The sequence below is a fragment of the Thalassophryne amazonica genome, chromosome 3, assembly GCF_902500255.1.
Source record: "Thalassophryne amazonica chromosome 3, fThaAma1.1, whole genome shotgun sequence".
Classification (NCBI taxonomy): domain Eukaryota; kingdom Metazoa; phylum Chordata; class Actinopteri; order Batrachoidiformes; family Batrachoididae; genus Thalassophryne; species Thalassophryne amazonica.
In genome coordinates, this window is record NC_047105.1 from 83031161 (window position 1) to 83157981 (window position 126821).

The 126821-nt window shown below is 42.1% G+C and overlaps 3 protein-coding genes and 1 long non-coding RNA gene across 9 annotated transcripts in view; 2 read left to right on the forward strand and 2 right to left on the reverse strand.

Annotated features, from left to right (window-relative positions):
- The window catches only part of kif21b (kinesin family member 21B), a 178888-nt gene extending 176304 nt beyond the window's left edge, over positions 1–2584 (reverse strand). For all 4 annotated transcript variants that reach the window (XM_034166974.1, XM_034166975.1, XM_034166973.1 and 1 more), the window contains exon 1: positions 2260–2584. In XM_034166974.1, the coding sequence (XP_034022865.1) occupies positions 2260–2300 (41 nt within the window). In that variant the 5' untranslated portion in view covers positions 2301–2584. The remainder of the gene's footprint in view (positions 1–2259) is intronic.
- Positions 2585–40802: 38218 nt separating this feature from the next.
- On the forward strand, positions 40803–56295 carry lhfpl5a (LHFPL tetraspan subfamily member 5a). 2 transcript variants are annotated; one of them, XM_034166980.1, is made up of 3 exons: positions 40803–41268; positions 55562–55817; positions 56142–56295. In XM_034166980.1, exons 1-2 carry the CDS (start codon positions 40866–40868, stop codon positions 55813–55815), a joined length of 657 nt encoding a protein of 218 aa, XP_034022871.1. In that variant the 5' UTR covers positions 40803–40865; the 3' UTR covers positions 55816–55817; positions 56142–56295. The 2 variants fall into 2 exon arrangements, with proteins under 2 accessions (XP_034022871.1, XP_034022872.1); XM_034166981.1 differs by having other exon boundaries at positions 55562–55798; positions 56142–56294.
- A 3156-nt stretch (positions 56296–59451) lies between these two features.
- On the reverse strand, positions 59452–121293 carry srpk1b (SRSF protein kinase 1b). Of its 2 annotated transcripts, XM_034166977.1 has the most exons (16): positions 121173–121293; positions 119551–119605; positions 102636–102763; positions 101088–101196; positions 100617–100704; positions 100422–100509; positions 100075–100181; positions 94407–94572; positions 93745–93770; positions 93420–93624; positions 92886–93329; positions 83068–83162; positions 82408–82515; positions 80213–80282; positions 78182–78274; positions 59452–60418 (listed from the first exon to the last, which is right to left on the reverse strand). In XM_034166977.1, the coding sequence occupies exons 1-16, from the start codon at positions 121183–121185 to the stop codon at positions 60234–60236; spliced, it is 1980 nt and encodes a 659-aa protein (XP_034022868.1). In that variant the 5' UTR covers positions 121186–121293; the 3' UTR covers positions 59452–60233. The 2 variants fall into 2 exon arrangements, with proteins under 2 accessions (XP_034022868.1, XP_034022869.1); XM_034166978.1 differs by lacking the exons at positions 119551–119605; positions 121173–121293 and adding an exon at positions 114545–114935.
- LOC117507172 lies at positions 80222–89226 on the forward strand. Its single transcript, XR_004559636.1, has 3 exons — positions 80222–80490; positions 84060–84063; positions 89215–89226. It is a non-coding gene; the product is annotated as an uncharacterized LOC117507172 (long non-coding RNA).
- Positions 121294–126821: the final 5528 nt, after the last annotated feature.

Below are 126821 nucleotides of genomic sequence, written 5' to 3' on the forward strand. Positions count from 1 at the left end.
CAATGTCAGAGTGCTGCCATGCAAGGCGCTCACTACACACCAGGAGCAATTTGGGGATTAAGGACCTTGCCCAAGGGCCTTTAACAATTTTCCGGCCAGATGGGGGTTTGAACAGAGGATCATCTGGTCTCAAGCCCGCTGCTTAACCACTCGACCATCACCTCCCCAGCTCTCCATCTCTTACTCCTTCCACAGGCAATGCATTGTGTAGTTTAGAAAGTCATGTGACTCTTTCTGTACATCATATGACCAATAATTGTAGTAATAATAATAACAATAACAACAACAAATGCTGCTCAGCTGTGACTATTAGACATCCCTGCAATCTACAGGACATGATGAAGCAGGTGTTCTTCAATAAAAGATTAAACAAAAGCTGTATTTTATTTAACACTGTACGGTATTTGGTAATAAAGTTTGCCTTTGTGACCATCAAAATTATGTTCTCCAGCACCACCATGCTTGCGCCACAACTAGGTCACGAAGATGACATAGAAGTTCTAATCCAATCAACACCTGATGCTGAGGTTAAGAAATCAATGGTTCTATCACCACCTCCTCACAATCCATAAATGTACTTGGATCCAGACCCCCCCCCCCCTTTTTTTTTTATTACTGTTAAGACTTTTACTTACTTTTTGTTAAGAGGATGGAGTTACAAAGTAGGGCCCGGCAGACATCAGTTAGTTGATAATATGATATTCAGAAACATATTGCATCAACATTAATTTTGCCTATATGAAAACACTTGTTTTGCCCAATAAACATGCAGAAAACCACTCCGGATGTTGGAAATGGTGTCATAACAGAGTTTGTCCAGCCGAGGGTTCTCCGATGGCATTGTTTACAATGCTGTCAAGTATGGCTGCCACCCCCATCACCCCGTGGTTACATTAGCTAAAAGAGTGGAAAAGCAGCCAGCTGCCATTAATTTTCAAACAGTGTGGGAGTTTTACAATGACAAGCGATCACAATGCTGCCAGCTTGGTGGGACCAAAACAGACAAAAAGTCTATTTTAGGGAAACACTGTGTGATACCACACAGTGCCAGTCTGAATGAAGTCTGCATGATGGCAGCGGCAGGTACGTTGGTTATATTGAAAGTTATTTTCAATAAATTGCAAAATGACAAAAAAAAAAAAAATTCTATTGCCTATTTTTTATTATTATTATCAGCAGGTTTATCTGTATTGCAATTGTTTTTAGTCCCTAACATCAGTATTGACCCCCCCCAAAAAAAATACATTGTGGTCATCCACCCTTTTCAGGTTTCAAATCCCGCAAAACTTCGAAGAGGTCGCGGTGCTGCGAGATGTCTCTGTTATTTTCAATGGGAGCTGCTGTGAGCTACGCTCGCTTCCTGTTCATGTCGTTCTGGGGGAAAGTGATGTTTGCTCCTTAACGTCTTGATTATTGTTCTTTACAACACTGTTTGTCCTCTTTGTTCCAGACTAATATATATAATATGTCTGAAATTCGGTTTTCGTTTATTAAATTCCATGTAGCAGACACGGATTATTCGTTATAATTGTTTTAGCAAGTTTTCAGGGCATCATGCAGCAGTCTCTTATTAACGTGACGAAAAGCATAAAACAAAATTATATTTTGCAGTATAATATTCATTTACAATTGTCATGTGGATTCTCTATTTTGTTTTGACTGCAGAAACTCTCTGGCTCGCAAGGGATTATGGGATACGTGAAAACCATGTGCCATATGCTTAAATCTGGCCATTTCCACAAAACCCTTCATCACCAGATTTACACAACACAGAGTGCGGGTGCCAGTAGGTCAGGACAAGAACCCAGAAGCTGCTGCGCTGACTGCACCTTTGGGTGCATTTCCAACAAAGACAACGAATGAGCTGTGAAGGAGGACAGCTCTTTGTGCTGCATGCATTTACAGATGCGTGTGAGAGAGAGAGAGCATCCCTTTTCCCTCACCTTCTGGAGCCCCAGTCATGCACATGCTGAGTACAAACAGCGCTGGGATGAGGTGACAGTGCACAGCTCTCCTGTGAGATGAATCATAACAGGATTGGACAGGAACGCCCATCCTCCTTGCTGCACCTGCAGATGCCCTTGTCACTTGGTCCAATGTGAAATCCTGAATAATGCAGTGGACAACTTCCAAGAAGACGGTCATGTGGACGCATAACGTCTTATCAATAAAGTGCACACACCAGCCGTGCATGGGGGGGGGGGGGGAGACGTGTGTTTCATGTGTAAACAGCAGTACACACATTGTAAATGGCCTTACCTCAGCGCCACCTTCACACAGCAGTCACCCTGACTCGCCATTGTCGTTTTGGGAGCTTCACCGACACGATGTGGACACTCTGAGCTGGGTGCTGGCTGGTCTCAGGTCAGCGGGAGCAGCCGTCAAGACCTGCCGGCGGTGAGCTGCCTCAGCCGGACTCCTCCTGTCGTCCTCTCCGCCGCCACGCGCATTTCAACGTTTGTCACTTTAGATCACATTGCCGTTTTTCTGAAACCGTTTTTTTTTTTTTCTTCTTCCACACGTATTATTCGAAGCTTACGTCGTGTTTAAAGCTGAGCCGAACATGTGAGTGGTCCTCCTCAACGGGCGTGCGCGCGTGTGAGGAGCCGCTCAATGAGCGCCCACTACGGAGGAGTGAGGCGTGCAGGTACCGTCGGAAATTACAGCTTTAGCAAAGCCACCTATTTATCTTTATGCTGTGACCCGTTTTCCCCAATTACCTCCTGTCAGAACATAAATATATAATATTCTGGTGGCTATATCGTGGGGGGAAAATATTAAATACAAAGTAAATAAACAATTTTATTAATGTTTGGATTGGTAAATTACTTAAGTCAAAATCATTCATCAGTGCTTCTAATGATGAACGTTTTTCAGTTGATTAAGTCATGAGTCAGCAAATCCATCCACATTAATTTAAAGTGCTTAAACCTGAACTTTTCCTTTAAGGCTTAAAGGGAAATACTTCAGGCACTTCAGCTCTCAAAAGATATGTTCTACTGATGTTATATGTTGCTCGAAATCAGCTAATTTTTTTGTCAGTTTCTTTCATTAACAAAGCCTAGGTCTGGTGGCCACCAAGGCCAACGCTGGTTGTAAGCAATTACATTCATGTACAACAAAATATTTTAACTCATTCCTATAAAATTATCCATTTTAGTATACCTAGGCTTTAGAAAGGCCTAGACATGTACCCTGTAAAATGCAGTGAGTGACTTGATAATTAAATGAGTTCATTGTTAACATGATAACTCAAAAGCAATTAAAGCTATAATCTTGTACATCTCCAGATGAAAGGGTCATAAAATGAAGATGCAGGGATTACAATGTGGTGAATTTTGATGCACATTTAAATCAAAAAGCAACTTTATTTTGCTTATGTTATAAACCATATACCATGTCTGCCACCTAGTGGACATCCATCCATCCATCCATCCATCCATCCATCCATTTTCTTCCGCTTTATCCGGAGTCGGGTCGCGGGGGCAGCAGCTCAAGCAAAGCCGCCCAGACCTCCCCATCACACACACCTCCCCCAGCTCCTCCGGGGGAACCCAAAGGCGTTCCCAATCCAGCCGAGAGAGATAGTCCCTCCAACGTGTCCTGGGTCTTCCCCGGGGCCTCCTCCCAATGGGACGTGCCCGGAACACCTCTCCAGCGAGGTGTCCAGGGGGCATCCGGAAAAGTTGCCCGAGCCTCCTCAACTGACTCCTTTCGACGTGGAGGAGCAGCAGCTCAACTCCGAGCTCCTCCCAAGTGACCGAGCTCCTCACCCTATCTCTAAGGGAGCGCCCAGCCACCCTGCGGAGGAAACTCATCTCGGCCGCTTGTACTCGCGATCTCGTTCTTTCGGTCATGAGCCAAATCTCAAGACCATAGGTGAGGATCGGAACGTAGATCGATCGGTAAATCGAGAGCTTTGCCCCCCTACTCAGCTCTCTCTTTACCACAACGGTCCGATACAGCAACCGCATCACTGCAGACGCTGCACCGATCCGTCTATCGATCTCACGCTCCATCCGTCCCTCACTCGTGAGTGGACGGATGTGGACATGTCTGGGCTTATTGCACTGAATAATCTTATCATCAAATTCTTAATGGAAATTAGGAGTTGAATTTCCGAAGCCTCAGTTTAACCACCAAGTCTTGTATATTAGCATGGGGTCAGAAATCTGGCCTTGACTTCTGACCTTGGTCATTGACCAATCCTAACCAAAATCAAATCACCCCAACCCATCTGGGCAGCACAGTGGCTTAGTGGTTGGCACTGTTGCCTCAAGCAAGAAGATCCTAGGATTGCTTCTGGCCTAGTCCTTTCTGTGTGGAGTTTACATGTTCGCCCCGGTTCCCTCCAGGTGCTCCCACTTCCAAAGACCTACAAGTTTGGCTAATTGGCCATAGTTGTGTGAATGAATTTGTCTGTCTGTATGTGGCCCTGCAATAGTCTAGCATGCTGCCCATAGTGTAGCCTACCTCTCACCCTATGACTGCTGGGATAGAATCCCCCCATGACCCTTAACTGGAATACGCAGATGTAGAAAATCAATGAATATGAGAATTGACTTTTAAAGTCCAGAATCAATGTAATTGAAAGTCATTTGCAGGTGGAAATGTATAAATACGTATATGGGATGAAGCATGCGTGAGCAGCCAACCCATATGGGCTAAAGAGGCGGTGCCTATATGCAGGTATAGCAGGTTAAGCAAGGAAGCCGGGCCCTCCCCCCATACCCCGTGACCCTTGATTGGAGTAAGTGAGTACAGAAAATGAATGAGCAAATGCTTCCAATCCATACTATACCTGACAGGTTTGATGAAAAATAGGACTAGGCATTCGTAGGATATCTTGTTAAAATGCATATATACATGCAAAAACTGTTACAGACCAAGGTGTTGACATGTGTACGCCTCTGGCGGCAGTGCTAAAAAGGTACAGTTTAGATCCTTAAAAGTGTACTGCAGTACAAACAGAGGTTGTGGCCAAACGGTTAGACAACTGGACTTCTAGCCAGAGGCTCACAGGTTCAAAACAAATTCAGTCCAAAAATAATAACAACACTGGTCAAACAAAAAATAAAATATCCTTGCATGACCTTTGAGAACTGATTCTGGGGGTGCCAAATCTGAGCTCAGAGTTCCTCTATCACATCACATTTTTTTTTGCAATTTGCATGTGTCGTATTGATGATTACACAAAAGTTGCTCATTGACTCATGAATTTAACACCACTAATCGTGCACAAAAGCAGCTTCAAAAGCACAGTATTTAAACCAGGTTCATGAATTGAAATGAACAAGAGATGTCATATCGTTTTTGGCGCAGAAGAGATGTGCGAGACTACAGCTTTTGTTTCAATGCTTGATATGAGAAATATGTTTTCATATCTCAAAAACGTGATGTGACTGGCAAAAACTAACGCCAGATTCAGATTCAGTGCCCCCAAATGACCCAAAATACACTGAAAAACTGCATGCAAGAAAAAGCGTGTTGACCAGTGTTATAATACTTAAATAGAAATGGTGGCTAAAAGCTGGCAAAGCAGGAATGTGAGGTTATGGTTCCAATCCCCCAGTCTGACAGGTAACATTTGGGTGGGGAAGGTGAAAGAACAAAACTTGCCTTTGTCTCATTAGCATCATAAGATGCTGTATCCCCAAGTTACTTGCAGTTTGCAGTTGTGCACATCATAAACCACTTTCTGAGTCTCACCCTCAGATGGAACAGTGCAAAAAAAATTAAAGTCCATTTACTATCCAACACAAAGTGGAAAAGTTAGATCATCTCTTTCAGTCATGTGTTGGATGGATCCAGTAACTAAACACATACTGCTCACGTGACACTGTTATGGTTTGTCTTTATTTCACGTACAGCCACACTTAAATCAGTGTGATTAATTATATGAGTGATGTAATGGAGAAAACTGAAAAAATTGATCTTTAAGCACGATCATTAAAATACAGGTGTTTTAATCCAGTGGTTCCCAACCCTGGTCTCCAGGGACCCTCTAATCTGCACATTATGAGCTAATCAGCTTGTGGCAGAGCAGAGAGAGACAGAAAATGTGCAGTTTAGGGGCCCCTGAGGACCACAATCAATGATGCAATATAAACAAAATAGAACTCATTGGTAGTTATTAGTTGCAGCCTCAACAAATCACTTCTTATTTCATCATATTGGTCCATATTTTCACAATGTAATACTTTTGTATTTCATATTTCCAATGATAATAATAAGAATTATATTTGTAAAGCACTTTCAGGTCAGATATTTCAAAGTGCTATACATATTAAAACAAAACACAAGATTAAAATCAAATTATAAAAGTCTAACAACAAGAAAGAGATTAAAACACAAAACCACCAATATACACATATATACAGATGAACAAATAAAAACTAAAAATAAAACCACTTACTAATTATGAACAGTAAAAAAACAAATATGTTCTTAGGTTGACCATGAAATATTCCAGAGAAGTGGACCTTCTAACTTTCAAGTGCAGAATGTTCTGAAATATAGGAGCATGACAGTAAAGCTCTACAGCCTGCTGACTTCTTTTTAACACTCAATATACAAATAAGTCTGCATCCTGAAATGGCAAAGCATGGGTTCTTCACAAGGCCCAATAAGTTCCATAAGATAAGAAAGGGAAAAAACATTTTCTTAAGTAAAAAACAAAACTCTAAGGGAGAGAGGCCACCATTTTTGTGGTGTCATCACATATGTGTAAATAAATAACAACAATTAAAAACTTTAATTTATTTATTTGTTTCTTTGATCATATATTTCTGGTAAGAAACACCAGCAGTGATTGTGTGTAGGCTTTAAAAGTAGGAATTTACGAGGTGTCCCTTAAAGCACCATATTCACATTAGATTGACAGGCACTTTAGCCAACAAATGAATTAACCCCGCCTTCACTACAAATTCTTCACCAATCAGAGGGTTTGATGAGCCTGTCTGGCCCCTCCCAGTTGCACAAACCTCTGTGTGACATCTGAGGTCTGTTAAACGTCCGGAAGGAGGGGTGGAGCCCCAGGTTTAAATATCTGGAGGTCAAAGGTTGAAGTCCAGTGCAGCAGTTTTTATTCACAAACAAAAAGTGGAATTAATTTGTGCTGTTTGAAATTACTTATCACTCACTTCCTTCTCCCAATTAGTCAAATTTCTTTGAATGGGGAAGCTGCCATTAACAATAAGAATGCTGTGGGGAGTTTGATTTAACGTGCACATACCTGCAACTTCACCTTCATGTTTCAGTGCAGAGGGATTTTACTGCACTGATCTTTAGAGCAGCTGCATGCTGTGATCCTGCCACAGTTTGGATCTGCATGCTGCAGCAGAGAAAACATCGTGACTCATGTCCCTAAGCTGACAAAGTGCAGCTTGCCAATCACAGCTGCATCCCAACTGCAGCAACACATTTCGCAACGTAATGCAAAAATACACTGGGTAACACATTTCAAACAAATCCACAAACACACAGTGATCAGTTCTGTGCGTGAATGCATAACAAATGTGGTGTTGCCTGCAAAGGCGCAAACAAAAATCACTTTTAGAATATTATGAAACAACATCTGAGTGGACGCATGAACTATAAGCCCATTATGCCTGTATATAGCCGCTTCTGACTCAAACTGTGTGCGTACGTGTCGTGTGGCCTGAGGTGCCGAGTATTTGAGGAAGGAACATTACTGGATTCCACACCAGATTAACATCCAGTGATGAGGATAATGCAACAATCCTCCTAAAAACTGCTGACAACCATCCAGCAGCACAAAGTGGACAAGTAAGCTGCAGTATTTCCACAAGAATCCATATAATACGTCCCCCTCATTCCCCCTCAGACACTCTTACTGTTTTAAAATCCACTCTATTTCTCAGTGCACCTTATCCTCATCAGCACTTTGGATAATGAAAAAATACAATTCACAGCTGTACTGTGTTGGTTATAAACAGGCATGTTTTTTTTTCATTTCATATTTGTTTAGCGTCGTTATGGTGTTTTGTGCATTATGGTGGAGGTTGTGTCATTTGCGTGGCTGCTTCTGGAACATGCTCTTTAAACGTTACTGATGATTTAATTCCCGATGGTAACAGCAGAATTGTTATAGTCTACAACAGTTTGCCTGCTAACTTACACAGAAATGTATCCAAATGAATCTGGAGGAATGTCATTGTACAGCAATCAATGATCCAAAAATGGAATGAACAGAAATTAGAGGTAGTGTTTTTTAAACACACTCTTAAAGCTATATTGTGTAGGATTTAGTGACATCTAGCGGTGGGGCTGCAGATTGCATTATGAGGTCACTGGCCACAGTTTTGTTTGCCTTCAAATTTTTGCTTCTTTGTTGAGGAGGAATCATGCTCTTGTCTTCTCTTGTGATAAGAGCAATATGCAATGGTGGGCACAGTTCTGCTCATCTGCTAACCGCTAATTAGTGAAGCTAACATTTTAGTTAGTGGATAAGGTTTTCAGCTAACTGAAAACCATCAGTGGACCAATTAGCTTCTGCTAAATTTAGCTCCACTAACTTTCAGTCCGCTAGCTTTTTTTTTTTTTTTTGCTGGTAAAGTGAGTAAATTTAACGGTCAAAAATTTTTGTAAATCCTAAAATCATACATGTTAGTTCCTGTTTATGAATGCAGAGAGCTAGCTAACACTTCCGGCTCACAGGTCAATGCACACAAGTGCCGGTAAAAAGACAAGAAGTTACACTGTGGACAAAAGCGGTATGTAAGTAGCTCAAAAGTCAGTATTTTTATTTATTTATTTATTCATTGTGCATTTGTTTTGTGTTTGTGAATGCAACCGAGTTAATAATAAAAGTAATGCGCTGTAACTTCTGCTAGTTTTTTTTTTTTTTTCTTAAGCAGTTTATCAGTTTAGTGTTATAAAAGTTAGCATGTCAGTTAATGGTTTAATGGTAAGCTAACTGTTCTGTTAAGTTGGTTCCACTCCTCCAGCCAAGGCAAAGGAGTCATTTGGTCACATGACTTTTAGTCAGGATTCTGACATTTTGCTGATTGGCTGAGACACGCCGCTCTCTGATTGGCTGCAGCCTTTGTTTACAATGTTTCAAACCTCCAAATGTTTTTGGTTGCCGTGCGAATTCCAAACACACAAAGCAAATACCTGGTTTCCATTTTGGTTTGACAGGGGTGAGATACACTCCCACCCCCAACATTTGCGATATTTTGCAACTAGTTTGGCTCACTTTTCATGTCTTTCGGTTTGTTTTTCACATTTTCGGTGGTTACGCCACAGCCAATTACAGAGCGTGGCATGATAGCCAGTAGCGACCGACGTATCAGATGGACCAATCACAGCCATGTTTTCAAAAACACGCTACCAGTATCTTTGTATAAGAGACTGTGGTACCAGTGCTAACTGTTCGGTTAGCTGTGGCCACCACTGGAAATATGTGTGAGCCTCCATTTTACAAAAACAATGATTCTCACACTTGTTAGCCTACACTACTAACCAGTCTTCATTTGTCTTCAGTCTTCCACCGACACTCCAGAATGCAAAAGGGGTAGAGGTGGGCAGATCGATCCTAATATCGATAATATCGATACCAACGCTGGTATTGATATTGAACGATTCTCATGTAAAAAGATCGATACTCAAGCTTTTTTTCTCTCCTGCATGCACTGACTGCTGTGCAGATTCATCAAAGTCTACTCTCTGTAAGAGCAGGGCTGCGCTGTGTCACACAACACGGAGCAGCGCACCCTTGTATTGTGGTTTGCCAGCACTCGACCTCAGGAGATTTTGTTTTAAGTTGTGTTGAGTGATATTTTTTTAAACAAAAATGTTGGTTGTGATAATAAAGTATTTTGTTGTCATGTACAATGTTTGGCGAAATTCTATCCTAGGACTTTTGGATCCTTTGGATGTATGAAGCTTAAATATGAAAAAGTATTGATATCGGTATTGATATCAGCGATACTGGGCCTGTATTTACTTGGTAAATCAATGCCAAAATTCCTGGTATCGCCCACCTCTAAAAAGGGGGATCAAGTAGATCACCTTTGGGCTACTATATAAACATGGTGCTGCTGTTTTTGCTCATGAACACCTCTAAAAACTACACACTGTAGGTTTAACAAAAAAATTAAATGTAGCTGATGTTTACAAATATAGATGTTTCATTGCAGTGCCTGCTTGGTTTCAAAAACTGAGACAAGGACAAGGAGAGAGAGAGAAGATAAAACTGCACCAGCTCTCTGTCCTCGGTCTTTGATGTGCCTGTATTCTGTAGAGTCTCTATATTTGGCTTTGAACCTCCATAGCATAATCCTCCATTTTTTACCGTAACAAAACTGTTTGAATTGGTCAGGATTACACAAGCAGCTGTTTTTATGACTCAGAGATGCACCACCAAAATGAAACCTCACAGAGCTGAATTATGAAGCAGGGTTTCATGTTTATGTTTGCTTCCATCTGTTTCCTCCACAGAGGGAATACATAGTCAAGTTTATTAAGTGTACACAGATGCTGGATGGTGTCTGTGTTTTTATTGGTTTCACCGAGGGTTTATTACATGTGGAAGATTTATGTGTCATTGCCTGTTCATGGCAGTATTAGGACTCACTCCCCACCCCATCGTGTTTGACCCCTGCCCCCCCGGCAGAGCTAAGCTTTTCCCTGCACAACACATGTCACAACAGTTCTGTTTAAAGCTTGGTGACATTTTTTTTAATCAACATTTTTAACATCATTAATATAACAATACTCACCCCTACCGAAGGGGTTATGTTTTTGCCTCCGTCTTTTCTTTATATATATATATATACATATATATATACGAGGTCTGTCCATAAAGTATAGGTCCTTTTTATTTTTTTCAAAAACTATATGGATTTCATTCATATGTTTTTACGTCAGACATGCTTGCACCCTCGTGCGCATGCGTGAGTTTTTCCACGCCTGTCGGTGACGTCATTCGCCTGTGAGCACTCCTTGTGGGAGGAGTCGTCCAGCCCCTCGTCGGAATTCCTTTGTCTGAGAAGTTGCTGAGAGACTGGCGCTTTGTTTGATCAAAATTTTTTCTAAACCTGTGAGACACATCGAAGTGGACATGGTTCGAAAAATTAAGCTGGTTTTCAGTGAAAATTTTAACAGCTGATGAGAGATTTTGAGGTGATTCTGTCGCTTTAAAGACTTTTCACGGTGCGAGACGTCGCGCTGCGCTCTCAGGCAGCGTCATCAGCCTGTTTCAAGCTTAAAACCTCCACATTTCAGGCTTTATTGATCCAGGACATCGTGAGAGAACAGAGAAGTTTCAGAAGAAGTCGGTTTCAGCATTTTATCCGGATATTCCACTGTTAAAGGAGATTTTTTTAATGAAAGACGTGCGGACGGGTCCGCGCGTCGGGACGCAGCCGACGTGGCGCGGCGGCACAGGAAAAACACCTCCGTGTTGATAACCATTTGTAAAATCCAGGCGGCTTTTTATGGCTTTCAGTGGAGTGAGTATATGAGAAATTGTTTATCAGCTGGAGATGTTCCAACTTGTCCTCAAGGCTTCCAACAGAGGTGTTTTTCCTGTGGCGGAGCGTCGCGGCGGCTGCGAGCCGACGCTGCAATCCGCCTGCACGTCTTTCATTAAAAAAATGTCCTTTAACAGTGGAATATCCGGATAAAATGCTGAAACCGACTTCTTCTGAAACTTCTCTGTTCTCTCACGACGTCCTGGATCAATAAAGCCTGAAATGTGGAGGTTTTAAGCTTGAAACAGGCTGATGATGCTGCCTGAGAGCGCTGCGCGACGTCTCGCACCGTGAAAAGTCCTTAAAGCGACAGCATCACCTCAAAATCTCTCATCAGCCGTTAAAATTTTCACTGAAAACCAGCTTAATTTTCGAACCGTGTCCACTTCGATGTGTCTCACAGGTTTAGAAAAAATTTTGATCAAACAAAGCGCCAGTCTCTCAGCAACTTCTCAGACAAAGGAATTCCGACGAGGGGCTGGACGACTCCTCCCACAAGGAGTGCTCACAGGCGAATGACGTCACCGACAGGCGTGGAAAAACTCACGCATGCGCACGAGGGTTCAAGCATGTCTGACGTAAAAACATATGAATGAAATCCATATAGTTTTAGAAAAAAATAAAAAGGACCTATACTTTACGGACAGCCCTCGTATATATATATATATATATATATATATATATATATATATATATATATATATATATATATATATATATATATATATATATATTTGGAATGGGACAGTACATATTAATACACATTGTTACATGTGAATGTGTCGGATTATAGCAAGATGCTAATTTCCATCCATAGTCCCAGTAACATAGAAACAGACTAAGACCACACAACATACCAAAATAAATTAATCATGACAGAAAAAACAATTAAAACAGAATACACATACAAATATGTTGGGAAGGTGTCGTAGCACGGACCCACAACAGGGGGCGCAAAGGAACGGACAACGAATAAGCCAATAAGTAACAATTTAATGTTGTGACAACACACAACTAAACACACAAGATATGTATAGTCAATTAACACCAGGTGACGGGCAGGCTCGAAGATAGAAGACCCCCGACGAGAGATGAGCCGCGTCCCACACGGCTTCCACCACCAACGGTCTGAAGAACACCGGAGCCGCCAAGTCCCGAGTCCCCAGGTGGCCTCTGTCTTCGGCTGTCGACCCTGGTACTGCTGGCAGAAAACAAAGACAGGATGGATGAGTGTGAATTCGCACACTCAGTAATCCACAGTCTGCACTCAGTTAGGAGGGAGCACCTCCACCTCCAATCACACACTCGTGCAGCTCCTGTTTAACCACTTATCTGGTTTGGGGTGTGAGGCGAAGCCGTCGCTGATCACACCAAACACCAATCCCACAGATAAGGCAAGCACCACAGGAAAACGGCTGCAAAAGAAGTTCAGATTATTACTCAACGTTTCGAGTCAGCAGAGAAAATTACCTCTTCGGTAGTTGATTTCTCGGTGAGGAGGTGGAGTTGCAGTCCGGCCTTTATGGTGATGGTGATGATGATGAATGAGTGACAGCTGGTGCTGAGGATGAGTGACAGCTGTCACTTCTTCTGGGTCTGGCGCCGTCTCGTGCTTGGAGCTCGCACTCCAAGCAGGGCGCCCTCTGGTGGTGGTGGGCCAGCAGTACCTCCTCTTCAGCGGCCCACATAACAGGACCCCCCCCTCAACGGGCGCCTCCTGGCCCCCGACCAGGCTTGTTTGGGTGTCTCTTGTAAAAATCGGCCAGGAGGGCCGGGTCCAGGATGAAGTTCCTCTTCACCCAGGAGCGTTCTTCAGGTCCATACCCCTCCCAGTCCACCAGATATTGGAACCCCCGGCCCTTACGACGGACGTCCAGGAGCCTGCGGACTGTCCAAGCAGGCTCCCCGTCAATGAGCCGGGCAGGAGGCGGCGTAGGTCCAGGAGCACAGAGGGGCGAGGTGTGGTGTGGCTTGAGGCGGGACACATGGAACACAGGGTGGATCCGCAGTGAAGCTGGGAGTTGGAGCTTCACTGCGGCCGGGTTGATGATTTTGAGGATTCTGAAGGGTCCTATAAATCTGTCCTTCAATTTCGGGGAGTCCACACAGAGAGGGATGTCCTTTGTCGAGAGCCACACCTCCTGCCCGGGCTGGTATGTGGGGGCCGGGGAACGTCGGCGGTCCACATGGGTCTTGGCCCTCGTCCGGGCCTTTAACAGGGCAAAGCGGGTGGTCCGCCACACCCGGCGGCACCTCCTGAGGTGGGCCTGGACCGAGGGCACACCGACCTCTCCCTCCACCAGCGGGAACAATGGGGGCTGGTACCCCAAACATGCCTCAAAAGGGGAGAGGCCGGTAGCAGACGAGACTTGGCTGTTATGGGCATACTCGATCCAGGCCAGATGGTGACTCCAGGCTGCCGGGTGCGCGGAGGTGACGCAGCGAAGGGCCTGCTCCAACTCCTGGTTAGCCCGCTCTGCCTGGCCGTTTGTCTGGGGGTGGTACCCGGACTCACGGTGGCCCCCAGCTCCTTACAGAAACTCCTCCAAACCTGCGAAGAGAACTGGGGACCACGATCTGATACGATGTCCGATGGTATCCCATGCAGCCGCATGACGTGGTGGACCAGGAGGTCTGCCGTCTCCTGGGCCGTCGGGAGCTTCGGGAGGGCCACGAACTGGGCCGCCTTGGAGAACCGGTCCACTATCGTGAGAATGATGGTGTTGCCCTGGGACGGCGGGAGGCCCGTGATGAAGTCCAGGCCGATGTGAGACCAGGGGCGGTGAGGCACCGGCAGGGGTTGGAGGAGTCCCGAGGTCTTCCGATGGTCTCCCTTGCCCCTGGCGCAGATGGTACAGGCCTGGACGTAGTCCCGAACGTCGGTTTCCAGTGACGCCCACCAGAAGCGCTGCTGGACCACTGCCACGGTCCTATGCACTCCAGGATGACAGGAGAGCTTGGATCCGTGACAGAAGTCCAATACGGCAGCTCTGGCCTCTGGTGGGACGTACATTCTGTTCTTGGGGCCAGTCCCCGGGTCCGGGCTCCTTGCCAGGGCCTCCCGGACAGTCTTCTCCACGTCCCAGGTGAGGGAGGCCACGACAGTGGACTCGGGGATGATGGTCTCGGTGGGGTTCGACAGCCCCGCCTTGGCTTCTTCTTCATGCACCCGGGACAACGCATCCGATTTTTGGTTTTTGGTCCCGGGGCGGTACGTGATCCGGAAGTCAAAGCGCCCGAAGAACAGAGACCAGCGGGCTTGCCTGGGGTTCAGCCGCTTGGCGGTCCGGATGTACTCCAGGTTCCGATGGTCCGTGAAAACCGTGAAAGGCAACGACGCCCCCTCCAGCAGGTGTCTCCACTCTTCAAGAGCCTCCTTCACCGCGAGGAGCTCCCGATTGCCGACGTCATAGTTCCGTTCAGCTGGGGTCAACCTGCGGGAAAAATAGGCACAAGGATGGAGAACCTTATCAGCCTCCATGCTCTGGGACAGCATGGCTCCTATCCCTGAGTCAGAGGCGTCCACTTCCACTATGTACTGGCGATCAGGATCAGGCTGCACCAGAACTGGTGCAGTCGAGAACCGGCATTTCAACTCCTTGAACGCGGCTTTGCACCAATCCGACCAGGTGAAGGGGACCTTGGTGGAGGTCAGGGCAGTCAGGGGGCTAACTACCTGACTGTAGCCTTTAATGAACCTCCTGTAGAAATTTGCAAAGCCGAGGAACTGCTGCAGTTTCCTGCGGCTTGTTGGTTGGGGCCAATCTCTCACCGCCGCAACCTTGGCCGGATCAGGGACGACGGAGTTGGAGGAGATGATGAACCCCAAGAAGGACAAAGAAGTGCGGTGGAACTCGCACTTCTCGCCCTTCACAAACAGCCGGTTCTCCAACAACCGCTGTAGGACCTGACGTACATGCTGGACATGGGTCTCAGGGTCCGGGGAAAAGATGAGTATATCGTCCAGATATACGAAGATGAACCGATGCAGGAAGTCCCGCAAGACGTCATTTACCAAAGCTTGGAACGTCGCGGGGGCGTTAGTGAGGCCGAACGGCATGACCAGGTACTCAAAGTGACCTAACGGGGTGTTAAATGCCGTCTTCCATTCGTCTCCCTTCCGGATCCGAACCAGGTGGTACGCGTTTCTAAGATCCAATTTTGTGAAAATTTGGGCTCCATGCAGGGGCGTGAACACTGAATCCAACAGAGGTAACGGGTATCGGTTGCGAACCGTGATCTCGTTCAGCCCTCTGTAATCAATGCATGGACGGAGTCCGCCGTCCTTTTTGCCCACAAAAAAGAAACCAGCACCCATCGGGGAGGTGGAGTTCCGGATCAGCCCGGCAGCTAAAGAGTCCCGGATGTAGGTCTCCATTGATTCGCATTCCGGACGTGAGAGGTTGTACAACCTACTGGACGGGTATTCAGCGCCCAGGACCAAATCGATGGCACAATCGTACGGTCGGTGCGGGGGAAGAGTGAGCGCCAGATCTTTGCTGAAGACGTCAACGAGATCGTGGTACTCCTTTGGCACCGCCGATAGATTGGGGGGGACTTTAACCTCCTCATTAGCCGTCATGCCGGGAGGAACCGAGGATCCTAAACACTCCCGGTGGCAGGTTTCGCTCCACTGCGTCACAACCCCGGACGGCCAATCTATCCGGGGATTGTGCTTCACCATCCACGGAAATCCCAAAATCACTCGGACTCGAATTCTGCTCCCAAAGCGCCGTAGCCCAGGTGCGTGCCTCTCCTCGAAGCAGATTAATAACATAAGCCACCCGGCTGGCGTCTGACTCGTACATGACAGGACGCTGTGAAAAGACGAGCGAACACTGCATGAGGAAGTCTGCGCACGTCTCAACACAGCCTCCGTACGGTTCCGGAGGGCTTATGTATGCTTCAGGGGACGGTGGGGGGGGGGTCGTTGAACGACCAGTGGAACGTCTGTTACGGGCCCAGGACCAGCAAGAGGAGTGGCTGCAGCAGCGCCCTGATCGCGCGCTTCCACCCTGGCGGTGAGAGCCTCCACCCTCTGGTTAAGGAGAACATTCTGCTCGGTCACCAAATCCAGCCGAGCCGTGAAGGCGGTTAAAATCTGCTGCAGCTCACTCAACACGCCTCCCGCTGACACCTGCACTCCTGGCTCTTTGGCCGTTCAAGCTCGGGTTGACGTGCCTCGGAATCCATGATGAAGCTTTTTTTTTCAAACTTAATTTACAAAAACTCTCGATGGGAGACATCAAAGTTAAAAAAAAAAAAAACATTACAAGACAGGTCTGCGGTGTTTGCACAGGCACAGAGTTTGGATGCGAGAGTTTGGATGCTTGTAGCGCTTCAGAGGGTGATACCCTCATGACGGCCGACCAGAATATCAAACAGGTTTGATTTTCATCTGACCATACGATCGCCGATCAGGAGGTGGTCGTGAGATGTTGAACGCAGCTCGTTACTCCATATACACTACACGATGCAGGACGTGCGATTAACCTAAAACTCGGTGCGATCCAAAAAATTCTCGCACAAATGAAAAATTAGCTGAAAAAGGGCCAAAACTCACACTGGCACATGGCAGTGTTCTATTTATTTAGACACCAGTTATATTCGACGGTTATCCAATTACAACTTTTTTTTTTTGAAAATGCCTTTTTTTACAAATAAAAAATGGCATATTTTACAGAAGCACATTTATTTGTAAACAATTCAATTTTTAATTTCAATTTATTTTCATTTATATAGCGCCAAATCACAACAGAGTTGCCTCAAAGCGCTTCACACAGGTAAGGTCTAACCTTACCACCAACACATGACACACCTCACATTAACGTGTTGGTTTACATAGAATGAATCAACCAATCAGTGTTACTGGTGGCACATTTTACCCAGAATGCCATCTGTCTCTGTTTGTTACAAAACTTCAGAATTAGTGCATTATTCAACATTAAAAGATATATGTTATATCTTAACTTTGCACAAATGACAGAATTGACATTAATGGAGTTATTTCATCAGTATTCATTTTATTTATACACCAAACCATAACTCAGCACTGCTTTATTTTCCAAGACCTCGGCCTAGTTGCAAGTGTACCGGAGACAATACTGGAATTCATCAGTTATCGGTTATCTGTAACTTCCAATACATTTTTGGGTGGTTTATCGTTTTATCTTTATCAAAGATAACTTTTCAGTTATCTGATTATACTATGTAACACAATTTTTGTTCCTGGCTTCTAAGTGTTATATTTCAACTGCTTATGTCTAAAGTCTATGGAAAAATGACTACATTCAGCACAAACTTTGATTTTATTTATTTATTTACGTTCTAGAAAGTTCTAAAAGTTTCTTGAAATTTCTAGATAATTCTGGAAACTTCTAGAAAATTCTGGACAGTTCTAGCAGTTCGAGAATATTCTAGAAGACTACTCAGTAGTAGTGAAGGCGAATCGAGAATATTCTTGAAAACAGACAAATTTCAAAATATCATTGTCCTGATCACAGAAGCAAAGTTTCTGTGGAATAACAGCTATTTTCTATTTATTTAAGGCATAACAGGTTAGGAAAACACACTGTGTACCCAGGAACAAAACAAAAATAAAAATTTGTTACATAGTGTTATCTGTTATCGAAGTTAATTTTTTGGTTATCTGTGCCCACCACTGAGAACTTTGTTGTCTTTGTTGGTGAGGAAAGGTTTGCTGACATCAAATTTGAAGATGTAGTCAGGTGGGCGAATGATGAAATAGCTTTTTTCTTTCTTTTTTTTTTACATTAATTGATCCATCAGCGGACAGCAGCCAAACAGGAGCTATGTCAAAACCCAGTTGATTTATTGTCCAAACTAAATGCAAACAGTCCAACAAGTAATGTGAGGCAAAAATGAGCACAAAAATAAATCCCAACATGGAGGCTTCACAAAATGGAGAAAACATAGGAAAGAACTAACACCCATCAAATGAAGCACGAAGGCAATAGGAAATAGCTGAAACCATTAACATACTTACACGGAATGCGAGAAGAAGACAGAGAGAATAACCTGGGAACTAAACAGGGAACAGGTGAAGGCTTAAATGCAAAATGACAGGTGTGTGAATTAGGGGAAGCTGGAACAAAAGACACACGTGACAACTAAATAAACACAATGTGACTACAAAATAGACAACTAAGCGTGAGTAGAAACAAAACCTAACAATAACAAAACGTAACTAGTAAGAGAACTCACAAAACCAAATTACAAACCAAGTACATAAAAGCAAAAACAACCATGGAACTCAAAAGGTGCACAAGGTGTCAACCGGGAAACAAAAGATAAACCGAGGAACAATATAATGAGAACATAAATGCCAAAGAACAATTAAGCCTCGCAGCAAGATGGCCATAGGTTCAATTCCCACCTGGGGCCTTTCTGTGTGGAGTTCGCATCAGAATCTGATTTATTGTCAAGTAAGTTCTCACATACAAGTAATTTGATCTGGAGTCATTAGTGCATAAACAACAATAAAAGAAAAGGAAAAAATGTACTTACTGTATAAGAAGTAAAGGAGTCAAATAGACAAATTGGCAAAACTATGTTTACTGTCAAATAAATATAGTGGAATGGGATTGTGCAGGCATGCAGATGTACAGTACCTTTCAGTCTGTACTTTGGAATGGGGGGGAGGCAGGGTAAGTGAGGTGTCTGGCATTATCTATAAGTCTAACTGCGGACAGAAAGAAGCTGTTTTTGTGTCTTGAGGTTTTAGTCCTGATGGCCCTGAACCAGCTGCCAGAGGGGAGGGTGACAAAAAGTTTGTGTCCTGGGTGAGAGGGGTCAGCTGCGATCTTCCTTGCTCAGCTCAGGGCCCTGGAGGTGTACATGTCCTGAAGCGATGGCAGATTGCAGTCGATCATCTTCTCTGCTGTGTGGATGAGATACTGAAGTCTGCTCCTGTCCTTGGCAGTGGCAGCAGTGTACCAGACGGTGTTGGAGGAGGAGATGATGGACTCAGTGATGGCAGTGTAGAAGTTCACTATCATTGTTTTTGGCAGGTTGAACTTAATTAGCTGCCACAGAAAGCACATCCTCTGTCATGCTTTCTTGGTGAGAGCTGATGTTCAGCTCCCACTTGAGGTCCTGAGTGATGGTGATCCCCCAGGTAAAGGAAGGACTCTACAATGGCAACTGGGGAGTCACACAGGGTGATGGGGTCAGCCGGGACTGGGTTCTTTCTGAAGTCAACAACCATCTCCATTGTCTTGAGGGCATTGAGCTCCAGATTGTTCTGTTTGCACCAGTACACCAGGTCCCGTCTGTAGGCAAACTCGTCCCCATCAGAGATGAGACCGATGAGGGTCCTCACCGGGTGTTCCGGCTTCTTCCCACATTAAAAAATATGCACGTGAACTGAAAATTTTAAATCGACCGTAAGTGTGTTTGTCTGTCCATATGTGGCCCTGTGATAGACTGGCGTCCTGTCCAGGGTGTACATGCCTCATGCCTGCTGGGATAGGGTCCAGCCCCACTGTAACCCTTAAGTGGAGTAAGTGGGTATAGAAAATGGATGAGTGGATGTTTATTCTTAATATCTCTATTTGTGCTTATCATACCTAAGCTACTAACATTATCTGTGACAGATATTTTAAAATGTTCTCATGTAATTAATTCTGGTTTTCAACCATTTTTTATGGAAAAAGACTGACAAAATGTTGTCACGCCATGCTTCATTATTTTTCATATTTCCTGATGATGTCTTGCTCAAGATGCTGACCTACAGCATGATGATTTTTTTCTCATATTGTTCCATTTCTGCCTGTGTACGTATAGCCTGTAAATGCTGATCAGGAGGTCCATTGCTTCCAACAGACTGATCACCCGGTAGGCCCGAGGCCAAGGTAGTTCTTGGCCTCGGGTTCATCCACATGCTCATCCATGAGTTCTGACTCAACCACCAGTCCTTGCCCAACCGTTACCTGCTCCCTTTGCAGGCAGATCCAGCTTTGGGTATTAAATATCTGCCTCAAGGCTTCAGTAGCAAATCCTGCTATTCTAGGTCTGTTAGTCATGATTCACTGCAAAATATTACAACATAGTGATAAAAAGTGAACCATTACAATAAAATCAAAGCTCATAATGTTAAAAAGCATACAAATCTTTCTGGGATCAGAATTAGGTCAATAAATTCATGGTAGGAAACATTTTTCCAATTAAAGATGTAACAATGGTGCATATGAACATGATTGGGGTCATAAATTACCCAAATCGGTCTCTTGAAGGTTAAACAATTTCAATTTGCAGCGACATAAAACACAAAGTAATAGTTTTGTATGTGACACCACAACGAAAGACAATACAACCAGTCCAATAATTAACTTGGTGTGACTTGTGCCAATGCAGATGTGCACCGTATGAAAAATTGCCCATTAAAATGACATGTCATCCAGCTTCATTGTACCTCTACATGTTTGTGTTTACCCATCATGTCACCATGACTGTTTGCTAAAATCCCCAATATTGATATGCACCAGTTGATATGTGTGTAGTCCACACGTGTATTCACACGCTCACCCATCACCAGTATCAGTAATGAATTATACACATGAACGGCCACACAGAAGACCTACATTCCAGCTTCTTTCCTCTGGGCACACACTGACCCACACTTTGATCTATTTCCACCCAGAATATGAGGCTTCCGGTTGGATGTGGTCAGACGGGTGACTGAAGAGGAGTCTGGAGGACGGTGCACACTGGCTGCTGTAGCCTGAGGCTGTTCCACAGAAGTATATTGACTCCTAAATTCACTGAGTTACTGCTGCATCACAGGACACAAGGCCTGTGTGTGCATGTGGGATGAGACAGTTTAAAAGGAGTGGCTGTTTGTCGACCATCTGCCCAAAACTCACTGCAGACACATTCACTCATTCAGAAAAGACTAATAGAATATATCTGTGTCACTTGGCAAAAGAGGTTGTGGAATCATCACACAGATCCAGGGTATCTCAGGTTTTTGTTGTGTGGGCCGCCAGAAGAGGAGGTACTGCTGGCCCACCACCAGAGGGCGCCCTGCCTGAAGTGCGGGCTTCAGGCACGAGAGGGCGCAGTCGCCTCACAGGAGCAGCCAGGGTGACAGCTGTCACGCATCACCTGCAACAGCTGTTACCCATCATCTGATCAGCAGGGGAATATCAGCAGGACGACGCCTCCACCTCTTTGCCGAGATATCGTTCTACCTGGAAGGTAACGTACCTCAGCTAACTGTTCGACAGTATTTATTATAACTTTGTGCGTTTTTTCGTGGACTACTTTTCCAATGAGAGGTGGAGGTAGCTTTCCTGTCATACGGATTCCTGGGTGCAAACGCGCCCTCATTTAATTGCTTTTTGTTCCTCGCCAGCAGTACCAGGTCCGACACGCGGAGGCAGTGGCCACCTGGGAGTTCGGGACTTGGTGGCTCCAGTATTCCCGGGGTCTGGTGGCGGAGGAAATCGTGTGGTTCCGGTTCTGCTTTGGACAGGCGTCTCCTATCTTCAAGCCTGCCCACACGACACCTTTGTAAATTGACTTTTGTCTATTGTTGTAATCTGTTGTATTTGTTGTGCACATTCACAACAGTAAAGTGTTGTTATTTGACCTACTCCATTGTCCGTTCATTTGCGCCCCCTGTTGTGGGTCCGTGTACCTACACTTTCCCAACAGGATATCTCGGCCAACGTCATGGATCCCGAGTGGCGTCAACCGGCTGTTGAACGGCCAATGGAAGAACAGGGCGCACAGGCGTCCGCAGGAGGAATGATCGGTGAGTTGCAGCGGATCCTCACCGCTTTCACGGCTTGGTTGGATTTAATGACCGAGCAGAACGTCCTCCTTAACCGCAGGGTGGAGGCTCTCGCCGCGCAGGTGGAAGCGCGCCCTCAGGGCGCTGCTGCGGCTCTCCCTCCTGTCGACCCTGTGCGTAACAGTGACGTTCCACAGGTCCTTCAACGCCCCCTCCCACCTTCCCCGGAAGCATACATAAGCCCTCCAGAGCCGTACGGAGGTTGTGTGGAGACGTGCGCGGACTTCCTTATGCAGTGTTCGCTCGTCTTCGCACAACGTCCTGTCATGTACGCGACTGATGCCAGCAAGATAGCTTATGTAATAAACCTGCTTCGCGGTGAGGCACGCGCTTGGGCTACAGCGCTCTGGGAGCAGAATTCACGGCTCCTTCAGACATATGATGGGTTTGTGAGGGAGTTCAGAACAGTGTTCGATCACCCAAATAGAGGAGAGACCGCTTCAACCGTGCTGCTGTCAATGAGACAGGGGCGCCGGAGCGCAGCTGCCTATGCAGTCGACTTCCGCATCGCAGCTGCGAGGTCCGGCTGGAATAGCACTGCCCTCCGCGCCGCCTTCGTAAACGGACTGTCATTGGTCCTAAAGGAGCACCTGGTGGCCAAGGACGAACCGCGGGATTTAGATGGGCTTATCGATCTCGTTATACGATTAGACAATCGGTTAGAAGAACGCCGTCGGGAACGAGACGAAGGGCGTGGCCGGGCACGCGCCGTCCCTCTCCCTTCCAGTTCCGACCGCGTTCCGCCCTCCCCACGCTCCACGGCCCCTACGCTCCGTGTGGTTACAGCCCCCCCTGCTGACGAAGCTATGGACACGAGCAGGGCCACATTTAGGGCACCAGATAGACAGAGGAGGCTGGCCCGCGGAGCGTGTTTTGTTTGTGGCTCGATAGAGCATCAGGTAAGAGACTGCCCCGAGCGGTTAAACACCAACGCCCGCCCCTAGAAACTGGGCTAGGGGTGGGCCGAGACATTCACGTGGGACACACCCACATTGCCACACGACTCCCAGTTACAATCCTTTATGAGGATTTAACCCTGAAGGCCCCAGCACTGGTGGACACGGGCTCTGAAGGGAATCTGTTAGACAGCAGATGAGCCAGGGAGATAGGGCTCCCTCTGGTGGCGCTTACCTCGCCTGTGCAGGTGCGGGCACTAGATGGCTCCCTACTCCCTCCAATCACATATAAGACACCACCAGTAACTCTGGTGGTGTCAGGAAATCACCGGGAGGAGATCGAGTTTTTTGTGACTCCTGCTACCTCCCGCGTGATTCTAGGGTTCCCCTGGATGTTAAAACACAATCCCCGGATCGACTGGCCATCCGGGGTAGTGGCTCAGTGGAGCGAGACCTGCCATCGGGTATGTTTAGGTTCCTCGGTTCCTCCCGGTTCCCAGGCTAAGGAGGAGGTCAGAGTCCCGCCCAATCTAGGGACGGTGCTGGTGGAGTACCACGACCTTGTAGATGTGTTCAGTAAGGATCTGGCGCTCACCCTTCCCCCCCACCGTCCGTACGATTGTGCCATTGATTTGGTTCCAGGCATTGAGTTCCCGTCCAGCAGGCTGTACAACCTCTCACGACCTGAGCGCGAATCAATGGAGACCTACATCCGGGACTCTTTAGCCGCCGGGTTGATCCGGAATTCCACCTCCCCGATGGGTGCAGGTTTCTTTTTTGTGGGTAAAAAAGACGGCGGACTTCGTCCATGCATTGATTATAGGGGACTGAACGAAATCACGGTTCGTAATCGATACCCGTTGCCCCTGTTGGATTCAGTGTTCACGCCCCTGCATGGAGCCCAAATATTCACTAAGCTAGATCTTAGAAATGCGTATCACCTGGTTCGGATCCGGAAGGGAGACGAGTGGAAGACGGCATTCAACACCCCGTTAGGTCACTTTGAGTACCTGGTCATGCCGTTCGGCCTCACAAACGCCCCCGCGACGTTCCAAGCATTAGTTAATGATGTCTTGCGGGATTTCCTGCACCGATTTGTCTTCGTATATCTAGACGATATACTCATCTTTTCTCCGGATCCTGAGACTCATGTCCGGCATGTACGTCAGGTCCTGCAGCGGTTGTTGGAGAACCAGCTGTTTGTGAAGGGCGAGAAGTGTGAATTTCACCGCACAGCTTTGTCCTTCCTGGGGTTTATCATCTCCCCCAACTCCGTCGCTCCTGATCCGGCCAAGGTTGCGGCGGTGAGAGACTGGCCCCAACCCACTAGCCATAGGAAGCTGCAACAGTTCCTCGGCTTTGCTAATTTCTACAGGAGGTTCATTAAGGGCTACAGTCAGGTAGTTAGCCCCCTGACAGCCCTGACCTCACCAAAAGTCCCCTTCACCTGGTCGGATCGTTGCGATGCCGCGTTCAAGGAGTTGAAACGGCGCTTCTCGTCTGCACCCGTTCTGGTGCAGCCCGATCCTAGTCGCCAGTTAGTGGTTGAAGTGGACATCTCGGACTCAGGGATAGGAACTGTGCTTTCCCAGAGCGGGAAGACCGATAAGGTCCTTCACCCGTGTGCCTATTTTTCCCGCAGGTTGACCCGGCCGAACGGAACTATGACGTCGGCAATCGAGAACTCCTTGCGGTGAAAGAGGCTCTTGAAGAGTGGAGACATCTGTTGGAGGGAACGTCCGTGCCATTCACGGTTTTCACTGACCACCGGAACCTGGAGTATATCAGGACCGCCAAGCGGCTGAACCCCAGGCAAGCCCGCTGGTCACTGTTCTTCGGCCGTTTTGACTTCCGGATCACCTACCATCCCGGGACCAAGAACCAGAGATCGGATGCCTTGTCCCGGGTACATGAAGATGAAGTCAAAGCGGAGTTGTCGGATCCACCGGAACCCATCATCCCGGAGTCCACTATCGTAGCCACCCTCACCTGGGACGTAGAGAGAACCGTCCGGGAGGCCCTGGCACGAAGCCCGGACCCCGGAACTGGGCCGAAGAACAAACTATACGTCCCACCAGAAGCTAGGGCTGCAGTCCTGGACTTCTGTCATGGCTCCAAGCTCTCCTGTCATCCAGGGGTGCGAAGAACCGTGGCAGTTGTCCGGCAGCGCTTCTGGTGGGCGTCCCTAGAGGCCGACGTCCGGGATTATATCCAGGCCTGCACCACCTGTGCCAGGGGCAAGGCTGACCATCGCAGGGCACCAGGCCTACTCCAGCCGCTGCCTGTGCCTCATCGCCCCTGGTCCCACATCGGCCTGGATTTTGTCACGGGCCTCCCGCCGTCCCAGGGCAACACCACCATCCTCACGATAGTGGACCGGTTCTCCAAGGCAGCCCACTTCGTGGCCCTCCCGAAGCTCCCAACAGCCCAGGAGACAGCGGACCTCCTGGTCCACCACGTCGTCCGGCTGCATGGGATTCCAACAGACATCGTCTCCGATCGCAGTCCCCAGTTCTCCTCGCAAGTCTGGAGGAGCTTCTGCCGGGAACTGGGGGCCACGGTGAGTCTCTCGTCCGGGTACCACCCTCAGACCAACGGGCAAGCAGAACGGGTAAACCAGGAGGTGGAACAGGCTTTGCGCTGCGTGACTGCCGCGCACCCGGCGGCCTGGAGTACCCATTTGGCCTGGATTGAGTACGCTCATAACAGCCAGGTGTCTTCAGCCACCGGCCTCTCCCCTTTTGAGGTATGTCTGGGGTATCAGCCCCCGTTGTTTCCGGTGGTTGAGGGAGAGGTCGGTGTGCCCTCGGTCCAGGCCCACCTACGGAAGTGCCGTCGGGTGTGGCGTGCCGCCCGTTCTGCTTTGCTAAAGGCCCGGACGAGGGCAAAAGCCCATGCAGACCGTCGGCGGGCCCCGGCCCCTGCGTATCGGCCAGGGCAGGAGGTGTGGTTATCCACAAAGGACATTCCCCTCAAGGTGGACTCCCCCAAGCTACAGGACCGTTACATCGGCCCATTTAAGATCCTTAAGGTCATCAGTCCAGCCGCGGTGAGGCTTCAGCTTCCGGCCTCACTGCGGATCCATCCTGTGTTTCATGTGTCCCGGATAAAACCACATCACACCTCACCCCTCTGTACTCCGGGTCCGGCACCGCCTCCTGCCCGGATCATCGATGGCGAGCCAGCTTGGACTGTACGCCGGCTTTTGGATGTCCATAGGATGGGCCGGGGCTTCCAGTATTTGGTGGACTGGGAGGGGTATGGCCCCGAAGAACGCTCCTGGGTGAAGAGGAGCTTCATCCTGGACCGCCGCCACCCGGACAAGCCTGGTCGGGCGCCAGGAGGCGCCCGTTGAGGGGGGGGTCCTGTTGTGTGGGCCGCCAGAAGAGGAGGTACTGCTGGCCCACCACCAGAGGGCGCCCTGCCTGAAGTGCGGGCTTCAGGCACGAGAGGGCGCAGTCGCCTCACAGGAGCAGCCAGGGTGACAGCTGTCACGCATCACCTGCAACAGCTGTTACCCATCATCTGATCAGCAGGGGAATATCAGCAGGACGACGCCTCCACCTCTTTGCCGAGATATCGTTCTACCTGGAAGGTAACGTACCTCAGCTAACTGTTCGACAGTATTTATTATAACTTTGTGCGTTTTTTTCGTGGACTACTTTTCCAACGAGAGGTGGAGGTAGCTTTCCTGTCATACGGATTCCTGGGTGCAAACGCGCCCTCATTTAATTGCTTTTTGTTCCTCGCCAGCAGTACCAGGTCCGACACGCAGAGGCAGCGGCCACCTGGGAGTTCGGGACTTGGCGGCTCCAGTATTCCCGGGGTCTGGTGGCGGAGGAAATCGTGTGGTTCCGGTTCTGCTTTGGACAGGCGTCTCCTATCTTCGAGCCTGCCCACACGACACCTTTGTAAATTGACTTTTGTCTATTGTTGTAATCTGTTGTATTTGTTGTGCACATTCACAACAGTAAAGTGTTGTTATTTGACCTACTCCATTGTCCGTTCATTTGCGCCCCCTGTTGTGGGTCCGTGTACCTACACTTTCCCAACAGTTTTGTTAGGCACAAAATGCTACAACTAAAGATATTTTGAAGTTACTCCTATCCAGTAATCAATTATGTCATTTAACCCTCAAGCGACCCTCAAGTGGCCTTATGACCCTGAGAATATATTTTTGTGCACCATTTTTTAATTTTAATCAGAAAAAGGTTTCCTACCATGAATTTTGTCCTGCATTTGTTCATGGATTTTTGCAAGGATCACCAAATCCATGTGGCAAGTATAATCCAAATTTCTGACCCCGGGAATATCGATGAGATTTTTGACATTACAGCTTCAGGTGGTATTGTAACTTATTGTAACAGTATTATTATCTCTCTCTCTCTGCATGTTCAAAGTTGCTGTAATGTGATGTTGTAAAGTGAAGCTATGTTTTTTCTAATGAGAAAGAAAACTGTCATGATCTGACCTTTTGTATTATGCTTTGTTCTGCTTAGTTCTGCTTTGTTTAGTTTGATTTGGTTTTCTGTGTGTGATTTCTCTTGTTGGGTTTTTCATGCTTGGGCTTTGTCTTTCCCTATCTCTCTTGTCTGTCTCTCTTGGTGCTTGGTGGTGGACGGTGTACCCAGTGGTCTCCAAACTATTCCAGAAAGGGCCAAGAGGGTGCAGGTTTTCTTTGCAGCCACTGACTCCAGCAGTTGATTTCACTGATGAACTCATCCCACCTGCTCCAAGTGATGTTAATCAGTGAAATCACCTGCTGAAGTCAGTGGCTGCAAAGAAAACCTGCACCCTCTCGGCCCTTTCTGGAATAGTTTGGAGACCACTGGTGTACTCTGTCTGGGTCACACCCTGTTCTGAAGCTTTCCACACACCTGTTTCTAATCTGCAACTCATCTCCTGGGTGTATTTAAGCATCACTGGTTGCACTAGTTTGCCGCCAGATCGTGCCTTTTTGTGTACTGGACTCTACTGATTCATTCAGTACATGATCTTATATACCAGAACTGTGTTGTTGAGTCCAGCATTTGTGTCCAGACGTCTCTATCCACCAAACCTGATAAAACTATATCTCTTCATGCTGATTTGTACTCGTATACCCTCGCCTTCCAGTTCTTCAGTCTTTGAAGACCCATTTGCTCTCATTTGGTAAACTAATGATTTTCCTGGCTGTGTTAGCTGCTCTAAACAAAGCCTTTTTATGCTTGAATCTAAGATACTCAAGTCAACAAGTCACAGGGTACATCATCAGATTTTTGACTTGTGCTCTGTAGATAACATGCAATACATTCAAAAACAAAAGCCAGTTAATCTCCTGACCAGCTATTTATGCTTATACACCATCATAACCTTTGAAGATGTGTGACTTTATTGACACTTGTGTAATAATAATAGTTTTGTTTTGTTTTTTGTTTGTTTTTTTGTAGCCATCCTAATGACAAAATAACGACTGTAGTGTTGCAATATGTTTTATGTATTGAGCTTCATCACCTTTATGTAACAGTCCTGTCACACATTTACGATTTAGTCAGTGTATGCCGACCCTATTAAAAACGCTGGCATACGTCTATTAAATTATAGGTAAGTTTTGGGTAAGTTAAGAGGACATTGATGCATGCTGATATACATCAAAATATGGTATGTCGAAACATTTTGGGCATGTACAATATTTTCACCTTATCCCAGCATATGACTGACACGTCCCACATACACGGGCCATAGGTTGTAGGTAAGTTATGCGATTGTTGACCCGTTTCTAGTAAGTTACTCATACGTTGAAATACATCCATTGATGCTGTCCATTGATTGGCTCAACAACTGAAAGCTCATGTGAACAGTCCAGACTGTTACAAATATTAAAACCATTCACACACGGAGTAAATATAAAGTCTTAATCTTACCTGTTTGTTTCAGTTGGTTTCATCATCACAGCCTGACAAAAACGTATCCACATAAAGCCTCCTGATTTGGGAAAATGACATCTGAAAATACTTTAGTTTCTTGTCGTGGCTGAAGAAACGTAGTGTTTTAAAAGAAATCCCTCTGTGTTTTGTGCTTTCTCAGCCTGAACCAGACAACACCGTCTCTTTGTGCCACAAGAAAATTAACTTATTTTAAAAGTTGAAAGAGTTACAGCACCTCATATAGTCATGTCAGTGTTTATCACAGACATCAGTCGATTCTTCCCCGATGAAAATAAATCCCCTTATCCATCAAGGCAAAAATAAAATAAAATAAAATTTAAAAATTGTTAAATTACTCTGTTTGGTGTCCGTGTGGAGGGGCAGAGGCCATGCAACAGCATATGTGCACTTGATGACGTGCTCGTCAATATTTCCGTGAACCACCTGCCAAACAAAAGGGTTCTGGTGGTTGTGGAAACGCAAACCAAGCCAGACTTAACTGTTCGGACATATATCAGACCGTGCAGTACCGACCTGAACCACTGGGTGGAAATGTAGCTGTCCACCATACATTGGCTAAATCGTCATGGTGTGACAGCTACATACCTTATTAGATGTATGCCAGGATTTTCAACACGGCCAGCATACGCTGGCTGAATTGTCAAGATGTGACAGGGCCTTAAATCTCAACAAGGCCATGTCATTCACATATTAAAAAATAATAAAGTCACAATTATGAATCCTACATTCATTCATATCTGTAGAAAATGAAAACATGTCCCAGTGGCCTTCCAGTATGTCCAAAGCTCTAGGTTGTGAGTACATTAACTGAAAGGTGGGTCATACTGTAGTTTTATTATACCTTAATTGCCAGCTTATAACTATATCTTCACTGACTTCAACACAAACTGCTGATGAATATGAATATGTGTATTGCCGCATCATGGTAAAAATGAACAAACCATTGGAATTTCAGAAATAATTCCACTGTCTGTTATTAAGTTTTGTTTGGCAGGGTTAACATTCTTAGCTATAAGTGTTACTGATGTAATGGTGAAAATTTAATTATTTAATTTAGTCTATTTGTGTAATCTTTGTAATTTTACTCTATGTCCATTTTCTCTGAGGGTATCCTTCATTCCATGTTTCTATGGAAACAGCCTCTAAAGAAGACAGGACCGGGAATAGATGCTGAAATGGCAGAAAAGCCTCTTTGTGCTCTCAGATGCTCCCTGTAGTGAGTAGACAAAGAGACTAACTGTAGCCTAAAGGAAACATGATGAGTGTTGGCAAATCCTGTGATCTTGAAGATCCACAACCAGAGCAATAACCTTTTTCACGATACTTCTTATTCTTGTTGTGATTATGAATATTGTTATTATTACATTAGAAGGTTTGTTCTTAATCCAGAAACTCAGACCTGTTCTAAACGTAAATATTGACATATACAAGCAGTGACTGAAAAATTTTGAGCCTGACCCAGAAAATGTAGGGCGTGATTTTCCATCGTTTGTATTCTGAGAAACCATCATTTCTCTTGAGAATGTGAGAAACTTTGACTCACTAGGTGCAATGTTGCAGACACAATATTTCAGTGAGGTGATTAGGGGTGTGACAGATTGGAAAAATGGACAAAGCTGGTGGGTGTGTTGTGATTCAGTATCTCAGCAGAAAGGGAATGTGTTGGGAAGGTGTCGTAGCACGGACCCACAACAGGGGGCGCAAATGAACGGACAATGAGTAAGCCAAAAGGTAACAATTTAATGTTGTGACAATACACAACTAAATATACAGAAATTGCAAAGTCAATTAACACCAGGTGACGTGTGGGCAGGCTCGAAGATAGAAGACCCCGACGAGAGAGAGGCCGCGTCCCACACGGCCTCCACCACCAACGGTCTGAAGAACACCAGAGCCGCCAAGTCCCGAGTCCCCAGGTGACCTCTGTCTTCGGCTGTCGAACCTGGTACTGCTGGCAAAAGCAGAGACAAGATGAATGAGCGTAAGTCCTTACACTCAGTGGTCTATAGTCTGTACACAGTCAGGAGGAGGACCTCCACCTCCGAATCACACACTCGTGCAGCTCCTTGTGTAACCACTTATCTGTAGCGCAGTCGTCGTCGTCACGCCACACGCCAATTCCCCAGATAAGGGCGAACACCACAGGATACCGGCTGCAACAGAAGTTCAGAATCCACTCAATGATATGAGTCAGCAGAGAAGTTACCTCTCGGTAGTCGATTTCTCGGCGGGGAGGTGGAGTTGCAGTCCGGCTTAAGTATTGGTGTAGATGAGTGACAGCTGGTGTGATGAGTGACAGCTGTCACTTCCTCTGGGTCTGGCGCCCTCTCGTGCTTGGAGCCCGCACTCCAAGCAGGGCGCCCTCTGGTGGTGGTGGGCCAGCAGTACCTCCTCTTCAGCGGCCCACACAACAGGACCCCCCCCTCAACGGGCGCCTCCTGGCGCCCGACTGGGCTTGTCCGGGTGACGTCTGTAGAAATCGGCCAGGAGGGCCGGGTCCAGGATGAAGCTCCTCTTCACCCAGGAGCGTTCTTCAGGGCCATACCCCTCCCAGTCCACCAGATATTGGAACCCCCGGCCCTTACGACGGACGTCCAGGAGCCTGCGGACCGTCCAAGCAGGCTCCCCGTCGATGAGCCGGGCAGGAGGCGGTGTGGGTCCAGGTGTACAGAGGCGCGAGGTGTGGTGTGGTTTGAGATGGGACACGTGGAAGACAGGGTGGATCCGCAGCGAAGCCGGGAGACGGAGCTTCACTGCGGCTGGGTTGATGATCTTGAGGATAGGGAACTGTCCAATGTATCTGTCCTTCAACTTGGTTGAGTCCACACAGAGGGGGATATCCTTTGTCTGACATTTAATCTTACTTTGGCCCTGCTCGTGTCCATAGCCTCCTCAGCAGGGGGAGCTGTAGCCCCACGGGGCTCTCTGGCAGTGAAGCATGGGGACGACGTCACCTTGTCGGAACCGAAAGGGGGAGGGACGGCTCGTACCCGGTCACGCCCCCTGGCCTGCTCCCGACGATGCTCATTCAAACGGTTGTCTAAGCGTATAACCAAATCGACAAGCCCGTCAAAATCCCGCGGTTCCTCCTTGGCCAGTAGGTGCTCCTTGAGGACCGGTGACAGTCCATTTACAAAGGCGGCGCGGAGCGCAACGTTATTCCAGCCGGACCTCGCTGCCGCGATGCGGAAGTCGACTGCATACTCGGCTGCGCTACGGCGCCCGTCTCATTGACAGCAGCACGTTTGAAGCGGTCTCGCCTCTGTTGGGATGATCAAACACTTGTTTGAACTCCCGTACAAACCCAGTATAAGACGTTAGGAGCCGTGAGTTCTGCTCCCAAAGCGCCGTAGCCCATGCGCGTGCCTCTCCTCGAAGCAGATTAATAACATAAGATACCCGGCTAGCATCTGATGCGTACATGACAGGGCGCTGTGAAAAGACGAGCGAACACTGCATGAGGAAGTCCGCGCACGTCTCGACACAGCCCCCGTACGGTTCCGGAGGGCTTATGTATGCTTCAGGGGATGGTGGGGGGGTTTGTTGAACGACCAGTGGTACGTCTGATTCAGGCCCAGGACCAGCCAGAGGAGGAGCTGCAGCAGCGCCCTGATCGTGCGCTTCCACCCTGGCGGCGAGAGCCTCCACTCTCCGATTAAGGAGGACATTCTGCTCGGTCACTAAATCCAACTGAGCCGTGAAGGCGGTTAAGATCTGCTGCAGCTCACTCAACACGCCTCCCGCTGACGCCTGCGCTCCTGGCTCTTCCATTGGCCGTTCACGCTCGAGCTGACGCCCCTCGGAATCCATGACGATTGGCCGAGAAATCCTGTTGGGAAGGTGTCGTAGCACGGACCCACAACAGGGGGCGCAAATGAACGGACAATGAGTAAGCCAAAAGGTAACAATTTAATGTTGTGACAATACACAACAAAATATACAGAAATTGCAAAGTCAATTAACACCAGGTGACGTGTGGGCAGGCTCGAAGATAGAAGACCCCGACGAGAGAGAGGCCGCGTCCCACACGGCCTCCACCACCAACGGTCTGAAGAACACCGGAGCCACCAAGTCCCGAGTCCCCAGGTGACCTCTGTCTTCGGCTGTCGAACCTGGTACTGCTGGCAAAAGCAGAGACAAGATGAATGAGCGTAAGTCCTTACACTCAGTGGTCTATAGTCTGTACACAGTCAGGAGGAGGACCTCCACCTCCGAATCACACACTCGTGCAGCTCCTTGTGTAACCACTTATCTGTAGCGCAGTCGTCGTCGTCACGCCACACGCCAATTCCCCAGATAAGGGCGAACACCACAGGATACCGGCTGCAACAGAAGTTCAGAATCCACTCAATGATATGAGTCAGCAGAGAAGTTACCTCTCGGTAGTCGATTTCTCGGCGGGGAGGTGGAGTTGCAGTCCGGCTTAAGTATTGGTGTAGATGAGTGACAGCTGGTGTGATGAGTGACAGCTGTCACTCCCTCTGGGTCTGGCGCCCTCTCGTGCTTGGAGCCCGCACTCCAAGCAGGGCGCCCTCTGGTGGTGGTGGGCCAGCAGTACCTCCTCTTCAGCGGCCCACACAACAGGAATGTCTCGCAAGCAGATCCATGAAGACATGGTAATGACATTAGGGGAGGATGGCCCATCTTATGCTACAGTTAAACGCCGGTCAGTCGAATTCAAGAGAGCCAGAACAAGTGTCGAGGATGGAGCAAGATCAGGAAGACCCTGAAGCGTCATCTCCACCGATATGATCCAGAATATCCTTGATATGGTCCTTGCTGACAGAAGAGTAAGTGAGCGTCACATAGCCACTACTGTAGACATTTCCCAGGAGAGGTCATGATTTGTGACCATGGACAAGACCTAGGTCCATTACTTTGAAATGGAGTCCAAGCAACACTTGAAGCAACAGAAAGATGGGTTCTTCTACCCCGCTGAAGAAAACCAAAGCTGTCTCATCTGCTGGAAAGGTCATGGACCCCATCTTCTCGGATGCTGAGGGCATCATAATGGCGGACTGTCTCCAGAAGGGACAGACCATTGATGGGGCCTATTATGCTTCCCTTTTGCGACATGTGCAATATAAAATAAAGCGGAAGCAGCATGGAATGCTCCAAGGTGTTTTGTTTCACCAAGACAATGCTCCTGTCCACACATAGTTTATCAGAATGGCTGACATCTATGAATGTGGCTTCAGACTTGTTCAGCACTTACCTTATTCCTGTGATTTGGCTCCATCAGACTTCCATGTGGTTTCAAACATGAAAAGGCGTCTGACTGGAACTTATTATAATACCGATAATGATGTCATATCTGCAGTGGATGACTTCTATGACTTTCAAGATAAGACCTTCTATGAGAACGGTATTAAGGTACTGCAGCGACTCTGGAAAAAGTGTAAAATAATGGAACAGTGACTGCAATCTCCCAGAAACTATGCCAATGAACAGACAGGACCTAAGACAAGGACAACAATCAGTGGATTACAACACTGGGTAGACTGGGAAATGCAGATGAAGCGTCTTGTCCAAAGACACAGACAGGTAGTGTAAATGAGACTCAAACCCAGGTCGACATATTGGTAAACACCAAACCACAAATAGTTTGGTTGGGCAAAAGTATGTAAAACAACTGATGTGTGCTATTACAGCCATGAGGACAGACAGCATCACTTGTTGCAAGATTAGGCTTTCAATTTACTAATGAGTTTTACTGCCACACGGACGCCTTCTCCAAGAATCACATTCCACTGCTTTCCTGTACCTGGTCAATATAAACAATGTTTTTTTCCCAGGGTCAACTCTCACTATATATATTGGATCCCAGAGATTTTTTTTTTTTTTTTTTTGTATCAGACTCAAGAAGAAGAAGAACAAGAGCCTTTATTGTCACTGCACATACATGCAACAAAATGGTGTTAGGTGGGTTACTCTTGTATACCTAGAGAACTACAAATATGGTCTACCTAGAGAACTACAACTCCCAAGTAGACACTGGTGACATACAGGTGTAACCTCTTCATGGTAAACAGTAAAGGATCCTTAGTGATTTTCTGACCAGACAAGGGTGTGAACCAAGGATCCTCTGGTCTCAAGCCCACTGCTTAACCACGACCATCACCTCCCCACTTTAGATGATAACACTGATTGACTTCTAAGTTATATAAGACAAGCTGGTTTTTCATTATGTGCAATGCCCCAATGAAGGTTTTTTGGATTGAAAACTTATTTCTAAAATGACATATTAAATATCTGCTTGCAGTTAAGTGTAGAATATTCTTATTATTTATGGAGAAACATACACTGCCTTAAAGACAACATATTTTACATGTTTTTTTCAACAAGACAATTTAAAACCACATTCTGCACACATTACAAAGACATGGCTACATCAGTAGAGTGTACGAATACTGGACTGGCCTGCTTGCAGTTCTGACTTGCCCCAATAAAGAATGTGTGGAGAATTTTGAAACCAAAAATTCAACAGCTACCCTGTGAAGTTACACACCTTCAGACGTGTTTGCAGAAAGCATGGGACAACACAAGACCTGAAATGCTTCATTGCATGACATCCTCAATGCCAAAATGTCTTAAATGTTGTAAGAAGGAATGGCAACATTACAATGTGGTAAATACTTTAAAATGCCAGCCTTCATGGAATGTATTGCAGGCCTGAAATGTAAGAATGGACACATATTAACAACTGAAATGAAGTTGGCCAGAAAAAAAAAAAACATAAAATATCTTGGGTTCTTACTTTCTGCAATGAAACAGAACTCAAAGTAAATGTAAGAGTAAGTAATAATATGTATTTTAGATTATTGATCTATCAGATGTCAGGAAAACTGTAACGAACAATACATAGGTGAGACTAAGCAGCCATTACACAAAAGGCTATACCAGCACCGCAGAGAGGGCGCCAGTGGACCTAAGTCTGCAGTTAATCTCCACCTTAAAGACACTAACCACATGTTTGAGGACAAGGAAGTTAAAATCTTAGCCAGAGAGAAGAAATGGTTTGAGAGAGGGGTGAAGGAGGCATTGTATGTGAAACATCTGAAACCCAGCCTTAACAGGGGAGGGGGTCTGAGACATGCTTTGTCCCCTGTTTACAATGGGGTACTCAGGTCAAAGCAGTTTCAGTCTTTTGTTCATGGTAATGGGTCATTCACGTCATCAGGAAACTCGTCAGAAGAGGCATCAGTCCCATCCTTAGGAGGGACAGCTAACCTGTCATTAGGAGGGTGCTAACTAGAGCACAGTAGGTGCTAATTAAAGCAATTGTTTAGTCACTACCCAATAGCAGCCTGCTTTTCAGTAGGATGGGTCTGGTTAGGTTTAAAACTCCAGCTTTTGTGGCTTATGTTTGTTCTTCTCTACAACGGTAAAAACAGAAGTCAGACTACCAGAGCAAGAATTTTAGCTGAGGAAGCTTCTGCGATTTGAAGAGAAACATCCTCGCGTCAAGCAACCCAGTCCAGTCGAAGATTCAAGCTACTCTATTATTGATGTAATGTTCATTCATTCCTTCATCCTCTGTACCCACTTATTCCATAAGGGTAAATGTGATGGAGCCTATCCCAGCAGTCACTGTGCGAGAGCTGGGTATCCTTAAGAAGACGCCAGTCTATCGCAGGGCCACATCTCGACAGACACACACATTCACACTCTCACTCACACCTATAACCAATTAGGAGTCACCAATTCACCTAACCCACATGTCTTTGGAAGTGGGAGGAAGCCAGAGCACCCATACAAACACAGGGAATCATGTATACTCCACACACAAAGGACTAAGTGGGAAACAAACCCAGGACATTCTTGCTGTGAGGCAACAGTGCTAATCACTGGGAATGTTGATGTATGAACAAAGGTGAGAATGAACGTAGGAGACATGATCAACCGCATTTATTATAGAGAAGGAGTGTGGGAAGATCAGGAGAACCCTGTGATCAGTGTGGCCTCCCTTTACAAAACAAGATTTTATCATCAACACAACTAGTGTTTGTGAAATATGAATCAGACAGATGTCAGTTGGAAAGAGTCATCCATAATGTTTCACCTACTCACAGAACACTGGGATCGAAACCCTAATCACAAAGACTCAACTCCCGTGCATAAAGAAAGCATGAACTTATTGAAGCCCATTCTCAAACATCTGATATGTGTGACACACGGTTGCTCCCACATGTGAAATATCACTCCATGTCTGTGTCTAAAAATTGGATGGACACTCAGAAATAACTTGATTAACCCCCCACGCCGCATGCACACACTGTGCTGGTAACACTTAATAAAGCTAAGTGCATTGACACACCAGAGCACAATCTCACATGCACAGACCCAGGCAAAGCTGCAAATCTATCAAACAACCTCTAACACAAACCAGTCTCATTGTAAACTCAATTATAACAAGCCCTTTAGATAAATATAAATGGGATTAAACTAACATTGTTAATGCCTTTCAATAAAAATAGATTGTAGATTCAAAACATGTATGAATATTGGCAGTGTACTTATACTTATTGTTACTGCTATTCAGTGTTTTAAATTATTGTATAATAATTGAGACTTTCTTTTGGTGTGTTATAAAACAATGAACACTTAAGCAGGATAAGTACTTGTTATCGCCACTGTCTTGGCATAATATAAAATTTAATTTGTAGTTTAAATTTATCACAAAATTTGTTTTGAATAAATGATTGTTTTGGGTGTTCTGCTTCAGTCTGGCAGTAATCATGGAGAAGTAAATAATTTCAGGGTCTCAGAGAGAATTTGGCTTAAAAGAAACAAGCAGGTGAGCTTCAGTGACGTGGACTGTACTACTGTAGCTCTGTACCGCCATCTACTGACGTATCATTTAGGACCCCCCCAAAAAAACATAAACTGTTTATGGTTTTCATCTCAAAGAATACAATAGTTATTTTTGAACATGTATGAATTGCAGTTTTCTTTTCAGTGAGCCAAACTCAATAAGTCAATCTACTGTGTATTTAAATGAAAGCAAGAATACAAGAATGGCTTTTGTAAAATGTGCAATCACATGAAAAGTGAAGTAATGAAGTAAGAGATGCCCTTACAGGTGATAGGAGGACAGACATGCTCACCATCTGGAAAGGATCAGACTCTATGGCTCTGTTCTGTGGTTCTTTTAACCATTAATCATTTATTATTTGCAGACTGCCAGCTCTCCCACAGACAAATGGTGGCAGCTGACAACTAAAAGGAATGACCATGAACCAACAACACATACAAACAGTAATCTTACAGTTTCTGTAGTATTCTGTGTTTATAAAAAATAATTTCAGAATGCATGATTTGTTTAGCCACTGTAGTATTTCTAAAAGGATAGTGGCATTTGCAAACTGGAAAGATGAGATAAAACATATATAATCTTTTCAGATGAAAAAAGTCATTGTATCTGATGATCACTCAGTAATAAAATAATTACAACCACCAAATATACGTATATATAAAATTGGGGGTTGCAAACACCTTAGATTTGCTAACGATTTAAACAGTTATTTCACAAGATTTGAGTTATCTGATAGTTTTGAGAATTGTAATCAAATTCTTAGAAATATTCATCTGGGACCTTCAGATAAAATTGAGATCACTGTTGATGATGTTAGAAACATATTTAAAGTTATAAACAGTAAAAAAGCAGAACGACCAGATAAATGTAGTCCTTGTATTAAAAAAAAAAAAAACCTTTGCGGTAGATCGAGTGCGCCGGCAACCAGTGTTTCAACTCTCAATTGACACTGACACAGTTCCAACAGCATGTAAAACCTCACACATAAAACCTTTGCCTAAAATTCAATGTCCAAAAGAGCACAGAGATTTCAGACCCATAGCTCTGTGATTATGAAGGCTCTAGAAAGACTTCTGCTCAAACATCTGCAAGTCTGCACTAATGACAAACTAGATCCATGACAGTCTGCATGTAGAACAGTCTGTGGCACTGAAGATGCTGTGGCCACTTTGGTTCATATATCACAAAACATCTTGATAAACCACATAACTATGCAAGAGCACTCTTTCTAGACTCTTCTTCCACTTTCAGCACAATACAACCCAATATTCTACTTTCAAAAATGTCCCACCTGGGAGTAAACCCTTACCTGATCCACTGTTATGCCTCTTTTCTAACAAATAGAGTCCAGTTGGACCCTTTCTTCTGCCATCTCAACAAATGTTGGTGCACCTCAAGGCTGTATAAGTTCTGCAATACTTTTCACTCAATTCACAGATGATTTCCGTTCAACTTTAAATAACCAGTACATTTTGAAATATTCTGACGATACTGTTTTGCTGACATTACTACACGATTCAGGGTGTCCTGATGTCCACCAACAAGGCATTAACAAAGTGGTCACATGGAGCAAAAACAACACTCTGGAGATAAACAGAAAGAAAACCGAGGAAATTGTGTTTAGTCCAAAACCAGTGATGGTAAACCCCATAATCATTAATAATGAAACAATCCAACAGATGGAGTTATATAATTATCTTGGCATAATGATAGATGCCACTCTATTTTGGAAACATCATATTTACTACATCTAAGAAAACCTAACAGAGGATGTATTTTCTCCTTTGTTTAAGATCGTTTGGAGCTACACGACAGATACTCCTACTGTTTTATACTTCTGTTATTCTCAGTGTACTGCAGTATTGTATTGCTGGGTTGTACAGCTGCCTGTCCACTTCTGTAAAATCTGGACTGAAACACTTGTTAAAAATCTGTTCAAAAATTGTTGGTCATCCTTTAGATGGTCTGTATGAGACCTCTTATCACAACAAAACAATAAGGCTGGCAAAAAAAACACACAAAAAAAAAACACATCATCTCTGACACTAACCATGTTCTGAGCAGTGAGTATGTCCTCCTTCCATCTGGACACCGATACAGTGTTCCACAATTTAACAAGGTCAGACTGAAACATTCTTTTGTGCATCAGTCGATACTTAAACTAAATAAGGAGCTTAATACATAACAACATTATCAAGGCTGCAATGCGGGTAAATTTTTGCTGTGTGCATTGTTTGTTTGTGAAATATCTGTGTCTTATTTGTGTTGTTTATGTATTGTGTTGTAACGGAGCTACTGAATATGTAACACAAATTTCGGATCGCTGATCTGATAATAAAGTATTATCATATATATATATATATATATATATATATATATATATATATATATATATATATATATATATATATATATATATATATATATATAGTATTTTTAAAGGTAATAAGAGATGACACATCCCACATAATATTTTGAACAAATAATGTGCATAAAACTTATACAAGCACAGAATGTTACATACAGCGTGTATGTGGCCTACTGCTGTTCAGTAAAGCCTCACAGGTTGTCAATAAACATTTAGCATTTAAGCGTTTATTATTACTATCTCACATTTAATTAAGCATTTATTATTTATTCATTCAATATTTCTACTATTATACTGTACTTCACTGCATATTGCAAGTGTTTTTATCTTTTTGACTGCTGAATTTGTCACGGTGTGCCAGAAAAGGAGGAAGAGAGAGAGAGAGAGAGAGAGAGGGGGGGGGGGGGGGCTGTCCTTGGTGCTGAATTCTTTCCGACAGCCTTTGTGTCCTTTCTGTGTCCAGCACTTAGAAGTTAACGTTTGTTTTACTAAAGAGGATGTAATAACTTCATAACTGAATCCTTTGTAACTCTTTTTGTGACGTCATGCTGCCTGCTGAGGAAGCGGCTAAAATCTACCACACGAACTACGTGCGGAACGCTCGTGCCGTGGGCGTGCTGTGGACGGTTTTCACCATCACCTTCGCGGTCATCACAGTGGTGGTGTTCATCCAGCCGTACTGGATTGGTGACAGCGTGAACACGCCGCAGGCTGGCTACTTTGGCCTCTTCCACTACTGCATCGGGAACGCGCTCACCTCTGAGCTGACCTGCAAAGGGAGCGCGCTGGACTTTGCGTCCATCCCGTCCGGCGCCTTCAAGACGGCCATGTTTTTCGTGGGTATCTCCATGCTGCTGGTGGTGGCCAGCATCGTCTGCTTCAGCCTCTTCTTCTTCTGCAACGCTGGCAGCGTCTACAAAATCTGCGCCTGGATGCAGCTGGCCTCCGGTAAGCTCCAGGCTCTGAGGGAAGTGTGCCGGTTTCGGGCTTTTAAAGGGATCATACTTTGCAAAATTGGATTTTATCTACTTCTTTTTTGTTTGTTTGTTTGTTTTTTACAGTATAGGCATGTATGACTGGAAGTTCATGTCGCCTCCTCAAAATTCTACACTTTTGAATGTTGTAATCAACTGACAGAATCACACTGTAGCCCTGACTCATTTTAGACTAATGTGACATATGTCATGTGGTACATCTGGACACCGATACAGTGTTCCACAATTTAACAAGGTCAGACTGAAACATTCTTTTGTGCATCAGTCGATACTTGAACTAAATAAGGAGCTTAATCCAGAACATTATCAAGGCCGCAATGCGAGTAAATTTTTGTTGTGTGCATTGTTTGTTTGTGAAATATCTGTCTTATTTGTGTTGTTTATGTATTGTGTTGTAACGGAGCTACTGAATATGTAACACAAATTTCAGATTGCTGATCTGATAATAAAGTATTATCTTCATATGTCACATTAGTCTAAAATGAACCCTGAAAATGGAGCAATTTTAAAAATGTGTCAACTAAGTGTCTGTGTAGTACTGCTGGTGATAAAACTTTAATAACCACTTTTCAGAAACCTAGTGATCTACATTAACTTGATGAAAAGTTTTATAACTGTATAACTTGTGACCTGTATGAATACCGTATTTTCCGGAGTATAAATCGTGTTTTGTTTCTTTGCTCATTTGCGAGGTCTTGTGACTTATATTCCACTGTGACTTATACTCGTATACTGAAAACTCACACATTTGTTGTTAATAATAATTATGATTATTTATATGGGCAGTATGGTGGCTTAGTGGTTAGCACTGTTGCCTCACAGCAAGAAGGTCATGGGTTCAAATCCCGCCTTTCTGTGTGGAGTTTGCATGTTCTCCCCGTGTTTGTGTGGGTTTCCTCCGGGTGCTCCGGTTTCCTCCCATGTCCAAAGACATGCGGGTTAGGCGGATTGAAATCTTTAAATTGCCCGTAGGTATGTGAGTGGTTGTGAATGTGTTTGTTTGTCTGTTTGTGGCCCTGTGACAGACTGGCGTCCTGTCCAGGGTGTACCCCGCCTCACGCTCTATGACTGCTGGGATAGGTTCCAGCCCCCCGTGACCGTTAATTGGACAAAGTGGTTGAAGATGAGTGTGTGTGAGTGTGTATGATTATTTATATATGATTTTCCCAGAAATCAAAGCCCTAAACAAAATAAACTGTAATAAAATAATAAATGCAATAATAAAAATTATACTGCAACAATGTACAAAAATCACAAATTAAAGAGAAGATAATACAGAAAAAAAACCTGCCAGTTGTACTTTGGGGGAAAAAAGGCAAAGAGAATCTGCATGCTGAACCAGCAACAGTGGATCTTGGCAGAGGACAAAGTTATCGTAAAACCTGTGTGTCAATCACAGGTCTGTCACCACTGATAGAGACCAAAATATTTATTTATTTATTCCGATACCACTTTTCAGGATGTTGTTGCAAAGGTCTGTGGATTAGCAGTCAAATGTTTCAATCAATCAATTTTTTTATATAGCGCCAAATCACAACAAACAGTTGCCCCAAGGCGCTTTATATTGTAAGGCAAGGCCATACAATAATTATGTAAAACCCCAATGGTCAAAACGACCCCCTGTGAGCAAGCACTTGGCTACAGTGGGAAGGAAAAACTCCCTTTTAACAGGAAGAAACCTCCAGCAGAACCAGGCTCAGGGAGGGGCAGTCTTCTGCTGGGACTGGTTGGGGCTGAGGGAGAGAACCAGGAAAAAGACATGCTGTGGAGGGGAGCAGAGATCGATCACTAATGATTAAATGCAGAGTGGTGCATACAGAGCAAAAAGAGAAAGAAACAATGCATCATGGGAACCCCCCAGCAGTCTACGTCTATAGCAGCATAACTAAGGGATGGTTCAGGGTCACCTGATCCAGCCCTAACTATAAGCGTTAGCAAAAAGGAAAGTTTTAAGCCTAATCTTAAAAGTAGAGAGGGTGTCTGTCTCCCTGATCTGAATTGGGAGCTGGTTCCACAGGAGAGGAGCCTGAAAGCTGAAGGCTCTGCCTCCCATTCTACTCTTACAAACCCTAGGAACTACAAGTAAGCCTGCAGTCTGAGAGCGAAGCGCTCTATTGGGGTGATATGGTACTACGAGGTCCCTAAGATAAGATGGGACCTGATTATTCAAAACCTTATAAGTAAAAAGAAGAATTTTAAATTCTATTCTAGAATTAACAGGAAGCCAATGAAGAGAGGCCAATATGGGTGAGATATGCTCTCTCCTTCTAGTCCCCGTCAGTACTCTAGCTGCAGCATTTTGAATTAACTGAAGGCTTTTTAGGGAACTTTTAGGACAACCTGATAATAATGAATTACAATAGTCCAGCCTAGAGGAAATAAATGCATGAATTAGTTTTTCAGCATCACTCTGAGACAAGACCTTTCTGATTTTAGAGATATTGCGTAAATGCAAAAAAGCAGTCCTACATATTTGTTTAATATGCGCATTGAATGACATATCCTGATCAAAAATGACTCCAAGATTTCTCACAGTATTACTAGAGGTCAGGGTAATGCCATCCAGAGTAAGGATCTGGTTAGACACCATGTTTCTAAGATTTGTGGGGCCAAGTACAATAACTTCAGTTTTATCTGAGTTTAAAAGCAGGAAATTAGAGGTCATCCATGTCTTTATGTCTGTAAGACAATCCTGCAGTTTAGCTAATTGGTGTGTGTCCTCTGGCTTCATGGATAGATAAAGCTGGGTATCATCTGCGTAACAATGAAAATTTAAGCAATACCGTCTAATAATACTGCCTAAGGGAAGCATGTATAAAGTCAATAAAATTGGTCCTAGCACAGAACCTTGTGGAACTCCATAATTAACTTTAGTCTGTGAAGAAGATTCCCCATTTACATGAACAAATTGTAATCTATTAGACAAATATGATTCAAACCACCACAGCGCAGTGCCTTTAATACCTATGGCATGCTCTAATCTCTGTAATAAAATTTTATGGTCAACAGTATCAAAAGCAGCACTGAGGTCTAACAGAACAAGCACAGAGATGAGTCCACTGTCCGAGGCCATAAGAAGATCATTTGTAACCTTCACTAATGCTGTTTCTGTACTATGATGAATTCTAAAACCTGACTGAAACTCTTCAAATAGACCATTCCTCTGCAGATGATCAGTTAGCTGTTTACAACTACCCTTTCAAGAATTTTTGAGAGAAAAGGAAGGTTGGAGATTGGCCTATAATTAGCTAAGATAGCTGGGTCAAGTGACGGCTTTTTAAGTAATGGTTTAATTACTGCCACCTTAAAAGCCTGTGGTACATAGCCAACTAACAAAGATAGATTGATCATATTTAAGATCGAAGCATTAAATAATGGTAGGGCTTCCTTGAGCAGCCTGGTAGGAATGGGGTCTAATAAACATGTTGATGGTTTGGATGAAGTAACTAATGAAAATAACTCAGACAGAACAATCGGAGAGAAAGAGTCTAACCAAATACCGGCATCACTGAAAGCAGCCAAAGATAACGATACGTCTTTGGGATGGTTATGAGTAATTTTTTCTCTAATAGTTAAAATTTTATTAGCAAAGAAAGTCATGAAGTCATTACTAGTTAAAGTCAATGGAATACTCAGCTCAATAGAGCTCTGACTCTTTGTCAGCCTGGCTACAGTGCTGAAAAGAAACCTGGGGTTGTTCTTATTTTCTTCAATTAGTGATGAGTAGAAAGATGTCCTAGCTTTACGGAGGGCTTTTTTATAGAGCAACAGACTCTTTTTCCAGGCTAAGTGAAGATCTTCTAAATTAGTGAGACGCCATTTCCTCTCCAACTTACGGGTTATCTGCTTTAAGCTACGAGTTTGTGAGTTATACCACGGAGTCAGGCACTTCTGATTTAAAGCTCTCTTTTTCAGAGGAGCTACAGCATCCAAAGTTGTCTTCAATGAGGATGTAAAACTATTGACGAGATACTCTATCTCACTTACAGAGTTTAGGTAGCTACTCTGCACTGTGTTGGTATATGGCATTAGAGAACATAAAGAAGGAATCATATCCTTAAACCTAGTTACAGCGCTTTCTGAAAGACTTCTAGTGTAATGAAACTTATTCCCCACTGCTGGGTAGTCCATCAGAGTAAATGTAAATGTTATTAAGAAATGATCAGACAGAAGGGAGTTTTCAGGGAATACTGTTAAGTCTTCTATTTCCATACCATAAGTCAGAACAAGATCTAAGATATGATTAAAGTGGTGGGTGGACTCATTTACTTTTTGAGCAAAGCCAATAGAGTCTAATAATAGATTAAATGCAGTGTTGAGGCTGTCATTCTCAGCATCTGTGTGGATGCTAAAATCGCCCACTATAATTATCTTATCTGAGCTAAGCACTAAGTCAGACAAAAGGTCTGAAAATTCACAGAGAAACTCACAGTAACGACCAGGTGGACGATAGATAATAACAAATAAAACTGGTTTTTGGGACTTCCAATTTGGATGGACAAGACTAAGAGTCAAGCTTTCAAATGAATTAAAGCTCTGTCTGGGTTTTTGATTAATTAATAAGCTGGAATGGAAGATTGCTGCTAATCCTCCGCCCCGGCCCGTGCTACGAGCTTTCTGACAGTTAGTGTGACTCGGGGGTGTTGACTCATTTAAACTAACATATTCATCCTGCTGTAACCAGGTTTCTGTAAGGCAGAATAAATCAATATGTTGATCAATTATTATATCATTTACCAACAGGGACTTAGAAGAGAGAGACCTAATGTTTAATAGACCACATTTAACTGTTTTAGTCTGTGGTGCAGTTGAAGGTGCTATATTATTTTTTCTTTTTGAATTTTTATGCTTAAATAGATTTTTGCTGGTTATTGGTAGTCTGGGAGCAGGCACCGGCTCTACGGGGATGGGGTAATGAGGGGATGGCAGGGGGAGAGAAGCTGCAGAGAGGTGTGTAAGACTACAACTCTGCTTCCTGGTCCCAACCCTGGATAGTCACAGTTTGGAGGATTTAAGAAAATTGGCCAGATTTCTAGAAATGAGAGCTGCTCCATCCAAAGTGGGATGGATGCCGTCTCTCCTAACAAGACCAGGTTTTCCCCAGAAGCTTTGCCAATTATCTATGAAGCCCACCTCATTTTTTGGACACCACTCAGACAGCCAGCAATTCAAGGAGAACATGCGGCTAAACATGTCACTCCCGGTCTGATTGGGGAGGGGCCCAGAGAAAACTACAGAGTCCGACATTGTTTTTGCAAAGTTACACACCGATTTAATGTTAATTTTAGTGACCTCCGATTGGCGTAACCAGGTGTCATTACTGCCGACGTGAATTACAATCTTACCAAATTTACGCTTAGCCTTAGCCAGCAGTTTCAAATTTCCTTCAATGTCGCCTGCTCTGGCCCCCGGAAGACAATTGACTATGGTTGCTGGTGTCGCTAACTTCACATTTTTCAAAACAGAGTCGCCAATAACCAGAGTTTGATCCTCGGCGGGTGTGTCGTCGAGTGGGGAAAAACGGTTAGAGATGTGAACGGGTTGGCGGTGTACACGGGGCTTCTGTTTAGGGCTACGCTTCCTCCTCACAGTCACCCAGTCGGCCTGCTTTCCCGGCTGCTCGGGATCTGCCAGAGGGTAACTAACGGCGGCTAAGCTACCTTGGTCCGCACCGACTACAGGGGCCTGGCTAGCTGTAGAATTTTCCACGGTGCGGAGCCGAGTCTCCAATTCACCCAGCCTGGCCTCCAAAGCTACGAATAAGCTACACTTATTACAAGTACCGTTACTGCTAAAGGAGGCCGAGGAATAACTAAACATTTCACACCCAGAGAGCTAGTAGCTACGCTAAGCTAGCGGATTCCTAAAAACACGCAAAGTGAATAATGTGTAAATAATTTAGAGGTGATTCAGCAGAAGGAGTGCTTTAGTTAAGGCACGTAAAGATTACACTGGGAAACAAATCGTAATCTAGATAACTAGATCAATCTAACTGCGCAGATTAAACAGCTAACAGATACAGCAAAACACCGCTGTGCTCCGGAACAGGAAGTGATACAATACCGCAGTGAGAGCCAACCAAATGTTTGAGAGAAGCCGAGCCTGGTAGCTCCTGAGTAGTACTGGAAAGATTCCTAATATGTTGTAAAACTTCTTTGAGCTTCCCACGTCTTCCACGGTGTCACCATAAACGTATGGATTTTCATGTAGATTTAACAAGCTTTACGCTGGATGCCCTGCCTGACACAACTCTAAATGTAGTTGGAGTTTGGGGCACAAGTGACATCGCTGAACCTCCAATGTAAAGAATTTCTGCTGGCCAAAAAAAAAAAAAAAAAAATACAACTCTTAGCCCAGCAAATATTAAATATACTTTGTACGTATATTTGGCTTTGCACAGTATAATCATATGATCTAAAATCTAATGTTCAACCTCCCTCCCCCAATAAAAGAAAACCCAATCTGAATAATATATTCATATTTTTGAAATGTATCCTGTGCATACACGTACACACTAAACTGGAAATCATAATACACCGTCAGTTAAAAGATACTCTACAATATGTTTTATCTCATAAGAATAAAATATGCTGGAATAATACATTTAGGAATGTTGCGAGGGAGGAATTGGGCGAACAGAGTTTCAGAGCATATTAAAGCCCAAAATAATAGCACAACACAATACTCATGTCAGCTGGTTCCAAACCAAACCTGGCCATTTAAATAGGAAAACATAATCCACAATTAAGTGTTACAGCTTGCTTTTTCCATTTTAACCCCTTCTGAGCCTGTATATCCCATCGATGGGAAATTTCAGTTTTTATTTGTGTGATACTGACAAGCCAAAATCAGGCAGGTGGTAGGGGGTTAAATTAATCATGTTTGGTTCACAGAAGTAAATATAACATTTCATACTTCAGTCATGTCGATTAACATGAGATGATGTCTGCTCATGTTTCTGAGTAGAGCACACAGACACGGTGGAAATGTGAGACAGGTTTTTGTAACATGAAGCAGCTCGTGAACAGATGTAAGTGTGTACGCAGTGAAAGGACAGGTTGCCATCAAACAGGTGTGCAGTTACACCTTCACTTTCTGCATCTTACACACACTCAAAACCCATGTCAGAATCCCTTCAGGTTTCTATGCAAGTGCAAATATCTAATATCTATAACCTGACCCCACCTTTCAAACTGCAATGGTTGGCGATCTTGAATTTTTTATTTTTATTTTTCCTAATCAAGTACAGTTTTGTATATGCCTATAATTTTTTTTTATTATTGTGGCTCTACTGGATAATCTCCATTCTTGGGAGATACATAAAGCTTTAATTCTGCAAAGGGCAGAAATGGTCACACACACAAATGTGCAGCTATGTTGAACTTTTGTTTACGAGGCAGTAGTACCTGTGGGTATGAAGGTCCTATGACAGGTAAGATAAGTACAGCATCAGTAAGGATGCTCTACTTACTCACTTTGTTTATGATACATTTTCCTAGTAAACAGCACAGTTTGTTTCCTGGTGGAAGTCTGACCTTTAATCTCAATGACTTTGACCTTCACTCTAGTCTAATCTTTAGCTGACCTTGGCAGGACAATATTACAGACTCCATCTATTTGATCCAAATCCATTCAAATCAAATCCCTTGACCTTAACCCCAGTGACCATATGTTGAACTTTATGATGGCAATTCCAGGGCCAACATTCCCCCGAAGTACCTGGGAGGAGTAAGCCAAAAGATTTGGCCTGGCCTGGACAATTCGTTATGCCAGTTACATACACTCACTGGCCACTTTATTAGGTACACCTGTTGAATTGCTTGTTAACACAAATACAGTGCATCCGGAAAGTATTCACAGTGCTTCCGTCTGGCCACTCCACCATACAGGCCTGGTTGGTGGATTGCTGTAGAGACGGTTGTCCTTCTGGAAGGCTCTCCTCTCTCCACAGAGGGATGCTGGAGCTCTGACAGAGTGACCATCAGGTTCTTAGTCACCTCCCTGACTAAGGCCCTTCTCCCGTAATTGCTCAGTTTAAATGGGTGGCCAGCTCTAGGAAGAGTCCTGGTGGATCTGAACTTCTTCCATTTGCAGATGATGGAGGTCACTGTGCTCACTGGGACATTCAAAACACCAGAAATGTTTATGTACCCTTCCCAGAATGGTGCCTCGAGACAATCCTTGTGTCAGAGGTCTACAGACAATTCCTTTGACTTCAGGTTTGGTTTGTGCTCTGACATGCGCTATCAACTGTGGGACCTTATATGTAGACAGGTTTATGCCTTTCCAAATCATGTCCAATCAACTGAATTTACCCCAGGTGGACTCCAATTAAGCTGTAGAAACATCTCAAGGATCATCAGTGGAAACAAGATGCACCTGAGCTCAGTTTTGAGCTTCATGGCAAAGGCTGTGAATACTTACGAGGTCTGTTAGAAAAGTATTGGAACTTTTTATTTTTTGCAAAAACCTGATGGATTTGAATCACGTGTGCTTGCATGAGCAAACCTTGAACCTTCGTGCGCATGTGTGAACTTTTTCACACCTGTCGATTGCATTTTTTGGTAAGCAGCCTTTGTGTGAGGACATGTGTTGTGCGCTCGGCGGATTTTCATTTCAAGGAAAAAAGACGGAACGACTGGAGCAGCGCCGCATCAAATTTTGCCAGAAAATGGGCGACAGCCAGGTGGAAACCATTCGGAAGATTCAGACGGCTTTCGGTGATGATGCTATGGGCATCACACAGATTAAGGAGGGGTACAACCAGTTTAAAGACATCCGCACAACAGTGGAGAGCGAGCCACGCTCCGGTCGGCCATCAACATGCTGAAATGACCAGATCATTTCCAAAGTGAACGCTGTGGTGATGCGGGACCGTCATGTGACTATCCGAGAAATTGCAGAAGAGTTGGACATCTGCACTTTTTCTGCACATTCCACTGTGACAGAAGATTTGGCCATGAAAAGAGTGGTGGTGAAATCCATGCTGCTGCTAACGACGGAGCAAAAGCGCCTCCGTGTTGAAGTCTCACAGGACATGCTGTGACATGCCCACCTCTTCCACAATTTCTCGGATAGTCACACAACTGAAAAGTCACCGAAAGCCGTCTGAATCACCCGAATGGTTTCCACCTGGCTGTCGCCCATTTTCTGGCAAAATTTGATGCGGTGCTGCTCCAGTCGTTCTGTCTTTTTCCTTGAAATGAAAATCTGCCGAGCGCACAGCACACGTCCCACACAAAGGCTGCTTACCAGAAAATGATGCAATCGACAGGCGTGAAAAAGTTCACACATGCGCACGAAGGTTCAAGGTTTGCTCATGCAAGCACACGATTCAAATCCATCAGGTTTTTGCAAAAAGTAAAAAGGTCCAATACTTTTCTAACAGACCTTGTATGTACTTGTGATTTATTAGTTTTTTTTATTTTTAATAAATTTGCAAAAAAATCTCAAAAAAAGTTTTTTCGCATTGTCATTATGGGGTACTGTGTGTAGAATTTTGAGGAAAAAAAATAATTTCATCCATTTTGGAATAAGGCTGTAATATAACAAAATGTGGAAAAAGTGAAGCGCTGTGAATACTTTCTGGATGCACTATAACTAATCAGCCAATCACATGGCAACAGCTCAATGCATTTAGGCATCTAGATGTGGTGAAATTGACTAGCTGAAGTTCAAACCAATCATCAGAATGGGGACGAAAGGGGATTTAAGTGACTTTGAACGTGGCATGGTTGTCAGAGTATTTCAGAAACTGCTGATCTACTGGGATTTTCACATAAAATCATCTCTAGGGTTTAGAGAGAATGGTCCGAAAAAGAGAAGATATCTAGTGAGCGGCAGTTGTGTGGACAAAAATGCCGTGTTGATGTCAGAGGTCAGAGGAGAATGGGCTGCGCGATGCTATCATGTCAATATGGACCAACATCTCTGAGGAATGTTTCTAACACCTTGTTGAATCTATGGCATGAAGAATTAAGGCAGTTCTGAGGGCAAAAGGGGGTCCAGCCTGGCATTAGCAACCTGTACCTCATAAAGTGGCCAGTGAGTGTATATGTAACATGTTTGGTGCTAACTGGCGTGACAAATATAAACTTTGACTTTTGACCCCAATGACTGACTTTTGGCAAATTTGACCTCACCCAGCTAATTTCAGAATCCACCTACATGTGCCATGTTGAGTGCAAATTTTGACCTTTTGACCTAAATAACAAGCCATTTAAGGGTGTTTCTGGGCTCGACCATCATCCACATAGGTCAGGTCCAAAAGTAGTTGGGCAGTGACAATTCTTGCAATTTTGCCTCTGTACAGTACAGTCAGGTTTCTTAGTGAAATTAGTTTCATTTGAAAAATTGATTCTGAGCAACCCGACTAAAAGATGAATTGAAACAATCAAAATTCAAAGAGTAAAATGTTTTACTTATGAACCTCTTGTGTATAATGAACAATGTTTTAATAAATCTTTGACATTATATAATATTACAATAGATTTAGATATATCTACATAGTGTACAATCAGGTTCAAATTCAAAATCCAAAGCTTCACTTTTACAGCCAAGAAAAGTTAGGGAATGGACACATGAATATTTTGGAGTCACTGAATATGACATTGACTTCATTTATTCCAATCCTTAATTATATACAGCTAGAACATTGACCCGTGGTTCCCCACTGGTTCTATGTGGTCATTTGTACTATATACAGAGGACATCTGACTTTTGGGGTAAATCTGTTTCCAGTTATGTTACGTACATTTTTTAAGTGTTGACATAGAAAAATGTCTTGGCTTTTATGAAAGTCTTTATTGAAGATTTAATCTGTTTTCAGTTGTGTTCAGTTTTCTAAAATGAAATTTGTCATCAAAAAGCTTTTCTGAAACTGCTTAACTAGTACAATAGTCCGTGCAAAGAAATTATGAATAACTGAAATTTTATATTTGCACTGTGACAGTGTTCACATTTGATCAAATTTAATTTTTTTTTTTTTCTTTGTTTGTTTGTTTTGGCCTATGTGATACACTGTTGCGACACAATGCTGCTGTTTTCTCCGGAGTGTGAACATGTTCATTCTGGGTTTGGGGTCACATGCACACAGAAAATGTCCAGATTTGCATTTTCTGTCTGGGATGTTAGAGGATGGACAGACTGATGAATTCTGTCAGGTCTGTAGCAGCAACCTCACAGGCTTTTATTTTGAAATACAGACTCTTATTGTGGAAGTGTGTATTGGCCCGATCACTTTGGTGTTTTCAAGACTTGAATCCTCATGTAAAAATACATAAGTATGCCAAAGGACGAAAATTAGCCCGACAACCGGTCCTGAATTGGGCTGGAAACTGGCCTCTCTCTCCTAGCCTGTGATTGGTTGGCGGCCGAGACGCTGACGTCAGCCCATGCGCCAGCCTCACGTTGATGTGGCACGAGCACTGCTCTCCTATTGGTCCTTTAGGAGTGGGAAATCTCACTCCAAGATGGAGGCCAGTATCGGCCCGGTTATCAGGCTAGTAGACGAAAGTCAGCTCTTTCTGGATTTCAACTGATGCTACAGATATACAAGCACACAGAGGCCACTTGCCTTTTATTATATGGGTTAACTAACTACAAAAATTTACCAAGGTCTAATGGCATGGTGGATTAGTGGTTAGCACTGTTGCCTCAGAGTAAAGAAGTCCTGCAGTCACTTCAATCAATCAATCAATTTTTTATATAGCGCCAAATCACAACAAACAGTTGCCCCAAGGCGCTTTATATTGTAAGGCAAGGCCATACAATAATTATGTAAAACCCCAACGGTCAAAATGACCCCCTGTGAGCAAGCACTTGGCTACAGTGGGAAGGAAAAACTCCCTTTTAACAGGAAGAAACCTCCAGCAGAACCAGGCTCAGGGAGGGGCAGTCTTCTGCTGGGACTGGTTGGGGCTGAGGGAGAGAACCAGGAAAAAGACATGCTGTGGAGGGGAGCAGAGATCAATCACTAATGATTAAATGCAGAGTGGTGCATACAGAGCAAAAAGAGAAAGAAACACTCAGTGCATCATGGGAACCCCCCAGCAGTCTAAGTCTATAGCAGCATAACTAAGGGATGGTTCAGGGTCACCTGATCCAGCCCTAACTATAAGCTTTAGCAAAAAGGAAAGTTTTAAGCCTAATCTTAAAAGTAGAGAGGGTGTCTGTCTCCCTGATCTGAATTGGGAGCTGGTTCCACAGGAGAGGAGCCTGAAAGCTGAAGGCTCTGCCTCCCATTCTACTCTTACAAACCCTAGGAACTACAAGTAAGCCTGCAGTCTGAGAGCGAAGCGCTCTATTGGGGTGATATGGTACTACGAGGTCCCTAAGATAAGATGGGACCTGATTATTCAAAACCTTATAAGTAAGAAGAAGAATTTTAAATTCTATTCTAGAATTAACAGGAAGCCAATGAAGAGAGGCCAATATGGGTGAGATATGCTCTCTCCTTCTAGTCCCCGTCAGTACTCTAGCTGCAGCATTTTGAATTAACTGAAGGCTTTTTAGGGAACTTTTAGGACAACCTGATAATAATGAATTACAGTAGTCCAGCCTAGAGGAAATAAATGCATGAATTAGTTTTTCAGCATCACTCTGAGACAAGACCTTTCTGATTTTAGAGATATTGCGTAAATGCAAAAAAGCAGTCCTACATATTTGTTTAATATGCGCTTTGAATGACATATCCTGATCAAAAATGACTCCAAGATTTCTCACAGTATTACTAGAGGTCAGGGTAATGCCATCCAGAGTAAGGATCTGGTTAGACACCATGTTTCTAAGATTTGTGGGGCCAAGTACAATAGCTTCAGTTTTATCTGAGTTTAAAAGCAGGAAATTAGAGGTCATCCATGTCTTTATGTCTGTAAGACAATCCTGCAGTTTAGCTAATTGGTGTGTGTCCTCTGGCTTCATGGATAGATAAAGCTGGGTATCATCTGTGTAACAATGAAAATTTAAGCAATACCGTCTAATAATACTGCCTAAGGGAAGCATGTATAAAGTGAATAAAATTGGTCCTAGCACAGAACCTTGTGGAACTCCATAATTAACTTTAGTCTGTGAAGAAGATTCCCCATTTACATGAACAAATTGTAATCTATTAGACAAATATGATTCAAACCACCGCAGGGCAGTGCCTTTAATACCTATGGCACTTCCTGCCTGTTCCTTTCTGTGTGGAGTGTGCATGTTCTCCCTGTGTTCACATGCGTTCCCTCCAGGTGCTCTGACTTTTTCCCATTTCCAAAGATGTGCAGTCTGTGTTAACTGGACACTTTAAATTGACAGCAGTTGTGAATGAGTTTGTCGGTCAATATATGGCCCTGCAACAGACTGGCGTCCTGTCCAAGGTGTTGTACCCTGCCTCTCACCCTATGACTACTGGGATAGGCTCCAGCCTCCCATGACCAATGACTGGAGTAAGTGTAGCAGCTGCTCTGCATTGTAGTGACTCCTCTCACTTGCTCGCTCCCCTCGGGATACAAATTTACAATCTCTGCAACGGGAGGCAGAGGCTCTAACCAGAAGGCCAAAACCCAGTCCTCTGGCCCTATGGCCAGAGAGTCTTATTAGCTGTTGGGGAGTGAGGTTTACCGACTACCATATGCACAGCGACACCTGCTGGCCTCCATCACATAAGCAGGTATAGAACATAAATGACTGAGGTTGTCAATGCAGTAAACATGCTGAATTATCATTAATACACATTTAGACCATGACTCAATTATAAAATCTTGTACTTATTGACTTTTTCAGGTCATGTGCATAAACCTCGAACAGGACCATACCTTACTTATCTAAAGACAGCTGGCTGTAAAAGTTATGTTTTGTACAGAGAGGGCATGTGGTCAGGTCAGGTAGCCAGCTCAGGTGCTGAGCATTACCATGTCATAGAATTGCCTTGGGTCCTATATGACAACCACAAGGCAGACAACCGGTCCATCCCCACTTCTTGAAAGTAACCATCCAAGAGAATTTGGTGAAAGTGTGTCCAACATAATCCTTATACTTAGTATTTTCAAGTACTTATGGCCTCTGAAAATGGAGGGATGGTGGATAAAAAGACTAAGTCCAAAATCAAACTTTGAGATGTTTAACATTAAACCCAGCTATATTTCACTGAAAGATAAGATGATTTTGCACACTATGAACCCCTTAAAACTGACATCTAATTGTTATCCATTTTGGAGTGGCACTGAGTGACTGACAGAGTGAACTAACTACTCTGTCTCTCTCAGGTACATGCATGGTGATAGGCTGTATGATCTATCCTGATGGTTGGGACTCGGAGGAGGTGAAGCGTATGTGTGGCCAGCGAACTGACAAGTACACCCTGGGCAACTGCACGGTGCGCTGGGCCTACATCCTGGCTATTATCAGCATCATGGACTCACTCATCCTCTCCTTCCTGGCCTTCAGCCTGGGCAGCCGGCAGGACAAACTGCTGCCCGAGGACTTCCAGGTGGAAGGAAAAGGTATCAGAGTGCAATGAGGGTAAAGGAAAACGCTAGGGCAGAGGACACAAGGGAAGGAGGAGTGATAAGACGTTGAGGCAGACTGAAAGGCAAATGACTCAACTAAAGCAGCGATGATTCAACAGCAAAGTGGTAGAGGAATAAATCTCAGTGTTACTGAGACTGTTACTGTTACTGTTACTGCGGAAAAGGTGGACAGAGAGGATCAATAAGCTCTGACAGCTTTGAACAGAGAGAACAAGAACAGTTATAGCATTGAGCTCCACACGCTGGTTAATGTCATTCTGATAACTGATTCAGCATCCTTTATGTAACGTGATTCTTTTTTGTTCCCTCACTACAGAAAACGCCTAACTCAGCTGTGAACAACGCATGAAGAGATGGACGGGAATTTAAGAGGAATAATCTCGGTGATGAAATCTTTCTTCGGGATGGGTGGATCGGATGCAGTGCATCCAGAAAGTATTCACAGCGCTTCACTTTTTTTCACATTTTATGTTACAGCCTTATTCCAAAATGGAGTAAATTATTTTTTCCCTCAAAATTCTACTCACATCCCATAATGACATGATTGTATTTATTTATTTTTTTGCAAATTTATCAAAAATAAAAAAACTAAGAAATCACATGTTCACACCCTTTGCTCAATACTTTGTTGATGCACCTTGTGGCAGCAGTTACAGCCTGAAGTCTTCTTGAATGTTATTGCCACAAGCTTGGCGCACCTACCTTTGCGCAGTTTGTCCATTCCTCTTTGAAGCACCTCTCAAGCTCCATCAGGTTTGATGGGAAGATGTTCAATCAGTCAGGTCTGGGCTCTGGCTGGGGCACTCAAGGAAATTCACAGAGTTGTGCTGAAGCCACTCCTTTGATATCTTGGCTGTGTGTTTATGGTCATTGTCCTGCTGAAGGATGAACCGTCACCCCAGTCTGAAGTCAAGAGCGCTCTGGAGCAGGTTTTCATCCAGGATGTCTTTCTGCATCGCTGCATTCATCTTTCCTTCAATCCTAACTAGTTTACCAGTTCCTGTCGCTGAAAAACATCCCCACAGCATGATGCTGCCACCACCATGCTTCACTGTAAGGATGGTGCCTGGTTTCCTTCAAACATGCCTGGCATTCATGTCAAAGAGCTCAGTCTTCGTCTCATTAGACCAGAGAATTTTGTTTCTCATGGTCTGAGAGTGCTTCAGGTGCATTTTGCCAAACTCCACACCCGCTGTCATGTACTTTTTACTAAGGAGTGGCTTCCATCTGGCCACTTTACCATACAGGCCTGATTGGTGGATTGCTGCAGAGATGGTTGTTGAAGGTTCTCCTCTTTCCATGGAGTAATGTTGGACCTCTGACCATCGGGTTCTTGGTCACCTCCCTGACTAAGGTCCTTCTCCCCCGATTGCTCAGTTTAGACTCCACAAAGAGCCCTAGTGGATCTGAACATCTTCCATTTACAGATGGAGGCCACTGTGTTCAAAAGTAGCAGAAATATTTTTGTACTATTCTCCAGATTTGTGCTTTTAGACAATCCTGTCTCAGAGGTTAAAGACAATTCCTTTGATTTCATGCTTGGTTTGTGCTCTGACATGCACTGTCAACTGTGGGACCTTATATGTAGACAAGTGTATGTCTTTCCAAATCATGTCCAATCAACTGAATTTACCCCAGGTGGACTCCAATTAAGCTGTAGAAACATCTCAAGGATGATCAGTGCAAACTCAAAGCTCAATTTTGAGCTTAATAGAAAATGTTGGGAATAGTTATGTACATGTGATTTTAGTTTTTTTTTTTTTTAATTAAAGTGCAAAAATCTAAGAAAAAAGTTTTTCATATTGTCAGTATGGGTCTTGTGTATAGAATTTTGAGGAACAAAAGGAATTTCATCCATTTTTGGAAAAAGGCAGTAACATAAAAAAATGTGTAAAAAGTTAAGCCGTGAATACTTTCCAGATGCACTGTATATTCTTGAAATGTCTTACAACAGGAAGATCGTTGTGCTCTGGCCCACTGGACCATAACCTGCAGCAATACTTCAACCGAATACAACCATATAAGAATATGATTCAGGAATGAAGTCAATCAACATTTACATACTGGTTATTAAATAAAAATAGCTTTTGTTTTTACCGCTGGAACAGACTCCAGCCCCCTGTGACCGTTAACTGGAATAAGTGGGTTTAGAAAGTGTTTTTTTCTTTGGCGAGTGACTGCACCAGCAGCCACAGATTCATGGTGGAGTGAAACACAGGACTTTCATACAAGAAAACATCAAATCTTGGCTTCATTCATCCTTGTGCCTTATAGCAAAGTGTAACTGAATTTTCAGCTTTACAAAAATCCTTCCTTTTCTGTGCCACTCCACTGTGAAGCTGCGTAACTGGTGATGCAACAGACAAAAATTCCACAAAGCAGTTTCTACAATCAGTCACAGAAGCCTGTAACTCCTTCAGTTGTCACGGGTGTCTTCCGTCTCCTTGCATGATCACTCAATTTTTGATTACTGCCTGCTCTAGACAGCCTTACCATACAGCTGTTTGTATCTCTTTCGATTTAACACATCTGGAAAGGTTCACGCATCAATCGACTGACTTGTCAAAAAAAAAACTGGCTGTAAAAGTGATGTTTTATTAAAAATAGTCCTTACATGTAAGTTGGTCCAATTACCTATAGGCTCTGAGAATGGAGGGACCATGTAAACAAATGACTCGAATTTGTACAAGAATATGTTGTTTGTACTCCACTGTGGTGATGTACAGAAGCAACATTACATAATTTGCACCACTGTGCAAATACTTATGGACACTACTGCTGAACACCAGCACTAAGCTCTTTGTAATTAATTCCATTTAACTTTATAAACAGTATGTTGGAATCGGGTGATTATGACTGAGGTGATCTTCAGAGCTGTAAAGAGTCATATTGTGTACAATCCCATTAAAACGACGTTTTAGTTATGTATGGTTGGGGTTTTATGTTAAATATACTCTAAGTCTGAAAAGTCTGTAAGTATACTTGTAGATATTCTCCATCTCCTCTCCAAATTAATGAGTGAAAAGGCTCGATTTTGATTTCTGTGACGTGTCGCACATAAGGTGTTTCATTGTGACAAACTTTGTGTTTTAAAGACCTCTACACACAGAAAGGATACTTAATGTGACCCTTCTATCATAAACATTATCATGTCAGTACCAGTCGCTGAATGCTGTCCACGCATGTTTAGGGTTTCAAACTAAAATCATTACGTGCACACCTCCTCCATCAATAGTGTGAGGCACAAACCAACAGAAATAGTTTTTGTAGAGGTTTTATTACCTACATGAAAAATGAAATATAAAATGCAAAGAGGAGACATGAACAAAAGAGTCTGTAGAAAAACAAAAGTGTTTTATGAGAAGTCAAAGCAACATTACAGCATCTGTGTTGTACAATCACTTGCTTTGAAATCAAACACCTCAATGGCCAGTGGAAACGTGATGGAATTCAGATAGATACAAAGCTTTAAGTTTGTTTCTTTTAAACAACTGCAAATCGCCTGACTGTTCTTACAAAACAACAAAAACATCTTGACAAAGTTTCTTCTAAAAGTCTACAAACTTTAAGCTGCACAGAGTGAGTACAGGCCCACTCTCTGGGACTCTGCACAAACTGCAGGTGCGTTCATGTGTGGTTTGATATGAATCAAAACTGTCATGAAATTTACCCCCAAGTTAACAACAAGCAAAATTTATTTATTTTTGTATTCTTAAATTCTGGTGAGTCTCCACCCTGACATGGTACACAATGCTAACACTACACTCCCCAAAAGCAGCACTGCTTGTATACAAATGTACAAAAGTTCAACATAAGAATGCCAATGTTCCAGGTCTCCATTTATCTGGTTAGCTTCAGTTAAGCACTTTGCACATATCTGACAGCAGAAACAGCCTAAAGCATGAAAACTGGAGCAGCTAGCTGGCAAGAAAATGTGCAGGACAGCTTTGGCTTATCAGTGATATAAATGAGAAAAGTGTGTGTACATCCTGCATTTTTCTGCATTTGTAGACAAGTGCAACTTCATTTTCCACCATCCTGCTATTTTTAGCTTGAAGTACCACATCATCACAGAGAATACAGTAACACTCTATAGAGAAAGAGACAGAGATGGAGAAACAAGAAGGTAAAAAGTAGAAAAGGGAAGACAAGTCCTAAAGCAGCCTAGACAAGAGAGGCATGAATATACGTATGGAGAAGCCCTCAAGTTCCTTCTATGACCAGTGTAATCCCACACCAGGTTAAGCAGCGAGTAGCAGCCTCTCTTACTGGATGTATGCAAGTGTGTGAAGGCAGCTTTTGTAGGCCATGGCAGGAGGATGCAGGCACACAGGGGCTCTTGTCTGCTTAAATTTACTCTGCTTTCAAGTCCATGACCTTCACTCATTCATAATACATTGGGTGTTTTCTACGGTGTCAGCCATGGATGGGAGAGGCACTGGGCTGCGGTGGCCCTTTTTTCAGGCACCAGATCCAACATGGGTAGCAGGAAGCTGCTGAAGGAGTGCGCCTCCTCTTTAGACCACTCGTATTTCTCCACCAACACGTCAAACAGGCCCCACGGCTTCAGTTTAGTGATGTGACGCAGATCGCCTGAAGGAAGAAGATATCAAAATGAAAAGGAGCAAAACACAATGGAGTCAACATGGGAAGAAAAAAACAACTTTTTTTTAAATAAACAGAAGCGAGTGCAACACCCACACCCAAATTAATACAACCCCTGGCAAAAATTATGGAATCACGGGCCTCGGAGGATGTTCATTCAGTTGTTTAATTTTATAGAAAAAAAGCAGATGACACAAAACTAAAGTCATTTCAAATGGCAACTTTCTGGCTTTAAGAAACACTATAAGAAATCAGGAAAAAAAATTGTGGCAGTCAGTAAGTTACTTTTTTTTAGACCAAGCAGAGGGAAAAAAATACGGAATCACTCAATTCTGAGGAAAAAATTATGGAATCATGAAAAACAAAAGAACGCTCCAACACATCACTAGTATTTTGTTGCACCACCTCTGGCTTTTATAACAGCTTGCAGTCTCTGAGGCATGGACTTAATGAGTGACAAACAGTACTCTTCATCAATCTGGCTCCAACTTTCTCTGATTGCTGTTGACATATCAGCTTTGCAGGTTGGAGCCTTGTCATGGACCATTTTCTTCAACCAAAGATTTTCAATTGGATTAAGATCCGGACTATTTGCAGGCCATGACATTGACCCTATGTGTCTTTTTGCAAGGAATGTTTTCACAGTTTGTGCTCTATGGCAAGATGCATTATCATCTTGAAAAATGATTTCATCATCCCCAAACATCCTTTCAATTGATGGGATAAGAAAAGTGTCCAAAATATCAACGTAAACTTGTGCATTTATTGATGATGTAATGACAGCCATCTCCCCAGTGCCTTTACCTGACATGCAGCCCCATATCATCAATGACTGTGGAAATTTACATGTTCTCTTCAGGCAGTCATCTTTATAAATCTCATTGGAATGGTACCAAACAAAAGTTCCAGCATCATCACCTTGCCCAATGCAGATTCGAGATTCATCACTGAATATGACTTTTATCCAGTCATCCACAGTCCACGATTGCTTTTCCTTAGCCCATTGTAACCTTGTTTTTTTTTCTGTTTAGGTGTTAATGATGGCTTTCGTTTAGCTTTTCTGTATGTAAATCCCATTTCCTTTAGGCAGTTTCTTACAGTTCGGTCACAGACATTGACTCCAATTTCCTCCCATTCGTTCCTCATTTGTTTTGTTGTGCATTTTCGATTTTTGAGACATATCGCTTTAGGTTTTCTGTCTTGACGCTTTGATGTCTTCCTTGGCCTACCAGTATGTTTGCCTTTAACAACCTTCCCATGTTGTTTGTATTTGGTCCAGAGTTTAGACACAGCTGACTGTGAACAACCAACATCTTTTGCAACACTGCGTGATGATTTACCCTCTTAAGAGTTTGATAATCCTCTCCTTTGTTTCAATTGACATCTCTCGTGTTGGAGCCATGATTCATGTCAGTCCACTTGGTGCAACAGCTCTCCAAGGTGTGATCACTCCTTTTTAGATGCAGACTAACGAGCAGATCTGTTTTGATGCAGGTGTTAGTTTTGGGGATGAAAATTTACAGGGTGATTCCATAATTTATTCCTCAGAATTGAGTGAGTCCATATTTTTTTCTCTCTGCTTGGTCTAAAAAAGTAACCATTACTGACTGCCACAATTTTTTTTCCTGATTTCTTATAGTGTTTCTTAAAGCCAGAAAGTTGCCATTTGAAATGACTTTAGTTTTGTGTCATGTCTGTGATCTGCTTTTTTTTCTACAAAATTAAACAACTGAATGAACATCCTCCGAAGCCGGTGATTCCATAAGTTTTGCCAGGGGTTGTAATATCAGCCTTTATATGGCAAAAAAGGCGTCCCAGAATAAGACTAAAAACCTTACAGTTGTCTAAAATGGACAGCAGTCTCAAGCTTCCAAACCTAAAATTGTATTATTGGGCGGCGCAGATGAAACCGCTGGTATCTTGGATTAAAAGTGATGAAACGACTCGCTGGTTAAATATAGAAAATAGCAAATGTGTAGATCCTTTACAAGAATTACCATTTTAGATTCTCATGTTAAAGAAATGTCTGTTTGGACAAGGCATACACTTAATATTTGGAATAAAATCCGCTCAGCATACAGACTGCCCAAGACTCTTTCACCATTGACAAATATTGGATTGATGAAAACCTTTCACCCCAATATTTTAGACAAAGGCTTTAAAAAATGGTCAGACTATAGTTTAACATACCTATATCAGTTGATCAAAGATGGCAATATTAAAACATCTGAGCAGCTGAAGGTTGAATTTGGTATCTCCAACACATTTTTTTTTAGATATTTACAATTAAGATCATTTCTGATATCTCATAAAGATTGGGAAAAACTCTTACACCCCAACCCTATAAAACAGTTGGTCAATGAAGACAAGAAAATAATTGGTAAACTGCACGATATATTTTTATCTCTGAGTACTAGTAACTCACTAAATATTTAAAAAGATGGGAAGCAGAGATGTCGATAAATATAGAAGACGAGACTTGGGAAGAGATATGTATGGAATCACATCTTGTCACAAATTCAAACACTTGGAGAGAATTCAAATGGAAAGTTGTTACTAGATTTTTTTTTAGAACATCATCTATAACTGCTAAAATGGGTCCGCTGCATTCAGGATTATGTTGGAGAAAATGTGGAGTTGATAATGATAACCACACACATATATTGGTAATGCCCCAAATTAGATCTGTTTTGGAAAGACATTTTTGATGCTGTCAAAGTCATTTTCAAACAGGAAATTCCATCCAAACCAGAGGTAGCATTACTAGGGGTAATACCTGCAGCTATTGTTAATCGTGATGAAAAATATCTTTTAAATATATTATTAACAGCTGCTTTAAAATGTATAACAATCAGATGGCTCAAACCTGAGCCTCCATCTTACAATGTATGGATTCAGAAGCTTGGGATATATACCAAATGGAACAGATAACTTACTCTCTGAGGCTACAAATGCCCACATTCACCAAAGGGTGGAAACCTATTGTTCCTTTACTAATACAGTAACATTGTTGGTCAAGCGCTGGGACTTTTACCTTTGATACTTTTGATATCACCCTGTTGTTTGCTTTTGTTTTGTTACTATGTTTAAAAATATCAAAATACATATGCATATATGTACCACATTGTATTATTTTCGGAAAATAAAAAAATTGTTCAAAAAAAAAACAAAACCTTGCCTTCTCTCTTTAAGATCCTCTTGATACTGAACTATGATTTACGTTGTTGCAGCTTCCTCACTGAGTAGTCGTGGTCAAAATATATCCAGTGTCCACCGAGGATGATTGTTTTCTTCTCCCATGCTTTTTTCAATATCATTTCCTTCACTGTGAACTGCTGGAAACTGAGGACAGTAGATCTAGGAGGCTGGCCAGGATTTGGTTGTGGAGCTAAGGCTCTATGCCCGCTTTCAATCTGGAGGTCAAAGTTTATAGAAAACCTTCACAGAGCCATTTGTCCATAAACTGTGCGACCGAGTTGCTCTTTGATTCTGCCTCCTCTTGTATGCTGTCAATCCGTATGTTATTCGTCTAGACCTCGATTCCACGTCATCCAGTTTATCTACAATCATTTTGTGCTCTTGTATCATTTTAAGCAGTGCACAGTTTCCTTCATGACTTCACAACGCTATAACCTCCGTGTGCGTCAAAGTGGCACTTCTCTTTTGTTTCCCAATGTCCGCAGTCATTTTTGCAAACTTCTGGTCAGTGTTTTCTTTGAGTTCTATCAGCTCACTTCTCATTTGAGCTGCATCGTCTGCTTTGAATATTTTTAGGTATGTTTTCAGTTTGTTCTGCAGAGCTTGGATTGGTTTGCTAATGCTATCCAGACTGCTGTGAAACAACACCATGTTAGCTTCAGGTTTAGCTTGCTGTTGTTAGTCCAGTGAGTTTCTTGACCTTGAATGCCCGAGTTCTTTTTATTCTTCATCTTTGTTGACCCTACACTCGTATTTTTAATTTCAAGGTTTATCGCCACACGTATCTCAAGTTTGAACGGAGTTTATTATGTTGGCATATGGAAGCTCCTGACTTAAATGTCCATGCCGCGTTACTGTCCCATCATAAGTCTCAGATGACTATTTTGAAGAATTGGTTACAGCTACGCCTATGGTTACTATCAAACACAAATATGAAGTCATATATCACCTTTCTCTTGGTCATATGATCTTTGAACACCGGTGATGTTGAATGTTCAAACTCCAGGTCATAAATGCTTATGACACACACAGCTGATCTTTAACCGTCTGGGGCCGATGCCGTTGTATGCGACGGCTGAGACCAAGCTTTACTAAATTATAAATAACTTTGTAATGATATGAGATAGAAACTTACCTTTTTTTTTTTCTTTTTTTTTGCTGAAAAGTTAACTCCGCAGACTTTCTAGTCACCGTCCACCATCTTTGTACTCCTCATAGAAGCTGTGTGATGACGTGAGCGATGTGAGTGTCCAGTTGGAATTGGTTCACCGTTACATGGTTTTCCAAAATCCAATCATAGGGCAGATTTAACTCACGTGATAAACCAAATTTCATTTTTAGGAGTGATGTGTTACTAGTTGGCCCGTTTGAATAGCTATCTGGCTGTTGGCTCCAATGTGCCCTGCGTCATTACGCACAGCGATCAGTGAAAGTGCGCAAATGGAGGGCCTCTCGCACAGTCTCACGTGCTCAAACACAGAGTGTGTTTCAAAGATACTCCACTCCTCATTACCTGTGAATGTTATTGCTCTCTCGCTCCGGTGTAAAGCACTGTTTACCATCAATGGAGTGAGGGGGGAGGGGCCGCTCTTCAGAGTTTAAATGGACCAAAGTGTGAAAGCTGCTTTCCGAACAGTACAGAACACTCAAAAACACAGTAGTTTGTGATGTGACCTTTGTGTCATAGCAGACCGAAATTGCTTTGAGATGAAGACAAATACACATAGACCATTTTATATATATTGTTTAAAATGTGCATTTGTGTTTGTTTGAACCTTTTTGTTGTACAGTCTTTCACACAAGAGCCCAAATTACCTTTATAAAGTGTCAAAACAGTTGTTTATTATAGTTTGCTGTGTGTTTTGAATAAATGTGTGTGGAAAATTATTTTCCGCTTTACTTTTTCCTTTCTTATTTCTGATTGTAAACCTTTATTACACTTATAAAACACAACTATAGCATATATATTCTGAAAGTACAGGTTGTCCTGAAAAAAGAGACAAAAACTTGATTGTGGGATGCAGGGAGAGCTGTTAACAGCAATAAAACATTCATGCCAGGCGAGTGAACTGTCCAAAAAATGCTCTCGGACCCCAGAGGGTTAATTTTCACTTCAACAAATATATCTAATGACATGGATAATATAGTGAAATGTAAAAATACAGTGACATGCTTACATTATGCTGAATTCAAAGGGAAGGCAAAAATCTGTCAGTTTATGTAGCAGCCCTGGGTTTGTCATGAAATCATAGAAACATCTATTATGGTGTCACTGAATCAAACTAATGGGCCTTTCACACTGAATCCGTCAGGCCAATCCGTCATCGCATGGGAATCCGTCCGACACATGATGTTAGACGCGTCGCTTTGGAAGCGGCAACAAAAAAAAAAAAAAAAAGGTGGGGGGCGGAGATTGCCACGTCACACTCTGGCTGTTTCCACAAAATGAAAAAGTTCAACGATCGCCATCTTGAATTTGGGTCGCCTGAAGCACAAAAAAAGCTTTAAAAAAACAGCAGTAGAACGATTCTCCCATCACCCTACTGGCAGAAGCTTTTATTTCAGCTACTTTTCGGAGTGACGCCGACCGAGGGAGGACCGACGACTTGGTGGGATATCAATCGAACCGCGACAGCAGGCCGACCCGCACAGAGAAGCCGGCCTTCAGGCATCATCACTGGGCAGACCGAGGCAGGCAGCCAGGGGGATGGAGCAAACCCACTCAGTCCAAAATCTCCCACTTTTTGGATATATGCAAAGTCCCAGTTTGCCCAACGGAGTTTAGTTCTGCAGCTTTATCGAGGTGAGAATAATGTAAAAATAAAAAGTGACGTTTACTGAACTGCTTTGAAGGTTTAATGATCAGCTAACGTTAGCGCAGCCTTTTAGCACAGTTGATCTGAGTGAACACTTTAATTTCGAAATGGTTCAGTCTTTTTTTATTTTTTACCAAATAAAGCTACAGCTTTTCTCAGACACCACAAAAGCTCCACTTTAAATAACTTATTTTTTCGGGGCGTTTTTTTCCATCGTTTTTTTCCCCCCGTTTTTTCCCCTTTTTTTTAATATGTAAACTGTTTAGTGTTTCTTTACATTTAAAGAAATATTCTTATTTGTCCCAATCAGGAACATTTGCTGTGCAGACAACCAAACTTCCATTGATGAGCTGAACACCACGAAGTCCAGTCGAAAGAAAACATCTCTGCTTTTTAGCAACACCACCAGAGTTCAAAGCTGCAGAAGAGACCTTCATCTGGTCCAGAGAATCCAGCAGAACATCACCTGCTTCTAAATAAAAGGCTCTTTGAACAGCAACTATTTTATAATTTTTTAAAAAGCTGTTTCATTTTATATTTTAACAATAAATGAACAGATCATTAAAAATGTCCATGAAATCAAAGTCAAAAGACATTTGCACAAGTAGAAGCTATCCACTTATTGTGCTCAAATTCATATTTTAGAAATGACTGTCCTGATAGCAACATTAAAGGCAATTACATATTTTGGCGAAATTACAAGTTGAAATGACTATATATATATATATATATATATATATATATATATATATATATATATATATATATAAAATCATCATGAGGTTTATGTCACAGAAATCCTACTTTACAATTACACTGCAGTTATTGTTAAATTATTTCCGGTTGCATTTCTAATAAACATTAGTATTTATTTACAGTGTCTGTTTTTCTGGTTAAAATGAGATATAAATAATCTACCAGACTTAAAAAAAAAATGTACAAATTTCCGTGTTATTTTGTCTAAAAATAAATGTCCGAGGTTCCTTACGTTAAACAAGAAATGAAATCATCTGAAATAACAGGTGGTTTTAATTTACAGACAAAAGGTTTCTAAAGAACCATTTATTGATTTATTTAGCTATTTTAATTACACGTGTTCTAAACTTTTTTTTAACAGTAATCAGAAATAATGAGGTAACAACAAAAAACATTTCGAAGGATTTTTCTTCAGAAAACTGCTCCAAAAATGAGGAGTCCTGTGACACGTATGTTTTGCACAGATCAGTGGTTTCTGCACCGTCCATTTTGTAGAGATCAGTGGTTTCTGCCACCCGTGTTTTGGCCCGATGCGTCGCTCCTATTGGACAACGCAAAGGTACGTCACAGCTCAGCAGGTTGGAAGTTGGATTGGATTGAACTTTGACTCCGTCAGCCTGCTGACAAGCGGCAATGCGCGCTCCCGTCAGATGCGTCTGTTTAGCTCGGCTTTTAGCTCGGAGGAAACTGGAGTCAACGTCTGTGACCGAACTCTAAGAAACCGCCTAAAGGAAATGGGATTTACATACAGAAAAGCTAAACGAAAGCCATCATTAACACCTAAACAGAAAAAAAAAACAAGGTTACAATGGGCTAAGGAAAAGCAATCGTGGACTGTGGATGACTGGATGAAAGTCATATTCAGTGATGAATCTCGAATCTGCATTGGGCAAGGTGATGATGTTGGTACTTTTGTTTGGTGCCATTCCAATGAGATTTATAAAGATGACTGCCTGAAGAGAACATGTAAATTTCCACAGTCATTGATGATATGGGGCTGCACGTCAGGTAAAGGCACTAGGGAGATGGCTGTCATTACTTCATCAATAAATGCACAAGTTTACGTTGATATTTTGGACACTTTTCTTATCCCATCAATTGAAAGGATGTTTGGGGATGATGAAATCATTTTTCAAGATGATAATGCATCTTGCCATACAGCAAAAACTGTGAAAACATTCCTTGCAAAAAGACACATAGGGTCAATGTCATGGCCTGCAAATAGTCCGGATCTTAATCCAATTGAAAATCTTTGGTGGAAGTTGAAGAAAATGGTCCATGACAAGGCTCCAACCTGCAAAGCTGATCTGGCAACAGCAATCAGAGAAAGTTGGAGCCAGATTGATGAAGAGTACTGTTTGTCACTCATTACGTCCATGCCTCAGAGACTGCAAGCTGTTATAAAAGCCAGAGGTGGTGCAACAAAATACTAGTGATGTGTTGGAGCGTTCTTTTGTTTTTCATGATTCCATAATTTTTTCCTCAGAATTGAGTGATTCCATATGTTTTCCCCCCTGCTTGGTCTAAAAAAGTAACCATTACTGACTGCCACAATTTTTTTTTCCTGATTTCTTATAGTGTTTCTTAAAGCCAGAAAGTTGCCATTTGAAATGACTTTGGTTTTGTGTCATGTCTGTGATCCGCTTTTTTTTCTACAAAATTAAACAACTAAATGAACATCCTCCGAGGCCAGTGATTCCATAATTTTTGCCAGGGGTTGTAGTTTGTCAAAGTGGTCAAACGTTTGTTTTGAAATATCTATAGGTAACATCTGGAATAAATAAAGAAGGTGGGGCAGAATATTCATGTGTAAACTTTTAACTCTAACAAATAGAGAAAGAGGGAGAGAGGACCATCGCACAAAATCATTGCCAATATCTTTAATTATTTTTGTGTAATTTGATTTATATAAATCACTTAAGGAAGATGGAATAAAAATGCCAAGGTATTTGATACCCTCTTTGGGCCAGTGGAATCCACTCAGGAGTTTAACTTTGTCAGAAACGAGATTGTTTACATCTATAACTTCAGTTTTATCAACGTTCACTTTATAACCTGAGTAATATCATATTGCTGAATGAGATACTTAAAATGAGGAATTGTTGAAACCGGTTCAGTAAAATACAACAGGACATCGTCTGCGTACAGTGATATTTTATGCTGTTCTGCATTTATTACGACACCTTTCAGATTATGATCATCCCTGATAAGTTAGGCTAGCGGTTCTATACTAATAGCAAACAATAGTGGAGACAATAAGCAGCCCTGCCTACATCCACATTCCAGAGCAAATCTATCTGATCTATACCCATTAACCCGTACTGCTGCTTGTGGAGATGAATAAAGTGTTTTTATTCAATTAATAAAATTTGGACTGAATTTGAATCATTTTAGTGTCTGCAGCAGATATTGCCAAGACACTCTATCAAATGCTTTCTGTGCATCCAAAGCTATGATCACAGATTCTAATTTTTCATCCTTCAGATGAGAAATTACATTTAACAAACGGCGTACATTATTACCATAGTACCGTCCAGTAATAAACCCAGTCTGGTCAGGGTGTATAATTTAGGTTATTATCTTATTCACACGCCTGGCCAAGACTGCTGTTAATATACGCAAGTCTCCATTTAATAAGGATATAGGCCTATAGGATTAGCAATCTGTGGGATCCTTACCTTCTTTATGGATTACAATTACTGTGGCTTCTGACCATGATGGTGCTAGCTTTTGTGTCTCCAAAGCGTATACATAAGCCTTCAGTAATAAAGGTGTAAGTAAGTCTTTAAAAGCTTTATAAAACTCATTAACATAACCATCTGGGCCTGGACTTTTGTTGCTCTTAAGAGACGAGATGACCTGCTTAATTTCAGTTTTCTCAAGGGGTTTATTGAGTTCTATTGCTGATTGACCTGTCAATTCTGTGATGTTAATATTTTCTAAATATTCTGCAAGTTCTGGCTCATCTGAGCATGTGTCTGTGTTTTTGTACAGTAAGTTGTAGAACTCTGCAAATGTTTTGGATATATCACCTGGTTTTGTAACATAAGTTGATTGGACTTTGATTTTCTGTACTATATTTGATGCCTGCTGTTTCCTTAGTCTGAAAGCCAACAATTTGCTGGCCCTGTTTCCATCCTCATAGTATCTTTGATTTGTAAACCTTAGATTACCTTCAACTTTATCAGCTAATAGGCTATTAAGTTGTCTTCGTGTTGCATTTAACTCTTTTGTAATAGCAGCTTTTGTAGATTGTTTACGTTCATATTCAAATTTTTTTATTTTGCGTTCCAGTTCCTTCTGTTTGGCTTCTCTCTCCCTCTTCCTTGCCGATGCAAATGAAATAATTCTGCCTCGCAGATATGCTTTGGCACAGTCCCATAAAATTAAGGGGTTTGTTTGTGGTGTAGAGTTATTATTCAGATATTCCTTGAATTCACAAGTGATAAAGGGAACAAATTCTTTATCATTCAGCAGGGATGTATTCAGCCGCCATTGTTTGATTGCTGGCCTGAGACCTATGTCCCATTGCAAAAGGACTGGTGCATGGTCGGAGATTGCAATTGGCATAATCTCAATATCTGTTACTCTGTCCAAAGTAGCCTTAGAAACAAAGAAATAATCTATCCTAGATTAAGACGCATGTCTATTTGAATACAAAGTGAAATCTCTAACACTTGGATGCTTACTTCTCCAAACATCGACCAAACCTGCCTCTGAGGCATGATGTTTATGCTTTACTTATTTTAGACATTGGTGTTCTGGAGGGTGGTTGTTTATCGGCAAATTGGGACATTGTACAATTAAAATCACCTCCCATCAGTAACAGTCTGGTACTATATTGAAGGATTGTGTTAAATAATGTCTTAATAAAGCCTGGTTTATCTTCATTAGGTCCGCATACGTTAATGAGAGATACCTCCATACCATCAGTTACACCATTGACTATTAAAAATCTCGCTTCGGTATCCTTATGCAGTGAATTTTTAATAAAGTTAATCTGTTTGTGGAGAAGTATTGAGACTCCTCTTTTGTGCCCAGCTTGGTGGGAGGAGTAAAATACTTTGTCTGCCCATGACTTTAACTTTTCATGTTCTGCATCAGATAGATGCGTTTCTTGAAGAATGGCTATGTGCAAGTTGAGTTGTTTTAGCTGGTGTAATATTTTCTTTCTCTTTATTGGGCTATGAAGCCCTTTCACATTATAACTTACAATTCTCAAATCACTCATTATTGTATGAATTTAGTTTGTTTATTAAATTGTTGGTCTTGTAGGTGGGATAGAAAGCAGGGATGTGTAATGATGAAACATGACACCAAAAATGAAATAAATAATAAAAGCCCTGATGTTTGAAACTTTAACTCAGAGTCCCCGGGGAACGAGGGGGACAAAACCAAAACACTAAACCAAAACCTGTCTAGAAAAGATAAAGACATTATTTTGAATACAGAATGTTTTGGGAAACTCGTCCCTAGCCACCTAAATAGCAGCAACAGAGCACAACCTGGATATAACTCGGCTGCACTTGTAGTTCGCAAAGACAAAAAATCTAAAATAACAAAACAAAAATAAATAAATAAAAGAGCAGGAGCAATGCCATGGTTTCCTGCAGATCAGTAAATAAAACAGCTGTTTGAGATAAGTTATTTTTGTAAACAGAATAATAAAAAATGTATTGGAATATAGTAACATAAAACACAATTATATAATTATGTAAAGAGTATAAATACAACTTAGAAACCTTGTAACCCTAACAGTCTTTACCACTGTGTTTTAGCAGTATGTCCTCGGATGAAGTCAGTCGCCTGGCACAGGTTGCTCCTTCATTAAGATTTGCTTGGCATAGTCCATAGCCTTCCGATGGTCCACAAACTCTCTGGTGTCGCCATTATACAATATTCGAAGCCGGGCTGGAAAGAGGAGACCGTAGCGTATGTCCTTTCGTCCTCGTAGGGCACTCCGCACCTCCGAAAATGCAGCTCTCGCCTTCGCAACACTTGCAGTATAATCTGGGAAGATGGAGATGCACTGTCCATTGTAAAACAACGGTGCTTTGTCACGAGCCTTTCGTAGTATCTTCACAGCGTCATCGTCATAATGTATTTTGCCGATTATCATCCGTGGCTTTTCTCCATCTCTTGAGCTCCCAAAAACACGATGAGAGCGATCCACTTTAACCTCTCGGTCAAGCTGTAGTATTCTCTCAGGGCGCTAGCAATAGCCTTCGGGGAGCTGGGGTTAGCCTCTGGGATGCCTGCTAGCCGAATGTTAGCGCGCCTCATTCTGCCCTCCATGTCCTCACATTTGACTGTCATTGTCTTCACCTCTTTCTGGAGGCTTTCCACTGTCCCTTGTAGGGTTGACACTTCATCAGACCATGTACACAAACCATCCCTCACCTCTTGCACGTCTGCCTTCACGGTCCCCAGGTCGGCATGGACAGCGGTGACGTCGTTAGCAATTAGCGTTTTGAGCGCCTGTAGATCGTTCTTGATTGAGCTTATCTCGTCTGCTAGCGCTGACTTGAGCTCATCTCTAATAACTTCTTTAATGTCATCCCTTATGTTGGCCAAAATCTCTGCTTTTAGGTCTTCAGCCATACCTGGGTTTTCACTTGAGGTGGGTGAGGTCTGGTTCGCGTCACACTGCGTAGCTAGCTTGGTGGTTTTCCTCGTTGTAGGCCTCGGGTTAGCTTGGCTGCTAGCGCTTGCGGTAAATTTGTTTTTCTGGAGTTTGTCCTCCATTATGACAGCAACAAACAGGCTCAGGTTTCAATAGACGTCCTCAATAGTACATTGTGTCAAATTACGTTCAAGGATAGCTGTTTTTATGGTATAATGTCACGGATTCTGCAGGAGCACCGACAAATGCGACCTACTCCATGCTTTGCTCACTAGCGCCCCCCCAAGGCAAGGGTTTTCAGACACCTATCAACAAAATGTGCATGCACTGGGCTAACGAGGTGAAAACCTATGCAGAAGAGGCAAACAGCTGCAAGAGAGACGATACAATGTAGAAAACGCAAGTACCAACAGGGAGGAATGCTCATCGAAAGACTTCAGTCAACCGGGGCTGCGATGTGGAAATGCAACAGGAGGGCCCACACCGGGGAGGCCAGCAGACGTGCGCGAATATGACTGCAAGAATTCCAGCTCAAAGGAAACAACACAGGATGAGTATCTACATCAGCATCAACTTGAGTTCAAATGAATATGAGAATGACATAACTTGCTAAAGGCAGCTAAAGCTCAGTTAAGTATACAGCTTGCTGTGGAGGGTTATAGATAAATGGACTGTTGGCTTAAAAGGGACTGAAATGCAACTACGAGGATTGGATGGGGGTCCTTTCCTTATATGAGGCTCTACCCTCAAAACAAAGAGTGTCAGTGGAAGAAGATGGTTGTTAATCTCTCTTTGTGGAAGTCATTTTTACCTCCGCCAAGGAGGTTATGTTTTCGGTCGTGTTTGTTTGTTTGTCTGTCTGTCAGCAGGATAACTCAAAACGTTTTCAACGGATTTTGATGAAATTTTGTGGAGTGGTTGGAAATGACAAGAGGAACAAGTGATTAAATTTTAGTGGTGATCCAGATCACGATCCAGATCCCGATGCTAATGCGTTAGCATGTCTATGGCATTTTCAATGTTAAAAGTCAGCATTAAGCAGTTGCAGCTGTCATCACGTTCAGGTACATTTATTTTCAAATTGTAATATTTCTTAAATTTATTTTTGTTTATATATTAATAATCTAATGATTATTATATACAATTTTTAGAGAAAGAGACAAAGAAATAGATCACTGTGCCAAGGAGGGAATCTCTTCAGGGTCAGTGACCCTATGGCCTTGTTTAGAGAAGTGTTTCATAAATGTTAAAAAAAATTCATATATTTGCAGTTTAGTTGAATAATAAATTGAATTTTGTCTCTTATTTGTTTTTGTCTATAAGCACATGCAATATCAATATCAGTGCTCAGATGACAGTAGCTTCTGGGAAAGGTGCAAGTTGCAATAAACTGTGATGCCAAGCGCTAAGGATACATGCTATCCAGTCACAGAAGATTAAACCTTTTTTACTACTGAGCAAACATAGTTAGACTTTTTTAGGTTCAATGATTCCACGGCGTGTAGATGTTATGGCGTCAGTGACCCCATGGCCTTGGCGGAGGTTTGCATTCTCTGAGTGCTACTAGTCTTTGTATATAATTAAAACAAGTAAGCTGTTCCTGAAAATTTTATATGTTCATGAATGTTGAACTAAAGTCTGTGGGGAAACCACCACAAAGTGGACAGAACTGTGGTCTGTGGACACAAAACAAGCAAGAAATTAAATTCCTTTCTTTGAATGTTAATGGCTTTGGAAACCCAACCAAAAGAGCTAAAATAATAACCAAACCTAAAAAGGAAAATACATACATTAATTTCCTATAAGAAACTCATTTATCAAAAGCAGAACAAGAAAAATGTTTAAAATTTTGATTCAAAAATACTTTTTATAGCTCACATTCCAATACTTGGAAAAGAGGAGTGGTAATATTGATGTCTAATATAATTACATTTGAATGCCTAAAACAAATAAAAGATAAAGAAGGAACATGTATAAAGGGACAAGGGGTGGTGGCCAAGTGGTTAATGCGCTTGGTTTCAGTTCGGAAGGTTCTGGGTTCAAATCCCACCCCTGCCACATTTCTCCATGTAATGTGGAGTTGCGTCAGGAAGGGCATCCGGTGTAAAACCTGTGCCAAATCAACATGCAGATCCACCTTGGATTTGCTGTGGCGACCCCGAGTGCAAACAAGGGAGCAGCCGAAGGGACTTACTATGTATAAAGGGACAAACGATAACATTGGTGAACATATATGCCCCTTCTGGGAGTTCCAAGGAAATCTTTAAATCGCAGTCGAAGCATATGTACAGTGATTACAGTTATTTGCCTCACTGTATACGTGGAGGAGACCTTAATGTGTTCATGGACTACCACATGGATACAACTAGTTCAGAGGTCTCAAACTGATTCCAGTAAGAGCAAAGACGATGCAGGTGCAACCACCCACTCCACCATTTAATTTTAGTGATTAATTGATTCCATCTGGTCAAAGTGATGTTAAGCAGTGAAATAAGAAACATTTCTGCTGCTTTGAAGGTCCCTGTGCACAGTGGCCTCTATCATTCAGAAATAAAGATGTTCAGATCCACCGGGACACTTCCTAGAGCTGGCCACCAGTCTAAACAGAGATCGCGGGAGAATGGCCTTAGTCAGGGATGTGACCAAGAACCCAATGGTCACTCTGTCAGCGCTCCAGCATTCCACTGTGGAGAGAGGAGAACCTTCCAGAAGGACAACCATCTCTGCAGCAATCCACCAGTCAGGCCTGTATGGTAGAGTGGCCAGACAGAAGCCACTCCTTAGTAAAAGGCACATGGCAGCCCACCTGGAGTTTGCCAAAAGGCACCTGAAGGACTCTCAGACCATGAGAAAGAAAATTCTCTGGTCTGATGAGACAAAGATTGAACTCTTTGGCGTGAATGCCAGGCATCATATTTGGAGGAAACCAGAAACCATCCCTGCAGTGAAGCATGGTGGTGGCAGCATCATGCTGTGGGGATGTTTTTCAGCAGCAGGAACTGGGAGACGAGTCAGGATTGAGGGAAAGATGAAAGCAGCAAAGTACAGAGACATCCTGGATGAAAACCTGCTCCAGAGCGCTCTTGACCTCAGACTGAGGCGACGGTTCATCTTTAAGTAGGACAATGACCCTAAATACCCAGCCAAAGTATCAAAGGAGTGGCTTTAACTCTGTGAATGTCCCTGAGTGGCCCAGCCAGAGCCCAGACCTGAATCTGATTAAACATCTCTGGAGAGATCTGAAAATGGCTCTGCACTGATGCTCCCCATCCAACCTGATGGAGCTTGATAGGTGCTGCAAAAAGGAATGGACAAAACCGCCCAAAGATAGGTGCACGAAGCTTGTGGCATCATATTCAAGAGACTTGAGGCTGTAATTTCTGACAAAGGTGCATCAACAAAGTATTGAACAACGGGTGTGAATACGTATGTACATGTGATTTCTTAGTTTTTATTTTTAATACATATATATATATATATATATATATATATATATATATATATATATATATATTTTAAATTTTTTTTATATATATATATATATATATCATTTTTAATATGATAAATACCCCATAATACGTTGTCATTATGGGGTATTGTGAGTAGAATTTTGATGGAAAAAAATGAATATACTCCATTTTGTAGTAAGGTTGCAACATAACAAAATGAAAAAGTAAAGAGCTGCTGTGAATACTTTCCAGATGCACTGTAAACTAAATTAGATGTGATCAAATGTCAGGAGTATGTAGTTTATGCACTTGAATAAACGTTTTTGTGGCATCAGATTTTTTTTTACAACTTTTTTAGGTTTCTGAATTCTTTTTCAGACAATTTTCACAGAACATTGGCTATCTCTGCTATGTACAATCTGGCATTGCTTTTTGGCACTTGGTTTCCAACTGATAACTGGAAAAGACAAAGAGGCATAAAATTGGATTTTAAATATGATCCGACTAATCAGGACTTATTCAGAAACGAGTGAAACAAATGAGGGCCTATTAAAATCAAATCAAAAAGATTAAAAAGAATGAGAATAAAATACATCCTGTTATAAATTTACTTGTACAAGCTTATAGTACTATTATACCGAAAGCCGTGTCAGTTTCATGTATATTCTTGCTTAATGGATTCTGTAACAGATTCAACATTATATGTTAAAGCCAAATGGGAAAGCTAGCTGGGTGAGAAGATTCCAGAGTGGATGTGGTACAATATGTGGAAATCACATCAAACTACAACACAATCATTAAAATGGAGAGAATTTAATTGGAAGAATCTAATTCCATATTTCATCACTCACTCATTTTTCATCAAAATTAAAAGTAAACAGATGAATGCCCAACAGCCATGTTGAAGATTATGGAACCACATGGATGCAGACCACACACTTTTGGAAATGCATAAATATACCATCCTTTTGGGGGGTGGATGTTCACTCAGCTCTCTGTGACATACTGGGATATGTAATTCCTAAATCTTGTCTTCTTTTATACCTTGGGTATTTGGAACTGTGCATACAGGAAACAAATATCTGGTCAAGACTTGTCTGAGGGATAGAAAGAAGGCCATTACTAACAACTGGCTCAAGACTGATGCTCCAAGTTACAAACAATGGTTGCTAATCAAAGTGGACATACTTGTGATGGAGAACCTTACATATAAGCTCAAAATAAAGGAAGAACTTTTTATACAAAACTGGGGAAAATGGTTGCCTTATTATCAAAGACATAATCAATAAAGTGGCCCAACACACAGACTGTTCTTTTTATTTATTTGTATTATGATTTTGTTTTGTTGCCTTTTTTCCTTTGTGCTCCTCAGTTTTGTGGAGGTTGCTTTAGTGTGTAACTAAAACACTAAATAAAAATTTAAACTAAAAATAGTCATTCCAAATATCTTCTTTAAATAATCTTTGGGTCAAAAATTTGGATTTGGCTTGTGACCATGACTTTTTTTACCGATTTACTCACAATCAAAACACTTTGTTGGCTCAATTATAAAACCAAGTTTGGTCCAAACTGGACCAGAACTGTTTGAGTTATTTTGTTCACATGCACATGGACTGAACACAATAAACCTTGCATATGATACTGTGTTCAGGTGTTACTTACACTGTGCTGAACTTTTAGTGACTGTCTAGAAGTGGTTTTGACACTTCCATGTATCCAATACACCACTACTGTGAATTTTAAGCAGCTGCATAACATTTCAAATTTTTAAACTGAGCAGATGGCTGATCCCTTGAGGCAAGAGGTACTCACTCTGAAGTAGAAACCTCTGCACTGTAAACCTCAACTTATTTTAAGGATGCAGTGGATTAAACTACAGCAGACAGCTGTTGGCAGAGCAGTTGGTTACCTTTCTTGGTGAAAAACTCCTTGGAGTATTTGCCCGCCAAGATCAGCTTCCGAGGAACTTTACCAAGAAGCTCAATAATCAGTGCTATGTGATCTACGAGGAGAAAAGACAAACACACAAAGAGATGGTGATCATTAAGTTGTACAAACACATATTCACCCAAATAGCTCAAATATTACAAGGGAACCGTTTTTACGTGAACCCGATCTGAGTGCTTTTAAGATGAAAACATTAAGGAGAGGTGCCGTGAGGCCACTGCAGCATTTTTTTTTTTTGGTAAACGAGAGGATTATTTTTGTTGATTTGTTACTCAAAACCTATGACTCAGAGTCAACAACAACAACAAAAAACATCACTTTTATCTGGAATAGTACATTTTTGTATTGTCATATGAGGTCTGTTAGAAAAGTATCCGACCTTTTTATTTTTTGCAAAAACCTGATGGATTTGAATCACATGTGCTTGCATGAGCAAACCTTGAACCTTCGTGCGCATGCGTGAACTTTTTCACGCCTGTCGATTGCATCATTTTCTAGTAAGCAGCCTTTGTGTGAGGACATGTGTTGTGCGCTTGGCGGATTTTCATTTTGAGGAAAAAGACGGAACGACTGGAGCAGCGCCGCATCTAATTTTGCCAGAATCTGGGCGACAGCCAGGTGGAAACCATTCGGAAGATTCAGACAGCTTTCGGTGACGATGCTTTGGGCATCACACAGATTAAGGAGCGGTACAACCGGTTTAAAGACGTCCGCACAACCGTGGAGAGTGAGCCACGCTCCGGTCGGCCATCAACATGCTGAAATGACCAGATCATTTCCAAAGTGAACGCTGTGATGATGCGGGACCGTCGTGTGACTATCCAAAAGAGGTGGACATCAGCACCTTTTCTGTACATTTCACTGTGACAGAAGATTTGGCCATGAAAAGAGTTGCAGCGAAATTCGTGCTGCTGCTGATGGCGGAGCAAAAGCGCCTCCGTGTTGAAGTCTCACAGGACATGCTGTGACATGCCCACATCTTCCACAATTTCTCGGATAGTCACACGACTGAAAAGTCACCGAAAGCCGTCTGAATCTTCTGAATGGTTTCCACTTGGCTGTCGCCCAGTTTCTGGCAAAATTTGATGCGCCGCTGCTCCAGTCGTTCTGTCTTTTTCCTTGAAATGAAAATCCGCCGAGTGCACAACACATGTCCTCACACAAAGGCTGCTTACCAGAAAATAATGCAATCGACACGCGTGAAAAAGTTCACGCATGCGCACGAAGGTTCAAGGTTGGCTCATGCAAGCACACGTGATTCAAATCCATCAGGTTTTTGCAATACTTTTCTAACAGACCTTGTACGTTACAAACTCATCCTCCTTAGCTGTTTACTGTTGTCTTAGAAAGTAGAAACATGTCACAAAGAGCCCCCTCCCCGCCCGTGCTGAAACAGCTGAGAAGACACTGGGTCTCATATAGCAGCCAACAACTATTTTCCATGTAAGTATGTAATGGCATAATGGCATCCAGTATAGAGAATGAAGCAACACTCAGCCTGTGTGTGTTGTAATCAGAGATTTTCTGTTTTCATTTCCAGACTGACTAGATCTTATTTCAGTTTGATCCAGACTGAGACCACCTCTCTTGTTCAGGTCAAATTTTGGTCCTTTGCTCCAGAACATGGTCTGAGGCAGCTTTCACCCCTTCTATTTTGGTTCAGAATAAACTGAACAGTGTGAAGATCCAGACTAAACAACGTAGGAGCCAAAGTGCTCCAAAACGGTCAGATTAATTTCTCTGAGCAAATAAGACCAACTAAAAACCAATGGGCCAGGTTTGAAAAGATCATGGAGCCGTCTAACTGTGATGAAACACTGCTAACCATTAAGCCACTGTGCTACCTTAAAAATATTCTCTTTCAAACATAAATTATAAAGTCTAAATCCTTGCTGTATTATTATTGCATTTTCATTTATGTGTAGAGCTACTGTTCTAGTTACACCCTGATTTATGGAATTTTGTGGACAGATGAGAAAAACTTGACACCAACCTTCATCTCTGGAGTAGTCCTCACCAGAATGGGGTTCAAACAAATAGTCTCCAGTAGCAAGCTCAAAGGCCTAGGAAACAAACAAAAAAGGAACAAGTGTTCAATGCATGTGCCTGATGGCTGATGGACCATAAGACCAGAAAACTGTCTCTTGCTTTATGTGTTTTTTTTGTCCATCTTTTCATGATTTTCACCTGACAGCTTAGCCACTTCAGCCCCTCTCACACAGAAGGCGTGTGCATGGCATTTAAAGGTACATGTAGCACTCGCCATGATCTGTCACAAATATGTCACTACTCACAAACACGTCACACAATGCCACAAGGTTGCCAGCACATGCCAGGGTGTGGCAAATGTTTTGGTCATGTTCACAACAGTCACCACTCAACCAGCACTCAATCCCACTCATCACGCCCCTTACATGCCACAAACGTGTTGCATGCACACACACACACATACACCTGTGTGACAGGCTGAACAAGCTGTTGAGAAATTACAAATCCAAGATCAAATGGAAGAAAACAGAAACAAAGTTACTAAACACTGGCCAGGAAGCACCATGCACTCAATTCAATTTTCAATTATTTATTTATTTTTTTATTTAAATAGCGCCAAATCACAACAGAGTTGCCTCAAGGCGCTTCACACAAGTAAGGTCTAACCTTACCAACCCCTAGAGCAGCAGTGGTAAGGAAAAACTCCCTCTGAGGAAGAAACCTCAAGCAGACCAGACTCAAAGGAGTGACCCTCTGCTTAGGCCATGCTACAGACATAAATTACAGAACAATTCACAAAATGAATATACAGGAAATGCTGTTGGTGCACAGGACAGGAGGGTCTCCAGCACAAATATCACACCCATCTGTGGATGGAGCTGCACCTTAAACAGAGAGAATCAGGCATCAAAAGACAAGAAATACAGTATAATCTGTCAGCATTAAACAAGAAAAACAGAAGAAATACTAAGGTGATCGCCGGCCACTAGCCCTAAGCTTCACTAAAAGACCCAGAATTTAGGTAAAGTTGAGGCCACGGCACACTCCGTTTCCTAATAAAATGAATTAAAAGAGTAAAAAGTGTAGATCTATACTATGCTAGTGTGCTAGCCATATGAAAGGGAAAATAAGTGCGTCTTAAGTCTGGACTTGAAAGTCTCTACAGAATCTGACTGTTTTGATGATGGGAGATCATTCCACAAAACAGGGGCACAATAAGAGAAAGCTCTGTCACCCGCAGACTTCTTATTCACCCTAGGGACACAAAGTAGTCCTGCATCCTGAGAACGCAAAGCCCGGGCTGGTACGTAAGGTTTAATTAGGTCAGCTAGGTAGGGAGGTGCCAGGCCGTGAACAATTTTATAGACTAATAGCATAACCTTAAAATCTGATCTCACTGGGACAGGAAGCCAATGAAGAGATGCCAAAATGGGTGTAATGTGGTCGAACTTTCTGCTTCGTGTCAAAAGTCTGGCAGCAGCATTTTGAACCAATTGGAGAGTCCTAATGCTGGACTGTGATAAACCAGAAAACAGAACACTGCAGTAGTCCAGTCTAGAAGAATCAGGGTCTCAGCATCATCCATAGACAGGATGGGATGAATCTTTGCTATATTTTGCAAGTGGAAGAAAGCAATGTGGAGGTCAAAGGACAATGTAAGATCAAAAATTACCCCAAGATTCCTCACTTTGTCAATGTGATGTATGACACACAAGCCAAGGCTAAGTGTTAACTGCACTCCCTTAAACGCCACTGAATGGAGCGCACGTGCAGCGGTCACAGGGTACGCACGCACACGCACACACACACACATGCTGGGCGTGTGCGTTTCATCAGTCGGTGGTATTCGTAATGAGTGCAGGCGTGGGCACAGTCAGTATAGCACGCCAAAGGATGCCACGCACATGCCTTCTGTGTGAGAGGGGTTTTCATCCTGGCAGAGAAATGACTCAAAAGAAATGTTTCTAATCTCCTGATTTGTCACTGTGAACTAAAAGTTTCACATTCAAGCAGAAATGCCACACTTGGATTAAAAAGGTATGCTGTGAGGGTCTCTGGACAATACTGTGAGCTGCAACATATGAGGACACACATACGTGCCAAAAACAAAACACCTGCAGTACATTCAAAGTTTAATCAACCTGGTGATAGTGGCATTAAGTTTTTTAGTGCTAGCTGAGCTCAAAGCGTGTGTTTCACCATGCATGCTGTGCTCCACATGTCTGCTGGTGTGCTGTAACCAGCTCCTAGCAGCACCTCCAGCGATCGATACTGCCGTGTCTGGATGTCGTCTGTGAAATGCTTGTGCTGGGAGAAGGTGGGAGAAATTATGAATGCTGGACACAAAGCAAACATGGAGCCTGACTACAAAACAATGCTTTATTTATTGTTCAGTCTGAGATTTTGACTTTCACATGGGCAGTTTTAAAGCAGATGGAAACCTTCATGAGAAAGAACATTTCAAAATCTTTGGGCAGTCTGCTTCAAAATCAAGGTCCATCTAAGGCTGGGCAAAAAAGTGATCATGATAGCTGATCTCAACAGAATTTACACTTATAACGATGGTAAGCTTTGGACATTTACACTCAATTTGGACGAACTGAACAGCCCATTATATGGCAAAAATACACTGTCTGTAGTTTTTATCCTGTACATATGACCATTTTCTATTGCAAACATTTTCTATCGTCTAACTCGGATGAATATCTGTCATTTTGGGCGACTGGGCATGAACGTCGGGCCTCTGAAAATGCATACCGCCCTTCAAAAGCATGTTATTGTATTAATATGACAAAAATGTCCTGAGAATATTTTCTGATACACTGCTCAGCCCTTGTTCCAACTTGTGTTTGCACTCACCACCCAGCAGGCGTTACCAAGGTCAGCAATCTTAACTTGAACTTTGTCAGCATTGTGGGGCTCCAGTGGGTTTATTAACAAACTGCCTGCTATTCCTGTTAAAGCAGAAAAAAGCAGAGAGAGCAGACCAGAGCAAAAACAAAATTTATACAAATACAATATGAAAGTCCAACTAAAAACACTTCTTCAATTCATTATTTGAATCATTTCTTTCTCACAGGTAAATTGCTTGTTGGAAGCTATGAGTAATGTACGTACAATAAAAATTGTACACTGCCTCTCCTGCACAGCTGTCATGACATTTTTTTTTTAATGCTCACCTCTAGCTCTCACTACAAACACAAGTAGCCTGAAAGAAACACCTCGGTGCCAGACACAGATTTGCAGAGAGGCCTTGCATTGTTCTGAGGGGGCACTTTTATGTTAGACCAGAAGTGTAAAGTCCTATTTAATTGGGGGTTTCTCCCACAGGATATTTAAAAATTTGAACTGTTGAATATGCAATTATAACATAGTTTGAGAAGGAAAGAGCAATCTTCTCATGTCTGACTCGTGAATAAAGCGCAGGGCTGTAGCACAAGCTCAGGCTAAACGCATGTGAGTGCAGTTTAAATGCACCTCTAACAATGGGCTACTGAACACGATTTAAAAATGTCATGTACCTCCTTTATGCACCAAATGCAAGTACAGGCTAAAGATTCTCTAGAAACTGTTTATTATTGTTACCAGCAGGACACACAACTCATACCCAAAGTGAGTTATCTGAAAAGGTGAAATTCACGCTCTCTTCACTTTGTTCTAGGACCCTTCGTGGTCCTTGATTAAAGACATGCCGTATATCCATCTTTTAGTTCAGCATAGTTTTTTCACTTCTCGCTTGCTTTCACAGCAGGTCTAGTAGATAACACTCTGGACATAATTTCCATTTTATCCAGATCATTTTATGAACCCATCAAATAATTCATAATTATTTTAGTAAAAATCAGATTAAGCACAGTGTGTTTATCAATATTAAGATAAGACTTTATTGATCTCACAGTGGAGAAATTCACAAAGCAATCAAAGGGATTAATGTGTTTATTAAAGCTGGAGTGCCAGGAAGCATATTGAAATTGAGACGATTGTTAGAATTTTGATGGGGACCAAAGTAATTTTGTTTGTTAGTGTGAATATAAAGGATTCCCAAAGTATTAGTCTGAACGTGACTAAAATTAGTCCGTATCAAAGCAAATTCTGAATTATTGGCACGTGCCAAAAATTTGAAAGCCAGGATGCCATCGGGGTGATGGCATCCTGGCATAAGGTGCATAAGGAGGCAAGATGGAGGAGAGAGACAGTAGAAGTGGAAGAAAGCGAGGAAGACCGGCAATATACACAGAAAGTGCGAAGAAAAGACGTCATCTGGAGCGAGAGAAAAAGAGAAGATCAACAACGGTGAGAGATCGTTGGAAGCAACTGCGACAGAAGACTGGCGATCGAACTCACAAGGATTTTGCAGCGCTGCTTTTGGACAGGTGAGTTGCCTGGTGACTGGTGTCTGATGGTGCACAGTTATGGTTATTATCTGAGTCTGTTATTATCTGATTATCTGAGTTATTAAGTGAATCTGCACAAGCGCAGATGCACTTCTGGCTTGAATTCGTCTACAGGTTTTGACGTTCGCTGGGGCAAATACGCTATGGATTAAAAATCCCCCCCAAAATTGAATGGGTTCTAAATATGATGTAGTTTATATATATTCAACTTCAGACTATATTTTATCTATTTAAGATTGCCGGTATTCTAGCTTTAACCATCAGATGTGATCATATTATTACGAAGCATCTATACTGGACATTTGTACAAATTGTAATAATGGTAGCCTGCAATTTTTTTTTTTTTGTGGTCGGCAAGTGACTGACATGCTCACCCGTTAAGGGTGGTCCTAACTGACTCCGAGGACGAGCAAGACACCCTAAGGCACACCCATGACAGCGGGTATGAGAAGCACTGGTCAAATCCACCAGAAATATTCTGATATACTTTCAATTATATAAAAAACATTACTGTTAACAAATACACCATATACAGTCTATGTATCAGTATTTAGAAATGCTCACAACATTCATTCAATTTCTATAAACACTTACTCCAATTGAGGGGGGGAAGGTGGCTGGAGCCTATTCCAGCAGTCACAGGGTGAGCAACAGGGTGCACCCTGGACAAGACGCCAGTCTATCATAGGGCAGTTATTTGTACATACTAAACTAATCTCTTTTGGCTTCTCCCATTTTGATTGAGATTACCACAGTGGATCCAGTATGGATCTGCATGCTGATTTGGAAGGCAAAGCTTACCAACTTCTTATGCGCTTGCACTGCACATTCAATGTCAGAAGAAAGAAGAACAGACAAAGAAGCTTCAAACTGTAATAAGCATTACTGTCAAAGGAGTCCCTTTGTTAATTAGCTTCTGCACCATCTATTTCATGGCAAAATCGACTCCACTGTCAATGATGCACATTTTCTGGCAATTGCTGTATTTTTAAATGGAAAGCCATCACCACTCGTACAGGAGACTGTTGCATTGACATGGTGCTGCCCTGCCATCACTGTGCATGCCTCATTTGGGACCACAGCAGCACATCTGAGATGGACTCTCTACACCCAAAACAATCAAAGGGATTAATGTGATTATTAACCATCAGATGACAAAGTAAAACCTTTTAAATCATTCTAAAGTCAGTTTTAAGCAGAAACGAGGCGATAAACAGTGAGTTGCTACTGACGCTCTGAAATTACATAGGTGCAGCTGCAACGCTCTCATCAGTTTGTCATCTTTTATTATGAAATAATGCTGAATTTATGTGCAAATTATTGTTGTACAAAAGCTTCAGATATCTGTTGCTGAGATAGATCATGACTGGAGTGCAGTTTGAAGCAAAAACAAGGTGATAATCAGTGAATTGCTGGTGATGCTCAGAAATCATGCTGCTGAGCTCTGAAATGACATATGCGCAGTGAAGGCAGGGTGGACCGATTTTTAGGGGGGACCATTTGGTCGGCGACATTGGATTTTGTATAATGGATTTTCACTCACATCGGACAAAACGTCCAATCCAATCCAATAGCAATGTATTTCTGTTAAAAACCCTTGCATATAAATAATAATCCAGACAGAGCAGTCTGGACTTGCCTAGTAACAGATGTACAAAATGAATTTCAGCACTGACATTCACCAAGTTGACAAAAGTGGGTACCCTATTTCCTTGATTAAAAGCCTTGGCATTTATTTTTTCAAACCGTGCTCAGAGCCGATGCCTAAACAAGGCTGGGTGCAATTCAAGGCTGGTGATTATTAAGAAAATACTGTTTGTTGCCTGCAGTGTCATACAATGTTAATTTTCACACATATCTCTGGGTGTGACAAACAAAACCTCTTGAAGGCCCTTTCACACCAGGCCCACTAGCGACTTGCATCGTGTAGCATCATGAGGACGCAGGAATGTCTGCGTCAGGTGCGTGAAGCGGGGGGGCAGAGAGGAGATGAGGATGTAGAAGAGAACCTGCAGACAGACTCAGCTGCAGCCAGTCTGTGTGCGCTCTGATTTCTCTTCTAGTTTGTAGGTCTGTGCTTTGAGTTCTGTCATAGTTTATCTTCTTTCTGCGCACGAATGAACCGTCTGTGAGAAAATGTGGAGATGTCTGGAGTTATGCTGCATTTTGTGGACATGTCCCGTTTCTGGCAATCAGTCTGTGAGCAGGACTTTGGACTTTATTCAAAAACAATTGTGAGAGAGCTTTTCAGCAATTGTGTGAGCAGCTGTCAGGCTGCAATCAGCATTTTTTTTTCTGTGCTTTTTGAGCGTGTACTTTTTACTGCATTGTGTACACGGTATAAAAACAATCCTGCGTGATTTATACTTTGGGAACAATGGAACACAGCAGGATTCATAAATTGGCATCGGGGAACGTTGTATTGTGAGGGTGTGGTTTCCAGTCATGTTGAGTACCGTTGCTTTGCCCTGACATGCGCTGAAACTACTTCCTTTCTGTGTTGAGCACAGGACAGAAAAAATTATGTTTAATTTTTGTCATCCGATTGGCTTCGTCCTTTGTGTCCCTCGCGATGTTGTGGCATTGAGCTACATTGTCTTGGCACTAGGTTGCATCCATGTGGCGTACGACGCCACACGACGCAACTCAAAGTGGGCCCGGTGTGAAAGGGGTTTTAGATCAGAGACCGCTGTGTGACTCTCCAGAGCCTGACACACACCTGCTAAATGACAGAGACCACAAAGGGCTGTGATTGGTCATTTTTCTGGTTTCACTCCTTCCTCTCCTGCCATATTTTAAAACTTTTTGCAGTGCACACTAAACGGTTTTACCTGACAGGAAACGGACTTCAATTTTAGATGTTATATTGAAAGATGCCTTCCCTAAACAGAAACTTGCTACTACAGCTTGCAAACTGAATACACACCCAGCGCTCTGCTGCCTCTTCCTCCTGCTCTCCAGCTCCGCACCCAGATAGACAGATCGTTGCCCTCAGTGTGGATCAGTAAAGTTATGTGATTGGCTGGAAGATGTTGCACTTGACATTTATAAGTGCTGACTGCTCACATTGTAATAACTGAAATGGTATGTGTAAAAGTAAAACTGTGTTTTGTCTGTGTAGTATGGTAAGCAAAAGAATAGTATGCATCATGGTGTTCCCGAGGAGATATGAAGTTATTATTATTGTTATTATTTGTATAAGGAGATATGAACTTAGCAAAGTAGCAAATTGGCCATGAGACATACTGCCCAACAGCACGCTGATTACATTTCGATCATGGATCAAATATCTTTGGCAAGGAAATACATAAGCCTAATTGGAGCTGGAGATTCCCCGTAGATCGCTCAGCGCCTCCTGACTGTAACTAACTAATCAGTTACATACATGTAGCGGATTTTGTCCATTTTACACATATAGTGGATTTTGTCTCTTTTAAACATAACTGATTTTGATTATAACAGATAAAATTCACTGGTCCACCTGAATCCATTATATGCGAGTTTTACTGTATATACAACCCCTGGCAATAATTATGGAATCACCGGCCTCGGAGGATGTTCATTCAGTTGTTTAATTTTGTATAAAAAAGCAGATCACAGACATGACACAAAACTAAAGTAATTTCAAATGGCAACTTTCTGGCTTTAAGAAACACTATAAGAAATCAGGAAAAAAAAATTGTGGCAGTCAGTAACGGTTACTTTTTTAGACCAAGCAGAAGGAAAAAAATATGGACTCACTCAATTCTGAGGAATAAATTATGGAATCACCCTGTAAATTTTCATCCCCAAAACTAACACCTGCATCAAATCAGATCTGCTCATTAGTCTGCATCTAACAAGGAGTGATCACACCTTGGAGAGCTGTTGCACCAAGTGGACTGACATGAATCATTGCTCCAACACAAGAGATGTCAATTGAAACAAAGGAGAGGATTATCAAACTCTTAAAAGAGGGTAAATCATCACGCAATGTTGCAAAAGATGTTGGTTGTTCACATTCAGCTGTGTCTAAACTCTGGACCAAATACAAACAACATGGGAAGGTTGTTAAAGGCAAACATACTGGTAGACCAAGGAAGACATCAAAGCGTCAAGACAGAAAACTTAAAGCAATATTGCTCAAAAATCGAAAATGCCCAACAAAACAAATGAGGAACAAATGGGAGGAAACTGGAGTCAACGTCTGTGACTGAACTGTAAGAAACCGCCTAAAGGAAATGGGATTTACATACAGAAAAGCTAAACGAAAGCCATCATTAACACCTAAACAGAAAAAAACAAGGTTACAATGGGCTAAGGAAAAGCAATCGTGGACTGTGGATGAAAGTCATATTCAGTGATGAATCTCAAATCTGCATTGGGCAAGGTGATGATGCTGGAACTTTTGTTTGGTGCCATTCCAATGAGATTTATAAAGATGACTGCCTGAAGAGAACATGTAAATTTCCACAGTCATTGATGATATGGGGCTGCATGTCAGGTAAAGGCACTGGGGAGACGGCTGTCATTACATCATCAATAAATGCACAAGTTTATGTTGATATTTTGGACACTTTTCTTATCCCATCAATTGAAAGGATGTTTGGGGATGATGAAATCATTTTTCAAGATGATAATGCATCTTGCCATACAGCAAAAACTGTGAAAACATTCCTTGCAAAAAGACACATAGGGTCAATGTCATGGCCTGCAAATGGTCTGGATCTTAATCCAATTGAAAATCTTTGGTGGAAGTTGAAGAAAATGGTCCATGACAAGGCTCCAACCTGCAAAGCTGATCTGGCAACAGCAATCAGAGAAAGTTGGAGCCAGATTGATGAAGAGTACTGTTTGTCACTCATTAAGTCCATGCCTCAGAGACTGCAAACTGTTACAAAAGCCAGAGGTGGTGCAACAAAATACTAGTGATGTGTTGGAGCGTTCTTTTGTTTTTCATGATTCCATAATTTTTTCTTCAGAATTGAGTGATTCCATATTTTTTTCCCTCTGCTTGGTCTAAAAAAGTAACCGTTACTGACTGCCACAACCTTTTTTCCTGATTTCTTATAGTGTTTCTTAAAGCCAGAAAGTTGGCATTTGAAATGACTTTAGTTTTGTGTCATGTCTGTGAACAGCTTTTTTTTTCTACAAAATTAAACAACTGAATGAACATCCTCCGAGGCCGGTGATTCCATAATTTTTGCCAGGGGTTGTATAAAGTGGTGATTAAAGAAGCTGAAACACCTTTTGCACAGTTCGACCCATGAAGAACACAGGTGTAGCAGACACATATAAAGGGAGTTAAAATGCAGTGAGTACAATGAAATGTTTTTGTTCTGTTGTGGGATCCCATTAGGGTTTGCCACAAGTCAATAATCCATCTCACGCTGTCCCCTGCACTTTGACTACATGATTTGCTATCACCAAAAGTCTACTGTGGTGGTTACAGTGCATGATCAAGTAGGGTCATATATAAGTGTTTGCTTAAGTCCACAGTGATCAAGTCCACAAAGTTTGATTTCAATAGAGTAATTCATTCCTGAACTGTAGCAGATTTAGTTAAAATAAGCCACACTCACTCAACTTTGGCAGGCAACTGTTGCAAAACAGGGAAAAATATCAGAAATTCATTGAAGTTTTGTTTGGATTGTTTCAAACACTATATGTTTGTGATCGACCAATATGGGTTTGTCAGTGGCCGATGACGATACAGATATTTAGATAGCAGGGTGGCCGATATACAAAGCAGTTATCTTTTTTCCGGCAGGTTGGATGAAACCTAATCCATCCCTGGAATGGGGACGCCTGTGTGTTCCATTATCTGTCGTCAGGAATACGTAAACACTGTTCTCTCTGACAACATGCAATATTCCTGTCTTACGACAGTAAACTGTTTATAATAAACAGTTGAAGCAGCCTTGTGATGTGGCAGCGACAACTAGCAGACTTGGCACGCCATTCAGTCTGTTCCAAATCATCTGCATACAGTTTCCATTTAATCAGCCTCGTGAGCAATTTAATCAGCTGATGCCGATTAAGGAGAAATGGCATTAATCGGTCCAATTAATCAGTCTAAAGTGTAGCAAGCAACAATAACCACTGTACCTCACCATCACTAACTTGACAAAGGTGCCTGACAGTGTCACGGCCACTTCTGTGGAAGATCCTGAGCAAAACTGTCTGTCTAGAGAAATTCATCAAGATCCTGAGGCTTCTTCATGATGACATGCCCACCATAGTTCTGGTGAAAGGCACAACCAATTGAAGCCCGTCAATGTTCAATCAGGAATAAAGCAGGGTTGCGTCATCACCACTACACCCGTCATTATCTTTGTGGCCACAATTCTCCATCTGCTCAAAGACAAGGCACCACCATTAACTGACACAGTATACAGAATGGATGGAAAACTCTTCAACCTGAGACAACTGAGAGCCAAGAAGAAAATCACCACCACTTCAATTCTGTACTTCCAGGACGTCAACAAGAACAGTGTGTCATCCTTTACGGGAGACGGTTTTCAGAAAATCCTTGAAACCTTTGATGAAGTCTACACGCTTGGTCTTCACATCAACCAGAAGAAGACATAGATCATGTATCAGCTCCCACCCAACATGGTCAACCCAAAGCTTCCTGCTGTGAGACTGCACAGACAGGTTATGGAGAACATAATCCATTTTCCCTACCTGGGTAGCCACATGTCATCAAATGGCAACATCATCAACGAGATCCAACAGCTGCTCAAATGTGCAGGAACTGCATTCGGCCGTCTTTGCACCCGTGTTTCCACCAACACAGATTGACACAAAATGAAAATCCTTGTCTACAAAGCCGTTGTCATGCCAATCCTGCTGTATGGATCTCAGACCTGGACCACCTACTGCCACCACCTTAAGACCCTAAAGCAATACCATTAATGCTGCCTGAGGAGTATCCTCTGCATCAGGTGGGAAGATTACAGTGCTAACGCCTGCATCCCAGCTGAAGCCAAGCTCCACAGAATTGAGCGTGCCATGGTAAATGGACTGCATTGATATAGCGCTTTTCCATCTGCATCAGAAGCTCAAAGCTGTTTACAGTAATGCCCCACATTCACCCATTCACACACCGATGCCAAGGTGCTGCCATGCAAGGTGATCAATACACACCTAGGGGAGCAAGTAGGGGATTAAGGACCTTTCCCAAGGTTCCCTAGCAATTTTCCGCTCTGGCTGAGTTTTAAACGGAGGATCCTCTGCTCTGATGTCCAACGCTTAACCACTGAGCAAACACCTCCCCCTATGATGGTGGGGAGGTGATTAATATAGATGTCATCATCAAAAACCAGCTTTGGTGGGTGGGCCACACTGTTAGGATGGATGATAGCCGACTTCCCAAACAGACTTTGTACTTCCAGCTGAGAGAAGGAAAATGGTGAGGAGGGCAAAAGAAACACTACACAGACCTCCTGAAGCACAAAGTCAAGAGCTGCTCCACTGACTGGAAGACCTGGGAAGGACATGTGAGGGATGGGCACAGAGGACAATAAGAGAAAAAGGAAGCAGAGAGAGCAAAATCCTAACTGGCAGAAGCTTCCTGCAGCAGCCATGTGCAGCATCTGTCAAAAACAGTGTAAGTCACTGGGCCTGTTCATTCATCTCCAAAGTCCACGTTCCCATCCAGGAATTGACAAAGATCATCTTCCGTGGCAATGAGGGATTGCCACATTTTGTGAAGACTGAAGATGAATTGCAATACAAAAGCAAAAACACTTCAAAATGGTGGAAAATGTCAGAAACAAAAGTGGGTGAAGCAAATGCTGTTAAATGCAGAACACTCCAAAGGATGAATATATCAAAGAATATTGATTCTCTGTGTTATGGCTCAGGAATTATTAGGTAAAATGTAAATGTGGTTATTATACCGCCACCATGTGGTGTATGAGTGTAATTACATTTTTGCCTGAGTTGTGGGTGCCATGCAGAAGCTATGCGACACGTTTCACTGCGGTCACATTTATGCTCTCTAAGCAAAAAACGGTTTTCGTTAAGAATATAAATAACTGAAAATGGCTGAAAAGCTACAAGATGAACATAGACGGGGCCCACATAGTTAAATGCAGCTGAACACAAGGAACACTCAAAAAAAGATCCATGATTCTAAAAGTGTAGTGTAGTGTTCAGTAGTTATTGCAAAAAATGTACTGCAGTGGTCACAGCACCCCCATCAAATTAGTTCAGATATCAGGTTTGGCAAACTTCCATAATGAACATGTCCGCCAAGTTCTGTTTTAAAATTACTGGAGGAGAAATCTCTTAACTTACCGTTTTGGCTGTCTTCTTCACTCTCCTTTTTGACCTCTCTTTGAGGGTCCATCTCCTCCCCCTTCTTGTCATTCAGGAGCTCATCACTGACATATTCTGAGCTGACAGAAGCAGTGAGCTGCTGCAAGGTGAGATCAGTGTCCCATGGATGACCGTTACAGGTTTGATGGTCTTGTTTGCTGTTGTCTAATGTGTCTTGTTTGTCATTATCTAATGTGTCATGGCTCTCTGTCCCGCTTTCTATTTGATTTGCATTTTGTTGGTCTTCTTGCTCCTCAGTACACTGTTTTGGCCCATGTGCCTTGCTCTCCAGGTTGGCCTCGCTTACTGGTGTGGAGATGTGTCCATTGCAGTTCAGTTCCATTCTGTTCATGTCATTGGCCACATCCTCTCTGTGCTGCTTTTCCTCTGGCATCTGCTCAGCTTCGTCATCAGCAGGCGAGTCTATGGCAAAGATGACTTGAAATGAAATTTAGATCTTTTACCAATCTGTTTGGTAACAGATTATTCACATTCTTTAATTGAAAAAATCACCTGTGACAGCATGGTTAACCACATCTTGCAGTGTGGCAGATGCAGAAAGAGTGGCTGAAGTGGTATCTTCAGTGGTCTCCTCCTCCTCCCCACCCTCAGGCGCAATGTCCCCTTCCATCTCCTGGATCCTTTTCTCCAACAGAACTGCCTGCTTCTTCTGTTTCTTCTTCATCTTCTTCTTTTTGTTTTTTGACATTTTAGCCACCTGGGGAATGAATATGAATGTAAAATCGTATGAGAAAAATATCATATCATGTATTAGAGTGAGACACCGTCATTTGTACAGCTCATATTGCCAGAAGTGGCGGGAAAAAATACTACTTACTGGCTTTGGCGTTGGAGCTGTGCTCACTGTGGGAAATAAGAACATCAAGAGATTACATACTGACATTTCAGAATGACATATGTGACCTTCAATAATTAGCATTCTGTATGGGTGGCCGCGATAATTCACACGAAGCTGTACTAACAGTCTCTACAGCAGCATCACCAGGCACACAATCCTCAAAGTAAGATGGTAATTTCCATAACCGACCCAGTGATGACTCATGCTGACACACAGCTCAGTACTACTCCTTTAATAGAAACATCCGAATGCTTCCACATCAAAACCTAAAAAACATTCTAACACCAGAGGATTTTATCACAAAAGCAAAAAGTATATATATATATATATATATATATATATATATATATATATATATATATATATATATACACACACACACACACATACATACATACATATGAGACATCAAACAGATCATTCTCATCTTTTATCCAGTTTTGTGGAATCTGACAATAACACTGTAGACTAAACTTATGAATGACAGTTATGAAAATTAGTGCTGAATTTCAGTATGCAACACTTTATAAAGCTTTCTCAACCTGCTGATCCATCTAAACTGCAAACATTTAGGCCAGTAACCTGCCAATCAAAGCACAGAACCTGCTTAGTGGAGCAAAGTGGAAGATAAAGGTTGTGACCTGCAGAACCAGAGGGAGGTGCAGTGCCAGCCCGCTGCCACTGTGTAGCTTCTGCAGCCATCTTTTTGATGTAGGGCTCATTGACGGTCAGCAGAATGTTCTCCGGTTTGATGTCTGTGTGGATGATCTTACATTTGGTGTGGAGGTAGTCTAAACCTTGTAGAACCTGTAGTACAACAGAGTCACAACGTCCAGTGAATGATGCTCTGACATAAAGGTAGAAGCAGGAAAAAAAACATCCTCACTGGACAAAGACTTCACCTTGACGACAAAGAAACATGGCTTTATCTGAAAGTTTCTAACTGACACAAACATTTATTTCCAGTCTTCCATTTATTTATTTGTGGATATTTTAATACAGTTCAGGTAGATATCGGTTCCTCAACTGATTCCTGTAATAGTTTATTGTTTAACATGACAGTATACACACAAACTTAAAACCATGTTGACATGCTGTCTTCAAAAGTTCTGGTTATATTATTGTTACAAAGTATTAATTTTCCACAGTCGTGCTTTGTTCACCTCCCTAGTGCTTAAGTTTTTCATTTTTAATTTTGTTTACAATTCCAGTCTGTCTTTTATTTATTTATTTTTGTTCCACATAAATAATATAACAGCCTGAAGAAAAGTGTGTGGCTGTAAAAATGCCATACAACACAAATAAATGCTGTGCATGGGAGCTGTTTTGATGTGTGGATTTTTCCCTGTTCCAAGTTAAAATACTGACACTGAAACTCACAGCTTGCACTCATTGCTCAGCTAGCAGATGAGCTAGTAGAGGTTTTCACCACCATCTACAACATGTCACTGTCCACATCATGGGTCCTAGTCTGCTTCAAAGCAGCAACAATTTTTCCTGTTCCCACACAGTCAAATGTCACATGTCTAAAAGACAACAGACCTGTGGCTCTTACCCCATACCAGCCAAATGTCTAGAGAGGCTGATCATCAAGCATATCAAGAAATATATTTCCTCTAAATTAATTCTAAAATTTACTAGTAATAAAATTATAAAGATAACTGAAGTTTTAAGAGTGGCCGTAATCAATATTTAAGAAACTTAAATTTTATGAGCACTGTAAAACACTGACATGGTGAAGTTTGATGCGGAAGAGTTCAGAAAGATATGAATGGAATGGTTTGATTACCATTTACAGTTGGCGATGAAAGACTTGGGTGATAACTTTGTGTTAAAGTCCGAACAAGAAGCTACACTGAAAGAGATCTATCTGGGAAGAGACACATTCTGTGTGTTGTTGCTCCAACGAGAGCGGCATGCTGAACAGTGTGGCGAAAGTAGTCCGGTGAGCTCAATCTGTGGGCGCGAGCTATCCCGCAATTCCAAAATAGCAGAGATGTCGGTCCAATGAGAGCGGCCCTATGAGCAGGGTGAGGTCTAACCTTACCGACCCAGAGCAAGTACATAGGCGACAGTCGTAAAGAAAAACTCCCTCTGTTGATTTGAGGAAGAAACCAAACTCTGCTTGGGCCATGCTACCGACACAATTGACAATACAAATATACAGGAAATTTTGGGAGTCCATGTTGGCGCACAGGACAGGAGGGTTGCAGAAGAAGACACCAACTCCGATCTCTGGATGGAGCTGCACCTGAAAGAGAGAAAAAACAGCATTATGTGGCAGAAAGACAACAAATACAGTCTAATTTGTCAGCATTAAGCAACAAGAAAAACAGAAGAAATACTAAGGTGATCGCCGGCCACTGGCCGTAAGCTTCACTAAAAGACCCAGGCTTAAAGGCCCAGTCACACGGCATACGACGATCCCTGAATGAAGGTAAAAAAGTCACAAATCATTGAGAAAAGGTGGACAACTGACTTTTATCACTGAATAGCCTGTGAATGAAGAGCGCAAAAGAAATGAAAGAGGAACAAAATGAAACCGAAGCTAACGTTGACCTCACCGCTTTCAACGAAACGCGCCTGGAGCCAGTGTGTGTCTGCATCTCTGCATTCCAGGAATCGGCGCTGGGACTGAGCTCATAGCAACTGAGTTCTGTAGAAACTGCAAACAGAAGCATGCAATCCGACCCACTGTGGAAATCTATGCGCACGTTGGTGGATCCACCTGCTCTGGTTCCTCTTCCAGAACAAAAGAGGGATCATCTCCTTCACAGAATCCTCACTGTCTGGTTCAGACTTTGACGACTCGCTGCTCACTCCGTCTTGCTCCAATTGAGAAAAGAAAAAAAAAAAGTGAAGAGGCCTAATTCCTAATTAGTAGATTTGCTTGCATCTGTGTATGTTTGCTTTTAATGTATGCGTTCTGTTGTGTGTGGCCCTTGCTGCATTGCAGCCTTCGTTTTTTTTGTGTTGTAGAAATGTGCTCCGTTCTCAAAACGGTAAAGCAAACGGAAACTCAGGTTTGAAAATGTACAGCTGGACACACTGCTTCCTTGTCAGGGCTGGGAATATCAGATCGCAAAGTTCAGAGTCCTTCAGTGTCCCAAAAAACAAAAAGTAGAAAATATTGACATTTAAGCTCACAAGCAAACTTAAAACTGTCCGTCTCTTGTTTCAACATTGAGAGCTAGACAGTGGGAGAGAGAGCGAGGGGGAGAGGAGGGAGAGAGAAAGATAGTGAGGGGGAGAGGATGAAAAGAGAAAGAGAGAGACATCTGTCTGTCTCTCTGCAAGTTTTTTGAAAACCCTGGTGTTTATGATCACCGGCGCTGCAGCTGTGTGATCAAGCAGTCAGTCACACGCATGCGTGTTGGTTCAATTACCAGTTCTTATCACGCACGCACAGGCTCTGCAGATGTGGATCAGACGCACGCACGCACGCGCTTCGCCTTCTCTCTAACTGATTCACTCTGGATGAATGCATTCAGTGTTTGTATGTGTTGTAGCACACATGCATGTACACGCGTGCACAAAAGGACTGTCTCGTACATGATTTAGCAACTCAAACGTTCAAATGACTCAAACACTGGGTTTTCTGTTTTCATATGTTACACCTCTGTGGATAAAAGCTGTTCACATGTGAATCTCTGCTCCTGCTGGAACTTTTTTCATACTTGATGGCTCAAAGTCTCACTTCTGTAAACTGCCACCTGCTTTGCACAGATGGAGGCACAGTTCGCTCTGATCACAGCAGACATCACGAAATAGCGCCACAGAAACACACAAGGCTGATCGTGCTCCTGCTGCGAAGAAATATGCAGTGATCAAGGATCACTTCCTCAAAACCTTTAAACTGTCAGACTGAAAGAGCCAGCAGGCTCTTGTCTCTGCACAGACTGGAGGACAGCAAGCCCTTCAGAGTTCATGGACAGAATGGTGCAGCTCCGGCTGGACTTTTTGTGCAATAACTCTCCCCTCTGGTGTGCGCAGCACTGGAACAACACCACAATCACAGACTGCTATGCGCTGGCAGAGACGCCAACAAATTCTTCGTGGCCAGCCAGCACCACCGCATGACCGTGACAGCACTCGCCAAATCACACCCAGCAGCAGAAGCCCCACACCGCACAAACCAGTACTGCCGCGGACGAGCTGCATCTCTCCTCCACTGCAGCACTCACAAACCGGCTTCTGTAGAGTGTGAAAACATTCAACTGGTCAAATGAAGTCAAACTAAACGCTAACGTTACAAAAACTAAGCAAACAATAAAAAACCGCCAACAACGACAGCAAAACAAAATACAGACGAACTGAGGTTTTCGGTGACATTCATTCAGATTTTTCAACAGTTTAAAAATCCTGACAAAGCGCCAGCTGCAGCTCCAGATTTCTTGTTTAGTTTGGGCTTCGTTGCCCTTTGTTAAGTGCTGTGTGACTAGGCCTTTAGATAAAGTTGAGGCCACGGCCCGCTCTATTTCTTAATAAAATGAATTTAAAAGAGTAGAAAGCATAGTAACATACTATGCGAGTATGCTAGCCATACGAAAGGGAAAATAAGTGTGTCTTAAGTCAGGACTTGGAAGTTTCTACAGAATCTGACTGTTTTTTGACGCAGGGAGATCATTCCACAAAGCAGGTGTACGACAAGAGAAAGCTCTGTGACCCACAGACATTTACTCACCCTAGGGACACAAAGTAGTCATGCACCGTGACAACACAGAGCCCGGGCCGGTACGTAGGGTTCAAGTAGGTCAGCTAACTAGGGAGGTGTTAGTCTGTGAATAATTTTATAGGTTAATAGCAGAACCTTAAAATCTGATCTCACAGAGACAGAAAGCCATTGAAGCGATGCCAAAATGGGTGTAATGTGGTCAAACTTTCTGCTTCCTGTCAAACGTCTGGCAGCAGCATTTTGAACCAATTGGAGACCCCTAATGCTGGACTGCGGTAAATCAGAAAAGAGAGCATTGTAGTAGTCTAATCTAGAAGAAACAAATGCATGAATCAGGGTCTCAGCATCAGCCATAGACAGGACAAGATGAATCTTTGCTATATTTCGCAAGTGAAAGATAGCACTCCTCATAATACCTCTAATGTGGAGGTCAAAGGACAACGTAGGATCAAAAATTACCCCAAGGTTCCTCACTTTGTCAGTGTGAGGTATGACACACAAGCCTAGGCTAAGCCTTAGCTGGTCAAATTGACGCCGATGTCTCACTGGACCAAGAACCATCATTTCAGTCTTATCAGAATTTAAAAGTAGGAAATTGCTAGACGTCCAGCTTTTCACTGATACAGGGCAATCCTCTAAGGATTTTATGTGGATGAGATTACTAGCAGTTATCGGTATGTATAACTGAGTATCATTAGTACAGCAATGAAAGGTAATTCCAAAACGCTCCAATATGTGCCCAAGGGGTGCTATATAAAGAAAGAAAAGCAGGGGGCCTAAGACGGACCCCTGCGGAACCCCAAATTTCATGTCACTAAGGTTAGGGGTAGCGTTACTGTACAAAACACACTGAGAATGACTGGTCAGGTATGATGTCAACCATGCAAGGGCACTCCCAATAATCATAAAATGATTCTCCAGCCTATCGAGTAGAATATGATGATCCACAGTATCAAGCGCAGCACTAAGATCTATCGGCACCAGAGCCGTAGTGGTGTCCAAATCCATTGCAAACAGAAGATCGTTCATCACTTTAATGAGAGCTGTCTCTGTGGAATGATATTTTCCAAAAGCAGACTGCAGTAGCTCAAAAAGATTCTTCTCAATAAGGTGGTCCATGAACTGCTGTGAAACCACCTTTTCCGAAATTTTAGAGCAAAAAGTTCTATTTATATTGTTATTACATTTTGAAACATGCAATGATGCACTGTCATGACCCTACTGGCAGAGTCTAGATTTGTTAATTAAGGGCCATAACGCTGGTAAAATGGGCCCAACTCGAAAGATATGATAATTTCCATGTTACCAACATATAACTAGGACTTGTACCAAGTTTCACAAAATTCCTCCTACAAGTGTGAAAGGAGTTGATTTCAGAACACATACAATTTTTGGGACAGACGGACAGAAATTGCCACAACATATTCCCCCTTAGGGTCTTTGGCCAGCAGGGGATAAAAATCTGGCAAACATCATGCTTTTGCTAGACTGCGGTTGTTTCTCATCAGGGTCTTACTGAACTAAACCCCTCACAACAAGTAAGATGGAAAAAAAAAGGAAAAAATAATTTCTTCCCAGTGTGAAAGCTAAAATACACGTTAAAGCTAATCTTCTGTCTCTGTACAGCACACTACCTGTTGTATGATGCTTTTAACACAGGGTAGGGGCAGGCCTTGATAATTTGACCTGATGATCCACTTCAGCAGGTGATAGCCCAGCACTTCAAACACCATACACACATCTGAAATTTTGCAATGTCAAGGACTAATTAAAGAGAGGAGGGAAGATATCCAAACAGATAAAATGTTGCCTGGTCTACAGAAAAGTAAATTATCTGTATAGCTTACTACAACTGCAATAAACAGAGGCAAATAATGCAATGTGTCGTCACTATCGTCTTCTCAGCAATACAATACACCTGTAGTAAACATGTCCCTCCTTAGGAAATGTGAAAACCAATGAAATTGCAAACAAAGGATACGAGTCCCATTTATGCCACAAATTTTGAAGTCATCTAGAAGCTGGACAACTTTCTCTCTGTTGGGGTCTCCAGGATCTGTGTTTCTCACCTGGAAAACACATACAGGCACACGGATGTAAAAGGAATCATGTCCAGTGGAATAATTGGAGCAAAAGGCGGTATGAAAGTAATCAACATGACTTCATGATGCGTTACAGATTTGAGCAGCTTGATCTCATCCAAAGCTGTCTCTGTGTAATGCTCAGCACTCTTCACCACCTTCATGGCCACAAAGCACTTCTCCCTGAAAAACAGACATGCAAAATCCATATTAGACATCTCACAACCCCATAAGCACAGCAATGTGTTAATATTGAACAATAAAACACGAATGAGCTCAAGAATTTCAAAGAAACCTATCTATTAATGCCCAAAGATGCAATTTACCTTTAAGGAGTAAGATTTGAGTCTTAAGTACAGACAATTCTGTATTTATCTGTCAGGGATTCCCAACATGCTTCCTAACATTCCTGTAATTTACATTACTTTTTAAAAGGCACACATCTACTATCCAACAGCTTACATGGCTTGTTCTTTAGCTCCAATACCTTTCTGAAGTTCAAGTTGTGAAATTAAAATTTTACCATTTAAATGGTAGAGTACAACATTCCACAAGAACCAACATACTGTATGTCCCAGGCCAGCCACACAGTGGAGAAGTGTCCCCAGCCCAGTTTACGTATCACATGGTATCTCCCATTGAAGAGATCGCCAATTTTCACATGGTGATAGCCACCTGACCAAAGACAAGACATTTGAGAGCATGCATGCAGATATACTCAGTGTTCTTTTCTTCATTCTCTGTCCTGGTGCTGCATGTGGAAGTGCAGGGCACATTTAACTTCAGACATCTGACTTGTTTACAAACAATCCACATGCTAACTGAATTGGGTTTTTCAAACTCATATTTAAAATTTTCCTTGATTGATGTGATAGTGTGGGTGGGTGTTTTCCCTTAAAGCTAATACCAGCTTCATGGGTCCACCTGGTGCCAAATGAGTGTCTAGTGTTTTCCCTAGAGTACTGCAAGACTGACTGGCAAGGCTAACAAGAATCCCCACCAAGCCAGAAATATATTTAGTTTTTAATAATGCTGCTATAAAATAAAAAAAATTGTGGAAAGTAAAGCCAAATATTCATTAATCAAGAATGATTTTGGTGATTAATTTATCCGCAGGGAGGTGACCAAGAACCCGATGGTCACTCTGGTGATTAATTTATCCACAGGGAGGTGACCAAGAACCCGATGGTCACTCTGTCAGAGCTCCATCATTCCTCTGTGGAGAGAGGAGAACCTTCCAGTACAACCATCTCTGCAACAATCCACCAATCAGGCCTGTATGGCAGAGTGGGCAGACGGAAGCCACTCCTTAGTAAAAGGCACATGGAAGCCCACCTGGAGATTGCCAAAAGGCAGCTGAAGGACTCTCAGCCCATGAGAAACAAAATTCTCTGGTCTGATGAGACAAAGATTGAACTCAATGGCAAAATGATAAATGCATTTATATAGCGCTTTTCCATCTGCATCAGATGCTCAAAGCGCTTTACAATTATGCCTCATATTCACCCCGATGTCAGGGTGCTGCCATACAAGGCGCTCACTACACACCGGGAGCAACAGGGGATTAAAGGCCTTGCCCAAGGGCCCTTAGTGATTTTCCAGTCAGGTGGGGATTTAAACCCATGATCTTCTGGACTCAAGCCCAACACCTTAACCACTAGACCACCACCTCCCCTGATGGGCCTCTTATGCTGCCTTTTGGCCAGTTTGTCATTGTAAATAAGAACCAGTTCTCAATTAACCTACCTAGTTAAATAAAGTTTAATTAAAAAAAAAATCATTCGACAAGTGAGGTGGACACATGAACAATGAAGTCTAAGACATATTCAGTGAAATGGAAATGTTCATGTGTTCTTATAACTTAGGACTACATATTATGTTTGGAGATTTTCTTTCATTACATGAAGGCATTTTGTTTCTGAATAACTTTGGACATTTTATTACATATTCTGACTATAAAGCATTTGTTCATTTGTACTTATTTCTGAACATATTTTACAATCGGTCTAATCATACAGGACTCTACAAAATGTTAATGTACTACCACCGATGTTTCACTGAACTCTGAGGTAAACAGATTTCCCAATAAAGTGTAAGTGTGAGAGAAGTTCTACCTCTGCAGTAATCATTGGGGTCCTCCTGCTCTTCATCATCAGAGCCAAGGATCTCCTCATCCTGCTCTGAGAGCGGAGAATCTGGCTGACTCAGCTGAGATCCACCTCCGCGACCATGAGGTTCTGATCTGAGTGGAAGAGTAAGAGGCATTGTGAGGGAAGAAGATAAGAATTAAACAGGCAAGAAAGGCTGGAATATAAAAACACAGAATTTACTTTAGTGTTATATTTTCAGAAGCAAGGCATTTTTTCATCATGTTTATTTGTCAAGAAAAACAAAAATGTTACAATACACTAGGATCAATTCTTATACAGCTAAAAATGACAAGATCAACAATACAGTTCTTTGATGACGAAGTAATCACATGAGAATGGAGAGAAAACAGATCAAAATAGAGAGAGTGAAACAAATTGAATACACAGAGAAGAGAGTAATGAGCTGTGCAGTGCCAGCAGAAAAAAACTCTAAAATATCACTATGAACAGAGAGGTCAACGTCTCATATTAAAGTCTGGAAACATGAAGAGAGTAGGCAGAGAGAGGGAAAAGACCTCATAAAAACAGATACTTTAATCAACTCAGGTTTTCTCATTAATTTTACATGGATTCTTGCTAATGAACATATAAAACCTCAGATGTCTAGGGGATTACTCTACCTCAAACCTCACTATTACTGCATGCAAAACATCTGACTTAAACTAGTTTTAAGAGAGGCAATATGCAAGTGTTTAATACAGCTACAACATTGAATCAATTAAATTAATTGAACTTGGTAATTGATTCATTATTTTGAGCCTTTTTTGTTGTTTTTAATGTTCAGGTAATCAACAATCATATTTTCTGTCTTTTTGTGTCTCAAGAAGAGGCAAAACAGTGTTCATGATTTTTGTCCATTTTCCCCCCATGAATGCCTTTTTAATTTATGTCCTTAATATGTTGAGCTTTTAATAGAAAGTTTTTATGACCAAAATAAATGAATAAATAAACAAACAAAAACAAACAAGCAAGAGTCATCAGGAAGTGACGGTTCATCTTTCAGTAGGACAATGACCCCAAGCACACAGCCAAGATATTAAAGGAGTGGCTTCAGGACAAGTCTGTGAATGTCCTTGAGTGGCCCAACCAGAGCCCAGACCAGCCAATCACAGCCCATTTTCAGATCTCTCCAGAGATCTGAAAACTGCCCAAACACAGGTGCACCAAGCTTGTGGCATCATATTCAAAAAGACTTGAGGCTATAATTACTGCCAAAGGTGCATCAACAAAGTATTGAGCAAAGGGTATGAATACTTACATACATACGATTTCTTAGTTTTTTTTTTTTTTTTTATAAATTTGAAATGGAATGAAAACGGAATGTCGTACACCTGAATAAAAACAACTGGTTTTATCTTGTCATTATGGGGTGTTGTGAATAGAATTTTGAGAAAAAAAAAAAGAATGTATTCCATTTTGGAATAAGGCTATAACATAAAAGGTGGAAAAAGTGAAGTGCTGTGAATACTCTCCGTATGCACTGTATTTAGAAACAGTAGATGGAACTGGTGTTCCAGTTTTAGTAAGTAAATTAACCAGAAATACCTGATACTTCTGACTGACATTTGGAACAAATTAAAACTTCACATAAGCTATGACAACATCTACAGTATGCAGTGCACCTGTTAACGTTAACTTTGAAAAACATGCCTTTGCATCTCATATTTATAATCTGATGGTAATAACAAAAGTAGTTTGAGTGCTTTGGCTGTAAACAAAATTGTATCAGAATGATCTTGGCCCAGAAATTAGTTCCTAGGACTAGGGTGCATTTTAGCAAAAATGCTGACAAAACTGCTGAACTCAACAGTTTTGTGCTACTGTAGAAGGTAATTACACCACTGAGCTGAAGTCAGAGGTGGAGAGAGTCCATTTAATAAACTAGGCCATCTATTTGTGTGAGCAAAAGAGCCTATATAACTTCATCAGTGGATTTATATATACAGTATGTGTGCGTATGAAATATTTATTGTCATTGTTCCTTACCAATGTCACCTATGGGCTTACCCAGGGGGGTTGGTAAGGTTAGACAAGGTAAGGTTAGGCAAAGCTGTGACCAGAACAGTTTGATTAATATTCATCCTTTGATTACATGTTTACTTATTCATCCATTTACTACAAGATTTTATCCATATTCTCCAAAAACAAATGGAGCACATTCATATTCCTTTGCCCCTTTTTTGAGAAATTTGTAACTGTTTTGTTCTTAGTAATAACAATAATATTTATTTAAGCAAATGACGTTCCTTAGGTGACAGAAAGCAAATGTCCATGAGTGTCATTCCAGGTAATGATTACCAACATGATGTTGGCAGTTCAGTGTTGAAAAAGAGAAGTATATTTTCTTGGCAACTTTTATCCTTTGTTCACAAACTCACAAATATTCCTTACTTTGAAAGCACACAACAGTTCAATGATTAGTGTCTTTGACAATGTTTCCAACAAAGTATGAAAACCCAGCAGCAGCCAGTCACGTCCACATCTATTTGGACAAGAACAATTTTTGTAATTTTGTCTCAGAGCACCATCACAATGGACATGAAATCATACAAGACTAGTGTGTTGCCTGTGGGGATCCTTGGGCTCTAGACTGGGTAGTGTTTATAAAATAGGCAGCTGACATTATTCAAGGGTGGTAATAAATTATGAAAAGTTTCTATAATGAGTTGGACTGGTGTGTGAATCCAGAATATTTTTAGAACCTTAGACCTCAACAGTTTTTAGAAGAAGAACTCAACCCTTTTTTCCTGTTAATTATGTATTTTTTTTATGTTAATTTACTGTCTTAATGTATTTATAAATTGTTTAGGTTCTTATTATCATAGCCACACAATTAACATCATCATCATCATTATAATTATGTCCATTTTGTCATTTGATTTTTAAATGGACCACAATGGAAATAAGTGTTTTGAATTTGTTGTGTCATCCATGTATTTTTAACATATTTACAATTATATTATGTACTTACATTGAACTTACAAAATAAAATCACACACGCACACTCACACATTTACTATAAAGATGATTTACCGCACCCTGGTTAGAATGGTGTTAGTCCAGAATGTAATTATCAATTTATTCAATTTCAATTTATCCAGAAACGTCAGGTAATACTGTAGTTTCTCCAAAATATTAGCCCTATCAACATTCTGTTTTGGCAGCATTCATCCTTGACCCAAAATACATAAACACACCCAGTGGCAAATGCCGGCTGTGCTCTGTTTGTCAGTGCTTCAAACACTCGTGCGCTGCAGAGTTCAGTGGCTGTAGCTTAGCATGGCGGACGAAGAGCTAATTCAGCCAGCACCGTCTTTGCTGAAGGCAAATGTTTGGGCACATTTTGGATTTTATTATTTGCTGCGTAAGAAGGAGCTTGACATGACTTATGCAGTGTGCAGAATCTGCAAAATGAAAGTCAAGTACTTCGGAAACATTTCAAATCCGCAAGCCCACATGCTACGCTATCACCTGGAGCTAAAAGAGGGGAGCAGCTTTATCTGCCGACTACTGACCAGCGCTTCGCTAAACTGCCAGCCAACTCCGAACGAGCAAAGCAGATAAGTAAATTTACATCTAGAATCACTTGATTAACCTTGTAAAGCTGCATTTTCTTAAACATACACATTTTTTAAGTAATATAACTATTTCTCCGAGCTCTTTGAATCGAAAATCGATTCTGAATCGAATCGTCACCCCAAGAATCTGAATCGAATTGAATCGTGAGTTGTTGTACGATTCACATCCCTAATAAGGATACCAAATGGCAAATGTCAGCTCTCCCTGGTTTCTCAGTGATCAAAGCCATACATACGCACATACACAGCGGCCACTTTGCTATGATATAGATGCTTTCATAGCATAGATTTTCAGCTTTAAAGCTGATCTGCCTTTGGATTTTTATAAGCTTTAAAGAACATGTAGGATTTAAAGGACATGCAGGGAAGGGACATGGCGACTGCCAATCAGAGAAAAGAAAGGCAGCGTGACATCAGCTGGCTGCTTGCTTGAACAAAATAAACCAAGATGGTGGAAAATACTCCAAAACACATCAGAACGCACATCAAGCAAGGGGTACGGTCACAAGTAATTTCAAAACATTGCACATGCGCACACACACTTCCTCCTGTAGTTAGTCTGCATGATGCCCTAAGAATAATAATAATAATAATAATAATAATAATAATAACTTGGATTTATAGAGCGCTTTTCAAGACAACCAAACAACTTTCCAAGTTGCATTATTCATTCACTCACACATTCAGACATCGGTGGTGGTAAGCTACTAGTGTAGCCACAGCTGCCCTGGGGCAACCTGACAGAAGTGTGGCTGCCATTCTGTGCCTACAGCCCCTAGTAGTCTAGTGGCTTAGCTGCCAGGACAGTGTATATTTGTGCACTTTTTTGAAACAAGTATCAAATTTTGCATGAAGATAGATATCACCAAGGTGATTAGTTCTGGCTACAGAAGCACTTTCACAGCACCCCCTGGAGGCGGGTGGTGCCACCGATATGTAGGAAAGACTTTTTTAGCATGTATGACTAGCTCAATTGTATAACTTTGGATCTTGCACAAGCATTTCTTAATTTATCTCTCTAATTACATATAGTATTTTATGATGCTGCAATCACATTATAACACAAGTATATTTTTAATGCCTTTAAATGAAAATACATTTTAAGATGCACATAGAACCTTTATTATTAAACATACATAACAGTGCCTTACTGTTTCGTGACACCTTTCCCTTTATTGTAGGGCTGGGTATTGATTCAAATTTCAAGAATCGATTCGATTACTATTCTTAAGAATCAGAATCGATTATTTTGATTCGATGCAATCCGATCCGATCCAATATCCATTTGGGTTAGTGTTATTAAAACCATTTTATGAGCTGTTACATGACTGTCTAGTTATGCAACATATTAATAGTACTTCATAAAATTTGGCCCTCAAAATGCAGGCAATAGTGTTTCAGAGTGATATGAATTTCAAAATTTTCTGGGGGATAGGCCTGTGCTGACGAGCTTTCACCTTTACTTTTAGAAACCTTCACAGATTCATTGGAAGAGGGCCACCTACCTCCCTCTTTAAGGGAGGCTTTAATTTCTCATTTTAAAAAATAATAACGATCCATTAGACTGTAAAAACTATATGCCAATGAGTTTGATAAACTGTGACAGTAAAATTCTCTCTAAAATTTTTGCATTAAGATTGGATAATGTTATGCCCGTTCTCATACACCCTGACCATGTAGGTTTTATTCGGTCCCGTGGTGCTTCAGACAACATTAGGCGACTTATTGACACCATATGGTCACTCCAAAACGACTGCTCGCTCAAACATCTCTCCCCAGCAGCAGCCCTCTCCCTGGACGCCGAAAAAGCGCTTGACAGGGTAGAGTGGCAATACCTCTTTGCTGCCCTGGAGACCTTCGGCTTTGGTCCAAAATTCATCTCCTGGGTCAAACTTCTATATGATGAACCCGTAGCTTCAGTGACAACAAACCGAATGACATCTCAACCTTTCAGACGTTACAGGGGCACGCGCCAGGGCTGCCCATTAAGCCCCCTGCTTTTTGCTCTAGCATTAGAGCCATTAGCAGTAACTCTTCGCAAAGAGTACAACTTTCCAGGTATTGAAATTCATGGCAAGACCCACAAGATTATGTTATACGCAGATGATGCTTTAGTACTGATTACTCAGCCACAAAAATCAATCCCAATTCTTCTTAAAATTATTAATACATTTTCACATCTGTCTGGGTATAGAGTTAATTGGAGCAAGTCAGAGGCTCTCCCTCTAACATCTTACTGTCCTAAAACACTATTCACAACAGGGGATGGCACAGATTTTTGCTGGCCCCAGGTAGGAATTAAATACCTTGGTATTCTATCGAATATTATTCCAATTAATCTAGAGCCTTTATTAGATCATTTTACAGCAGACATTGAACTACTACTACTACTACTACTCTTTTTCTGTCTCTTTGGGGCCAGGTTAATGTTATTAAGATGATTAGTGCTCCTAGTTTTAATTACCTTCTACAAGTCCTCCCTCTTAAAATTCCAGCTGGTTATTTTAGGCAATTTGATAGGTTGTGCAATGGGTTTATATGGAATGGCAAACACCCTAGATTGAAGTTGAAAAAATTACAAAAACCTACAGACTTGGGAGGTCTTGGTGTCCCAAATTTAACTCTATACCACTACGCCTTCAGCCTCCGACATATAATTCGCTGGGCCCTCCCACCAGAGAGAGCTCCCCCCTGGTTTGATGTAGAGAGTTCTCTGAGTAGTCCTCTCCCCTTAATTCATCTTACTACCATGAAACTTTCCTCTGAATTTCAGACACACCCAGTAGTATAATTTTTACAGCATGTATGGAAAAGGATCTCTGCTATACTGGGCACTAGCTCCCATCTTCATTCATTAGCCTCCATTTGGCTAAACCCAAGCCTACGTATTGAAAAATCACCATTTATTTGGAAGCTGTGGGTTAGGAAGGGCATTCTTATCCTAAGAGATCTTTATGAAGGGGGAACCCTCAAATCATTTATGGATTTACAAGCTCAATATGGTTTACCTCAAAATCAATTCTGGAAATACTTACAACTTCGACATCTGTTATGTCAAGTCTTTGGATCTCACACAACCACTCCTCCTGTTTTAGATTGGCTGACTAAGACACTGGACATTATCGGTAAAGGTTGTAAAGCCTCAATTTTCTATTCGATGCTCCTCAAGAGCTCAAATAAAGACCTTCATACCCTCAAACGAGCATGGGAAATAGATCTTAATGTTCAATTCAATGATGAGTGGACAAATATTTTATGAAATGGAAAAAAAAATTCCAGAGAACTGAGAACCAGGCTTGTCCAATTTAAGATCTTGAATAGATTATACTGGACACCACATAAAATGTATAAAGCAAAGCTTATTCCCTCTGCAAACTGCTGGAGGTGTTCGCAGGGGGAAGGTACACTCATCCACATGTTGTGGGATTGTCCACAAATTCAGTGCTTTTGGTTGGAGATTCATCAACATATTGAACAAATTATTAAACAAAGTGCCATTTTCTCAGAGGCTTTTTGTGATCAGGTATCCATCACCTTTGCAAGGCTCCCCTTTTAATGATAAGGAATGGACTTAGACGGTCTTGATGTTGGGACGAAAACTTATAATATCCTACTGGAAATCTCCAACAGCCCCTCCGGTGGCTCAGTGGCTCAGGGAGCTGGGCAAACTAGCTGCATTGGAACACCGTTCATATAAACTACTGGACAGAATGGACTGTTTCTATCTCAAATGGAGTGCCTATCTCTCCTTTATAGGAGATTCAGGTTAAATGTCTATGATACTAGGGTGGTTGGACTAAATGCAATTAGCGTGGGAGTGTTCTCTTATACCCTTTACCTCTCGAGGTGAGGAATCTGAGCCGCGTCCTTGGTTCATTTAATTTAAATTTGCTTAAGAATTAATCCAAGTTTTAGCTACATGTAAGTATAAATGATTAAACTCAGAAAACGGAATTTACTGCCGATTTTGAGAATAAATAATCAGCCAGTATATAAAGCACGTTCAAACTTGAAGTAAAAATCCCCCCCAAAAAGGAACCTTTTCGGCCAAAGCTTAAATCAAGGACTCGACACGACTTTTGGTGCATCACTCTCACGGCTAACTGCAATGCTCTCATCCTCATTGGGTATTTATTTATTTTTATTTATATATTTTTTTGTTATTATTATTTATTTATTGTTACTATTCTATTTAATACTTTAAGTATTTTAATACTTTCATTTATCTATTTAATTTTCTTTTATTTCTGCGTAGTGGTGTACAGTTCTTTCACTGCTTCGCTATGTTCTGTATGTTGTATTGACAAAAAACAAATAAAGTGCTAATCATAAAAAAAAAAAAAAAAAAAATTCTGGGGGATAACGGTCCCAGTCTCCCCTACAAAACTCTGTGTTGAAGCCTCACAGAACATGTTGTGACATGCCCACCTCTTCCACAATTTCTCAGATAGTCACACGACTGAAAAGCCACTGAAAGCCGTCTGAATCTTCCGAATGGTGGAAGAGGTGGGCATCATTTTTCGGAGTCCAGCATGTCCTGTGAGACTTCAACACGGTGGCGCTTTTGCTCCGCCATCAGCTTCGTGCTGAAGCCATCGGCACGAATTTCGCTGCAACTCTTTTCATGGCCAAATCTTCTGTCACAGTGGAATGTGCTGAAAAAGTGCTGATGTCCACCTCTTCCACAATTTCTCGGATAGTCACACGACGGTCCCACATCACCACAGCGTTCACTTTGGAAATGATCTGGTCATTTCTGCATGTTGATGGCCGCCCGGAGCGTGGCTCGCTCTCCACCGTTGTGCAGACGTCTGGTTGTACCGCTCCTTAAGCTGTGTGATGCCCATAGGATCGTCACTGAAAGCCGTCTGAATAATCCGAATGGTTTCCACCTGGCTGTCACCCAGTTTCTTTCAAAATTTGATGCAGTCGTGCTGCTCCAGTCGTTCCGCCATTTTCCTTGCAAAGAAAAAACGACGAGAGACTACACCCATCCTCACACAAAGGCTGCTTACCAGCAAATGATGCAATCGACAGGCGTGAAAAAACTCACGCATGTGCACGAAGGTTCAAGGTTGGCTCATGCAAGCTCAAATCCATCAGGTTTTTGAAAAAAATAAAAAGGTCGGATACTTTTCTAACAGACCTCATATACATACACACACACACACATATATATATATATTGACCTGTGGGTGTATGTGGGAATTAAAATGAGAATCAATTTAAAATCCGTGAATTGGTCATTTCAAACCAAAATTTTATTGTTCCATGCAAGTGCTATGCTGAAGATTGGCCAGCAGATGTTGCCATATTTAACTGTGTCATATGGTTCGAAACGCTGAACCATTTCAACACAATTACGTCATATTTTTCAGTGGTTCAAAAAGCTTCAGTTGCCCCATCATTCATAGCTGTGTTACCTCTCGTAGCCAGAAATGTTGCCCCACACACTTTACAGAGTTTGCTGGGTGGTTTCAATCCACTCCAAATAATGAATGTGGCACCGGTCTTTTTCACCAGCTCCTCCGTTTCGCTTTCAACCATGTTGCAGCTCCTGGCTCTAACTTTCAAGAGTTGCTAGTAGATTGCGTCATCAGCATTCTTCTTCTTCTTCTATGGCGTTTAACAGCACCTTCAGTCCGTTAACATGCATTACTGCGATAGTGCAATAGAATTAAAATCTATCATAGGCCAATCTTGTATTGTTTATGTTGCATATCGTTTCTATCACCCATTACTAAGTGGCCGTTGTCCAAGTTGACATGGAAACGGAAACTATCTATAAAGACCAAAACTGTTTTTCTGTACTAGGCTGTAAACATTTATTTCTGCTCTAAAGTTGGACATTTTAACACAGCGTCCTATTAGAAAGTGCTGTGTTTTGGAGCCAGGCTCAAGCGGCCAGCCAAGGAACTACAAGAAAAATGACTTCTGCTTTAGGGCCAAAATTCAGGCTTGAGTGTTGCCGCCAGAGCCATATATTAGAACTACAGACTGCAGTCACACAGAGACGCGTGCCGGCAAGGAAGTGTGGTCTCCATTTTCAAACTGGGCATCTCAGTGGCTAGCATGCATCATCTGAATGTCCGTTTACCATTATATGCAATACAGTAACACCGACATTGCTCACAGATCTCGTCAAGAAACAACTGGAAAATGCCAGAAAGTTACACATTTTGGGAATGTCACAACCGGAGGAAGAAGGGAGACAACATTTCCTTCCATAAGTAAGCATTTTTGGTGATTCTTGTTACTTTTTCCGTGACTTTTAGGTGATAAACTGGTGTATCTTGCAGAAGGTCATGTACAGTAAAACTCACCTAAACTGGCATCGTATAAACCCGATATTCGCAGTCACCGGACAAAAAAGTCCCAATGTTTTTGTATTATTTTCTATATTGTATGAGACAAGTTCTGATTGTTGTTTCTTTTATAAGTTCAAGACTACATATTTCTTTCTTTATTTTATATTCAGCACACATTTAGAATTATTACACTTCTGTTAATAATAATTGATTATTGCTAAAGCTAAAAACTTTATTTTTGACATAATGTGTAATTACAGTTATTTAGTTACTGTAGCTTTAAGAAGGGACTTTGTGAGGTTGGTAGCTTTTTTTGCAGTTATGCAGGACAGTTGGACGCTTACCAGCCGTGGAGTCACACGGTTTTCGTACCGTGCCTGTGTCTATGTCCTGCACATATTTTGCATGAACCTGAGGTAATATCATTCATCTAAAGATTGCTGTGACAGCCTTTTTGGGTTTTGGAATAAACATTTTTGTATGTTCAACTGGACTGGATGAATGCTATATGGACACTAGGAGACATGTACACCAGGACTACCAGCTAGCCAAAAACGATTTTGACTCTTACACATGTAATAAACACCGTATATATGGGATTTTGTATAACGGATTTTTCACTCACATTGGATAAAATGTCCCGTCCGATCGCAATGTATTTCCATTAAAAACCCCAAGCAGCCTGGATGTGCACAGTAACAGAGGAACAAATTAACATTCAGCGCTCTCACACCCGTCAATTTGAGAAAAGTGAGACCGGAGTCACTTCTGTGATTAAAAGTCCGACTGTTTATGTTTTTCATGCCGTGCTCAGACTTGGACCTGCAGCCTGACGTGCACCTGTTCAATCAGACAAAAAAGGCTGTGAGTTGACACTTTTCTTCTTTCACTGCTTTGTCTGCCATCATATTTTTATAGTATTTGCAGTGCGCATGCTGATTACAAATAGATCAGAAAAGTTTACACATTTACAGCACGAAGTCAGAAAAAGATGAAATTGTACAGCTTACCTTTGAATTGGAGGTGGTGATTGTAGAAAGAAAAGCTTGTTGAGGGTCAAATTAATCCAGAATAAAGCATAATCCACAGACAGAGAACTTTAAAACTGTCACGTACGTCACTGCATGACACGGAGTTACAGAGCTGCAGAAGCATAAATCAAGCTTTAAATTAATTAAATAAATCATCATCAAATTGTGAATTCATGTAAATTTGACAGCTTAACTATTTTGATATTTATTCTCATAGTACCTGTACCTGGATGTGTTGCTGTATGTGATTAAATGATTTTTAAAAATGTTGAAAACATAAAAGGTTCATTCAGTAGTTCAGCACAGTTGGACCCAAAATGGCAGCATGTTCTGAGTTGACGCCACTCTACCAATTAAGGCACTCTAACTCAGCCAGGAAGTACAGGTTATTGTTAATGTCATAGCGAAGTTTTACTGCGGACATTGCGATTTTCCAATTAAGGAGACATAAACCAACCATAAATCAAACCCATTCAAATGTCCTGATTTTGAGTCTGTCACAGGCAATAGTTAATCTGACAATGATACTGATCAATTTCAGAACAAAAAATAAATGTAAAAATAGCTGGAAAATAAACAAATTTCAGCATGTGGAGAACAGAGACTAAGATGAAAGAAGACAACAAATGAGGTTAGAAGAAAATACATTAGCAAAAACGAAAACAACAGAGCAATATGGAAAATATGCATGGAATAAAACCTCAAGAGCATTTATTTATGCAATTAACCCCAAGTAGAAAAAGAAATCCTAGCAGGTGTGACGTGGATACAAGTTTATCTCTCATGATTACAGTGCACTGACAGTTTGAAAGAGAGAGTTCAAAGATCTGAGAAAAAGCACATAAATACTCAAGACACTTGAAACTGTGCCATGGTACCTGCAACCATCTGTGGTTGTATCACACTTTCTCACTCACTCTCTCTCACACACACACACACACACACACTTCTCTTACCTGGAAGATGCACGAATGCCCATGGGATGTGATGCGGGAGAAGAAGTGGAGAAAGAGTGCAGGTATTTAAAAGAACCTCTCCATCCAATAGAAAAGAAAGTGTAATAAACAATCAAAGGTGGAAGAGGGATGGAGAGTGAAATGTAAAGCAGAGGAGGAATCACCGGTGATAACTGAAATGCAGACTGATTATAAAAGAAGGAACATAGCAAGCAGAATGAACAAGAGAAGTCTGGAAAAAAGAGGGAAGGGTAAAAGGACAAAGGAGTGGGATTAAAACAGAAAGTAGAGTAGAAATGTAGAGTGTCTGCTGCAGGCTGAACACTGAGTCCTGGAGCTCAGGACCCCACTGCATGATCGCCAACTCTCACACACACACACACACACACACACACACACACACACACACACACACACACACACCAAGTCTCTCTCTCTCCCTCTGACCGAGAACTCTCCTTGGCTGTCGTCAGCTCCTGGTCCCACCCCCTTTACTGACAGCTCGGAAGTGATTGGATGATGCATCACAGCACTGCATTGCAGGTGAGGGACGACATCAGCCCCCTCAGTCTTCTGACCAAAACAACACTTTTCCCTCTCCTTCTGTCCATCACCACCTGCACCACTCATCTTCATCGACTTCGCTATGGCACTGTTTCACGCATTATTACTGAAATGGCAATCAATGTTACTAAGCTTCCTGTGCGTCATCTCAGCCTCTGCATTCCTTACTTTTCGTGCTAAGGGGCTTGACAGCCCATTACTGCGTCACACTAATGCAGATTTGATTTGGACATCTATACTGATAGAAAGTGATGAAGGAGTGCACTCTGTGGGTGTAGAACCAAGGCAGGGATGGCACATATGATTAGCATTAAAAACAAATCACTGAAGCAAAATCAGTGTTTCCCTCAACAGTCAACAAACTGTGAGGCACATCCGAGTGGACACCATTCGACAAATTAAGCTGGTTTTTGGTGAAAATTTTAACGGCTGATGAGAGATTTTGGATTGTTTCTATCGCTGTAAGGACTTCCCACGGAGCGGGACGTCGCGCAGCGCTCCGAGGCGACGTCGTCATCCTGTTTCGAGCTGAAAACCTCCAAATTTAAGCCTCAGTTGACCCAGGATGTCGTGAGAGAACAGAGAACTTTCAGAAGAGGTCGGGATCAGCAGTTTATCCAGACATTCCAATGTTAAAGGAGATTTTTTTAATGAAAGACATGCGGACGGATTGGTGCGTTGGCTCGCAGCTGGCGCAGCGCACCCGCCACAGGAAGAACACCTCCGTAGGAAGCCTTAAGGACAAGTTGGAACATGCCCTGCTGTTAAACAATTTCTCAGATACTCACTCAACTGAAAGCCACCAAAATTCGCCTGGATTTTACAAATGGTTATCAACACGGAGGTGTTTTTCCTGTGGCGGGTACGCTGCGCCGGCTGCGAGCCGACGCACCAATCCGTCCACACGTCTTTCATTAAAAAAAATCTCCTTTAACAGTGGAATGTCCGGATAAACTGCTGATCCCGACCTCTTCTGAAAGTTCTGTTCTCTCACGACGTCCTGCTTCGTGGGAAGTCCTTACAGCGATAGAAACAATCCAAAATCTCTCATCAGCCGTTAAAATTTTCACCGAAAACCAGCTTAATTTGTCAAATGGTGTCCACTCGGATGTGCCTCACAGTTTTGGAAAAAATTTTGATGAAGCACAGTGCCAGTCTCTCAGCAACTTCTCAGACAATGAAAATCCGACGAGGGGGCTGGACCACTCCTCCCACAAGGCGTGCTCACAGGCGAATGACATCACCGACAGGCGTGGAAAAACTCACGCATGCGCACGAAGGTTCAAGCTTGGTTGACGTAAAAACATGTAAATCAAATCCATATAGTTTTTTTAAAAAATAAAAAGGTAGGATACTTTTCTAATAGACCTCGTATACAGCCCCCGGCGCAAAGAGCAGGTGGAATTGTGTGCGCAAGAGGGTAACCACTCCAAAAATAGCCTCAGGTCCTGTGTGGCTGCCAGGCACTTGGATAATGGGCTTTTAGCAGCCTCATAAGCACCTTGGACATGTTTCTAAAATCCTCGTTAGTCGTTGTAGTAACTCATACACAAACTGCTCCGCACTGTTGTTGCTAAATTTTGAACATCTTGAAATTAGTGCCACGCTCAGAGATGAGCCTCGTTAACTGAAGATAATGCCTCTAAGAGCTACCTTTCTCCCACGATTGTTGAATAAACTGTCTCGTAGCAAAAAAAACAAAAAAAAAAACATGGTGCGTGGCTCATAAGTCACACTTCATTATTTAGTGGGACCAGGGCCTTAATCTCCTGCACGACACAGTTCGTCCAAGTGTGTGCATCAAAGTCATTCAAGTGCCAGTGCACCACGCAACGCGACGCCACAAATTCGCTTCCTTTGTCTGGCGATGGACGCACCACCATCGTCCAGTGTGTCACTCTGCATGAGCGGAAACTTTTGCTGCGAAAATTTGCCTGCGTCATCAAATAGGAGAAGCTTCCATTCTGCTCGCTGTCGAGTCAACATGGCGGACCTTGATCACACAGAGCAAGTTGCTGTGCTGTATTTGTTGTGGAAAGGCAACAAATGTCGCCAGCGGCACCGTCGCTGGGTTCACAATATCCTCATGAGACGTTCCCAATTCGGGGAGTTTCATCATTTCCTGCAGGAGCTGTGTCTGGATGACGGCTGCTTTCAGCGGTACTTCTGAATCTCCAGGACCCAGTTTGAGGACCTCCTGTCCTGTTCACGTACGCACATGTGAAAAAAAACAAAAAACAAAAAAAAAAACTGGCTGCCCTTGCAGTTCCTCACTCTCTCTCTCCCTTGAAACTGTCATCATTGTGATATAAACCAGTCACCATTTGTTTTATTATGCATCTGTGCAGTTAATAAAATGAGCTTCACGGACGATTCATTCATGCGCGCACATGTAAACAAAGAAAAAAACTGGCTGCCGCTGCAGTTCCTCATTCTCTCTCCCCTCAAACTCTGTCATCATTGTGTTATAAACCAGTCACCATTTGTTTTACCATACATCTGTGTAGTTAATAAAATTATCTTCACAGACAATTCGTTCTCGCGCACGTGAAAAAAAAAAAAAACAGCTGCTGCTGCTGCTCGCTCTCCCCTCAAACTGTCATCATTGTGTTATAAACCAGTCACCTTCACGGACGAATCATTCGCGCACATGTGAAAAAAAATTAGCTGGTGCTGCTCGCACTCCCCTCAAATTCTTTCATCAGTCCTGCTCACAGGCTGGCTGCCAGAGACAGGACATGTCCACATCAAGTATAAACTCTAGACATCTTCACGTCACTACATATCCAGTCCCCGATTGGTCATCGCAGCGCGACAAGACGAAAAAATTCAGATTTTTCACCTTGGGGAGGAGGGTGACGCGATAGCTTGCCACAAATGCGCCAATCGCTCAAAATCACTTCATTTGCGTCCATCGCATCGCGTTGCGTGGCTTGAACTTTTGTGGTGCCACAACGCCTCCTTCCATAGGGATTACATGGCAACCTGTCGCCGCCGTCGCTCGCGTCGCGTGCTGTGTGAAAGCAGGTTTAGCCTAGCAGTTCTTCTTCTACACTTTTGTCAAGCCTTTTTGTGCACATAATGCTCCTCAGCATAACAGCGATGCCCAGCGACTAATATGAGAACTGTCGCAAACTCATCATGACCACTGTCTGTTACAACCATGGCCAAAAGTAGAGGAAGCTTTATTTTGGAGGAATACGAGTGATGTAGGGGTGCTCGAGTGTCCAATGAAGTAGTGATACATCACAGCCTCCCTTTTTTTTTTAGGTAAGACAATGAAATTTTGTCAACTAAAATTAGATTAGCCACCTCTGTACCAGGCTAAAAACTTTAGTCAGGTAACGCAAAACTTCAGCCAAATAAGCGATTTGTGCAATGACTAATGTCAAAAGATTAGTCGATTAAGTGAGTTTAGTTGACTAAATAAGATTAGACTACTTTATAAAACCGGGCCTTATGTCATTGTCTCAGCTGCTTAGCAGCCTTTCAAATTAATTTTATCTTTAAATAGGTTTGGATTAGGAACAGGACTTGGGTTTAATTTTTGTAATATGTATCAAAATTTGAAAACTGGTAACTGGAACATGGGCTTGGTCAATTTCAGAAGTCTTGTGCAGTAGCACCACGGTAGCTTAGTGGTTAGCAGTGTTGCCTCACAGCAAGAAGGTCATGGGATCACTTCCTACCTGGCCCTTCTGTGGGCCGTTTGCATCTTCTCATGGGTTCCCTTCAGGTGTTCCAGTGTAGCAGACTGAACGGTCTGCCCCTAAAAATTGGTCCGCCTTTTGCATCTGCGCATGCATCATTTCATACCACAGCAGCACGTCTGAGATGGAGTCTCTTCACCCAAAGCAATCAAATGGATTAATGGGATTATTAACCATCAGATGATGAAGGTAAAACCTCTTAAATCATTCTAAAGTCAGATTTAAGGAGAAAAGAGGTGAAATTCTGTGACGCTTCGAAATGTCCAATGCACAGTGAACACATCAGCTAGCAGGGTCCAGCCCCCTGTGACCCTTGACTGGAGTGAGCTGGTATAGAGAATGAATAAACAATTCTGATAAAGTCTGGGTCCAAATTTAAAAAATTTCACCTTGGCACACTGCTCAGAACACAGACATGAGCCTCGGTCAAGGATGAGTTCATTAAAATTGAGCAGCAATCTGGAACTGTAAAGTTTTTCTTTTGATTTTTCAATAACTTCATTAATAGGGTGATAGTTTTATTTTTTTTAACCCATCTTTGAAACTCAATCTTGTACCAGTTCCAAGTTTGTAACTTGCAATGTCTCACCAACACACACTGCTGAAACTCTATGCAAGCATTTCACTTCATCAAATCAAGTGCACATTATCTACATACTGAGAATTTCGTCATCAAAACTACTGATTGTTGTATGACCTGTGAGGAGCTCAACGGGAAATGTCTCAGCTTACTTTTTAGCAGGCTTCTTTGGCTTTGTCCTCTTCTTCCTCGCTTGCATTGCAAGTACTGTTTAAAACAAATAACTATAAACACGCAATCACAACACAACGCCAAACTTCACAGTTGTATTCATAAGATATTGCGTAACAGAGTTGACATATACAGTGTGCATTCAGAAAGTATTCACAGCACTTCACTTTATCCACATTTTATGTTACAGACTCATTTCAAAATGGACCAAATTCATTTTTCCCCTCAAAATTCTACTCGCAACACCCCATAATGACAACATGAAAAAGTTTTTTTTTTAATTTTTGCAAATTTATGAAAAATAAAAAACTAAGAAATCACATGTACTCAAGTATTCACACCCTTTGCTACACACACAGTGGGCGCATGTGTAGCAGGTGCATCCCACACCAACTCCAGATTAAGAAATAATTACCATCCAGGAAGGAATCACTCTTCAAATGGTCGAAACTATTATAAAATGGAAGTGGCTATTCGCACGGCCGCCGTGTCCATAACTCTCATTTGGCTATTCGCACGGCAAGACTCTGGTGGCAAAACTTGGAACTACTTGTATAAACAAACATAATGCATTAAACGAGGGTTTATGGACGTGGCCGCCGCTCAAATAGGCCTTTTGCCACCAGAGTCTTGCCTTGCGAATAGTGAAATGAGAGTTATGGACACGGCTGAATTAAAAAAAAAAAATCATCAAAATTGAAAAATATTAAAGGAGTTAAGACATCTTGAATGCAGTATGTTTGTTGATACAAGTAGTTCCAAGTTTTTCCACCAGAGTCTTGCCGTGGGAATAGCCACGGCCTTATATAATATGGCATGGTAAGCTGATTTTAAGTTTTTTTTTGGTCAACTTAATTAATTTGCAGTTTCAGATAACTCGCGGAAGTTAATGGGGCTCACCTGTACTTATGTACATGTGATTTCTTAGTTGTTGTTTTTTTTTATATATAAATTTGCAAACATGAAAAGAAAAAAAAAAACTTTTTTCACATCGTCATTATGGGGTATTGTGTGTAGCATTTTGAGGGGAAAATAATTTAATTCATCTTGGAATAAGACTGTAACATAAAAAAGTGGAAGCACCGTCTCGTGGCACTTGTTACAACTACATAAGCGTTTCTGCACATTTTGTGGATTTTAGCGAGAACCTGGCAGCAGGTGTAAGATCGTTTCCGTCTTACATGAGCAAAGCTAATTGCTAACAGGTTAGTTAAGTTAAAGAAAAACTAAACAAAACCTGAAACTGCTAGCGCGAAGTTAGCTTCAGTGTTTGTCTTTGTTGTGGCACATGGTTTCTCTATTACAATATGGTATGTTTCGTTATTGATTCTGACGAAACCCGCCGTTTATTTTTTTTTTTTCATTCTAAGCTTGTTCAAAGCTTTCAACGCAGAAGTTTTCCATGTTCGGATGCTAACGTGATTGCTAATACCTAGCATCCTGATAGACAGACCAGTACGCATGGTCCACTTTTAGTTTACAACACGTGTTAACATGGTTTGTCACATTAACAATCATTAATATGTCACACAAACACCTATCACGTGCACGCAGGGCACCCGTATGTTGGTGAGCAAAAACAATTTAGGAGTATAGAATTTACCTTTTCTTTCCATGCTGATAAGTCACCGATAAGATGCCTTCATGAACTGTTGGAAAAGTGAGCACATATACTCCGATTGTTACAGGAAGCAACCAGTAGGGCTCAAAAACACGCAGTGAAACTCTATGTAATCTATTTAAAATAGGATTTGTAATACATTTTGACAAATTAAATAAAAATTAGGGGCTGTATGTAAATTATTCGGCGATGGTGTTGAAGTTTTAAAAAAGTGTTTATTCTCCATTAAATGGCAACGGAAGTTCTGTTTTGGAGACGTTGAAATGTTAAAAATATGATTCATTCCATTCATTTCAAAAATCAATGGATAACACTTTCATAGAAAATGTATACACTATGGTATGCCCATATTTTTGGGCTTGGGAAAGTCCATTACATCCAGAACATAACTCAAAAACAATAAATTTGGTACATATCCAAATTAAAATGGCATATAATAAAGACAAACGAATGGAAATCTGATTAACTCCGATGCACCACATCAACGAAAAAGTGGTAACAGAGCTCAGATTTTTAACATCTTCTGACTTTTACCCCACCCTTCTGGGGTGGGGTAAAAGTCACATCTTGAGTACTCACAACACTAGGTATACCATATACATGTAAACACCTTGGAATTCTTAATTTTCTTACACAAATTCTTTTCATACACTTTCTTTATCCTTCTTAAACTTTTTTTCTACTGTTTCTCACTTGAACATACGTTCTGTATCTAGCATAGAATCTTGTTTCCTTATACCTTAACCAAGCACAATACTTCCTCTTAACACATCTTTTGGCTTCCACATTGAATCAAGGTGGATTTATCCTGTTACCAGTCCTGATTCTAATTTTAGGGACACATTGATGAGCAACATCAAGAACCTTCTGATGAAATAATGACACATCAACATTATCACAATCCATAATAACAGTTGACCAGTCAACACATGACATTACAGTTGGGAGTATCACTCCCTCTTTGTCTCGTTGGTTCAATTATGTGCTGACTAAAAAATTATTAATTTATGTTGTCAAAGAATACCTGAGAGAAAGACATACTACAGGCATTCACATAATTATCTTTCTAGTTGATATTAGGTACAGCAGCATGAATGGATGTCCCAAAAATATGTTAATGTCTAACATAATGATCATATTAACGAGCATAGTCCACAAATTTCTTTTGGCACATTATACCTGTTGTATTAGATCAATTCTATATATTAAAAGTGAAGTGGCCTCTGTGTATGTGCGCGTAACTTCGGTCATGGAGAAACTGGGGAGAGAGCTGACATTCGCTGTTTGGTATGCTTATGTATTGTGGGTCATGGATGAACGCCACAAAAATGGAAAATTGATAGGATGAATATTTTTGGAGAAATTAGGAATTTTAGGTAACAATAGTGAACAGTCATGGGCATTGATATCACCATTAATCAGTCCCTGGTAATCAGACAAGCTCTGAACAAAGGAAATATCAACCTTGCCCATTTTAAAACATGACCATGTAAATAGGCCAAACAATAAATAAAATTATTCACAAAACTTTATTTTAATTTCCAGCACTTTCAGTTAAAATCATTCTAGAAACTTTGCATATTTTGTTACCATTGTTGAAAAATGCCAGCTACCTTTTTTATAAACCCTACCCAATCTAGAGCCCGTGGATCTCCACGGTTTACATGCTAGTTTAAAAATAATAGCTGTTCTAAAGCTACAGAAACTGTTTGCATCAACCAAAATAAATAAAAATATATTAATGGATGCCAAGGGCGCAATTTAGAACTAGAAATTGAGGGGGACAAAGTGCGAGGCCCACAGAAGCCAATGGTTTCTAGATAAGCTCAGATGCATTCTGAGCATCCAGAACAGTAATTTTAATGTTTTGAGAAGACCATAAAGTGGACACCATTTGAAACTGTGGATATAAGTACTTTATTCTGAGAATAGCCAGGACTGATTTTATTAACATCCTGGTGTAAATAAGGTATCACCACATGTGTAGAACTCAAAAAGAATGATAGGTTGAGTTCTCATTAAAAAAAAACAACTGCAATGTGGTAAAATACATTCATAATATGAAAGAACAGGCTCTTAATAATTAACTATCGCATACTGTATTTTTTTCTCAAGATTTGTTTTTGCCTAACTTTGAAAAAAACAACAGATCATAAGTTTAGGATAAATTACTTATGAATTTAATTTTCAAAGTGGCACTAATGACAACACTCATACTGAACATAATTTCGCTTGCATAGACTGATTTTGGAGATCAAGCAATAATTGCAGATGGGCTTTCTGAGGTCCCAGATAGCTCTTCTGATTTCCTTTTCTAACTTTCAGAATTTAGTAAATTAGCATATGGTCCATTGATACTTATGTGTAGACACTAGTCCCTAGAGGCAACTATTTTTGGTTTCAAATCTTGGCAAATGCAGTCCCAGAAAATTCAGAATGTGACAAACAAGAGACAGGTGTTGTAAACAAGTCAATGCTGCTAAAAATACAAACTCGCAGAAACAAAGATAGTATTCTGACATGGTTTGCACATAAGACTGGCATAGCATGTTTCAAGTACACACATATATGTCAGAAGGTGGGGGGAACATACCATATTCTGCTCCCCTGATTGAAAAGGTGGGGGGACATGTCCCCCCTATCCCCCACCAAATTGCGCCCATGATGGATGCTGATTACACTGCATTCTGCGTAGATTTTTCCTATATGGGATTGCCTAAATTGACTATACAGGGGCCAGCTTCTCCCCTTCTCGTTTGGTCAGTCAGTGTATCGTTTGACAAACTGTAACCTCTTCAGCACATTTTTTTTTTTTTTTTAAACAATGGGACTTTGCGAGAGCTTCTTGCCCATAGCTTGGCTTCACATAAGCTTCTTCTAATTGTTACAGTACTCACTAGTAACTTTAGACCTTCTTTGATAATTTTGGAGCTGATCATTGGTTGAGTTTTTGCCATTCTGTCTATTATTCAATCCATTTGAATAGCAGTTTTACGTTTTCTTGCAGGCCTTTCTGGTTTTGTTTGCAGTTTTAGTTGTAAGTACAACCCCTGGCAAAAATTATGGAATCACCGGCCTCGGAGGATGTTCATTCAGTTGTTTAATTTTGTAGAAAAAAAGCAGATCACAGACATGACACAAAACTAAAGTCATTTCAAATGGCAACTTTCTGGCTTTAAGAAACACTATAAGAAATCAGGAAAAAAATTGTGGCAGTCAGTAACGGTTACTTTTTTAGACCAAGCAGAGGGAAAAAAAATATGGAATCACTCAATTCCGAGGAAAAAATTACGGAATCACCCTGTAAATTTTCATCCCCAAAACTAACACCTGCATCAAATCAGATCTGCTTGTTAGTCTGCATCTAAAAGGAGTGATCACACCTTGGAGAGCTGTTGCACCAAGTGGACTGACATGAATCATGGCTCCAACACGAGAGATGTCAATTGAAACAAAGGAGAGGATTATCAAACTCTTAAAAGAGGGTCAATCATCACGCAATGTTGCAAAAGATGTTGGTTGTTCACAGTCAGCTGTGTCTAAACTCTGGACCAAATACAAACGTGGGAAGGTTGTTAAAGGCAAACATACTGGTAGACCAAGGAAGACATCAAAGCGTCAAGACAGAAAACTTAAAGCAATATGTCTCAAAAATCGAAAATGCACAACAAAACAAATGAGGAACGAATGGGAGGAAACTGGAGTCAACGTCTGTGACCGAACTGTAAGAAACCGCCTAAAGGAAATGGGATTTACATACAGAAAAGCTAAAGGAAAGCCATCATTAACACCTAAACAGAAAAAAACAAGGTTACAATGGGCTAAGTAAAAGCAATCGTGGACTGTGGATGATTGGATGAAAGTCATATTCAGTGATGAATCTCGAATCTGCATTGGGCAAGGTGATGATGCTGGAACTTTTGTTTGGTGCCGTTCCAGTGAGATTTATAGAGATGACTGCCTGAAGAGAACATGTAAATTTCTACAGTCATTGATGATATGGGGCTGCATGTCAGGTAAAGGCACTGGGGAGATGGCTGTCATTACATCATCAATAAATGCACAAGTTTATGTTGATATTTTGGACACTTTTCTTATCCCATCATTTGAAAGGATGTTTGGGGATGATGAAATCATTTTTCAAGATGATAATACATCTTGCCATAGAGCAAAAACTGTGAAAACATTCCTTGCAAAAAGACACATAGGGTCAAAAAATAGTCTGGATCTTAATCCAATTGAAAATCTTTGGTGGAAGTTGAAGAAAATGGTCCATGACAAGGCTCCAACCTGCAAAGCTGATCTGGCAACAGCAATCAGAGAAAGCTGGAGCCAGATTGATGAAGAGTACTGTTTGTCACTCATTAAGTCCATGCCTCAGAGACTGCAAGCTGTTATAAAAGCCAGAGGTGGTGCAACAAAATACTAGTGATGTGTTGGAGCGTTCTTTTTTTTTTCATGATTCCATAATTTTTTCCTCAGAATTGAGTGATTCCATATTTTTTCCCTCTGCTTGGTCTAAAAAAGTAACCGTTACTGACTGCCACAATTTTTTTTCCTGATTTCTTATAGTGTTTCTTAAAGCCAGAAAGTTGCCATTTGAAATGACTTTAGTTTTGTGTCATGTCTGTGATCTGCTTTTTTTCTACAAAATTAAACTGAATGAACATCCTCCGAGGCCGGTGATTCCATAATTTTTGCCAGGGGTTGTATTTGAGATCGTTTTAGCTGAGAAATCTATCTTCATTTTCTGCACTTCTTTCTTCACTTTCTGTAAAGTAATATTTTTCTTCACGTTTTGATTTACGATAGAACGTGCAGTGTTCCAAATGCATTTGTATGTATGGAAATCGCTATTTTATGAATTTAGAGCTTTACTCACCTTTAAAAACACTTATTTTGAACACACCTGTGAACTGTGTGTACGAGGTCTATTAGAAAAGTGTCCGACCTTATTTTTTTCAAAAATCATATGGATTTGAATCACGTGTGATTACATCAGACTTGAACCCTCGTGGGCATGCGAGAGTTTTTCCACGCCTGTTGGTTACGTCATTCGCCTGTGGGCAGTCTTTGAGTGAGGAGTCGCCCACCCTCTCGTTGTTTTTTTCATTGTTTATGAATGGCTCAGAGACTGCTGCTTTGTTTGATCAAAGTTTTTTCAAAACTGTAAGGCACAACTGAGTGGACACCATTCAATAAATTCAGCTGGTTTTCGGTAAAAATTTTAACGGCTGATGAGAGATTTTGGTCTGGTAGTGTCGCTTTAAGGACGGCCCACGGCGCCTGACGGCGATCTGCGCTTCGAGGCGGCAGCGTCTCGCCGTTTCAAGTTGAAAACTTCCACATTTCAGGCTCTGTTGACCCAGGAAGTCGTCAGAGAACAAAGAACTTTCAGAAGAAGTCGGCATGAGGAGTTTATTCGGACATTCCATTGTTAACTGACATTTTGTAATGAAAGAACGTGCGGGCAGAGTCGCATGTCGGGCCGGACCCGACCGCGGGGGGTCGCGACAGGAAAAACACCTCCGTTGGAAACCTTAACGGGCAAGTTGGAACATGCCCAAGCTGTTAAACAATTTCTCAGTTAGTCACCTGTTGAAAGCCATCAAAAGCCGCCTGAATTTTACA

Coding starts and splice junctions, on each gene's coding strand:
- lhfpl5a (XM_034166980.1), top strand. CDS start 40,866: ATGCTGCCTGCTGAGGAAGCGGCTAAAATCTACCACACGAACTACGTG. Junction 41,269..55,561: donor CTGGATGCAGCTGGCCTCCG/GTAAGCTCCAGG, acceptor TGTCTCTCTCAG/GTACATGCATGGTGATAGGC.
- srpk1b (XM_034166977.1), bottom strand. Junction 82,516..83,067: donor TTGGTAACGCCTGCTGGGTG/GTGAGTGCAAAC, acceptor ACCTTCTCCCAG/CACAAGCATTTCACAGACGA. Junction 78,275..80,212: donor GGACTACTCCAGAGATGAAG/GTTGGTGTCAAG, acceptor TTCTCCTCGTAG/ATCACATAGCACTGATTATT.